Raw genomic sequence first — 138,578 nt, 5'->3', positions numbered from 1 at the left:
CTATATCCTCCCTCCCCGCAAAACAAAACAAAACAAAACACAACAACACAAACCTTCAGAAAGCAGCCTTTCCTTAGTACCTCAGTTCTAGATTTTTTAAAATGTATTTTTATTGATTTCAGAGAGAAGGAAGAGAGATAGAAACATCAATGATGAGAGAGAATCATTGATTGGTTGCCTCCTGCACACCCCCTTCTCGTGATCAAGCCCACAACCTGGCCATGTGCCCTGACCTCCTGGCTCATAGGTCAAAGTTCAACCTCTGAGCCATGCTGGCCAGGCAGTTCTAGATTTTTGCTGTCCTCATGAGGAGGAAATTTCACAGAATTGGGAACCAAGGAATAGAAAATGGTGGGTTTGGGATGTTATGAAAACAAGCCTCTGGCTAATTCTTAAAAGCCAGTGGCTTGTGTCCTCAGAATGGCTTCAGGGAAGCTTGTTCCTCAGAAGCAGCTTTATGGTTCCGTGTCCTTTCCGCAGTGGTCATTGAAGGTTAGGTAGGTTCCACAGATCGAGATACCTCCTCTTAAGGAACTAGCATAAGTCACAGTTCAGCTATTTCCTATGAGACTATCCTAAGCCTGCACTGATGGGATTTTTGTCCAGATTGATTGATTGGTTGCTCAATTTCCCCCATTGAAAGAGACAGAGCCAACTCCACCCAGCATGTTGCCTGGTGTCTTTCCCTACTTGAACAGTAGAGAGTGCTGCTGCCTTGTGTAGACTGTATTTGTGACTCTTGGTCTCTCTGCCGCTGCCTCTCTCGAAGCTTCCCCCTGAATATCTAGACAGAACAATTTGAACTGGTATGTTTATAAATTTTGTTCATCATCATCATCTTCCCTCTTTTGGTTGGGGTGTAGGGCAAATGTTTTAATTGTGTTTTAAAGTAAAAGCAGCTCTGTCTTTTATAGGAAATTGGGTAAAGGAAGCTGGGTAGCCCACCTTTACCAACTGGTAGCAGTTGGATAAAGCCCACCTGCTGTTTTCTCTGAACTGTAATGAAGCCTTTGTTTGCACTCAGTGTGCAGTACCTTGCATTAAGTCATGTATGGCTCCCACCTATCAGTGTGAAACTCAGACTGTTAAATCACCCCTAGATTCGATGATAAGAAAGAGAATAATATGTATTTGGTAAGACAAAATCAACCCTAGCCGGTTTGGCTCAGTGGCTAGAGTGTTGGCCTGCAGACTGAAGGGTCTTGGGTTCAGTTCCAGTCAAGGGCATATGCCAGAGTTGCAGGGCCTATCCCCAGTAGGGGGCGTGCAGGAGGCAGCCAACCAACGATTCTCATCATTGATGTTTCTATGTCTCCCTCTCCCTTCCTCTCTAAAATCAATCTTCCTATATAATAAAAGGCTAATATGCAAATTGACCGAATGGCGGAACAACCGGTCGCTATGATGCGCACTGATGACCCGGGGGTAGACGCTCAATGCAGAAGCTGTCCCCTGGTGGTCAGTGTGCTCCCACAGAGGAGCACCACTCAGCCAGAAGCCCTGAGCCGGGGAGCGGGCCTAAGCCGTCAGTCGGACATACCCCTAGGGCTCCTGGACTGCGAGAGGGCGCAGGCCAGGCTGAGGGACACACACCCACGGCTTCGCCTTCCCTCCCCCCCCCCCCCCCCCCGCACGAATTTTATGCACTGGGCCTCTAGTAAAAAATATATATAAAAAACAAAATCAAAGTTAGGCTCCTGGGCTCCTTTTACTTTACTCTCTTATGAAGGTCATAGAGATTACAACATGAAACAGGCCCTGTGACCAGCCTTTGGGGACAAGAGGTTTCAGGCTGTGGGAAGGAGGAAGGAATTTCTACTCCGACACTGGCCACGATCCCATGAATTCTGAAGGGTGGAGGACATTTCTAGATCAGCAGGCAACTAGTAAATCTGACTGAATAAAAGAACTGGGTGCAACAATCAGAATAAGGGTGACATTTTGGAAGTAGTAAATATAGTAGGAATGCACAATCTTAGAATAAGGGTGACATTTTGGAAGTAGTAAATATAGTAGGAATGCATAAATATTGTCTCACTGGCGGTATAAAGTATTATTCTTAATAGCCTGAGCGTAAGAAAAGGGAAGATATCTTTTTCTAAGGTTCTTCCTGCCAATAAAATAGTCTTCAAAATCAAAGGTCCCTAAACACTCCCCCTGTGCTAACAAAATAAATCATTTTGTCCTGAGTTGTAATTTTAGCAAAGCTAGATTTTTTTCTAAGAAAATGAAAAGAAAAAAAATCTTATTCTAGCTGCTGCATCTGTTTTGAATTAAACAATTATTAATGCCATCATTGAAAGAGCTGAACTTTATTAAAAATACATTATTCTAGCCAAATACTTTAAATAAATAAAAGCAGTGTGGTATGTTTTTGTCATAGAAAAATCTATTCAGCATTTCCCAAGCTAAGAATGTTGCAGAATCATGAAACCATGCTGGTCTTTATTTTTCGTGCACTGCAGTATCTTAAAATGATACTGTATGAATGGTGAAGCATCTCATCGCTATTTTAATAATCTACAAATGTATGTGAAGCAATTCCAGAGTGAACCCAGCCATGTTGAGAATGTTTAAAAAACTACCACCCAATGAATCCTGCATTAGTGAAAGCTGATTACATTTTCTAAATACCCCTTTAATGGCTAATAGATAGACTAATTAGACTAAGGCAAAGATCTTGCTTAAGTGCACAACTTGGAAGTATTTAGAGAGAAATGGAAATTTGTTAAGGACATCTAATTTGGGGCACATTGCAATGTCAACTATGGTGCTTTAATGTGTTTTTAATTTAGCTGAGCTGCAAATGTGCAAAGTTGGCTGGTAATCGTAAGCCCAAATTGTCTGTTTTGATCATATGATGCTGAGCCCTGCTAAGACCTGTGTGAAATGATTCCTTTGGCAGTGTTTATTGGATTAGTTAGCATCTGTGATGAATGAGTGCTCAGTTGGGAGAGAGAGAATGTACCTGCATGATCAGAGGATACACAGATTTTTAACACACATGTGGTGTAGAAGAGCAGGTTTTCAGGACTGCACTTTTCCAATTGATAAGGTTTCTGAAAAGAAATACATTTTAGAGTAGCAAAGCAAACCAAGAATGGCATGTATTTTCCTTATCTATAGCCGTCTGAGGGAAGGATGGCCCCAGCCCTTCAGCAATGAACCTGTTATGGGAGACCATCCCATCATACGTCCAAAGAGGACAGAGTTTTTGAAAACCTTTTTTCAGTAGCTGTTTTCATAAGAATTTGTTGCCGGCTATTAAAGTGAGAGAATTGATTTGGTGGAGGGGAGGTAAAGTCATTTCCAGCATCTCTTGGAAAATCAGAGAAATGAAGCTTATTCTGCTTAGAGTTGACTCAAGGATTGGGTAGGGAACTAGATAAATTAGTTTTAATCTAAAAATCTCGAAACCAGCAAGATCTGGAGGGAAAAAATATAGGACTCCAGGAATTAGGAAACCTGTGCATTCCCCTTGGGTGCCTCCGTTGCTCTTCCTTTGTTGGGAGACACATGATATCATCATCATAACCACTTGAGAAGGCCATTTCAAAGATCTTCATTGGAAATCCTTTGAAAATCTGAAAAAATACTAGAGATAGAGCACAGCTGTTAATAGTCCATCAGGTCAGTTATGGCCAAGTCTGTATTTTGCTGGGGTATTATATTTCAGGGTTTAGTCTGAGTTTTATTTTGTGGACATAAAAGATAATTTGTAGTTTAATGTAGTCCCTTTTGGAGTCCTTTCCTTTTTATAGATTGTCCTGGTGAATGCAGTTAATCCTAATTCTTCCTTTCTCGGTACTGATGTGTTTTAATAGGTATGTGTTGTATCTCACTTGCTTACCAAATGAGTTGACATTGGCAGTGAGTTGAGTGACAGATGCCACCTCCAGATTGCCCTCAATTCCAGTGTTAACCAGCTCTTCTCCTTCTTTTCCAGTCCCACGCCTTTGACATCTCATCCTTCAGTCCCTTTGCTGTAAGGGCAACTTGAACAACTTCAACCCCTTCTCAGACTCCCAGGGCAGGATTTGAATGGATTTGACCCTGGAATTGTTCCTGATGCAGCCTTGTTCAGTTCTTGCTGCTGCCATGCTGGATTCCAAAGATCCACTCTTTCCTCGGCTGGTCTCGCAGGGTCAGGCCCATTGGTTAAAGCTTGTCACGTATTTGGTGGGGAGGATCAAAATGGAGAGGTACTCCACTTTGGGCATTGGACCTGGAGGCAAAAAATAAGCATTCAGTCTAAAAGCAGCACCAAGTGCCATTGTTTAGGCAGCTGTTAATCAACCATGTTTCTATGAAAATAAGTCCTTTTCATGAGGCAATTGTGTGGGAATAGCTAATTCTGCCCTGATGCTGTGCCGTGTGAGGTTAAAAACATGGTAACTTGTCACAACACAATTCTTCTTGTTCTTTTTGCTGTGGGCTGACTCTACATTACTCGCTTTGTTTGCTCTAGAATGGAATCTACTCACCATTTACTAAAATGAAATGCATTTCTTGGGGGAGGCGAAGTCCAGTTCACTAGGTCTCGCATCTTAAAGGAGCCCTGCTCTCTCTGTGACTAATTGTTAAGATGTCATTTTGCTTATTTAAATGCAGGTTGCAGTTCTGGAGTTGGGTTTTATATGCTGGGCTGTTTTTTGTCTTAGTTTAAAGAAATTCATGTTCATTGCCCATGTCTTGTTCCTGGAAGTACAGATTAACTTTTAAGTCTTAGGCAATAGGTAGAGGTGAACATTAGAGAGAAAGCATAGCATGGTACAGAGTGAAGAGCTTTGGAATCTGACAGGTGTGGGTTGACAGCCTGACCTTGGGCCAATTTTCTCCCTCTAAACCTTATTTCCTCCTTTGAAAAATGGGAATAATGTATGGAAAGTACCTGGCCTCAATGATTATTACTAACCTTCCACAGAAATCACCCTTTGCATTTTTACTAGAAGCCCTCGCTGAACTTGCTAGCCTCCGTGGGATTAGTGTTTCCTGAAAGGCCACCTTGCAGTAGCTCTACAGATTGTTTCACCTTTGACTGGCAAGCTTTATACTGTTGACAAGTCTATCCAAGTGCTTAGATGCCTTCGGTTTTCCTCAAGAATTTGTGTATTCTCAGCCACTAGCCAGCTGAAGAAACGGCTAGATCTTTTTGGGCATGATTTTGGACCTGATGTTTCCTTTGAATTTACTACTCATTTCTTCACAGGAATTTGACTCAACTTCTGAAATCCAGTGTTGGGGAAGCCCTTTCTTCGACTCTCTTGCATGTCTGCTCTGACGGGATAGGCTCCTCCTAGTTTTTATGTCGTGCCTTGGTTCACTTAGAGTTATAGGATGATGCACACCATGTAGAAAGATTGCCGTCGGTCCCACAGTCTTGCAGTTGGGGGATCCTTCTTGAGGACTTTCAACAGCACATGGCTTCTTTATATATTGTGACAGCTGATATAAAAAAATTACTCAAGCCCTAAATGGTTTGGCTCAGTGGATAGAACGTCTGCCTGTGGACTGAAGGGTCCCAGGTTCGATTCTGGTCAGGGGCATGTGCCTTGGTTGCGGGTACATCCCCAGTGGGGGGTGTGCAGGAGGCAGCTGATCGATGTTTCTCACTCATCGATGTTTCTAACTCTATTCCTCTCCCCTCCTCTCTGTAGAAAATCAATAAAATATATTTTAAAAAATTACTCAAAACAGATTTATGTCCATCACAATTAAATTCTTTTTAGCATTTTAGGTCATTCCCATTATCCTTCCTTCTAGCACTTTTTCATATTTGTAGAACTTGCCAGGACAGTCATGGAGACGAATGGAAAGGGAGATCACCTCAGTAAAAGGAGGGCAGCTTTGCCAGTTTGTAGTTTAAAATACATACATAAATAAATCACAAATCTCCCCAATGCCAGTATTCATCGAGTCAAGCTGTAAATCCCAGACCATTACAAGGTTAAGAACTATGTACTTCTGTCCTCACTTCAGGCAACCCTTAAACTCAGTTTGTTTTTACATATCTGGAGGATAAGAAAAGAAACAAAGATTCTTTCTTATGACAAAAATGCTCAGATTTTTTAGTAATATTGTGGTAATCATTTTGACAAAGAATTTATCTTTGTCATTCAAGTTGGTCAGTGGAATGATTTTGGGTATCTTTGATAGAGGTTACTAGTTTGTGCCTTTAAAATGGGTGGGGGACATCTGGCCCATAGGCCATACAAGGACCTTGAAATCATTTGGTCTGGCCCTGCCAAGGCATTAGGGGTGAGTTAATTAAATGTTTGACCAAACATAGCAGGCTAATTTTTTTTTCCGGACTTTTAATATGTTTTTACTGATTTCAAAGGGAAGGAGAGAGAGAGAGAAACATCAGTGATGAGAGAGAATCATTGGTTGGCTGCTTCCTGCAAGCCCCCAGTTGGGGGATCGAGCCAGCAATCCAGGCATGTGCCCTTGACCGAAGGCTAGTCCACAGACCAGTGCTCTAACCACTGAGTAACCCAGCTAGGGCTATAACAGGCTAATTTTTAAAAAATATATCTTTATTGATTTCAGAGAGGAAGGGAAAGAGAGATAGAAACATCAATGATGAGTGAGAATCATTGATCAGCTGCCTTCTGCACACCCTCTACTGGGGATCAAGCCCACAACCAGGGCATGTACCCTGACTGGGAATCGAACCATGACCTGGTTCATAGGTCTAATGCTCAACCACTGGGCTGCCTGTGGGCAGGCTAATTTTTAAGTTGATAGGTTTGTATGGCCCGAGAATGAAGTTAGAAAGTTTGTCTAATGGCACAGTTTCAAAAAAAAATGTATCTTGAGCCGAAACCGGTCTGGCTCAGTGGATAGAGCGTCAGCCTGCGGACTGAGGGGTCTCAGGTTTGATTCTGGTCAAGGGCATGTACCTGAGTTGCAGGCACATCCCCAGTAGGAGATGTGCAGGAGGCAGCTGATCAGTGTTTCTCTCTCATCGATCTTTCTAGCTCTCTATCTCCCTTCCTCTCTGTAAAAAAAAAAAAAAAATGAATAAAATATATTTTTTAAAAAATGTATCTTGGGTTAGGGCAGAAATTCTGCTATTACCCACTTGGTGGTTATACAAGGTACTACAGGGATATAATAGTAGAGGGGGCAGAAAGTACCCACATATGTGTGATGGGCAGAGGGAACACTGGAAGATGGGTTTTTGGAGCAAATGCATTGAAGCCTATACCTCATATGTCCCTGTCATCCAAGTTCTTGGTCTTTGCTGTCACTCTGCTTTCTTTCTTAAACACCAATATGCTGTGCTTTTAACTTCTTTGCCTTCTGCTTTTGCTCTGCTTGTCCTTCCAGTGATAAATGCATGAGCCACTTTTCACGATAGTAAATCGTTAAAATTCTAAGGATATGACCCACTTTACATTGAGAAATCAGTTGCCCTGAATGAAATTATCTGTAGCTCACTTTTTTAAAAAATATATTTTATTGATTTTTTACAGAGAGGAAGGGAGAGAGATAGAGAGTTAGAAACATCGATGAGAGAGAAACATTGATCAGCTGCCTCCTGCACACTCCCTACTGGGTATGTGCCCGCAACCAAGGTACATGCTCTTGACCGGAATCGAACCTGGGACCCTTGAATCCGCAGGCCAACGCTGTATCCACTGAGCCAAACCGGTTAGGGCTGTAGCTTATTTTTTTGTAAGTTCACTAAAGTGGCAGCAGTTGGGACACAATGGAAAGGAAGTAAATATATAAAGATTCAGTTTCTGTGTCTAAATTTGCCTGTCAAAAGGACAGTGACTTCGGTGGGAGTAGTGAGGCAAGGCAGGTGGCATGAGAGAGGTTTTCTTAGTTTAAATGTATCTAAGTGACAAAAAATAACATCTGAAGACCATTGATTCCTTCATTAGCACCTTCTTTTGAACCTCAGCCAATTGAGCAAATCTGTAAATTCCTTCAAGTGTCACACTAACTTTCAGCTCAATTTGCCAGGCAGGGCTCTAGACCAAAGATTGCTCCTATGCGATTAAAGAGGTGGTTGCCTAGGTATAGAGCAATGATGGCGAACCTATGACACCTCTGACACGCGAACTCATTTTTTTGGTTGATTTTTCTTTGTTAAATGGCATTTAAATATATAAAATAAATATCAAAAATATAAGTCTTTGTTTTACTATGGTTGCAAATATCAAAAAATTTCTATATGTGACACGGCACCAGAGTTAAGTTAGGGTTTTTCAAAATGCTGACACGCCGAGCTCAAAAGGTTCACCATCACTGGTGTAGAGAGTAACATGATTCTCTTTCTCTCCTTTTCAGGGAAGCAGAGTCTTTCAAGGAACAAGGAAATGCATACTATGCCAAGAAAGATTACAATGAAGCTTATAACTATTATACAAAAGCCATAGGTGAGATGAACCTAGTGCTTATGCTGGAAAATAATTTGCTAAATACTGTTATAAATAGTTCCTCTCTAAGAAGTAGCATATATTCAAGCTTAATGGCCTCACGAGGGAATTACTTTTTTTTTTTAAATGTTTTTATTGATTTTTAGAGAGAAGGGAGGGAGAGGGATAGAGAGATAGAAACATCAATGAGAGAGAAACATCAATTGGCTGCCTCCTGCACGCCCTCTACTGGATCAAGTCCGCAACCTGGGCATGTATCCTGACCAGGAATTGAACCGGGGACCTCTTAGTTCTTGGGGTGATGCTCAACCACTGACCCACACTGGCCAGGCGGAAATTACTTTTTCTAACTTAAGTGGATAGTAGTTCTTCTGGAAAATTAAAAGCAATTCCAAAAATTCTAAATGTTATGGCAAAAAGATGCCCACCTAAATGCATTTCAGTCATTGCCTTTCTGAACATTGTCAGGTCTTAGTTACCTCCATCCTCAATTTGTCAACATATTTTAATCCCATGCTAGCATTTTTCTCACCTAACTTGCTTTACAGGTTTCCCACCCCCAGCTAAACAGATGCAAATTCATTTTCATATCTAATTATATAAAACACAGTCCAGTAAGAAGATAAATATGCTGACCCCTATTCCAAAAGATAATTAATGCACTTTAAAGCTAAGTTTAATGCCGTGTTTTATTTTTAAATTGCACCATTGCTGCTGTCCATTTGCACAGGTAGTCAAAAATTTGATGGTGGCTTTTTAAAGAGTGTCATCATTCCTATTACAGTTCTGAAGGAGATGGCCCTTGAGTTTTTGGAGCAATGACCCATTCTAAACCTTGTTTTACCTCCTTCCTTTCCTGTAGATATGTGTCCTAAAAATGCTAGCTATTATGGGAATCGAGCAGCCACCTTGATGATGCTTGGAAGGTTCCGGGAAGCTCTTGGAGATGCACAGCAGTCAGTGAGGTTGGATGACAGTTTCGTCCGGGTATGTAATGGGCTCTTTGGGGAGGACTGAGTTGCTGCAGTTGACTTCTAGCCGAGGGGTTTTCAGTGTTAACACTCTTGATATTTTGGGCCAGATAATTCTTTGTTGTGAGGTTGTATCCTGTGCATTGTAGGATGTTTAGCAGCATCCCTGGCCTTTAAGGTATCAGTAGCACCCCTTCCCTGCCCAGCTATAACCATCAAAAATGTCTCTGAAATTGCTGACTGTCCCGTGGAATGCAGAATCAGCCCTGGTTGAAAACCACTTCTTCATCCCATGTTGGGTTTATACACACAAACACACACACACTCACTCACTCACTCACACACACACACGTATATTATTGATTTTTTTTTACAGAGAGGAAGGGAGAGGGATAGAGTTAGAAACATCAATGAGAAAGAAACATCAATCAGCTGCCTCCTGTACACCCCCTACTGGGGATGTGCCCACAACCGAGGTACATGCCCTTGACCGGAATTAAACCTGGGACCCTTCAGTCCGATGGCCAACGCTCTATCCACTGAGCCAAATCGGTTAGGGCCCATGTTGGTTTTGTGTGAGTGTTTGTTGCTGCTGTTGATTTCTGTCTGCTTGGCCACTCACGCTCCTTGTTGTCCTTTGTGTTTCTTCTAGGGACATCTACGAGAAGGCAAATGCCACCTATCTTTAGGGAATGCCATGGCAGCCTGTCGCAGTTTCCAGAGAGCCCTAGAATTGGATCACAAAAATGCTCAGGCACAACAGGAGGTACGGGTCTGATCCTGTCTGTATCAAAAAGGCAAGGAATATTGACTTGAGAGTCAGAACTGACATCTAGTCTCACTTCTGCCATCAGCCACACCTGGGTGACTGTAGGCAAGTCTCATAGTTTCTTTGAGCCTTGGCTTCTTAATCTGTCAGAGGAGTGTTTTGTGTTTTTTTTGTGGGTTTTTTTTTTTAATTTTATTGAATTTAGAGAGGAATGGGAGAGGGAGAGATAGAAACATCAGTGATGAGAGAGAATCATTGATACTGCCTCCAGCATGCCCCCTACTGGGATCGAGCCTGCAATCTGGGCATGTGCCCTCACTGGGATCGAACCAGGGACTTCTTGAGCCATACTGGCCTGGCTCAAAGGAGTTTTGAATATGATTTACAGCTTTAGAAATCTGTGCAAATTGGAGGGTTTCCGAGATTGCTAAGGGAATAGACAGATGCATCAAAGAACTGATTTGAGCGAGGCTAAAGAATTTAGTAAATTTAGCCTAGCCAGTGTGGCTTAGTGGTTGAGAGTCGACCCATAAACCAAGAGGTCACTGGCTCGATTCCTGGTCAGGGCACAGACCTGTTTTTCAGGCTCAATCCACAGTAGAGGGCGTGCAGGAGGCAGCCAATCGATGTTTCTTCCCCCCCCCCCCCCCCCTCTAAAATTAATTTAAAAAACATATTTTAGAAAAAGAATTCAGTAAATTCAAATCCTGATTAAATTGGTAGCTGAAACATGTTTTATTGCCATCTCCATATATGCTCAGTTTACCCATGGATGTATTTTAGTGAGAATCTGCAAGTTTTTTTTGCTCAGTCCCTGACAATGCCTTGCCTTTATTTTGTTTACTAGTATATCATGGCATGATTCATGTATTCTTGAGTTTCTAAGAACAAATTGAGGGTAAGATTAGGGCGTTGGCCTTTCTGTTAAGGTGTTTGGCTGTATCTTCACCAACTTGATTTGTGAAAAGTCTGTGGTTCTGATTTTCTTGAAATAACACATTCATCAGTCTTATTGATTTTTGTGGTGGTTGAATCTACAACTTCATTAAAACTCTCCCTTATCTGATTTTCTGGTGTAGTTCAAGAATGCTAACGCAGTCATAGAATATGAGAAAATAGCAGAATCGGATTTTGAGAAGCGGGATTTTCGGAAGGTAAAGTACAACTATAAGGAAATCTTAATTCTTTCCTCACAAAGTTGTGTGTGTGTGTGTGTGTGTGTGTGTGTGTGTGTGTGTGTGAGAGAGAGAGAGAGAGAATTAAGAGGAGTAGCAGCATAGTACAGAAGATCTAGAATAGTAAATTTAATGTAACATTTTATTTATTTTTCTTTTTTTAAGACATCCTTTCTTTTAGAACAGTTGTAGAGTCACAGAATAATCAGGAAGAAGGTACAGAGATTTCTCTTATGCTCACTGCCCCCACATAAGCATAGCCTCCCCCCTTGTCAGCATCCCCCCACTGGAGGTACATTTGTTACAACCAGGTTTTTGGCAATTATAAATAAAGCTTCTATAAACATCCATGTGCAGATTTTTGTATGGACATTTTTCAACTCCTTTGGGTAAATTTAAGAAGTGTAATTGCTGGATTATATAAAAATATATTTAGTTTTACAATAAACTGCCAAAATGTCTTCCAAAGTGGCTATACCATTTTGCATTTTCACCAGCAATGAATGAGAGTTCCTATTACTCCACATCATCACTGGCATTTAAAATTATTTTTTACTGAAGTACTTTTTTGTTAATTATATTTGGCTTTCTGATGATAAAAAGCAAAATGAATTTGTTACACGAGTTCCTGTTTTTTATATAAGATAGTGGTCTAAAAATGTTCTTTTAGGAAAAAAAGGAAAAGCCAGTTGGAATTACTAGTAAATACTGGGTTTGGATAATCTATTTTTTTAAAAATATATTTTATTGATTTTTTACAGAGAGGAAGGGAGAGGGATAGAGAGTTAGAAACATCGATGAGAGAGAAACATCGATCAGCTGCCTCCTGCACACCCCCCACTGGGGATGTGCCCGCAACCAAGGTACATGCCCTTGACCAGAATTGAACCTGGGACCCTTCAGTCCACAGGCCGATGCTCAATCCACTGAGCCAAACCGATCAGGGCAAATAATCTATTTTTTTAATACATTTTTATTGATTTCAGAGAGGAAGGGAGAGGGACAACGAGAGAGAAACGTCAGTGATGAGAGAGAATCATTTAATTGATTGGCCGCCTTCTGCACATCCCACACCAGGGATCGAGCCCACAACCTGGATCTGTGCCATGACTGGGAATCGAACTCTGACCTCCTGGTTCATAGGTTGATGCTCAACCACTGAGCCACACCGGCTGGCGTCTATTTTTATTTTAATAATGAGAGCTAGTTGTTTTTTTGTGTGTGTGTGTGGTTTTTTTTAAAATATATTTTATTGATTTTTTACAGAGAGGAAGGGAGAGGGATAGAGAGAAACATCAATGAGAGGAAGGGAGAGGGATAGAGAGTTAGAAACATCAATGAGAGGAAGGGAGAGGGATAGAGAGTTAGAAACATCAATGAGAGAGAAACATCGATCAGCTGCCTCCTGCATATGCCCTACTGGGGATGTGCCCGCAACCAAGGCACATGCCCTTGACCGGAATCGAACCTGGGACCCCCGCAGTCCGCAGGCTGACGCTCTATCCACTGAGCCAAACCGGTCAGGGCGAGAGCTAGTTTTAACACCTGCTTTATGGGAGCTTGATGGAGCTAGAAATCAAAACTAGAGAGAGGCCCTTTTACATTTTGAATAGTGTATGGAACCTGACATCACTACCTTTTTGATGTTAGGCCTTTCTACAAAAGCACACTCTGCCCTTTATGGAGCTGTGTGATAGTTCATGGAAATTTAAGTCCAAAGGGGTTGACAAATCTGAAACATGGGAAAAGTACAAAAGCTCTAGGTATCTTTCTAGGTGTTGTAGTAGTTACGCCTCATCTGTATAATAATTCCTAACCCCCTTCTTTAGATGGTACTCAGAAGTAGCTTTCACTAGACTTTCAAAAGAGGAGATAAAGGGCTCCCAAAAAGGTTAAAAAACACTGATCAGGATTGATTTTCAGATCACTTAAAGGGAGTTTATGAGTACCATCCAAGGAACGGAGTTGTCGCTTTATATGTCGGATTTCGCTTGGAGCTTTCTGCAACAGATACTCAATAAATGTTTGACAAAAGTGTACAGTTAAGAATTATTCTTTTGGTTGTTTTTTATTATTATTACTTTAATTAAATTAATTGGGGTGACATTGATCAACATGAACATATAGGTTTCACTTGAGGAATTGTTCTCAAGTCATACACTGTTAAGGTCTTTTATTTGGTAATACATATATACCTGATTAGCTTATGGAGAGTCCCAGCATTAACTTATTTAGCATCCCTCTTCTATCCATTGGTTTTAATAACCACACTAACTTTGTAGTGTGATTTATACGTGCATTCTTTTTAAAATTTGTTTTTGTGTGTGTATGTTTGGAAAGCAATTCTGCATCTTGTCATGTTTTCTGAGGTTTACGTGGACAAAAACTTTCTCTCAAAAGGCGGCCTTTGGGTTTCATTTCTCCCTTGCCCGCTCTGGAACCAGAATCCCCACTTTATGATAGAATCCTCTGTTTGTGACATCCCAGCCCCCGCCACTGTAGCTCATGGTGATGTCACAAATGAAGAATTATGATCTTAGCTGAGGGAACAGATGAAGTTAGAAGAAACAAAGATCTTCTTTGCTTGCAGCTGTCCCTAGTCATAGGGAGATGGGGGTGGGAAGTGAAGCACGGAGCCTCTGACACTCCCCAGGATGACAGAACCATCTCCATACAGAACCTTGTGAAAGCAGCAGGGTATGGCTCCTGAAATGTTGACTGGCTGCTCCCCACCCCTACCCCCACCCCCATTCTTTTTCCATTTAAAGAGGAAAAATTAATACCATGACTCTGCCTGCATAATGCCTGAATTTTCATATTGTCCTTAGAACTTCCAGGAAGTAACCTGTGCCATTGAAGGAGAGGCATCTCTACCACTACTCTTGTAATACTGCAAAGTCTTCCCAGTGCAACAGCTCATGGTGTTTATCTACTTCCCCAGACTTTTACATTTAATTTTCAAGTGGGTGGTTCTTGTGGTTTAAAAGCTAGAAGGTATAAATATATTCAGTGTTAAGTGTTGCCCCAACTTATCCTCCACCTGCCTCGATCTCACACCACAGTAGCCACTATTGTTTGTTCTATTTCAGCGGTTCTCAACCTGTGAGGGAATGGGTAACCCTTAACTCCAGACTTTGCCTTTGGGTCAGTTATTCTTGGAGGAGAATGTGATTCAGCAAGGATCTCCCAGGAATAGCAGCTAAACAAAAAATGAAAGCTTGGAGAACAAACTTCTAAAAAGAAAAAATAGAAATATACAGAGAGCCTTTACGAAACTGAAAGAGGGAACTAATCCCAGCTGTATGCGAGTGTATGTGTTTGGGCACGGGGGCGGGGGAGATACTTGTCTTTTGGTTTCTGACCATTGTAAATGAATTGTTTTATTGGCATATTTCTCTACTAAACTAAAAGTGGAAGAGTGGTCACCATGGAACTCTGAGATTTGAGGTTCCTGACACAGGGAGGAGAGAACTGTGAGCAATTTCAATAGCAGAGAGAGCAATGATTCCACACCAGGTTATTTTTAGTACTTCTTGTCTTACGAGGCTAAACATGATGAACTATGCAAAGTATCAAGTAACAGTTTCTACATTAGAAGAATATGAGTTTTTGATCATAGTCATTGTGGATATGCTTCACTGTGGAGGCAGCTTAGCATGGTGATTAAGGGTATAGGCTCTGGAGTCTTAGTGTTTAAGATCAAATCCTGTTTCTGTTGGTCACCTTGAACAAGTTATTTAATCCCTGTGCTTTAGTATTTTCATCAGTAAAATAAGGGTAATAATATTACCTACTTTATAAAATTGTGTGAGCATCAAGTGAGTTAATATACAAAGTACTGTTACATATTTGCTGTCACCATTATCATCTGGATCAACTGCTTTCCTCATTTTAGTGCTTTAATCAAATGAATTAGGTATGTTCTTAAACTGATATTACTCTCCTTTAAATCTATTACCTGTGACAAAACTAACATGAAGACGTTTCTGGAGTCCAGGATGAAGAACTTTATTTGCTTTCTTCCTCCCTGTAGGTGGTTTTCTGCATGGATCGTGCACTAGAATTTGCCCCTGCTTGCCATCGCTTCAAAATCCTCAAAGCAGAATGTTTAGCAATGCTGGGTCGTTATCCAGAAGCACAGTCTGTGGCTAGGTATGAATTCAGGCCAGTTCTGCATTGAAAAGTCAGATTCTACTGGATGGGTGCTATCTACAGCAGTAGCTACCGTGTGTCTTGTAGGTAGGCCAGCTAGGGCTGACCAGACCTTCCTGGGACTTAAAACCAAATATTAGACTAAATTTGAAAACCCATAAGGAATATAGGAGTATAGTAAGTACTTAAGCTATATATGAAAGAACAGATGTGGGAATTTGTTTAGTTTTTATTTGTATTTCTTTAATGTTTGAATTGATTTCAGAGATAGGACGGAAGAGGGAGAGAAAGAAACATCGACTGGCTGCCTCCTGCATGCCCCCTACTGGGGATTGAGCCCACAACCTGGGCATGTTCCCTGACCAGGAATTGAACCGATGACCTCTTGGTGCATGGAACAACCCTCAACCAACTGAGCCACACCGGGCAGGGCATGGTTTTTATTTTTTAAATGTCCTTTTCTGTCTATTCCAAGGGTTTGCAAATACTCTAAATATAATAAATATTTCAAGCTTTGCAAGCTATGTGGTCTCTGTTGCAATTGTTCAATTCTGCCTGTGTAGTGCAAAAGCAGCCATAGAGAGTAGATTAATGAATGATGTGGCTTGGTGTCAATCAAATTTTATATACAAAAACTGGTGACAGACAGAATTTGGTCCTGTGGGCTGTAGTTTGCTAACCCCTATTTTAGTAAAGATTGTGAGGCATGTATGTGGTTTGTTTGGGAAAAATTCTTGGGAATCTGTCTACCTTTGGATACGTCCATGTTAGACAAATGGTCAAGGAAAAAAACCCACAAATAAAATAGTAATGGTGGGGAAATCCAAACCACAGCTAAATGTGCCTTCTTTCTTGCTATTGCAGTGACATTTTACGAATGGATTCCACCAATGCGGATGCTCTGTATGTACGAGGTCTTTGCCTTTATTATGAAGATTGTATTGAGAAGGCGGTTCAGTTTTTTGTACAGGCTCTCAGGATGGCTCCTGACCATGAGAAGGCCTGTGTTGCTTGCAGAGTAAGTTCTAGGCACCAGATCTATGTGGTAAAGAAGCTTACTTTTTGAGCCTCTAAGAGTTTGGAATGGAAGGTTTTAGAATCACAGGAATGCTTGTCAGAATGCTTGGTCCTTTTATTAGAACGATTTCAGGGGAGCATTTGAGATTTCGCTCCCTGGCATATGTCATCAGGTTGACTCAGATATACTCTTATGAAAATTCTCTACATTAAAAAAAAAAAAAAAAAGATTTCAGAACTACTTTAGTTTGCCTAAAGATAAATGTGATCAGATAGGTCAGATCCTTTTAATATTTAAGTGGTTTTTCTTTTCTTCCCTCAGTGAAGAAAAGGTAGTAATGCTTGTCCTGGGGAGTAGAGGTAAACCCTGGGAAACACAGTTCTCCTTGGTTTTCTTTTATAAATCTAGTTTTCTTCTGTCCACTCTGTAGGAAGCACAGTGAAGAACAAATAGCCCAGGAGGTGGGGTGGGGTGGGGTGGGGTGGGGTGGGGGGCTGTGTGATGCTGAACTACTGGGATCAAGAAATTAAAAATAGGGTAGTCTCTGTGCAGGGTGTCTGAGGCTTTCTGGATGTGAACTGACCTCCCCTTGCTTTTCTCTATAGAATGCCAAAGCACTGAAAGCAAAGAAAGAAGATGGAAATAAAGCCTTTAAAGAAGGAAATTACAAGCTAGCATATGAACTGTACACAGAAGCCCTGGGGATAGACCCCAACAATATAAAAACAAATGCTAAACTCTACTGTAATCGGGGTACGGTTAATTCCAAGGTAAGCACTTGGTCTGGGGGCCTATGGAGATTTTTTTAAGGGACATGGAAGAGGTCTTGGGAAATCTCCCCACTGAGGGTAACCCAGAAGACAGGAGGAAAAGCTGTTTGGTATCTCAGCTTATTAAGAACTTCCTTCTGAGAGGCAAGCTTTTATATTTTCCGTGGAACTTAGGAGCACTTGAGCAACGATGTAAAGTCCTTTTTTTCCAGAGAATGACAGGAGCTCTGGGACAGTTGTTGAAGCAAGTATTGTTGCTTCTTTTTGCCTAAGCAAGTGATTCTTTAGGAGTGATTTGGAGGAAATGAGAGTATGAGGCAGGCTTGGGTTTTTTCCTTCAGCATAACTGATGGTCACCATCCATGCTCAGTTGAAAAGAGAGTGCCCCTGTGGTCCTATCCACCGCAGAAAACAAGAGTAGGCTCTTTGCAGAGTTCCAGCAGTTAAAAATCCCAGTAATCCTGATCCCTCTAGTTCAGTGATGGCGAACCTATGACACGCATGTCAGAGGTGACACGCAAACTCATTTTTTTGGTTGATTTTTCTTTGTTAAATGGCATTTAAATATATAAAATAAATATCAAAAATACAAGTCTTTGTTTTACTATGGTTGCAAATATCAAAAAATTTCTATATGTGACACGGCACCAGAGTTAAGTTAGGGTTTTTCAAAATGCTGACACGCCGAGCTCAAAAGGTTCGCCATCACTGCTCTAGTTGGTCTCTGGAAGAATGGAGGGCAGGAACCACCCTTACTATTTCCACTGTTGAGCACTAACCTGGAATAGTAGAGGTGGTTTTATCCTTGCAGATAAGTGTGCCTGGCTTCCATTACTTAGAGAAGGAACCAATTTCAAATTTGGTGTCCTTAGTCCACTGAGATAGAGACTTTCCCAGTGACCAAGAACAAGTGTGACAGTTGGGGAGCCAGCATGACCAATCCCCTTAGAATTTTGAAGCCATGCTCACAGCTTCTGGGCTCCCTCGATCACCACCATGTGAAGTATGACTGCTCTCTCTCTCCTGAAGCTTAGGAAACTAGATGATGCAATAGAAGACTGCACAAGTGCAGTGAAGCTCGATGACACTTACATAAAAGCCTACTTGAGAAGAGCTCAGTGGTGAGTGCCTCTGCTGGGTGGGGGAAGAGGGAGTTGCTGCTGGCCTGCCAGGGGAATTGCATTATGGATGATGAAGCAGACCCGGGGATGTTGTGAGGTCATTTGGTCCTTCCCCCTGCCTCTAGGTGGGATTGTTCCAGCCCTAAACTATGTTTATAGACCTCCAGCGGAGGAGATTGCACAAGCTCCCTCAGTCTCCCATGCCTGTGTCTTACGCCCCTCACGGTCAGTAAGTTTCCTCTGATGCCTGACCCAAATACCTTTTGTTAAAGTTTAAATCCATTTTCTTTGGAGATTTTGTTTTGTGTTGTACACTTTTGCTCTAACTTGGCACAGTGCTTGGAACATAGTAAGTGCTCACTCAATAAATGTTGAATGAATGTATGGTGTTTGGAAGAAGAATAATCTTGGAGACAGTTGAGAGTCTTGCTTAGCCTGTTTGTTTGGGTTAGGAAAGACAGTCTTAAAGTTAGAAGAGATTTAATCTAGCTCAACCTCCCAGCAGTATATGGAACCCGCTTTGAAAATACCCATCTGACTAGCTGATTTCCGAGCCAGGGTATGCCTGCCTTTAGTGCCCAGAGCATACTTGTTCATCTTAACTCTTGGACCCACCGGAGTCTTCTCCATGCAGGAATATTAGCAAGAGCTAGGAGAGACCCCTTTCAAAAATTAATCTTACTTCTTTTTTTTTTTTTTTTTAAATCCTCACCTGAAGATATGTTTAGAGAGGGGAGAGAGACAGAGAGAGAGAGATGTAACATCAATCAGTTACATCCCTTACATGCCCCAACCGGGGATCGAGCCCGCAACCTAGTAATGTGCCCTGACGGGGAATACAATCCGCAACCTTTTGGTGTACAGGATAATGCCCCAACCAACTGAGCCACTCAGCCAATGCAAATCTATCTTTTTTCAGATTCTTTCCCAGACAAGGAACCTCCCATTTTTAAAATTTCTAATGGAAGACCTACTTATATACCGATCTTCCATTGCCCCTTCAGTCCTCATTATGAAATGTCATTTCTAAAGAGTAGGTGCTGTACTGCCTGATGAGCCTATCATTCTTTAAGTGCCCAAGTCTCATCGGTGGTGCAGAAGGTGGTGCAAAAGGTGGCCTAGTTTTGCCAAAATTATCCACATTTTTTTAAAATAGGAAAACTGCTACGTGCGTGGATTTTTAAGTAGGGGACTGTCTGTGAAACAGAAACAAATGCAAAATTATAGATTCTGTGAGACCAACTGTCAGTTAATCTCATCTTTACAAACCACTGACAAACAAATGTGGAAGCTTCGAAAGATAAGAGTACCCTTTGACCCAGCTAAAGACTTATTTTAACAGATGCAAAATGCTGTATACATGTTTACTACAGTTTTAACTAATAGTCAAAATGGAGAATCACCTGTATGTCTAGATACATGATACTGCAATGGCAAGAGAACAGACATTCTTGATTTGTTAGGAGGAGGATGAATGGAGGTTATTTTTTTCATCTGGGTACAATAAACAAAAATCAGGAGTTGCTTTGACCAGAGACATATCATCTTTGTGGCAGAAATAAAACTGTCCTCTGAGTGGCTCTACTTTTGAGATCCCACCACAGGGGGCAGCAGCATAGGCGGACACAGTTGGTTGAGACTTCGGCAACAGCCCCCACAAGAAGAATTGGAGATTAGCTCAGACCAGGGGCCTGATTGTTTAGTCTGCCTCAGTTTGTCCCTAAAGTTGGGGAGATGTCAGATCATTGCTATATTTCCCATCATGAGCTGGCATTTCCCATTCTCCCTAAGGCCTTGCTTACTTTTCTACTTCAACTTCAGAAAAACTTTTAAATGTAAGAATGTCCTAGAATTTTTTTTTATTAAGTGTGAGGTAAAATGCAAATCACTATAAAACCAGCTTGCTGAGCATATCACATATGGATCTGGAAAGTTCATCAAGGTTGCTTGTCAGATCATTCTACGCCCAGGGCTACCAGTTACCAATTTTTTTTTCACTTCAGTTTATATTATACTTCATCCTGTAAATGGGTTCTCTGAGCTCCTAATAGCATCTGTGTCCATAGGGCATGGTTTAGTTATCTTTTTTTTTTAAAGGCATAAATCAAGGTATTGACAAAGTCAGAGATGCCTCAACTGTTGGGCTTCTCTTTGGCCAGCTATATAAGCAGCACTTCCTCTGCCTGGCCTGCAAGCCTGGTGGGTTCTGTGGTGTTTGGGAAGATGGGCCAGTGTGGGAGCATTGGAGTAAATTGAATCTTTGTTGTGCGTCGGCCAGCTGCACTGCATAGTCACTTCCCATTCCTCAACTGACGGTGTCTGTCTCTACGACCACTACCGCAGTCTATATAATTGGTAGCCAGTCTTGGTGCCAGTGATCTTATCAGGACACAGAAGATGCCCCCTTGGCTTCTGTGGAAGAAACACTTAAAAGGTCTAGCAGTCGGCCTATCAAAAGCTAGATTCCTCCCATCTTGGGCCAGGTCCCCTCCTTTCTTTTGCACTGTCCAAATGGAAGCAAGCCTAAGTTTAGGGTCCTTTTCTGTCTCACCTATATCTCTCAGATTGATTGGTCTTAATGAAAGCATTTGCCAGTGGCCACCACCTTGACCTTGATCCTTCTAGTGGCTCACTAATCCCACTTCCACTCTGGATTGAGGCTGGCCCTGCATGTTTATGGCACTCTAGGTTTCAAAGCTCTTCCATATCCATTTATCTCACTTGATAATTTTTCTCGTGTGTTTTAATCTCAAGTAATCAAATGGGTGCTTTCACATTGCCTTTCCTAAGGCAGGCCAGATGCCTCTTGGTGGCTCTATGAAATCAAAAGGAAGTTTCTCTTGGTTGCTTTCTGCTCAGAGCAGACTATCACTTTGCAGGTTGGGTGCAAGTGGCATGAGACCTCTCTATATTTCTCAAGGAAGTGTGGTGGTTAATTTTTTCTCATGCTAGCTTAAGGACTCCTGTTTCATGAAGCATCTCAACCAAAAGTCTGTGTTTCATGCTTGAGCCATGGCTCTTCCTCTAGAGTGATACTGAAGGCCATTGCTATTTATGTCACTCTACTGCCCTGTATTTCCTTCTCAGTTACATGGACACAGAACAGTATGAAGAAGCAGTGCGGGACTATGAAAAAGTGTATCAAACGGAGAAAACAAAAGGTAAAGGTATTTGGGAGCATGCTTCTCAGGAAACGGTGCGGCCTTACGTGTAGGCCCTAAGAACTGGACACGGGTAATTTGATTTAGGGATCATGATTGTAGCTGGAGCTTATTCGATCACCAGCCAGGAAGAAGTGAACAGAAATCCTGAGTGTAGAACGGGCCATCTATTTTTCTGGTCCCAAATCTTGCCTGTTAACTTCACATTATTTTCTCTGTGATGAGACTGATGTGAGAAACTCTAAGTATGAGTAGATTTTTTTTAATCTCTAGGGGGAAAACATACCATAAAAGCCCCTGGTATAGTTAACAAGACTTCTGACTCCAACACATCTGGGCTGGGACCTGGTAGGGGAAGCCAGATCAGATTTGTCCTTGATGCTAGATGTCTCCCTTTAGAACACAAACAACTCCTTAAAAATGCACAGATGGAACTAAAGAAGAGTAAGAGGAAAGATTACTACAAGATTCTGGGAGTGGACAAGAATGCCTCTGAGGATGAGATCAAGAAAGCTTATCGGAAACGGGCCTTGATGCACCATCCAGGTAGAGCGGTGGGGAGTGGACTCCATGGGAAGAGCAAGCCAGGCTGGCCCAGTACCAAACTCGGTCCAGAATGAAAGCCTCAGAGAGGCGCTTCACTGGGAAGAAGGTGTTGCTAAGTTCAGTGCCCTCCAAATTTTGGGAAGTACCGAATTCTCAAGTCAGACATCAAGTGGTCTTTCTCTTTAACTTCTTTCTTGAGTCTTTTGAGACGAGTTCCCTGTACTCCCCCCGCTCCCCTTTAGATCGGCACAGTGGAGCCAGTGCCGAAGTTCAGAAGGAGGAGGAGAAAAAGTTCAAGGAAGTTGGAGAAGCTTTTACCATCCTCTCTGATCCCAAGAAAAAGACTCGCTATGACAGTGGACAGGACCTGGATGAGGAGGGCATGAATATGGGTGGTGAGTTGGTTTGGGCAACCTGGGATGCATCTGATAGCTGTAGAATTTTAGAATATTTTTGAAGACACTCCAGAGGGAAAGCACACACTTTCCCTCAGCCAGTGATTCATAAAGCACACACTTAATCTAGACCTGTGGCATGTGAGGCACCGTGTTGGGTGCTGGAAAGAATAAAGACGAATCAAACAGGTTCCCTGACTTCTGGGAACCCAGTCTAGAGGTTTGCAAACTTCTGCCTGCAGACCAAATCTGACCCCTGATCTAATAGACATGGAATCAAGTGAGTGCAATTAAGTGTAGCAGGTGCCCAGGGGGCACTGGGGAGTGAGTTTAGCAAGGGAAGGAAGGCATGGAAGTGCAGAAAAGTAAACCACCCTTGGGAGTTCCAAGGGGCTCTGCGGGATAGAGGGTGCTCGAGGCGGGCAGTGTGGAGAGAGTAGCTGGAGCAGACCTCAGGAGGCCTTAGGGGATGGAGAAAGGATTATGGGCTTTTCCTATTGGCTGGGATTTCTTTTGCCCCTACTACAAAGTGTATTCTGATATTTATTTGCATCATACATTCCTGTAAGCACTCACAGATTTTAATTTCCCCCAAAAGACTTAGAATGAAGTAAAGCATAGCTATCACCATCATTGCTCACTTTGAGCTCAGAGATAAGAGAGGCCTTGAACTATGCCCACTTCTCAGACCACTGTCTCTAATGCCAACCCCTTTTCCTTCACTAAGAAAAACTTTTGGAACTTACAATAAGATTGATACTGATGTATAGATAACCCTGACCTCTCCAGTTCAGTGAGAGAGGAAAAACCTAGGTTTATTGGTAATGGAGCTATAATCCATCAAAAGCTATTTAAGAGTTTTAAGTAGGGGAGTTGTAGGCCAGATTTACGCTCTGGAAATACATTTGTTTTGGCAGCAAAGAGGTGGTTTGGAGGGAGAGAATAGCAAGGGAGGGAAGACAGTAGATGGAAAGGACTGGCGGGCACAGTTGGGAGATGGCGGGCTCAGCAAGAGTTGGTTGCTCGAATGTGTTGGAAGAGGGAAAGGACTAAGTTGAGAGTGGCTCTGGCATAGCAGACTCAATGGGGCCATTCACTGAGCGAGGGGACCCAGGAAGATGAACAGATATGCTGGCAAAGAATTCACTTTTGGACACAGTGTGCCTTTGGAATTCAGGGGTGGAGATAAATCTTTCTGTGCAACTTAGGTCAGGCAGTGGTTGGGGGCATCAGACCTGCTGTGGCCTCATGACACGGGCACAGTGCTGGAGTCAGACAGAAGTTGGAATTAATCACTTATTTTGCTTTTATACCCACATGATCTTGGGCAGATTACTTGAGCTCCCTACTTATGTTTCATTGAATATAAATTGGTAATGATACTTAATCCTGACAAACTGTTATTAGAATTAAATGATATATATGCAAAGTACCCGGCACCATGATTGGCACCTACTTGGTGTTTTAATAAACCACAAGTTTTCTGGAATACAGTTTATACAGCATAGAATCAAACAGATACAATAAATTATAGGTCTTATATTTATTCTCGGTAGTGTATGATAAATTTTAGCCTTTTCGGTAGCAGCCCCAAGCATTATAGGGAGATAGTGTGGGGAAAGTCTGTGGCATTCCCAGTTGTGGAGAAGAGAGGGCCAGCTAACTGGGTTGAGGCAAAGAACGCTCTCCTTCGGGGTTGGGGCTGCAGAAGGGAACATAGCCCAGGAGTGGGGTCGTGGTAAGATCTGCATAGGGTGGGGCAGATGTCCTCACCTCTAGTCTGAAGCTGGGGAAACTGAGAGACAGTGATACTATCTGGGAAAGCTTTGGAGACCCATTCTGAGTGTCATGATAAATTCCCCTTCAAACACTTCTATTTTTTTCACCTTTTTGTTCCTTCCCTGTTTCTCACCTTGCCCACAGATTTTGATGCAAACAATATCTTCAAGGCATTCTTCGGTGGGCCTGGGGGCTTCAGCTTTGAAGGTGGGTATGCCTGCTGTTCTTGGGAGTCCCCAGTTAGGGAGCTCTTTGATCAGGGGGCTTATGATTGGAGGCAGCTGAATTCTCATCTAGTGGGGCCTCTGTCCCCTCCAGCATGGCTGAGGATAGCAGAAGGGAGCTTTCTGGGCACCTTGCCTTATTGTCACACCTCCACAGGGTCAGGGAGGCGTTGCTGACAAGAGGGGAGGTGTTAGAAGCTACACACACACTCACATCATGCTCATGTGCTCCCTTACATCCCAGGGACCAGGCTGTTTGATACCATTAGAGCTTCTTCTCTGACTTTGAAGCAGCCCTTGGAGACTTCTCCATAATCAGAGCAAAGTGATATTTCCTAGAAAATCCAGAGTCAACTAACAAGCCCTTTTTTCCCTACAGCATCTGGTCCTGGGAATTTCTTTTTTCAATTTGGCTAATGAAAGGAAACCATCCAGAATCCAGAAAATGCCGACTTGCTCAGTTTAACCTTGAATGTGGACACAATTCACCTCCTCCCTTCATCATGTCTCCATGTACTTAGAGCAGTTTCGTTTTCTCAGTTGGATGCCCTGTGTCTGTGAGTGGGGTGAAGGAAAGGGAGCCAGCACTGAAGACTGCGGGGAGGGGAGGGAGGTGGGGGGTGGACAGGGAGGCAGCTTGTGAATTTTTGTTTTACTGTTAACTTTATTAAAAAAAAAGAGAGAGAATAAAATGTTTTGATCTTTTCTGGCACTTTGCTCTGCCAGCTGCTTTGTCAGTGGGCCAGAGCTGAGCTCCCAGCACAGACCTAATGCTGACGTGGTCTTCAGGCTCACAAGCTGCCCCACAGGGGTGTGGGCTTCCAGAGCCTGGTGGCAGGTGGGGTGCTGGCTGCCTCTCCCAAACCTGTTCAGCCTGGAAGTGCTGCGCAGGTGCTGAGCATGCTGCTGGGCCCGGTCTGTTGTCAGTCATAGGGAACTGAGTTCAGAAAACATGCTTGCTTCATGGTGGAGGCCACCAGAAATCACTAGAAGCTGTGTATGTCCAAAGCTCACATAGAGCAGGGGTGGATGTGTGCCAGGCCAGGCTAACCTAGACAGAGGTTTATATGGACTCTCTCAGTTCCTCTTGCAGGTTTGAGGGAGATGGAGACAAGGTAAAACCCTGCCTCCTGGGCCCAGGGATCTGGTTGCTGACATTTGCCCACACAGTTGGAAACACCGTTCTTAGCAAATGCCCTCGCTTCTCCACGGGTGCCCTTTCTGCATGGGCAGCAAGCTGGAGAAGGAAGCCGTGGCGCGTGTCATGCCGGTCGGGTCAGGCTTAGTGTTTGTGGTGAGGAATCTTGTGGGGATTTCCAGGCAGACACTAGGGTCTTCGTCTGAAACGGGTTTTTGGTGCTTTGGTGGTAGAGATGGTGGAGCAGACCTTGGACCAAACAGATACTATGATTTCTTTTCCGAGCCCCTGCCTCATTCTTTTCCAGTCCTCCCCCGCTTTGGTGCCAAGCCCTTGGTGAAGAGATGACTAATTTAGGCCTAGGAACTCCCCTGTGTAGCTGTCCAGACTGTTGTTGGAAGAGATTGAAAGTCAGGCCCTCCCTTGTGATTGAAGCACCACTGGCCTGGGGAAATCCATACTAGCAGTTTGGGGTCTTGCTTCTCTGAGAAGTCTTTCATGTGTTTTTTTGTTTGGCGTTTGTTTTTCCTTTGAGAAGTCTTTCTGACTGGGCTGGGCACACCTGTGGGCCTGTTTTAGTAGTTAATAGGGGACGAGACTCTGTGCTCTGCATCCCTCATACCCAGCCAACCCCCACTTTCTGTGTGTGTCTAAGACCAGCCTCTCTCCTTTCTGTCTCCTCATGAAAGCCAACACTGTTCAGCTGCCCAGCCTCGTCACAGCTGTGGCCAGCCAGCAGTGGGGAGACAGGACCGATGGCCCCAAGCTGTGGAACAAAGACACACCCAGCCCTCGTCCCAGGGAAGAGAAGCTGGGCACAGAAGGGTGAGAGAGACTCACACAGCTAGGATTAACACGATTTATTTCATTATCAGTATTATAAGTTACTGAGGTTGGGCAAAGCCAGGTTGGTAACTCAAATCCCAAGCACTTTTTGTCAAGTGACAACCTAATTAGCAAGGCTCTGTTACTGAGCAGAGGGTAGTGGAGGGCACCCCAGGAACCATAGTCCATGTAGCAGTGTTAACCCCTTCTCAAAAGCACTGGGTGGGGCTTAGCCCTTAACAGCCAGGAGTCCAGCCCCTTTAGAGGAGGCACAGAGGCCTCCAGAGGCACCAAGGAGGCAAGATGGGCTGGGCAGACTGCAATACTGGAGCTCCCCCACCACGCACTGTCTCTGGCCTCGGTCTCCCATCCCATAGCAGGGCCACACCACTAGGAAGGATGGCCCCCCATCCCCTTCCTGGGGTGAGGCCAGCAGCCAGCCTGGGGTATGGCTGCTGCTTACTGATCTGTTTTCTTTCCTAACTATCAAACTGTTACCTAGTTACAGTGTGAAGAAGGAAGGGACAGGCACTTAAAAGGTTAACCCCTTTTCTACCCTGATAAGCAGCCTCAGTCTTCCTGAGGCTACACTGATTAAGAAATAGGATCAAAGCCCAGGGATCCTCCCCTCTCACTCCCACCACCAGTGTCCCCTGGCTGAAGGGATGTGGAGCCCTGGGGTCTCTCCCACTAGCCAGCTCTGGACAGGGCTCACGGTTGTGGCTGCAGCTCCAGGCCCAGCTCGGCCCAGCTTATCAGCTCTGGTCCAGATTCCTGAATGGTACCTGCCCCCACCCCTTTGTGTTGAGAGCTTGAATTAGACAGGAAGAGGGTAGGCAGAAAAAGAGGGGCAGTTATCTTACAAGTTTTGAAAAGGTTATGAAGTTAACTGAATAAAAAAAAAATCTTAAAGATCAAGCAGAGGGCATGCTTCCTTCTGCACCCCCTTCCCTTCTAAAGAGGGGCACCCAAGGGGTGGTGAGAACACTCAGTTGATGGTGCAGGACTGAAAGGCACCCCCCTTGCGACCGCCCTGTGTGGGCACAGGTTTGCCCTTCCCATAGTAGCCCGTGAAGATGGCCCTGACCTTCAGATTCTTAGTCAGGTTCAGCATCCAGCGCCCATTGCCCAAGGAGAAGAGCTTGCCCCGGGGTGTCTCACCCACCTCCTCTCCTCGGCTGCCCCCCTTCTCCTGCCGTATAATCTCCAGGAGGTCAATGCCAGTCTGCACGGCCTCCACGTCATCCGCGCAGCCTAGGGTGATGTGAGCACGGCTCCCCCGGGGCAGGCTGTCAGAGGGAGACAGCTTGTCCACGTCATTTGGCCACAGTGGCAGCTCCTGCTCACTCAGCTCCACCCGGGCTCCCGTTGTCTTGGGCGTCACAAAGAGGGCAGAGATGGTCAGCGTGAAGGCCTTGGAGTAAGACTTCTTCACCACCTGCAGAGAGAGAGAATGAGAATGAGGACCAAGCTAGAGGTGGTGGCTTCCAGAGAGGACAGCTGTGAAGCGTGGGTCTGGCAGGTGAGCACAAGTGAGCAGAGCCCTTTGGTAAAAGGCATATCATCCATAAATATCACTAACAGCCTGTGTGGTGTCGGGGTGTTTTTCCACTATCTGTTGAGGCTAATGTGAAAAAACAAGGTCGCTGTAGCCGGTTTGGCTCAGTGGATAGAGCGTCGCCTGAGGACTGAAAAGTCCCAGGTTCAATTCCAGTCAGGGGCACATGCCCGGGTTGCCAGCTTGATCCCCAGTAGGGGTTGTGCAGGAGGCAGCCAATCAATGATTCTCTATCATCATTGATGTTTCTCTCTCTCCCTCTCCCTTCCTCTCTGAAATCAATAAAAATATATTCTAAAAAAGAACAATGTGTTTAGAATCTAGTCTCCCCCTCCCCCGTTACTAGCTGCAGGGCTTTGAGCAAGCTGTTGAACTTCTCTCCATTGGCTTCTTCATCTGTAAAATGGAATGACACTAGAACCCATCTCCATGTGAGGGTTAAAGGAGTGACTGGGTGAAGAGCTTAGAACAGTGTCCAGCCTGGTCAGTGTGGCTCACTGGTTGAGCGTTGACCTGTGAACCAGAAAGTTGTGGTTTGAATCCCGGTCAGGGCACATGCCCAAGTTACGGGCTCTATTCCCAATGTGGGGCGTGCAGGAGGCAGTGAACCAATGATTCTCTCATCATTGATGTTTCTCTCTCTCCCTCTCCCTTCCTCTCTGAAATCAATAAAAATATATTTTAAAAAAGAACAATGTCAGGCATGAGTACTGGGCTTCCCCTGGTCATAGCTACCCTGATAACCAGGCCATAACCTGGAGGGCAGGACGAGGTGAGAAATAAATGCCTGGAGCAAAACCTTGCTTTACATCTGATTGTACATCTGGTTATATCTGTTTCTCAGAGAAAGCCCATCTGACCATAAAAGCTTCTCTATATTTCTGCTCCCAGTCCTTTGTCCCAGTGGTGTCTAGCACATAAAAAACGCTTAACACATATTGTTAAATGAATGAATGGTTAAAGATGGTAGTAAACGTGTTACACACTTTTTTTAAAATACATTTTTATTGATTTCAGAGAAGGGAGAGGGAGAGAAAGATAGAAACATCAATGATGAGAGAGAATCACTGATCAGCTGCCTCCTGCAAGCTCCTATTGGAGATTGAGCCCGCAACCTGGGCATGTGCCCTGGACTGGAATCGAACCAGGGACCCTTCAGTCAGCAGGCCAGTGCTCTATCCACTGAGCCAAACCAGCCAGGGCAATATATAGTTATTCTTGAAGTTAGGCTAGGTGCTGGGAAGAGAGGTGAGCCCAAATAAAAAATGTTTGCCCTCAGGGAGCTTCTATTTCAGTGGGAAGAGACCAGTGACCACACAAGTAAACTGGCTACATTAACTTAGGCAGAGAAGTGGGGGGAGATGGTGGAGGGTCAGGGAAGGCCTTGCTGAGGTGACCTGCAGGAGGCTAGAGACAGCCATGTATATCCCGGCAACAGATCACCATGTCACTGTGGGCGAGGATACCAGTTGTGAGGTGAGGAAGGAACAGGTACCCCCAAGCCAATAAACCTCATTATTCCAGGACACTTGTTACTTGGGGGCAAGGCGAGGCCTCAGACCTGAGGACAGAAACCTCAGAGCACCAGGCTCCCTCAGGAGACTGAATGGAGGCTTACAGAGGCCAGAGCAGGAGTTTGCTCCCAACCATTAACCTACAGGCGAACCAGCACTGGTGGGCAGGCCTAGGACAAATACACACGCTGGCAGCACTGCCAGGTGAGCCCCAGAAAGGGCACCTGAGGTCTGTGCAATAAGCCATGCAGAGGGGTGAGCTGGAACAGATTTCATTTTTCTTGAGCTGCCATCTTGTTTTCCTGCCTTAAGCCAGTACCACCCAGAGCCCTGCCCCCTCCCCACTTCCACCGTGTCCCTCAGGAGCACTCACATCCTGCTGGGCGTACTCCTCGGCCCCAGCAGCCTTCCCGTAGTCACAGAACTTGGTTGTGCAGTGCAGCACGCCTGGGGGTCTCTTCCCAAAGTAGGCGACCAGATCAACCTTCTCCCTGTGCTCATCCCCAGAGGCAACTGCAGGGAGAGAGAGAGGAGTGAGTCATCAGGGCAGAGAGCAGGGGCATTCCAGCATCTATCACCAAGAACATTGAGGCCCAAAGTTAAACAAACCTTAAGCATAAATTCTTGAGCCCTGGCCAGGTAGCTTAATTGGTTAGTCATCCCAATATGCCAAGGTTGCAGGTTTGATCCTCAGTCAAGAATCAAATCAAAGAATGCATAAATAAGTGGAAGACCAAACCTCTCTTTTTCTCTCTTACCCTCTCTAAAATCAAAAATGTTTAAAAAGCATAAATTCTTGAGCACGCCACTATAAATCATTTATTCATTAGTTGGTCAAACTAATAACAACTCCAGAGCTTAAAAAGTGTACATAATTCATGGCCAGTATGGTTCAATGATTAGAGCATTAGCGCACACATCAAAGGGTCACAGGTTCGATTCCTGGTCAAGGGCATGTACCTGGGTTACAGGTTCAATCCCCAACCAAGGGCGTGTGCAGAAGGCAACCAATCGATGTGTCTCTCACATCGATGTTTCTCTCCCCATACCTTCTTCCCTTGCACTCTAAAAAAATTAATGGAAAAAATATCCTCAGGTGAGGATTAACACACACAAAAAAAGGTGCTAAATTCCCTGACTACGTTATGTAGATTTTTACATCTCATCCCCAGACTTGAACACTAAGGCACTTGTAACCCAGAGATAGGCAGCATAAGCCATTCACCAGCATCACATCTACAATGGGAATCCACAAGTCATGAAAAGTGGGGTAAAAGGAGAAAAAAAGATGGTTGGGAACTATGTGATACAGTGGAGGGTGCAGGAAAGAGCATAATTAACACCCTAGCCCACTTATAAGCCATTTGGCCCTTATCTGTCATTGAAGTACAACAATTAGGGTGACCATACACCCGTTTTCCCACAACCCCCCAGGTAAGTCGTAACAGCACCCTAGTTCACTCTGGGATAGTTTCCTGGTCACCATACTATGTCGTGTGCCTTGCGGCTTGTTTGATGGGTGAGCGCCTATACAAGGTCTGGGATGTAATGGGCCTTGGGATATGATGGGATGTTACCATGTGGCTGGTAGACAAGACAAGGTTTGGAAGTACCTGCGATTTCAATGTCTAGACTCCAAGCCTGTGGCTAGCTTCCAAGTCACTAGGGTTTTCCCTGTTTATTCCCAGAATCAAGTACCTTCGAGGACAATCACTCTCCCTGGGGGAGGCCTCTACTCGGAGAGCAGTACATTTCTCCTGTGGTATCGGGGCAGAAAAGGATTCCAGTTTATAATGGCAAAAAGCAGCTTCAAGAGGCAGTGACTCTAGGGCAGAGCCACCAGCTCTAACCAGGAGCCCTGCCCCTGGGGTGCTTTTCTCTCAAGCTATTCACAGGTGCAGGACTCACACCCGGCCAGTGTCACTGCATGCCCTCGTTCCCCAGGATTCAAGCTTTAGGAGCCGAGCAAAGAGTTCTCCGAGAACATAAACAGGCACTAATTACTGCCTCTCAGCAACACAAGTATTCTGAGAGGGGATGGGGGGGACGACATTTCAAGTATGAACATAACCTAAAATTTGGGGGAACTAGAAATGGGTTAAATGAACAGATTAATGGGTGACATATCCCCAGTAGGCCACTGCAGGAGAAAAAAGGTCACCAGGGCCCTTATACAAACCTACTCCATCACTGGAGCAAACGGCCCTTACCAGTAGAGAGCCCTGGGGAGGCCCCTGCTGGAGTGGACAAAGTCCCAGCTCTCACTATGGCTTTGGGCAAACCCCACATCCCTTCAGGGCCTGCTTTCCATCTGCAAAACAAGGGCATTTGGACGAGGTGGGATGCCACAAAAGGTGCACTTTGTAGCCCAAGGCCCGAGAACCATCATCCCCAGTGAAGTCACCATCGTCCTAGTTATAATGTTTTTGCAGCATAGGATTTTGTGGAACATTTCAGAAAAATGGTTCTGCTAAAAATGAGTTTGAAAACATTGGGGCAGATTCTTCTCCTAAGGTCATATGAAATGCTGACGTATTTTCTGTTAGGACAGTAATTTGTTTTTCCCACCTCTAAGACAGGGTCTACATTCCCCTGGGAGAGGGGAACTGGGGAGAAGAAAGGGTGAAATGGAAGGGAAGCACTTCTCCATATCCCGCTCTACTCCCACTACCCAAGGCTACCCCTGCCTGGTACTAGGTGACCCTCCACCCGCTTCCCCACGGGCCCCCAGCGCTTCGAGGACACCATGGTCCTGTGCATTCAGCACCTTGTGCTCAGCCAGGGGACTTACGAATGAGGCTCACTGCCCCCCCCCGCCCACCCCACCACCTACAGTGCTGACGCTCCTTCTTGAAGGCCTTGTTGTTGCCCAGCTCATCCAGGAAGGCCTGGCCAGCTTTTCGGAGGGTCTCGGAACTCTTCTTGGTCAGGAACCAGCCGAAGAAGAGTGGCAGGAAGTCCTTCTCCAGCCCGGGCTTCAGCTTCTTCAGCTCATCCACCGACAGCCCCCACTGGCTCTTCTCCTTGAGCTGGGCACAGTCCAGCCTCCACACCGTCTTGGGCTCTACCAGTAGCACCTGGTACTGGTACTGGTCGGCCATTTCAAAGAGCTGCTCCAGCCGCTCCCGCTCATGGTTGGTGTCGTCCAGCACAAGGACCCGGATGTCCCGGCGGCAGCAGTCAGCCAGGTCCTTGTCCAGCCGCTTGTACTCCTCGGAGAAGCCTCCTCGAGCGGGGGTGATCTTGTAAGTGTCGGCAGACACCGTCTTGGTGCTGTCACGGTACCTGTCCGTGATGACCCGGGCCAGAGTGGACTTGCCACTCCCTGGCAGGCCACGCAGGATGAAGAGCGTCTTGCACTCTTGCAGCGTGCCCACCGTCTCCTCGTCCTGCAGGAAGGGAAACTGCAGCTCAGGCTTGTCCTTGGCCCCTAAGGATGACATCTTGCGGAAGAAGATCTTGGGCAGGAATGTATGGCTCTTTCGAGAGAAGCCTCTATTCTGTGTGAGGAGGGAAGAGCAGAGGTCAGCCAGGTCCCTCGTAGCTCCTTGTTCCCTGGTCTCTGGCCTCCTCCTAACTGGGAGCCCCTCCCTGCCTGGAGCTCTCAGCTGGATTTACAGGTACCCTGGGTGCTGTGGGTGCCTTTCTCTTCTCTCCTGGACCGACTGCTGCTGGGTGTGGAGGAGGAAGGGCAGGCTTGTCAGAGCTTTCCCAAACTCTTACTTTCCTCTATCAGAGCAACCCACTGCTGTCGCCTCTAAAGAAAAATGTGCGCCCTGGCTGGTTTGGCTCAGTGGATAGAGCACCAGCCTGCAGACTGGGAGGTCCTGAGTTCGATTCCAGTCAAGGGCACATGCCTGGGTTGCGGGCTCGGTCCCTATGGGAGTGTGCAGGAAGCAGCCGATCAATGATTCTCTCTCATCATTGATGTTTCTCTCTCTCCTACTCTCCCTTCCTCTCTGAAATCAAAAATATACTTTTTAAAAAAATGTGCTGGGAGTGCCTGCAGGGAGGGCCTGAGGCTGAGCTGCTAGGGACCCCTAACTTTGATATTCTCCGCACCTGCCTCTTTCTTGGGAGGTAGGAGTCTGATGTCTGGGCACAGCCACAGCTGCCCTGGCTCTGAGTGTGCTGAGAGTGGGTGGAGAAGGGTTACCCAAAGACTGCCTCCCTTCCCCCAACAATGGCAGCAACAGATAATACTCTCTTGTCTGGGATGGGGGGACAATGGTCCCACAGAAGGGCGGGTGGGGGGCAGGGCAGGAGAGCGCTGGACAAAGGGCCTCATTCACCAGGCGTGCCACCGCCTCCCCTGCGCTCGGCCCCCTCACAGTCCTGGTCTCTGTGCCCGCACCAGGGCTGGGCAGCTCGGGCACCTGCGTTCGGGCCCAGCTCCACCCCCGCTCTGCTGTGTGTCCCAGCACCTCTCCGAGCCTCTGCTTCCTGCCAGCCAAAGCCACAGGTGACAACAGCGCTTACTATGCGCTGACTTCTCCGCACCAGCCCCACCTCCGTCGGCACCCAGAGAAGGGAGCGGGCCACTGGGTTCCGGGACCAGGCCCCGGGCAGGGGGAGGCGAGGGACGCCCGCCCGCGCGGGAGCCACGCGCCATCTGGTCCGCAGCTCCCGAGTCCGTCCCTCTTCCAGCGGCCGCCACCCCGCCCGCAGCCCCGTCCACTCTCCTCGCCTCTCCCCTACCTCAGGGTTGCACCGGACCGCCCTGAAAGCCTCAACTCGAGTCGGGAACCTCAGGGCCTTGTTTGCATATGGCACTTCCTCCCGAAAGTCCCCCACGGCTCCCGTTTTCCATTAAGGCGCGACCCCGCGCCCGCCTCCCGCCTCCCGGCTTCCCCGCGCCTGCTCACCATGATGGGGAGGGGACGCCGCCGTCGCCGTCTCCGCAGGCACTAGCTCTCCGGGGCCGCCCGCCTGCGCGGAGGGACACGGAGCCTAGCGAGCGCGCGACCCCGCGCCGGGCCGCCTTACATAGCCGGGGGGCGGAGCGCTCTCGGGCGGACCGGGAAGGGGCCCGGACGCGCCTTCGAGTCTGCGCAGGCGCAGCAAATCGAAACTCGAAACTGAGCTGCCCGTGGGTGGGGGGTGGGGGGACGGAGGAAGCGCCCCCACGTGGGGCAGCCTACGCGAGCGCACACCTGCGGCGCGCCTGTGACCCGCAGACTGAGCAGCAGCTAGAAGTGATAGGCTGCCCTAGCGGGCTTGGCTCAGTGGATGGAGCATCGGCCTCTGGACTGAAGGGTCCCAGGTTCCATTCCGGCCAAGGGCACATGCCTGGGTTGCGGGCTCCATCCCCAGTGTGGGGTGTGCGGGAGGCAGCCGATGAATGATTCTCTCTCATCATTGATGTTTCTATCTCTCCTTCTACCTTCCTCTCTGAAATCAATAAAGAAATTTGTATTAAAAAAAAAAAAGTGTTGGGCAGAGGTTTGTCCAGCCTTTTTTTTCATTCATTCATTCATTCATTCATTTTTTTATGGCCTCTTTTTTCTGGTAGGTGTTAATAATGAGGTCTTTAAAGAGGAAAGCAGTCACCCTTCCCCAGTCCAGCGCCAAGATAAGGACGAGGGGAGGGAAGCAGGGTCTTGCAAGTGCCAGGTGGGATCCTGTCTTTATAGAAAAGGTTGATATTTTACTCATCATGGGTTGTTGCATTATTTTTTTACAATATTGCATTAAAATACTGTTTATCTTGCTTACTGAGTTTTTGGCACCCCGTGAAATGTTGCAGCTGAAATGCCTGCCTTGCTTCACCCTAGGCCAGGCCCTGTCCCAGTCTAAATTCACCCAACCCTGTGGGGAATTGTTGGAGACAGGACCAGGATGGCAGTAGCCAAAGGGACAGATGGATAACTGTCGTGAAATTTAACTCATCCTCTGAGGCAGCTGCTCAGCCCCCACTTCCTCTGTGAAGTGACTGAAAGCTTGGGTAGATTTTGGAGAGCTTCCTGTGTACCAGGTGCTGTGGGACGCACTCATATAATCCCACAGCAACCCCTGAGGCAGGTACCCATTCCACAGAGGAGGAAACAAAGGTACTTCCTTTCTCTCCCCACCCCCACCTAAGGTCTTTGGACAGGGCCTGGGGAGAAGACCAGGCTTCACACCTTGATCACACCCTGGCTCAGGCCTTTTTTGGGAGCCTGACTTACTTGACTGCCAGTGGAGGTAGCACAGGGGGACCAGCCCTTGCTCCCACGCACAGGTTACTTCCTGTTCTTGGGTAGGAACTGTTTTTCTTCCTCTAGGCTCCTAGAGCACAGTGCCCCTATCAGTACCAGCATTCATTTCATTCTGCTTTCAGGGCTTAGGGGTTTACAAGGAGGTCTCCCTCACTGAGTGATGGTTGAGGCTGTCCCATCATTATTTCTTCCAGAGAGCCTCCCACTGTGTGCTGCACAAAGTAGGTGCTCAGCAAAATGAGCCAATGGACAGCCTCTGGGCAGACATGCCTCTACTCCCAGGCCTTTCTCCTTCCTCCCCCCTTTAAGCTGTCCTGATTCACAGAGCTCACCTGTTTCTTCACCCCGCTGACACTCTTCTTCGCACCTTTCTCTTTCTCCCCTACGGTCTTTGGACAGGGTCTGGGGGAGAGGACCACACTTCACACCTTGATCACACTCCGGGTCAGGCCTTGTTTGGGGGCCTCTGTGTTTCTCACCCAGTCAAGGTAAGGTCAGAGTTCTGCTTGGGAAGTAGCACCCCACGTCCGGTCATTCATTCTCTAAGTCTGTTCTGAGAACGGGTGGGGGTATGGAGGCAATGAAAGACTCAGGGTTTGTAAGAGCGAAAGGTATCTATTTAAAGGGACAACAGTCTCAGAAAAAGGCAGAGGGGACCTCTTTACAAATCTCAACTCCAAAGTCTAGTTTAATAAGGTCCCCATGTCCCTGTGAATCCCAGCCTCCTGATCCTAATGCCTACTAACAGGGGCTTCTTCATTCATCTTCCTTTTCATCTTTTTCCATTTTCTCAGCACTTTCTGTTTCCGTTTCTCCCAGTTCTATTTCCTCCAGGTCTTCCGACTCTCTCCTTTTGGCTTCTGAAAGGCTCTCCTCTTTGTCGTCGGACCCATTTTTTATTAATTCTTCTGAGGGTTTCTGGTCCAGATCTGAAGGCCTCCTGTAAATTTCTCTCGACTCACCCTTACTCAACTCCTTGCCTGCTCCTCCTGATTCTCCGGACCATCTCTTCATAACATCTCTCGAACTTTGCCCCATGGCTCCCAGTTCTCTTCTCAAGGAGATGTTTTTTTCTACTCCTGTCATCCTATCTTCCTCGTATCCGCTCGCGGTGAGGGTTGGACTTTCTCCGTTAGACTGCTCATCGTCTGCGCCCTTCTCCATGTCATCCTGCGCTCTTTCCCAGTGCTTCATTATCTTCTCGTGTTCGTCTCTCACTCTTCTCACTCTTTCCTTCCCCTTTGCCGCTACTTTGGCTTTATCCAGTGCAGCAGCCTCTTCTGGAAAGGAAGAGAGAAAGGTAAGTGTGTATCCTGCGGGGCCTGGGTGAAGCCCAGCCTGTGGTGGCCTGTGCTTTTAAGAGAAGCAGTCCTTTCCAAAGGGAGAGAAAGGAACTCGTCCACTACTGAGGACCAGCTCTGTTCCAGGCGTGGTGTGAGCCGCACAGAATATACCGTTCACTTGTAAGTGCATGGTGTCATGACGGTGCATAATGTGTCATTGATTCGAGTTTGCAGTCAAGGGACCTGGGATCGATAAAGAGGAATCACACACCGTGGTCATACTGCAAATGAATGGAGGGTCTGAATGTGAACTCGGGACAGTCTGCCCCCACAGCACATTCTCTTTCCCACAAGAAACAGCGGAGGCGCTGGGAAAGGACGGAAGGGCTCTTTTCTCCAGCACTCCCATTCCGCATTTCCCTGTCCCCGGGAAGCATATTTCATCATTTGTTGGGAGGCTCCCTGTAAAAATAGGCGCAGACTGCTGGCAGCAAGTTCAGCTGGAGAGCTAGTTTACAACCAGAGGGATCCTAGCTCCGTTTTTAACCAGCTACAGAGAAAAGTCACCAGTTTCCTCCTGAGTCGCCCCCACATTCTCTTCCTGGGAGCCCCCCATAGGTGCCTAGTGGCTCTCCGGTCACAGCTGGGAAAAGGCTGCCATTTGGGGGTGAAGACATAGGCAATGCTGCCACCTGCTGTTTTGGGAGGGAAATGCCCTGCCCGGCTGCGGCCACTGGCCTCAAGGCCTTCCCGTGACTTCCGGAGGACCCCTTTTCCAGCACGTGGCCTGCCACGGTTGGCAAGGGCAGCGTGAGGGAGGCTGCGTGGAGCACCTGCCCCTTCCCAGTTGTGTCCCTTCCCACCTGTGGCTCCTGAGAGCAGCTCTCTGAGGGGATCCAGCCACCACATGGCAGATGCTGAATGATAAAGGGCTGCTCAGGTGCCCGAAAACTCCACACCCAGATTCCCATCACCACGCCTGGGTCAGAGAGGGCTTCCGCCTTGGTGCCTGGAGGCAGCCCTGTCTTCTTGGCTGCACAGAGCCACTGCGATCAGGCTAGGGCACCACAGAGTGGCAGACAGGCTGTCCTGGCACCAGAACCGTGGTTAAAGCCTAGGTTCTAGAGCCAGGCTTCCCAAGACAGAAAACCACTGTGAACCGCAACCCCTCTGCCTCCGAGTCACCCATCAAATCAAGCAAATAGTAATGCTATTTTATAGTGTTCCTGCAGGACCAGTGAGTCTCATCGGAAGCACTGAATGGAGATCAATCTCTGTCCCCCACCCCCTCTGGGGTCCATCCCTAATGACTCAGGTGGGCTGGGGGCCTGGAGTCCCAGCCACCTCCTCTTCCCTCACTTCCATCCCAGAGCCTCTTAGAGCCTCTTCACTCCCCGAGGCCTTGGGAGAAAGAATGTGATAAAGCGGGTCTGAGTCTCTGCACCTCAGCCTAACCCAGGGGTGGGCAAACTTTTTGACTCGAGGGCCACAATGGGTTCTTAAACTGGACCGGAGGGCCGGAACAAAAGCGTGGATGGAGTGTTTGTGTGAACTAATATAAATTCAAAGTAAACATCATTACATAAAAGGGTACGGTCTTTTTTTTTTTTTAGTTTTATTCATTTCAAATGGGCCGGATCCGGCCTGCGGGCCGTAGTTTGCCCACGGCTAGTAACCTCTGACCCTATGCTCTTTGCCCCCTTCTCCCCCGTCTCCCCTCTATCCCCTTCCCTCCCCATGTTGGTCCCAAAGAGCAGCTCCTGGAAGCAGGGGACCATGTGGCTCTGAGTCAGACTGTGTGTGACCCAGGCGGGTCACTCAACTTCATTCCGCCTCCGTTGCCCCCCAAACAGTTACCTACCTCCTAGGGTGGTGAGGACTGAATGCGAGGCGTCACCCAGTGCCTGGCACACAGGAAGAGCCCCGAAAGTGTAAGCAGCTGTCGTTCTGCCTCTGTCTTTGCTCCTGCTGTTCCTACCAGAAATGCCCCCCCTCTCCCACCACGCACGTGGAAAAGCCTCGGGCATCGTTTGGAGCAGCGGTTCTCAACCTTCTGGCCCTTTAAATACAGTTCCTCACGTTGTGACCCAACCATAAAATTATTTTCGTTGCTACTTCATAACTGTAATGTTGCTACTGTTATGAATCGTCATGTAAATATCTGATATGCAGGATGGTCTTAGGCGACCCCTGTGAAAGGGTCGTTCGACCGCCAAAGGGGTCGCGACCCACAGGTTGAGAACCGCTGGTTTGGAGCTTGGAACAGACAATTCTTCCCCCTTGGAGACATCCCTGTCTCCCCAGGGAAGTCAGAGCGCTGGGCCTGTGCCCAGGGCACAGCCGTTCCTCCAGATCATCACTGGCCTGCAGGAGCCCATTCAGGGACAACTCTAATTGGCTTTCCCACTGGGCCCCCGGCTCCTCCAGGGCCGGGGCTGAGCCCCTGTCTCCCCAAATCTCACACCTAACTGGCGTGTGACCAGTCCTCAGCAGATACTTGATGAATTAATTGAAGAAACACAGAAGTGGGCTCTCTGGGCAGACAGCGGGCTCAGACCCCCGTCCACAGTGGGCTGAATCGCCTCCCTCTCCTGCCCCAGCAAAAGGCTGGGGTGCTGGTGGCACTGACGTCAGAATGCCCGTAGACCAGGGGTCCTCAAACTACGGCCCGCGGGCCACATGCAAATACAAATATTGTATTTGTTCCCGTTTTGTTTTTTTACTTCAAAGTAAGATATGTGCAGTGTGCATAGGAATTTGCTCATAGTTTTTTTTTAAACTATAGTCCGGCCCTCCAACGGTCTGAGGGACAGTGAACCGGCCCCCTGTTTAAAAAGTTTGAGGACCCCTGCCGTACACAGCGCTCAGCCCGGGACCAGCTACTGAGCGTGCACTGGGGCTGACAGGCGAGAATGCAGGGGGTGGAATTCTGAAGCCGCTGCCTCTGGGCTCCAGGAACTCACCTTTCTCTTTCTTTTCTTTGAATATATCCCTGTAGTTCGTTTTCTTCAGCTCATCGATGATGCCCTTGTTGGCATCGTCCAAAGCCTGTGGGTGGTAGAGGAGCCAGAGAACTCTCATAACCCCTATTTGGCACCTACACTTCCCCTTTCACCCCAGTCCCAACCCCGGGAAGCAGGGCTCTGCACTAACCCTGCCCGCTCCTTTGCTCCCGGCTCCTGCCTGGATGTTAGTGGATACACAGGGACTTGGAAATACCCAGGTTATGTGGTATGAGAGACGTGACTGCAGGGCTTAGGCATGTATTTGGGAAGCGTGTGTATCTATTGGTTTCCACTTTTTTTTACAAGTGATTCCTTTGGCTTCAGCCAACGCAAAGACACAGTGCAAGTCCCTAAGCCTGCAGCAGGTCAGCAAGCCATGGAGGGAACTCAGACACACTGCGGCGTAGGCCTGTGCACATCCTGAGGGCAGACTCTGCCTTCTTGCCCGTGACGTGCACGGGGGAAGGGGGAGCACCAGCAGCCACTCAGAACATCTACTGATCGATCACCAGGCCTAGACACTCGTCTGCACCCCCGGTGCGCCTTCCTGCCTGGAGATGCCAACCCAGGGGGGTAAAAGGTCAGGGGCCTGGTCCTATGCCCCTTAGGGCCGTGGGGCTGTTTGGCCCCACAGACACTTCTCTCTGCCTCTCAACCTTTCAAAACTCTGCTCAGTCCTCAAGGTGACCTCGAACCCCCCTTGATGGGAAAGCCCCAGCCCCGCCTCCCTGCCGGGCTCTCTCACTCTGAATCTCCCGGTCCGACTGCACTGTCATAAACAAGAGGGTTGTGTTTTAACTTTCCTGCTGACGCCAAGCTTCCCGAGGGCCAGGGCCATGGCTGTCGCCTTTGGACTGAACAACGCAGGCCAACTCGTGGTCGACCAGCATTTCCTGGATTTAATTGCCATGCCACCTGTCTCCCACACGTGCAGGGTGATCGTGTGGAAGAGGATTCACTGGGAGAGACCACGCGTGTGAGCTGAGGAGCATATGGCTGGGCCTCAGGGACGGGGAGCGCTCCACCTCTGGGGGCCAGGTTCGAGGGCGAGGTGCACGTTCAGTGACAGGCCCAGGTTGCCCTGGGCCAGGAAGCAGGGCGCAGACTGCCACATGGCGGGGTCTGTTTGGGAGCGACTTCTCCACCGTGACAGGGAAAATAGGGCTTCACCATGGTCCTCACAAGTTATGATCTCACCCCCTAAAAATCCGAGTGGGTCAGTGGCTCCTTTGAGGTTCTTAGACCTTCAAGTCCAGGCTGGTTCTTTGCCCCGAATCCTTCTGCTATTGTGGCCCAACTCCTGGACCCAGGCCGGGTCTCCTTTTCTGCCTCCCACAGATGGCTCAGCACCCACAGCCTCCCGTGCCTGCAGCCTGGCCACACCCTGCCATCCTGGTCCTTCAAAACCCCCAGGAGGCCCACCTCCAACTGCAGCATTTTAGGGTGTCACTTCCCAGGGCCCCCGCTCCCTTTCCTGAGTCCTTGCTGCACCTCCCGTGCGGTTCCCGCTGCCCCGAGTTATGCAGACGACTTCTTTAACCACTGGGCAAGTTCCCCAGACCAGGGGCTATTTAACTCACTCCAGCCGACACCTACTGGGGTCCAAGTATGTCAATGGTTCTCAACCTTCTGGCCCTGTAAGTACAGTTCCTCATGTTGTGACCCAACCATAAAATTATTTTCGTTGCTACTTCATAACTGTAATGTTGCTACTGTTATGAATCGTCATGTAAATATCTGATATGCAGGATGGTCTTAGGCGACCCCTGTGAAAGGGTCGTTCGACCTCCAATGGGGTCGCAACCCACAGGTTGAGAACCGCTCAACTATGTGCTGGTGGTGGCTCTGGAATTTTGACCTGGGACAGCTGAGGGGCAGCAGTCTGCTAGGCAGCGGGAGGGAGGTGGCCAGCGGACTCACGCTAAGCTGCCTGTGCATCTGTGAGGTTAGTTGCTGACCCTCCTAAGGTTGTCCACCTGCCTGGGGCGGCCTCAGCTGTGTCTCTGCCTCCTGAAGCTGACGGGCCAGGCCAGCACCGCCCAGCAGACATGGCCGCGAGGACGGGACTGCTCGAGGTCTGCACTCTGTGGCCCTACAGCCACGGGCGGCTGTGCAGCATTGAAATGTGGCTAGTGTGACTGAGAAACTGAATCTGAAATGTAACTTTCCAGTCCCGTTCACGTAAGTGGCCGCAGGTGGCCGGCGGCGGCCTTGATGAGCAGCGCAGGTGGAGGCAAGCGAGTGAGGCAATCACACTATTTCTTGTGGTCTCCTGGAGGAGGAAGGGGTTTTGTTCTAAAACCAATTTAGGTCTCCACTAGCATTAAATAAAAGAAAATGGAAAATAAGCCCTGGCCGGTTTGGCTCAGTGGATACAGCATCGGCCCTCAGACTGAAGGGTCCCAGGTTCGATTCTGGTCAAAGGCACGTCCCTCGGTTGTGGGCTCCATGCTCAGCCCTGGTCAGAGCCCATGTGGGAGGCAGCTGGTCAATGTGTGTCTCTCACATCGATGTTTCTCTCTCTGTCTCTCCCCCTCCCTTCCACTCTCTAAAAAAATCAATGGGAAAATATCCTCAGGTGAGGATCAACAACAACAAAAAGGAAATGAAAAATAAAATAGGATAAGGAATATCAGCATCCAGAGTAAAGGTAAATATGTTTTGTAAAACCTGCCTTTCCACTTTTTGTTTATTTAAAAAAAAAACTATGTGTGTGGGTTGCTATAGAAACTGATGGCGTGGCAGGTGTTTGAAGGCAGCGCCCCATCCAGACTGTGCCCTGCAGCTGGTGGTCCCAGTGCTTGCGGACTGGCCGGGGGAGGGCTGCGGGGCTGAGGCCCACCCACCCCTGCCCAGGCGCCCGCCCCGCCCGGTGGGGAGAGGCTCACGCTGATGATGGCCCGCTGCGCCTCGTTGTTGTGGACCAGCTTCGCTCTCTCCAGGGCCTTCTCGAAGTTGTTCACGGCCGACTCGAAGTTTCTCAGCTTCACTGGAACACAGGGGAGGCAAGCACAGGTGGGTGGTGACATTGGTGCTGCAGGAGGCGGGGCTCCCGCAGGCCCCCCGGCCTGGCTGGCCCCTCCCGGGGGAGTTGGAAGCTTGTGTGAGCTGGAGGCAGCCCCAGAGCTGCCCGGGGCCACCCTTCCCCTGGCTTTCTGGGGCCATCTCCCCTTCTAAGGACAGGACCTGGGAACCTGAGCCATGTGTCTCAGGCCATTCGAAGGGGTCAGTGAGGGAAGGGGGCCTGTGCCCGCATCATGTGTCTCCAGTACAGGGGCCAACAACTCCATCCTGTCCCATCGTCTGATGGTTCCAAAAAGGAAATCTATATTTTTAAAATATTCACTCCATTTTGTAAAGAACTTTGCCGACTCCGGCCAGTGTGGCTCAGTGATTGAGCCTCGACCTATGAACCAAGAGGTCATAGTTCAATCCCGGTCAGGGCACATGCCCAGGTTGTGGGCTTGATCTCTAGTAGGGGACGTGCAGGAGGCAGCCGATCAATGATTCTCTCTCATCATTGATGTTTCTATCTCTTTCTCCCTCTCCCTTGCTCTCTACAATCAATTTTTTAAAAAAGGATGGAGATCTATACCTACATTTGTGTTGAACCCTAAATAGGTTTTTCCAAGGCCTGCAACTTTCTCATCACTGTCAGAGACACTTACGAGAAGTTAATGAGAGGGCAGGAAGGACGAGATTAGTATTTACTGAGTGTGCTCAGTGCTTGCATGCTTACGTATTACTTTATTCTTTACGCCAGCCCTACAGCTGGATATCATAATTATCCCTATTTACAGAGGACGGAACGGAGGCACAGAGTGGCACCTGCCCAAGCCCTGCCCCCTAGGCTGTGCTGCGTTTGGGGAAACTGAGACCAGCAGTGAGTGGCCTGGTTCTGCAGAGACCCTCGGGGCCCAACAAGTCCTCAAGAGTGGACTCAGGATGACGTCCAGCCTGAGGGGTACGTCCCGCCGCCCCTTCAGCTTACACAAGGCCCTCCTAAGAACAGGAAATAGCTCTAGGAAGAGCCACAGCAATCGTGTCTGCAATTTAGATTTAAAGCTTTCAGTGCTTTTCTCTATGCTTTTAGGAAAGAATCTATGATTTGTAACAAGGCCCATGAGGCCCTGTGGATCTGGCCGCTCATCAGCTTCCTTCCTCCAAGCCTCCCTGGCCCCGGGAGCTCCCACGTACATGGGTCTCCTCCGGCTTATACGACCAGTGCAGTTCCTGCCCACTTCCTACACGCTGCTCCTTTGGTGAACTGCTCTGTCCTCAGCTCTTAAGGCAGCTGGTGCCTCTCATCCTTCAAGAGTCTGCTTAAAAGTTAACCTCCTCAGACAGGAGGGCAGGGAATTGTTAACGGTTTTGCTCCCTACTGTACACCGAGAAGGCACCAAGTACGTTTTTGCAGCATGAATACGTGAATGATTATGCCCCCCTGGTCATAGCACTGGCCACATGTCCTCCCTCGCCGAGGTCAGCTATGTACCTGGGGCAGGAGCAGCTTAGCACAGCTTCGCAAAGCCCGAGCTGTGGAGTCAGACAGAACTGGGTTCTAGTCCCAGCTCCATCGCCTGTTAGCTTGTGACCTGGAGCCATTTCTTTTTTAATATTATATTATGAAATACTAGAGGCCCAGTGGCTCAGGGCTTCTGGCTGAGTGGTGCTCCCCCTGGGGGAGCGCACTGACCGCCAGGGGGCAGCTCCCGCATTGAGCGTCTGCCCCCTGGTGGTCAGTGTGCGTCATAGCGACTGGTCGTTCTACTGTTCGGTCGATTTGCATATTAGCCTTTTATTATATAGGATTTCAAATGTACACCAGGGTAAAAGGAGGAGTATAAGGAACCCCCAACACGCATCACTCAGCGTCAACAATTATCAAAATATTGCCAGTCTTGTTTCATCTGTTTCTCCATGCCCCTTCCCCTTGCTGGTTTTTTGAAAACAATTTCACTGAGATGTAATTCGCGTATCATCAAATGCACCCATGTCTAAATATACAGTTCAATGATTTGTAGTAAATTTATAGAGTTGTGCAATGATCACCACAACCCAGTTTTAAAACGTTTCCATTGCTCCAAAAAGTTCCCTCGTGTGACCTGGGGCAATCTGCTGAAACAGTGCCTCAGTTTCCCCATCTATAAAGTGAGGACAAGGATGCCTACATCACTGGCTTGCACGGTGGTTACATGCAAGAATGCAGATGTAAAGAGCGCCAAGCAACACCAGGTGGCGCTGTTTTGATGAGGACGCGGTGCTGTGCTGGTCTGCAGCTGAGCTCGAGGGCAGGGCAGCTATCAGGACGCCTAAGCCCTAACTGAACTTAGCCCACAGTAGGCACTAACCCTGGTCAAAAGGGAGGGGTTGGTCCCCACTCTCAGAGTCAGAATTCATCTGGGCAGGGGCACACTGGGATGTGAGGTTTGGCCCACAGGTTAGGGGCACACTGGGATGTGAGGTTTAGCCCCCAGGACTCCCAGCCCAGGTGTGCAGCTCGGCCTGAGTGCCTGGGAAGGTAGGGTGTCCTCTCCGAGCCCATACCTTGTGCCTGTGCCACCAGAACACTAGCGTTCAGCTGCCACTCGATGTCCCCCTCTTCCTCAGCGCACTGCTGGGACTTCTCGCCGTAATTCTGGGCCTGCTCAGCCTGGTCCAGCTCCAAGTAGCAGCGGCCAATCTCATGGAACAACCAGGTCTTCTCCAGAGTGGTTTTCGCCAGAGGGATCTTCTCCTCCCACCTGGGGAGGAAGAACCAGGTCAGCTCCTTCCACTCTAGCCCTGCCCTTGGCCACAGGATGAGAACTGCCCTCCCACCGCCCGCTCTTTTCCGTAAGGAGTGGTGCTAATAAGCAGTAGCATTTTTTAAAGCTTCCAACACTATTTTGACACATCTATGGGATCAAATTTGATCCAACAGTTGCAAATAATGCTTACAAAATATCATTTGAAATAACATAAAAATAATGTTTAAGAATATTCTTGTCCGGCTGGCGTAGTTGAGTGTGGACCTATGAATCAAGAGATCACGGTTCAATTCCCAGTCAGGGCACATGCCAAGGTTGTGGGCTCAATCCCCAGTGTGAGGTGTGCAGGAGGCAGCTGATCAATGATTTTTTTCTCTCTCTCTCTCTCTCTTCCTTCCTCTGAGATCAATAACAAATATGTTTTTTTTTAAAAAAAATAATATTCTTAAGTACATATAAGAAAAAATTCAACACAGGAAAAAAAAGAATGGAATGAAAACACAAACAAAATAAATAAAAAAGGTTAGGAGGATTAGCAGCCCTAGCCGGGTAGCTCAGTTGGTTAACACATTATTCCAATAAGCCAAGTTTGTGGATTCGATCCCTGTTCAGGGCACATACAAGAATCAACTAATGACTGCATAAATAAGTGGAACAAAAAATCGATGTTTCTCTCCCTCTCTCTCTCTCTCCGTTCCTTTCTCTCTCTCTCTCAAATCAATAAAATAAAATAAAGAGTAGGATTAGAATTAGTACTTGTCTTTGGGTGGTGGGACTGAATAATTTTTCTTCTACTTTTCTGTATTTTCAAAATTAATATTTTAATAATAACCATATACTTACTATAACACTTTTTATTATAAAAATATGTAAGTGAACTCTTATACTCCTCTGTCTTTTGGCACATAGACATCGGGGCCATTCAGGAAGCCAAATGACGTGTAGCAGAGGTGAACATGTCTATTTCAATCAAGCGACTAGGGCCTGAAGGACATTTCTCTCTGCACTAAGTGAGTGGGCTCACCCAGCCCAGGCTGGTCTCCAGGTCAGGCCCTCCCCCTAAGTTTCCCTGGGGCTGAGTCACCCCACTGGAGTAAGTCACTAGCCCCCAAGGTGGACATCAGAAGTCCAGCAGTTGGGCCACCTGGAGAGTTCAGACTCTGTTCCCGTGAGTCACAGAATAGTGTCAGAAGAGGTGCCGGACTCAACTGGCCCATGATAAGGATCACGTGGAGCCGGAACCGGTTTGGCTCAGTGGATAGAGCGTCTGCCTGCAGACTGAAAGGTCCCAGGTTCGATTCCGGTCAAGGGCATGTACCTGGGTTGCGGGCACATCCCCAGTAGGAGATGTGCAGGAGGCAGCTGGTCGATGTTTCTCTCTCATCGATGTTTCTAACTCTCTGTCTCTCTCCCTTCCTCTCTGTAAAAAATCAATAAAATATATTTAAAAAAAAAAAAAAGCATCACGTGGAGTGCTCATTAAAAACAGATTCCTGAGCCCTCGCTGGTGTTGCTCAGTGGATAGAGCATTGGCCTGTAGACTGAAGGGTCCTGGGTTCGATGCTGGTGTCCAGGTTATGGGCTTGATCCCCAGTAGGTGGCGTGCAGAAGGCAGCCGATCAATGATTCTCTCTCATCATTGATGTTTCTCTCCCTCTCCCTTCCTCTCTGAAATATATATATATATATTTTTTTTAAGTTTTAATTAATTTTTTTTTTTAAAAAACAAACAGATCTCTGAGCTCCAAAACTGAACCTGTAATTCACACCCCTAAAAAATACTCGAGGTGATTCTTGTCGCTGGGACATTCTGAGAAAATGCTGATTCTAGTCTATTCATTAATTTAATGGATGAGCCCCTGCGTTTACAAAGTGGCTTTCCTGAGGCCGCCTAGCAGAGCCAGGGGCCAATCTCAGGTCTTCTGATGCCTCCTTTCCTGGCACCCTGGCCCCAGGCTGGGAGTCTGGTGTGAGGGTAGAAGGTCCTGGCCCTGAGGTGGGGAGGGGGCAGTCCTTGGTCACTCACGTGTCGATGGCTTGCTGGAATTTCCCAACTCTGGCAAAAACCCTGCCAATGTTGTCAAGGGCTCTCGACTTGGCATCAGGAAGGTCACTGCGGGGAAGAATCATGATAAGTTGTTCACTAGCCATCGGGCATTGGAGGCATGACGGAAACAGAAAGGAAGTCGGAGACAGGGGCCCTGGCCTCAGGGACACAGCGTCCAGTTTAAGGGACACGCCCAGGCTGGCAGGGCTGGAGCGCACGGGGCCTCTCATACCCTGTAGCTAAGAATGAACATTATCGGGACCTTTCTGGGCGGCCACCAGTCACCAGCTAGCAAAGATGTCCCTTTGATCTAGCAATTCCTCTTTCAGAACTTAGCTCAAGAAGATAATGTAGCAAGAACACTCATTAAGGCACTGTTTACAGTAATAAACACTGGAGCCCTAGCTGGTTTGGCTTAGTGGATAGAGTGTCGGCCTATGGACGGAAAGGTCCCAAGTTCGATTCCGGTCAAGGGCACATGCCTGGGTTGCGGGCTCCATCTCCAGTAGGGAGGCGTGCAGAAGGCAGACAATCAGTGATTCTCTCTCATCATTGATGTTTCTATCTCTCTCTCCCTTCCTCTCTGAAATCAATGAAAATATATTTAATGATAATAATAATAAACATGGGAAACAGTCTGAATGTTATCAGTGGCTTAACACTGGGAATTTCTGTGTATGAAAAAATCATCCCTGATATAGCAAGTTAAAAAGTCAGATTGTAGGAGTATATTCTATGTCTACCGCCCCCTCCTGGTTAAAAGTAAATATGCAGAGCTGAAGCGTGGTGCTGTGCTCCTGGCGTTGGCCCTGGAGGAAGGGGCCATGAGCCAAGGAGTGCCGTGAATGCAGCTCTCCACTCTAGAAGAGCAAGGAGCCGGGTTCGCCCTCAGCCTCTGGAAGGAGGGAGGCCCCACCACACCTTGATCTGTGCCCACACTGCCGTCAGACTTATCACCCCCAGAACTGTCAAAGACAACGGTTTTTTTAAACCACCAAAAAACAACAATCAAACAAAAAGTGGGCTTTTTTTTTTAAGAGAGAGAATATAAGTCTATTAGCAATGATTACCCAAGGGAAATGAGAGCAGGAGGGAAACTTTGAATGGATCCGTAGTATTTAAATTTTTACAGTATTCATGTGTCATCAGGAAAAAGTAAGACAGTTCCATAAAGAAAAAGACAACTGCACCCCCTACATTGATTGTTTACCGTTACCATAGAAACATTCCCATCTCTGTTCAAAACTGCCTCCTTCTTAACAAGTGAAACAGGAAAACCCACCCCGGGTCCCAGATCCCTCTCACTCTCTCCCTTTCCACTTCCTCCTCAAGCCCCTGCAACCCGCTTGGCTTCCATGTCTTCCATGAAGCTCTCTTCCTCGGACCCAGTCTCCCCACTATGGCCAGCCTGCCTTTCTCAAACGTAAACCTGGGTCCTGGTCAGTTGGTTCGAGCACCCTCCTGATACGCCAAGGTTGCAGGTTCAATCCCGGGTCAGGGCACATGCAAGAATCAACCCATGAATGCATAAATAAGTAGAACAACAAAACAATGTTTCTCTCTCTCTCTCTCGCTTCCTCACTGTCTAAAATCAATAAATAAAGACATTCCTCTATCCACAGAGGGACTCACACATATCTGAGGAGTTCCACTGCAGCACTTTTGTGATGGCCTAAGTGCCCACAGAGATGTAGTGCCACAAATGACTGTGCAAGCTGGAACACCATTCAAAGAATTACACCCTTTCCAAGACACATTCTTTTAAAAAAAAAAAAAAATACAGAGGTGAGTTGCTTTGTTAAAAAAAAAAAATCCTATGTAATGCATAGACATAGATAAATACGTAGGTAAATACATTAAAAAGAGGCCAGAAGGAAACATCTCAATTTGTTCCCAGTGAAGTGAGGAATGTGAGGTGTTGGGGGAGAGGAGGGGAGGGAGGGAGGGAGGGAGGGAGAAGGCGGTCAGGGTCTGCTCTCAGCACCACACGGTTGTGCATCAAGAGCAACACTACAGTCTTGTGTAAAATCAAACTCATGGTCCCTCCGTACCTTCAGGCTAGGGTCCTTCCTCCTCATTGTGGCATCCGGACCTCCCACTCCCACAGGTCCTGGCCCCAGCCCTGCACACTACCCACAGTTCCCCGAATCCTCCAACCCTGCCAGGTCCCTCTGTCTGGGGTGCCCTCTCCCTCCTCCTCATCTCCTCTTGCTGACACCCCTGTTCTCTCTGAGGCCTCCTTGGCTCCCAGCAGGGCTGCCACCTGCCTCTCCTTGGGATCTTGGCCACACTTTGCACCCACTGCTCTCACGGCACCTCTGAGGTCAGCCTCCCTTTCTAAAGTGGGTGTTCTGTTGTGTGATGAATGAATGAATGAGTTGTAATAAGTCAATGTATTCATAACAATCCTATATAATAAAAGGCTAATCGACCTAACAGCAGAACGACCGGTCGCTATGACATGTACTTACCACCAGGGGGCGCCGCTCAGCCAGAAGCTGGGCTCATGGCTGGCAAGTGCAGTGGTGGTGGCAGGAGCCTCTCCTGCCTCCAAGGCAGTCAGACATCCCCCAAGGGCTCCCTGACTGCGGGAGGGCGCAGGCTGAGCTGAGAGAACCCCGCCCGCCCGCCCCCCGCCCAGTGCACGATTTTCATGCACGCGGCCTTTAGTAATATATTATACACTAACAATAATAGTAATGAGAAAGCATGCAACCAAATCATCTATAGGTACATATTGGAAGAAAGAAATGAGGGCTGGGGTCACTAAGAAGCTATGTAGGCAAGTTGGGATTTGAGCTGCACCTGGAAGAATGATGGGCTTTGGGGGCGAGAGGGAGGGGCAAGGGGCGTGGCTGATTAGAGGGAGGGAGCACCTGGGGCACACTGCGCTCACTTAAGACTGAAGGCCTTTGCGGATGTTAAAAAGGAACGAACTTTGTTTAAGGAACACCCTGTTTATGCAGCCATTTAGCATACACTTCCTGCCCGCCGTTTGTGGCAGGTGCTGGGAAGAGACAGGGAATGTAAGACAGTCCCAGCCCAGAGTCGCATGGGGCAGACAGGGGACGGGGGAGTGTGGAGAGCGCAGAGGAGGGGTTTCTAAGTCACCCTGGGGCGCATGGAAGGCTTTCCAGGAGGAAGACTCTTGTTTACATGGTGAAGAACGGTAGGAGGGCGTGGATGAAGAAAGGGCTGGCAGAGGAGGAGGTCCTGCGTAGGGACTGGAGGGAGGAAGGCTCAAGGTGTGGGCTGGGGAGAGCTGGGTCAGGAGAGACCAGGACAAGCCAGGTAAGGGAGGGCGCAGAACCGGGCACTTGAACTTGATCTGATTACTGGGTTTGTTTTGCACAGAAGGAAGGACCAGCTGGGCAGCAGGAAATCCAGGTCAGAGGAAACAGGCAAGAAGCAAGGAAGATCCGGACTGGGACTGAGCCGTGGAGGGAAACAGAAGGAAAGAGGCAGCGTGGACAGGGCCTGGGCCGCTGAGCGTGAGTAGGGAGGTGTCTGGAGAGCAGCCTGGGCTCCTTCTTGGACACTGAGTGGCCAAAGGTGACACGTCACGGACAGGGAGCCCTGGAGCACGGGGTTTGGGGGGATCAGAAGGGGTTCCCGTTGGGGCATGTTATTTGGGGTTCCTGTGGAAATGCCTTGGAATCCGATGCCTGAGCAGGTCTGGAGCTTGGGCGGGAGTCCGGCCAGAAGCAGAGATTGTGTATGTCTTTAGGGCCTGGGATAGGGTTGGGCTTACTGTCAATACATATCATTTCATTCTCACAATCCCTGTGAGTTGGTATTATTAGGCCTTCACTAGAGATGAGGAAACTGAGGTGAGCAGCTTAATCAAACCCACACAGCCTCTGAGTGCCAGAGCCAGGGTCAAAGTCAGGTATGTCTCCAAAGCTGCCCGCCTCCCCCCCCCCCCCCCCCAACACACACACACTTCTGTGATACTCCTATTCCACGGCGCAGGCAGGTGAGAATGAACTGGGAATGGACGGCATGCAGGCTCCAGTGAGGAGGAGAGGGCAGGAGGCGGAATGAATGTTCGGGAAGTCCAGTTTGACCCACATGGAGGACTGACATCAGAGGGCCTTGAGTACCAAGCAAAGGTGTTTGGTTTCTATCTGAGGCCAACGACGGACCGAGGCCTGTTTGTCAGCAAGGGAAGAAGGGTTGAGAGATGAGAAGCAGAGTTGCTGGGGGTGATGTGTGGGAGCAGCTGGAGGCAGGGAGAGCCGAGGGCCAACCTGTGCGTAGAAATAGGATGATGGGAGGCGGAAAGGGACTCAGAACTGTGGGAGGAGAAAGCCACCAAGGACGCCAAAGGTTCAAACCAGGTGCCCCGAAAGCCATGGTACCCCTGAGGGGCCACCAGGTGTGAAGAGCTGAAGAGCTGGCTACTGTCACTGTGGCTCCACAGCCCTGTCCTGAGGTCTCCGTGTGCGCTCTGCACCCGGCCCTCCCTCCCACCCTCTCAGGTGGGGCTATTGCTACGTCCACCTGAGGCTGAGAGGTTAGGTGCCTTGCCCAAGGTCTCACAGCTGGGGACACAATTCCGAAGCTCGGGTCGGCCTGACTCCAGAGCCGGGGCACTTGGTCAGCCCCATGGTCTGCGAGGCCCTGGTTGGCTCTGATTCCTGCCCCCTTGGTCCAGCCTCCTCTGGCCCACTCTTCCCCTGGCAATACCCTGTGCTCTCCGGCCTCAAGAGTCCTCCCACCTGCCTCGGTGCCTCCCCACAGGCCCCGTGAAGTGCTCCTGAAATACAGGGCTCCTGACAGGGTCCTGGGCTTTCCTTCCTCACACTTGTCACCATGGTGATTTGTTAGCGATGTCCCTCCCCTTTCACACCTCCCCTTTCACTCCCCTTGTGTCTGGGCTTTGCTGTGTTCCCAGTGCTAGCAGCCTCTGCATGCCTGGGGTGGAGGCATGCGTGCTGACATGGTGTCAGAATGAAAACACCCCGAAGAGCCAGACCACTGGAAGCTTTTTCAAGTTGTGGGCCAGTGCCCTCCCCTTTGTGGCGAAGAGCCAACAGTCTCCTTCAGCCCCTGACCCTCAGTGCTGGGCAGGTGGCTCCTCTCTCCGCGGGCTCTCCCCCCTCGCCCCTCCCCCCCGCCCCAGGCAAGCAGGGCAGGAGATGGGAGTTCAGCCACCAGCAGCCCTGGCAAGAGGCCCAGCTACACAGGCCCAGCCCAGCTCCTCTACGGGCCCCTGGCCTCGGCCCCTGGTCTCCCGCCTCCCCAGGCACTCACTATTCTTTGGCGATCTCCAGGTCTCTTCTGTGGCTCTGCAGGGCTGCTACCATCTGCCCCAGCTCGATCTGGGCATTCCCAATGCAGCTGTACAAGTTCCCAAGCAGCTCATCCTTGTTGGGCACCTCTTCTTTGTTCCATTCCAGCACCTTCTTCAGCACTTTCTCGGCTTTCTGGAGGCTCCCTTCTGCACTGCCGCTGGTCAGCACTGGGAAGCCACAGAGGGATGTGGAGGCGGGACATCTTGGTGGCTGAGGGGAGAACCCACCTCCCCCCCACCCCTCACGCCGCCCACGGAAGCCAGGGGCGCAGGCTGCTCTGCTGCTCCCTTCCCACCTGACACAGTCCCCGTCCCTCTGAGAACATCACCCACGCATGTCAATGTCCTCCAGGCTCTTGAGGATGTATCGGGCCGTCTGCGAGGGCCGGCGTTTGCGGTTCCGCAGCCATTTCTCTTGCATCAGCTTCCGGTCACGCTCCCTGGCGTAGATGGGCTTTTGTTGCCTCCAGAAGTTACTGCGGGAGTCCAGGTAGTTGATGCCCGTCATGATGAGGTCCTCCACGGTCTGGCCGTGCTTGATGGTGCCTTTGATCAGGTCTGAGGGGGAGGGTGTGAGGAGAACCAACCAGAACAGGCACCTAAGGGAGTTGCCTCCTCTTGGCTCTGGGTCCTGTGGGGGGCTCTGCCTGGAGTTGCAGAAACAGTGAGCAAAGCCAGAGCACATGGGTGGCAGAGGGGGTCCATCTGGGCCCAGATGAGGCCAGAGGCCTTCCCTCGCCGGCTTTCCCACGGTATAGCGCTGAGTGCATAGGCCCCTTATGGCAAGATATACTTTCATGAGGAACTAACAGAAGGGGCGGCCAATGGACAGCCCCCGGCCTTCCGGGCTCCCCCATACCAAGCAGAGGCCGTCTAAATGCACAGCCTGGCCCAGGTGGCCAGCGCCACGTGATTCCCCAGGTGCGAAGTGGGCCGGCGCCAGCTGGGAGCTGGGGGGTGTGCCCAGGTCCTGCCTGCCGCCTGAGCAGAGGTTAGAGCTGGGGGCAAAGCTGCAAGGCCAACGGAGTAGTCAGGCCCCCCCCTCCCTCCACAGAAGCTCCTCTGGGGAGGGAAGCATTGGAGATGAGCCAACGGTGACGCCGCCCTGTGACAGACCTGCAAGGATCCTGCAGCGGCCTTGCAATCAGCTCTGGAGAAAAGCCATTGATTCAAGGCTGATCCCTGCGCAGGCTCATCAGCCAATGGCCAGTCTCCCACCCCGCCTGTTTAAGTGAGGCATTCATTTCAAGGCTCCGTCCCATGTCCTGTCGCTGCCAGCACAGTGTGTTTGGAAGATCGGTGGGCCAGAGGTGAGGAGGCTGGGCTCTGGCAGCAACTCCACCATTAACTTGCTTGTCAACCTGAAGAAGTTACTCCCCATTCAGGGTCTCTCTTTCCTTATCTCTAAAAAGAAGGGTTGGCCCAGCCGGCATGGCTCAGTGGTTGAGTGGCGACCCATGAACCAGGAGGTCATGGCTCGATTCCCAGCCAGAGCACATGCCTGGGTGGTGGGCTTGATCCCCAGAGGAGGTGTGTAGGAGGCAGCCGGTCAACGATTCTTTCTCATCATTGATGTTTCTCTCTCTCTCTCTCTCCCTCTCCCTTCCTCTCTGAAATCAATAAACATACATTTAAAAATAAATAAAAGGAAGGGCTGTACCAGATGAGGTGTGGGGCATTCTAGTATTAGTGTCCTCAGATTCCCCTTCTAGCACCTCCCCGCTGGAATTCTTTGTCCTTTGTCCTTACTGAAGGCCAAGGGGACACCCCCTTCAGGGACACGGTGGTAGAGGAACCCAAATCTTCGGAGTCCCCTCCCAGGGTAGCACAGTGCTCGAGAGCACTGGTTCTGAAACGGAACTTCCTGGATTCAAATCTGAAAGCTCTGCAACTGCTGACCTAGGCATGACCTTAGGTGACTTAACCTTTCTGCGCCTCAGTTTCCCCATCTGTAAAATGAGCGTAAAACCTGTCCATAGGAACAAGTGGCTAATAGGATAGATTCTGCCTCTGCCTCGCGCATTCAGCATCCACTCCAGACCCCCTTCGCCCCGTTCCCTGTTGCAAACAAAGCGCCTGAGACCTTCATCCAGGAGGAGCTTCTCCAGATACTCCTTATCCACATAGAGCTCGCCTAGCAGCTGGCGGACAGTCTTCTCGCTCTTGACCGAGCCCCTCCGCTTGGACTCTGTCTTGGGGTAGTATGAGACCTGCCTCACGGGATGCGGCTTCTGCAGGGCTTTCATACTCTGGGAAGAGAGAGCAGCACCCGACAGAGCCTCAGCAAGGCGCACAGAGAACCCAGGGGCCCAGAATCTGGGATCCCAAACTCTTCCTCCGGGTCCTCCCAGGGGACCGAAACCCATGGAGTGTTTCTGCCCCAGGGGATAGCGGGACGATCAGGGCCCCCGTGGAGCTGGGGCAGACTCCCATGGCTGCCTGTGACGGGTAGGAGCTAGTTCCCCGCAACAGGGCCACTAAGACCTGTGTGCCTCGGGTACGCGTGGCCTCTTCCCTGGAAGGATTGTAGCATCAGAACCGGGGCCCTTACCTCAGCCTGCTTGCTTAAGAAGGAGAGGTCTCCTTTGTTCTCCAGCTTAATTGAAGAAGGAGCTGCAAGGACAGAAGCTGGGGCTCAGGTCGACCAGACCCCCAGCGTGACCTGTCCCATATGTTCATGTGGAAATGGCTGCCTCGGGCAGGGGGGTGGGGGATGTTGTGGCAAAGCTAGCTCTGAGCCAGCCTGGCAGGCAAATGGTGCATGGTGTTTTGTGTAATACTCTTGTAGGAGGCTAGGCAGCCCCTGCTAGCCCAGGGCCATGGCAGCCAGATTCCCAAACAAATGGATTCCCATGCCATGCATTTCCACACCCTGCCATCCACACTGGCAAGCTCTCACTCTCCTTCCCTCTCCCCCAACACAAGGCCAGCTCTTGGTGCACAGGTGGTAAGGGAAGAAGCCAGAGACTAGGGAAGACTAGACTCGGGACTCCATGCAACCCTACGATACCAGGCCCAAAACAGGCATATTCATCTGACTTGAGGGAAACAGCCCTTCTTATCTGGCATGGAGGATAACCAGACACTGCAGTGCTCAGTATAGTGGATCGGGGATTGGTCCTCCCAGTGAACGGTTCCTAATCTTCAACAAAATCAGCAGCAGCCAAATCCAAGCATGGGACTCCCTGTAGGCCTCCTGGTGGTCACCCCCTAAGGCCCTCAGGCCTTCCTCCAAACCTAAGAACTCTAAGAGACTTCCTGGATAAGGGCCCAGGTCCCACAGCCACTCACTTCCCACTGAGTTATTGATGGCTTCTTGGGCTTTCTGAATTCCAACTTTGAATTCCCGATCAGGCCGTAGCTTGTAGCCTCGATGATAGAACACCAAGGCAAACTCAAAGTCTCCCATGGTGTACAGGGTCTCCGCCTTTTGTAAAATGCCCTGAAATGAGAGGAAGTCAAATCAAGGCGGACAGACAAGGCATCCCAGAATTCGGGTGTGGTGGAACAGTAGGGGCTTGGGTAGGGGTCAAGGTTGGGATACCGAGGCAGGAAGCTAGACAAGTGACCTATCAAGAAAGAGAAAATGGCCTCAGACTCTAGGCCAGTGATGGCGAACCTATGACACGCGTGTCAGAGGTGACACGCGAACTCATTTTTTTTGGTTGATTTTTCTTTGTTAAATGGCACTTAAATATATAAAATAAATATCAAAAATATAAGTCTTTGTTTTACTAGGGTTGCAAATATCAAAAAATTTCTATCTGTGACACGGCACCAGAGTTAAGTTAGGGTTTTTCAAAATGCTGACACGCCGAGCTCAAAAGGCTCGCCATCACTGCTCTAGGCAGTCTGGCTCATTCTCCTACCACTTCTAACCAGAGGGCGCTGCAGACAATGGCAGTGGTGAAAGCAAGTTGGAGTTCCCCACCCCTACAGTCACCTTGCAGAAAGTCGGGTCGCCCTGGAGTGAATCCTCAGCATCCTTCAGGGATTTCTCTAACTCTCCCATCTTCAGGTAGCACTTGGAGCGGGCAACCAGGCAGTTCTTGTCTCCATCCTGAAGGTGAAGAGCCTGAGAAAGGAACCACACAGGCTCACAGGTACCAGGCAGGGCAAGGTAGAAGCCGGATTGGTAACGGCAGCCCAAATCAGGATGCCTGCTAGCCTAGAACAGCACTCAATCCCCTACGGGTGCGGTGGAGCAATCTATGCTAAGGTTATGTATGATACTGTTAGTTATTTACTGAGACTTCACTTCTGCAAGAAGTCTCCCAGCCAATCACCCCGCTAGTGATGGGGTACGGGGCCTGCTCTGTAGAAGGAGGACAATCAATCACGAAACATTTGATTTAAAAAGTAGAAGCCCAGCTGGCATGGCTCAGTGGTTGAGCATCAACCTATGAATCAGGAGGTCACGGTTTGATTCCTGGTCAGGGCACATGCCTGGGGTTATGGGCTCGATCCTCAATAGGGGACGTGCTGGAGGTAGCCAATCAGTGATTCTCTCTCATCATTGATGTTTCTCTCTCTCTCTCTCTCTCTCTCTCTCTCTCTCCTTCCCCTCTGAAATCAATACAAATATCATTTTTTTAAAAAGTAGAAGAGGTCAGAATAGTTATTGAGAATCAGGTGGAACGCAGGTGGGAATTGGTGGAAAATGGCTTAGCAGGGGCTTATCTGTCACTGTGGTGCACCCATCAGGAACAAGTGCCTAGAAACGAGTGTTATCCAGGCACCGTCGGGAATCCCGAGCGGTGATGGGCGATGGATAGGCTCAGAGCGCGACTCACGTTGCTGAAGCTGAGGGCAGCTTTAGAGAACTCCCCGCAGAGATACAGCCGCTCGCCCTCAGCCATGTAGGAGGGAAAGGTGCTTCGCAAGATGTCAATTTCTTGGTCCGACATGATGACGGAATTCTGAATTCGGAAAAGCTGAACCCGAGAAAGGGAGAAAAGAAGGCGTAGAACCTCTGTTTGGCTTGTGGAAACCCCGTCTCTTAGCAACCGGGATACGGAGACCTACTTCCGGTCCCTCCCCCTGCTCCTGCGGGGCCTCAGCCCCGGGACCGCCCCGGCCGGAGAGCGGCCGCGCCCGGACCGCTGCGCACAGGCTGGAGGTGTGGCCGCCGCATGTCCGGTGCGTGCACGGCGGCCCCGCTCGCGTGGTCTCTGTGGCACGCTGCTCCGGTTCTCTCCGCGGCTGAATCGTGTCCAGAATTTGTAGCCAGAAAACTAGGGAGAGGATCGCGGCAGGATTCTAAATAGGGATCGGACTCGGGGCGAGGCCGTGTGCACCGGGAGGGCGCCTCGGGGAGGAGCTCGGAGTCGCGGTAGTCCTCGGGCAGGCGGGCTCCATTCCCCAACTGCGTAACCTGCGGCTGCAGGTAAGGGGTCTGCACCTTTCCCTTTCCCGCTGCCTAATGAACGGGAAGATAGTACAACCTTCCAGATGAGAGGGCCTGCACGAGACAGGGTGGAAAATAACGTTGGGCTCAACCTTCGATTTAACACATGTCTTGAACCCCTGCTAGTGGCAGGCTTGGGTCAATGCCTTTCCTGATATTCTCCCCCTCCTCCCTCCTCCCCCCTCCCCCCAAAGTGGACTAGGTTCCAACAGACACCCTGGTCTGGACTAGATTATTTTGAAAGGTCAACTCCCAATGCCAAGGAGTTTGTGACCTATCATCTATCCCAAGGCTGCGTGCAGAAGTGAAGTCTCTGGCATACAGTTGCTTGTGGAAGGTGGTCAGTAAATTACAATATCATTCATAACCTTAGTATAGATTGCTCCTCCCACCCTAAGGGGGTTTGCGTGTTGTTTTAGGACACCAGACATCCTGCTAAGCACAGTATAAGCCTATGGGGGAAGTACTGTTACTGTTTGAGATAAGGAAACTGATAAAGAAGGTCGGAAGGGAGAGGGAAAGAGAGATAGAAACATCAATGATCAGAAAGACCCATTGATCAGCTGCCTCCTACATGGCCCCTACTGGGGGTTGAGCCCACAACCTGGGCATGGGCCCTTGACCGGAATTGAACCCTGGGATCTTTCAGTCCACAGGCCAAACCCTCTATCCACTGAGCCAAACCAGCCAGGGCTGATAAAGTTGATAACATGTCCAAGATAATTGAACTAGCAAGTGTCAGAGGAAGGATTCAACAGCTCCAGGCACTGACTCCAGTTCTGATTGTACAAAGGCAGGGATCTTGTGTCAAACTTGTATTTCCAGAATTCAACTGTCTGGCACATAGTAGACCCTAAATAAATAATTGTTAAAGTGCAAATAGTGCCCTAACCGATTTGGCTCAGTGGATAGAGCGTCGGCCTGCGGACTGAAGGGTCCCAGGTTCGATTCCAGCCCAGGGCACATGCCTGGGTTGTGGGCTTTATCCCCAGTAGGGGATGTGCAGGAGGCAGCCAATCAATGATTCTCTCTCATCATTGATATTTCTATCTCTCTTTCCCTCTCCCTCTCTGAAATCAATAAAGATATATATTTTTTTAAAAAATCCTTAACTACACACACATGTACACACAATGAGGACATGTAACACTTGGGAAATGTGAATAAGCTCAGTGGGTGGGGTCAGTGCCAACTTCCGGTGGTTATTGTACTAAAGTTTTTCAAGGTGTTAACTTTGGGGGAACCAGGTAAAGGGGGGATGGGATCTCTTTGCATTATTTCTTACAACTGCATATGAATTTACAGTATCTCAAAATAAAAGGTTCAATTCAAAGAAGAATGACTTTAACACCAAGATAATAACAAATAACTTGCTTTTTCCCCTGGAAGAATTCTGTCTAATTAGGGAGAGAGATGCATAGACAATAATGACTTCCCAAAGTGACATTAAATTATTCAAAGTTCTGTGCGCCTATATGAGGACAGAGTGGTGTGAAGCCCAGGTGAGTGAATGATTCATTTAGGGCAGTGGTTCTCAACCTTCTGGCCCTTTAAATACAGTGCCTCATGTTGTGACCCAACCATAAATTTATTTTCGTTGCTACTTCATAACTGTAATGTTGCTACTGTTATGAATCATAATATAAATATCTGATATGCAGGATGGTCTTAGGCGACCCCTGTGAAAGGGTCGTTCGACCTTCAAAGGGGTCGCGACCCACAGGTTGAGAACCGCTGATTTAGGGTTTGGTATGGGTCAGAGACAGCTTCATGGGGGATTAAGAAGAAAATGCCATGCCCTGACCGGTTTGGCTCAGTGGATGGAGCGTCGGCCTGCGGACTGGGGGGTCCCAGGTTCGATTCCGGTCGGGGGCATGTGCCTTGGTTGCGGGCACATCCCCAGTGGGGGGTGTGCAGGAGGCAGCTGATCGATGTTTCTCTCTCATCGATGTTTCTGGCTCTCTGTCCCTCTCCCTTCCTCTCTGTAGAGAATCAATAGAATATATTTAAAAAAAAAAAAAAGAAGAAGAAAATGCCAGCATAACTGAGTTGAGGGTGAGTAGGATGGCGCCAGCGACACCTAAGTAGAGAAGGAGGTGAAAAGCCCAGACTTAAGTTCACAAGGTGTGTAAGGAGCAGCAACCCCATGTACTGGAGTGAAAATCATCCTGTTTGCCCTAGCCAGTTTGGCTCAGTGGATAGAGTGTTAGCCTGTGGACTGAAGGGTCCTGGGTTCAATTCCAGTCAAAGGCACGTTTCTCCGTTGCAGGCTCAATCCAACCCCTGGCCCTATTTGGGCTCGTGTGGGAGGCAACCAATCGATGTGTCTCTCTCACATAGATGTTTCTCTCTGTGTCTCTACCCCTCCCTCCACTCTTTAAAAAAAAAAAAAGAAATTAAAAAAAATCATCCTGTCCTAGGTTGTTAAGATGTGCACATATATGAGTTAAACACACTGCTGAAGTAATCAGCAGCTATTTGGAAAAAAAACCTCCTGCAAAGAGGAAATCTATAGATTCAACACAATCCCAATCAAAATCCCAGCAGGCATTTTTTTTTTAGTAATTGACAAGCTGATTCTAAAATTTATGTGGGAATGCAAAGGACCTAGAATAGCCAAAGCAATTTTGAAAAAGGACCAAGAGAGCTTACATTCTCTGTTTTCAAGATTTATTCTAGTCTGGCCTGTGAAGCTCAGTGGTTGAGTGTCGACCTATGAACCATGGCGGTCATGGTTTGATTCCCTGTCAGGGCACATGCCTGGGTTGTGGGCTCAATCCCCAGTGTGGGGCGTGCAGGAGGCAGCTGATCAATGATTCTCTCTCATCATTGATGTTTCTGTCTCTCGCTCCCTCTCCCTTGCCCCTCCCAAATCACAGCCCCATCCCTGCACCGCCGCCCTCTGGATTACCACCCTGGTCTGAGCCCCCGTCATCTTTCTCTTGAATTACTACGATATCCTTCTAACTGTGTCTCTTCGTTCCACTCTCATCCCCTTCCTTCCCAACAGAGCAGGCAGAATATTCCTTTGAAATGCCGGTCAATTCAGTTCAGAACCTTGCAGTGGTCCGTTTTCGTTCAGAATAAAAGCTGCTCTCTCCATCCTCGGCGCTCCAGCCACCTGGCCTCGTATTGTTCCTTGAAGAGAAAAACAGCAGGCTTGCTCCTTTTCTAGGGCCTTTGCTCTGGGTGTTCTCTTAGCCCCAAATGGCCCGTAATGGGCCTGGAATGCTCCCTCGCCGCCGCTTAACTGACTCTCTCCCTTCCTTCTTGATTTGCTCAGATCTCTCCTTTGCAATGAGGCTTACCCCGACCACTCTCTGTAACACTTGCCCTCCACCTCCATTTGGGAATTCCTGATGCCCTGCTCTCTTGTTTTTCTTTTTCCATAACACCACTCCTTAATATACTAAATAACTTCTTTACGTACTTTATGGATTGTTTGTTACTGTTTCCCATGATAAAACATAAGCTATACAAGGGTAAGCACTTTTGCTTCCTTCATTCACCATTGTTGCTCCAGTGCCCAGAATAGTACCTGGCACGTTGCAGGAACTCAGTATGTATTTGAATGAGGGAACCACTGTCCAGTTCTTTGTGATAATCATTTCCTTGCTTTTCTTGTAGTTTTAAAAAACGATTTAGGTTTGCTTGTTTTAATTATGTAAAGGGAATCGTACTATATTTGTTCTTTTATGGCCCACTTTCTTTTGTTCAACATCATGTTTTTGAGATGAATTTATGTTTTGTGTGTAGCTGCAAGTCATTCCTTTTCCTACGTCTGTCACATTTTTCACTTTGCCAGTATGCCACAACCCATCTATTCAACTGTTGAAGGACATCTGGGCTCCATCCAGTTTTTGGATAATTGCACACGTGTCTCCGGGCACATGCGTACATGAGATGCTCCAGGGTACATGCCTAAGAGTGGAGCTGCAGGGTCTTAGTGTATGTGACTCTTCAATTTTACTAGATAATTCCCATTGGTTTCCAAAGAGGTTGTATCAATTTGCCCTCCCATCTACATTAAGGTCATCTGTTTGGGCCTCAATTTCCCCTACTTTTTTTTTTTTTTTTTTGGTAAGAGAATTGGACTAGGGGATTTCTGCAGTCTCTCTCTCTCTCTCTCTCTCTCTCTCTCTCTCTTTTTAAAGACAATTCACTGTACACATTTTATTTACAGTTTTGTACACTGTCTTAATATGAATGAGACCACTTTTCTACTTGAGCCATTTTTTAACCAAAGCAAAATAACCTAATACAAAGTGTTAAAATACAGCATAAAGATACAAAAACAGACATACTAATTTTAATTAGGAATGTAATTATGATGTTACATTTTTTTAAAGTTGTAATTTTCTTTTTTAAAAAAAATATATTTTATTGATTTTTTACAGAGAGGAAGGGAGAGGGATAGAGAGTTAGAAATATCTATGAGAGAGAAGCATCGATCAGCTGTCTCCTGCACACCCCCTACTGGGGTTGTGCCTGCAACCAAGGTACATGCCCTTGACCGGAATCGAACCTGGGACCCTTCAGTCCCCAGGCCGACACTCTATCCAGTGAGCCAAACCAGCCAGGGTGATGTTACATTTTTTTTTATAATCCACAATTATGTTTAGGAATCACACAAACATAGATCACTGATTTGAATGAAATGCATAAATTTGTAGCAAAGCTTTGTAGTTACAAAAAAACCAAAAAATTACCAAAGAATGCCCCAAATTAGTGTTTATTCCACCTTTGTGTCATATTCCGGGATCCTTCACCAATATTACATAAGGAAAAAAAACAAAAGCAAAACAAATGAAAAAGTGAAATCAGAATCACTAATGTCATCAAGTAGGGAAACAAATAAATTAAAATCTAGCAGCCACCAGCAAGAGTACAGCGAAGACAATGCTGTAAAAGGAAACAAAGAAAATTGCTAGAAAAAAAATTGCTAGAAAACTGTGTGCATCAGATTCTTTCAAACCAGCAAAATATGCTCCTGCATACAATGGAACATAAACAGAATTCTTTTCCTATAAGGTATAGAATTGCAAGTTCTTTTTTAACATTGTGGATGGGTAAAATATGTTTGTAATAATAATTCTTCTAAGCTATTACAGAGTGGGCCAGAAACACATTAATGGATTCTGGGGATGATGGGTACTGTAATTCTTTGATTGGGTAAGTGGACATTCTAGCCAAAAAAAAAAAAAAAAAAAAATGAACGCAGAAGTACAAGACAAAGGTGAATGAGACTTCTCTTATATCTTTACAACATTTAGATGGAAATCAAATTTAAATGCAGTCCACTCTGCTTTTGAAGAAGCTTTGGTTCAGCTCCCAAATCTCGATTGCTTGACGCAGTCTCCTATGAGAATACTCAGAAGGTATCTTCTTAAACAACAAACCTATTTTTTTAAAAAGATATTTTATTGATTTTTTACAGAGAGGAAGGGAGAGAGATAGAGAGTCAGAAACATCGATCAGCCGCCTCCCGCACATCTCCCACTGGGGATGTGCCCGCAACCCAGGTACATGCCCTTGACCGGAATCGAACCTGGGACCTTTCAGTCCGCAGGCCGACGCTCTATCCACTGAGCCAAACCGGTTTCGGCAACAAACCTATTTTTAGTGGTGGAGCCCCTCTTAGTAGCTGTGTCTGCATGGGACTGATAACCAATCACTACCTTTGGAGGAAGTCCTAACCTTTCCTTGTATACCCTCCCTATAGGTGTAGCAGCATCTCTGTTTTCACATTCAGTAGTCCATATTGCTATCTTATCACCCTTAGCTCGAACATTAACAAAGGCTCCACATACATCACCACTGTAGTCATCAAAAGATTCTCCAATAAGGCACAGCAGTGTCTCTAGCCAAAAGCGATCGAGGTCACTTCGTCTCTGCTGTTTGTTCAGTGTAATTAGCCATCGTCCTCCTCGTTTGTTTTTCTCATCCTCCCACATAGGTTTAATACCATCCTTAAAGAGAGTAGCCACAGCCAGGCATTAAATTACTAGATAACTGGATACGGTTGTACAGAGCCCACAGGTCTTCAACAGTATCAAACTCAGAGATCAGCCGAAGGTTTGCTTGCCAAGTTTTGCTTTTATCATTTTCAAAAAACCAGAGTGCCCATCTGTTCTGTAAAGGATGTTTACTATAGTGTTCTGAGTTAGCAACCTCCTGATTAGATTCTGTTTTCTCTTCTGTAGGCGGGGGATTAGGAGTAGGGGTGGTTTCCGGTTCCACAGTCGCCATCTTAGATCCTCTGCAGTCTCTTTTGGGTCTGACATTCTATAAATCTGCGATCATGGGGCGCTGAATACGCGGCACTTGGGGCTGTGCATTCTTTTTTTTTTTTTTTTTTTTTTTAATATATTTCATTGATTCTTTACAGAGAGGAAGGAAGAGGGACAGAGAGCCAGAAACATCAATGAGAGAGAAACATCCATCAGCTGCCTCCTGCACACCCCCCACCGGGGATGTGCCCGCAACCCAGGTACATGCTCTTGACCGGAATCGAACATGGGACCCTTCAGTCCGCAGGCGGGGCTGTGCATTCTTGAGGCAGCACCTACATTATAAGGGAGAGAGGTAAGCGCAACCCATGCTTGGGATGAGGCCTCCAAACATCGGAGGTGAGGCCCAGTCCCCAAACCTTACGGTTGGTGTTGGGGTAGAGACGTTGGTCCCGACGGAGGCTGGCAGTGCTGTTCTGTACACCATGCCCTCTGCTTCCGCCTGACCGTGAGAGACTTCCCCAACATGGGACATGGCTAACAGAGACAAGAGGCAAAAATAACACACTCCGAGATGAGGTTAAACCTGCCTAGTACAGTTCAGGGTAAATGATCCTGTCGTGAGAGGAGTTGTGCAAGTTCGGTCTCACAACGGGAAGTGGTAAGTGGCCTTCCTGGGACAAGACTTCCTAAAAGAGGGGGAATGTCCCAGGAATACACCTGGTCAGGAGGAGGCAGCAGCCATTTTTAAGGCAGGGTGAGCGCAGCGTTGGGATGACTGTGGGAAGAGGCTGGCCGGGAGCTGGCTGGAACACATTTCCTGCTCACAGATGCTGGCTCTGGCTGAACCTCCTGGGGAGCCTGGGCCCTTGGCTCCAAAGGCAGGTGGGTCAGTCAGTGTTGGGCCAAAAGTGAGTGGGAACCCGGTGGCTTTTCACAGGGTGGATCCTGATGAGTCTCTGATGTAAGCCCCTCTCTCTAGTTGTCACAGGGAGAGAGGTGGGTTTAGAACTGTACACTCAGGTAGGCCCTGCCCCCACTACTCTTCCCCTATATATTCTTTCTTTCATTTGCATGTTCATTTCAGTGTTTATTCAGTCACTTATCCAGTGAGTGCCTAACATGTGCCAAATCCCATGATAGGCACTGGGGATGCCAAAAGGAACAAGGCATGTGTTCCTGGCTCTTAAGGAGTTCCCAGGCCAGGGGAGAGACCCGCTGGATATGATTTTCTCTCCCTCCTCACCTGCAGCAGGTGTAGTGGACCTGGCGGCAAAATGATGTTGTGGGGAGTATGTGCTAGCATCCATGCCTTTCACATAGTAGGTGCTCAATGAATATCAGCTAAAATGGATCAAAACCTAAGAGGGAAGCATTAGGCAGGCGAAGGCTTCTGAAACCGAGATAGAATGCCCACAGCTTGGGCACAGAGGTTGTACCTGTATTCTGTGTCCAATGAATGACATGAAACTGTCCTCCAGCCCATTTTAGAAGATTCAAATAGGAAAAGCAAAAGAGTTTAGAGGTGGTTAAAATTTTTTTAAAAAATATTTTTATTGATTTTTTTTGAGAGAGAGGAAGGGAGAGAAACATCAATGAGAGAGAGACTTTGATTGGCTGCCTCCTGCATGCCCCCTACTGGGGATTGAGCCCACAACTTGGGTATGTCCTTTGACGGGAACCGGCAACCTCTTGGTACATGGGTCAACACTCAACCACTGAGCTACACTGGCCGGGCGAATTTAGAGCCTTTGAGAAGATGAGGCCGTATTGATTAATTTGGGGTACAGGAGTCTCTGTGGGGACATGGTGGGGTAATGAGAGAGTCTTTTCTGGGGAGGTTAGGGGTTGGGGGTGAGGGGCAGAAGCCTTGAATGGGCCCACTGAGAAAACTGAAAAACTTCAGTGATTGATTCATGGACTCTGGCCAACACTGCTCCCCCCTCACTCTCTGGACAGTTACTTTCTCCTTACCCCTCTCCAGGACTAGTCAAATTTGGTCCCAGCAACACCTAGAGGGGGGACTTAATCACTCAGCCAACGTTTATTGAGCATTTACTAGGTACCAGGCCCTATTCAAAGTGCTAAAGACACAGCAGTGAAGAAAACAAAAATCCCTATCTTCATGGACATATGCAAGTATACCTGAGGGAGTAAATTGTTAGAAATGAAAGAGTTGGGGCAAAGGGCATGCACATTTAAAATTTTATCAATATTGCCAAGTTGGTGTACAAAGAGTTTATTATAGCTTATTTTCCACCTGGATGCCTGTTTCTGAGCCAGTCTATCTTTCTAACCAGAAGGATAACCCCTGCACAGGCGACCCTTCCCGACTGCAATCTTTCCACTAGCTCACGTTCATAGATGTTTTCTTTACCTACAGAGAGGTGATTCTTCTCCGAGATTTGTGCTGTTTGGGAAGATTCTTGGTAGGGGTGGAGCTCACTCAACCCACGCAGGGGTGAGAGAGACTGTAGGGCCAAGAAAGAGAGGAGGTGAGGAGTTCTTTCAAAAGGAAGGGACCAGGAAGTGATGTCATCAGGGGTCACTTATATCAGGCATGGGCAGCAAGTTTAGCTGCCCCACTCCTGGCTACAACTGGATTAGGGGGAGGAGGGCATAGCACAGTTTTTGTCATAAGAATGTCACAACATTGCTACAGTGTGAGTGTTACCCAGGTGCTTGGCAGGGGCACAGGCACGCTGACTCTCTGTGCATTGGCCTGACCCCTTAACCCCAGCTGCTCAGCCCATGATTCTCCACCCTGAAGTTAAACAGCTGTTAGGGTCAGGGAGCAGCTGGAAAGACCTACAAGACTGGGGTAATATTTACTGCTCCAGAATGTCGGAGCAGTAAATATTACATCCTGGGTTCTAAGACTGTCTGATTTCAAATATTCTCCCCCACAATCTCACCAGTACCTATCAGATCGGGTGTCCCAGGTTTTTGGTTCGGAAACTATAGTCTGTTTCACAGGCAATGGAGAATAGCGAGGGAGCAGTTCATTCATTCCAGTGTCTCTGCGTGGGCTAGGGGGTGGGGTGGGAGGAGGAGCAGGAGAGTGGCAGAGATGGCCCCAGCTCTGCACTAGAAACTTCCATGAAACCGCGGTGAGCTGAGCAGGTGAGTGCGGTGCATGGCACCCTCCTACCTGCCTCACTCGCTCACCCTGTCCCCCGCCTAATCCCATACTGCGAGGTCTGGTAAGTTAGCCTCGGCTCTCAGCCTGCCCCCAAGGGCTCAACCTGTCCTAGGGGGTCCGAGTGCATGTGGGAAAGCAGTTTGCCACGGCTTTTTAAAAAGCGGGGTTAAACAACTGGGTTCGGTGTGGCCCATTTCAGGCAGCTGGGATGCCGACGTCAGTTTTTCCCATGGGGAGACTCCAGGTCCTCAAAGCAGCGCTACAGCCAGTTCGGCCAACAAGCGACACCCTTTCCCTCCCAGTCTCCCCCCAATCGACACCCCCATCGGAGTGTCGGCCGGCCCAGCCCCTAGGCGATCAGGCCACGGCCCCCAGCCCGGTACATTCTCCTCCCGGCGTAGCTCGGCCCATCTCCCCACCCGAGACTCCGCCCCTGACCCCTCCCCGGCCCAGCAGGCTCCGGAGAGGCGGCGCCCGCGGGTTGTATGGGAAGGATACGCTGGCGGGACTACAACTCCCAGCAGCCCCTGGGACCCGCCCGCTGGGCGGAGCTCTACAGGGCAGCGAATTGGGAGGAGCCCTGGCGCTCAGGCTAGAGAACGCAGGTAACCAATCGCCGGGCGGCTCACGACGTGTGCTGATAGGGGCGGGGAGAAGCCCTCCGGGGCCAGGACAAAAGCCGGATCCCTAGCGGCTGCGGGAGGCTGGCGCGCTCCGGAGAGTGGGCGTTGGGTCCCGGCCTGTGGAGGGAGCGCCCCGCACGGACTTTCGCGGAGAGGTGAGTGGCGGGCGGCTGCTTCCCCGGTAGGGCCCCGACCTGGCCCAGGAGCTTCCTGCCTCCCTCCCTCCCTCAACCCGGAACCGCCTCCACAGAGGCCGGCTTGGTGTTCACGCACCCTCCCTGCACCTCCTTGGAAGTTTTTCGGGGGGTTAGCCTTTAGGTTAGACTTCGCCTGAGACCCCGGCCAGCAGCCACGTGCGACTAACCCCCAGCCCTCCCACCTTCCAGTTTCTGGGGGTTTGCACAGGCTTCCGCCGTCCTTGCTCCTCTTCCCTCTGTGAAATCGCACTTTCTCCATGCTGGCGCCCCCCACCCCCTCCCGGGCCAGTTACTGAGCTTCCTCAGGCTTTATCGGGCCACCCCTCGCCCCCATCCGGCCCCCCCACCGGATGCGGGGAACGGGAAGTAGAGAGAACGGTGACCTCCTGTCCCTCTCGGGCCCCTCAACAAGCCGGGCGCAGGCCCTTCCTCTTAGTGCCGTAGAGTCCACGGAGCCCCGCGCCGAAGCGGAGGGAGCCACCTGGGCGTGCCGCCGCCACGGGCCACGCGGGCTCGGGCTGCCCGGGCCTGGCCGCGCCGCGAGGACCTGGCCAGAGAGTGGCGGTGCAGGAAGGACCCTCCTCGCTTCGGAGGTGCCGTCGGGCCAAGCCTCTCAGCGACCGATGGCCCGGGTGCCCGTCTCCCTCCCCACCCTTGGCGCTGACGCCAAGGTTGGCCGGAGCCGGGTCCTCAAGGGGCCGGAGGATGCCGCCGCCCTCCTGTCGGGCCTGGCCGAGGGCCAGCCCCCCCGCGCCTGCCGCCCGCTCCAACCTTGGCAGAGACTCTGTGCAGTGCCCAGGAATGATGCATGCCGTTAGGGGGTCCCCGCAGTCTTCCCGGGAAGCGGGTGTTGGAGAGGATGGTGGGGAGCAGCGCTTAGCCCAGTAACTTTGCTGGGTGTTGCAGCCAGGTCAGTTCCTTGGGTTTCTGCAGTGTTGGGTGAGGGACAGTTAGCTGGCAGACCCCGGCTGCCCGGACGAGTCATTTTCACCTCTTACAGAGCTTCTTCACTTAGGAGACTTGGAGAGGAAGGTCCCTCAGACACCTGGCAGCTGGTGTCTCCACCCCCCTGGTGACACGATGTAGGGGGCACTCACAGAACTGCCCTCAAAAAAACCCCAACCTCACGGCTGCTCACCTCAAAATGAGTACTTTTTATCTTTCCCGGAGAGAGACACTAAGTAGCGTCCCCAGTGCTTCTGCTCCACTGGCTGTGTCCCAGCTGTGCATTCCTGGGCAACAGGCTCCTTTCATTCAGCCTTCCCTGTGGGCTGCTTCTGCCTTTGGTGGCTGCTGTAGGTGAACTCAATCCTGGGTCACATCCCCTGTCTGCAGAAAAGACCCCATTCAGCTCCGTAGGTCCCTCCCGGGGAGTGTGCGTGTGCGTGCGTGCGTGTGTGCGTGTGTGTGTGTGCGTGTGCGTGTGTGCGTGCGTGTGTGTGTGTGTGTGTGTGTGTAATGTGTTTCAGGTTCCCAAATGGCTTGCCCACTTAACTGTTACTAGGTAACAGTTTCTTGGGCCTCACAGTAGGCCCCTGAGGTCTTAGCTCTGCCCTGAAACCATCTGTCACCAGTTTGACAGCACACTCAGACTAAGATTTTGTGGGGGTGCTCCTCAAACCCAGATTGGTATCCCCTTTAAGTCATCGTCACTAGAGCAAATGTTAACTGAAGGTCTGGGGCCATCAGATGGTAGTCACAGGGGATAGTCACAGGGAGTGCCTTGAAATGATATGCATAATTGGGTATGTGCACATTTTTTTTTTTTTACTTTCTGATGCTCAGATGAGTTTGAGACTTCAAATAGGTTAAGAGCCGCTGCCCTAGAGAGGCTTTAAGACCCGTTGAATGATTAAACTTGCGACTTACCTCCACCCAGTCCACTCCCTGGGTTTGTGAGCCTTGGTGAACATGCAGAGGCGATTCTTTTCCTGCTCTTATTCTCTTTATTGTCTGTGAGTGGGTTTGCCCCATCTCAGCCAGAGTGCTCTGGTGGCAAATCTTTTCTATCCTGTATCATCCCCCTCTTGTGTCTTCTCGCATCTTCTTTTGAGGACTTTGTGGAGATGAGCTCTTGGATCTGAGATTTGATCTGGTGCTCAAGAAAATAGTGGGTTTTTTTTCAGCTACAGAGGTCCCTTTTCTCACCCTGTCCTTTCCAAAGTTGGGTCTCCGTCTGTTTTGGCAGGTGCCAAGTTTGGGGGAGCGTCTGTCAGACCCCTCTGTTGGAGAGGTCTTAGCTGAGGGGCTACTTCCTTCTGGATTTTTGACCACTTGTCCCTGACGTGTCTGAACTGCTGAGGGTGGTAGAAGCTGCCCTCTCCTTTCTCTGCTTGACCTGCCCTGGGCTGCACTTTGTTTGGGAGGAGAGTGGGGGCCGGTGTACCCATCTGATTTCAGGACCAGTTTTTCTGGTCTGAGTCAAGGAGGTTGGGAAATGGAGCTGGAGTGGGTGGGGGTGGAGGACTGTGGGCAGTGGGGCTGACTGAGGCATCTCCTTCTGAAACTCATGTTGAGATGGAGCTGGACGTCATTTCAGGGGAGGCCAGAAAAGGGAATGTCTTGTTTGAGCCCCTTCCCTGCGATCCCACTTTGGGCCAGACACCAGCCTGAATGCGCCTATTGTGCCCAGCCCTAGACCAGCTGGGAGGCTGAGGGAACCAGCCAAGCCAGGATTAGAACCTGAAGCTCCAGCCTGGCCATTTGGGAGGGAGGTACAGAGTAGCCCTGGAACACTGGCCTTCCCTGAGCTGGGAATGTGTGTTTAAACCAGCCGCCTCCCTAACTCTGCCCTCCTTTATTTGCACTTGCCTTTTCTCCTCTAGCAAATTCAGCAGCTTCAGTTCTGGATCTTTGTGGGCGAGACAGGAGTGTCTTTTCATGATCTGGCAAGCTCTTAGCATGATGTCTTGGGTTCCTTTCTCTCCCCTGTCCCTCTCCTCAGCTCGCTGTTGTCATTACCCATGGGAGAGAATGGGTGTATCAGAGCAGAGTGATGGGGCGGGGAGTGAAATTGTCACAGACCCTTTTCTGAGGTGAAGAGGGGACATGGCCTGTTCCTTTTAGAAATGGTCTTTTTTCTTGAGCTGAAGTGTGGGGTTTTCTGGGGACCAGGAGTAAAAGGTTTTGGGTCCCCTACTAATTAATTAGGCTTCTTGGACAAGTTATCTTAACTCCTCTGAGCTTCTATTCCTCATCTAAGAAACAGGGTTATGAATCTCACTGCAACTCACAGGGCTCACATAAGGTGAGTTTCCTATGTACACGTGACTAAGGATGATTTCTGCCTCCTCCCCCAGCCCTGGCTCAGTTAGAAGTGACCAGTTCAGGGTGGTCCCCGGGGAGGCTCTGTTTTGCTCTAAATTAGCAGCTGGGTGACTCAGTGGACCGGGTGGGTTGCACTGAAGGTCATAGTTCCCCCGCCCTGTGTCTGCTCTGGACTCAGGAGTGGGAGTCTAGTGCCCGGGAGAAATGAGCTTTGGGATTGCTCTTTGTTTCTCAGGGGCTTGTTCTTGTCCAAGGCTAAGTAAACTTGTTGACCCGACCTTCAGCTTGCAGATGTGTGTGTGTGTGTGTGTGTGTGAGAGAGAATCTGGGTGTCGGGGAGACAAAACCTGTAGGGGGAGTCAGACCAGCATTGCACAAGTTGGCTGCTCTCCCCACAGGTCATAGAACCAAAGGGTGTGTTTCAGTGTCTGTGCGCCCACCTTGGGTGGGACCAGCACTGAGGTTTGGGTCATACCACTGATGATGCAGTTCTCCCCATCCATCTGCCTTGGTTGTCGGATGAATGTTGGCATGGGGGAGCTGGTTTGCCTCGAGGGAGTAGAGATAGGATTGAGGCCAAGGGTCAGAGAGGAAAGGCCAGCCTTATATTTCTTACCATCTTCCCTCCCCCCTCCATCTCCTGATCCTCTGCTGCTGTTTGGGAGCCCACCCCTCTTGCTGGGTAGCCCTTTTCTCCCTCTGGAGAAGTGCTGCGATCTGGTTGTATTGTTTGGGGGCAGCTGGGTGTGTGACTGCCCTGCTGGAGAAGATAGTGCTTCCATTTTCTGCCCCTTCTGACCAACAGGTAGAGCAGGTCCCTCTGCAGCCATGTCGGCCAAGGCGATTTCAGAGCAGACGGGCAAAGAACTCCTTTACAAGTACATCTGCACCACCTCGGCTATCCAGAACAGGTTCAAGTATGCCCGCGTCACCCCTGACACAGATTGGGCCCGCCTGCTGCAAGACCACCCCTGGCTGCTCAGCCAGGTGAGTTTGTCCCCATCGGACCCTTCATCCAGACCGAGTTCAAGAGAAAGCAGCCAGTTTGTTGGAGATGTCCAAGTGGGTCATGAGATGGCAGACTGCCTGCATCAGTGGGCAGCATGCAGTGGGCTGAGAGAGTGGAAGGGAGGAGGGGGAGAGAGAGAAACAACAGACAGACGTTGTGTGAGAGAGACACATCAGTTGATTGCCTCCCCCACACACCCCAACCGGGGCCAGGGATCGAACCTGCAACCCAGGTACATGCCCTTGACCGGAATCCAACCCATGACTCTTTGGTACTCAGCTCGACGCTCTAATCGCTGAGCACACCTTCCAGGGCTGAGCAGGGTTTTGTGTTCAGCTCCCTGCATGTTAAGGTACCCGGGCATGGCATACAGAGCATGGGCTTGGAACTGGACAAATAAGTCCAAATGTCAGCCCTCTGTTTATTAACCATGTGGCCTGGAGCAAACCATTTTACCTCTCTGAGTTTCATGGGCATAACCCTCACCCTGTGAGCTGAAAGGATTCGCAGTAAGGTCTGGAAAGCCTTCAGTGTACTGCCTGTCACTTAGTGAAAAGTAGGTAGATGTGTGTCCTGCCCCCCCCCCCCCCCCCCCCCACACACACACACTCCCCAGTGGAGCATATCATGAATGGCAGGGCCATGAGGAAGTGTGACATGGTACTTTGTGTAGAATGGCTAATGGCCTTGGGTGGGGAGCAGCTTGGCATAGAGGCTCTTCTTTAGATCCCTGTAGGGCACTGTTGGGAAGTGTTGGGAAGCTTAGACTTTGGCAGGGCCCAGAGAGCAGCACTAGGACCAATGGTGGGGGCTTCAGGAATCCACATGTCTTCCCACTGGGAGGCAGCCCAACCGCAAAGGGAGCTGCCTCTGGAGGTAGTGAATTTCCTGGCACTGGATGTATGAGCAGTGTCAAGCCCTTATTGGGATTGTAGGCAGGGATGGAGTTGACCAGATGACCTCTCAGGTCCTTTGTCGCCCCAAAGCTCTATGTCTCTGTTCTTCCTTTTGGAACACTGGCTGGTCCATGTCTGAGTGTCGGGGAGATAAAAGCTGGAGGTTAAACCTAAAGCTTATGGTTTATTGAAGCTAAGATACCACATAGGGGGAAGGGGGGAATCATTTATTTAGTAGGTACTTGGTGAACACCTACCCTATACCAGGCCCTATCCTGGGCAGGGGTAGTTCTAGATTCCTGGTTGTCAAAAGAAAGATGTAGGCTGTGGGACAGGTGAGGGAAGCGTCCAGGAGTTGACCCTAAAAGAAGGGTGTGATTGGTTTGGGGAGCAGGGTGGATTGTACTTTTTGTCCCCAAACTGTCACCTCTTCTTTTCTTTATTTTAAAATACATTTTTATTGATTTCAGAGAGGGAGAGAAACATCAATGATGAGAGAGAATCATTGATTGGATGCCTCCTGCACGCCTCCTACTGGGGATCAAGCCCACAACCCGGGCATGTGTCCTTGATCGGAATTGAACTCAGGACTCTTCACTCCGCAGACTGACGCTTTATCCACTGAGCCAAACCGACTAGGGCTGTCACTTCTACTCTACCTTCTCTTTCCTTGCTCTAAATACAAACTCTTCTCATTCCAGAGCTTGGTGGTCAAGCCAGACCAGCTGATCAAACGGCGTGGCAAGCTGGGCCTAGTTGGGGTCAACCTCACTCTAGATGGGGTCAAGTCCTGGCTGAAGCCACGGCTGGGACAGGAAGCCACAGTGAGTCTGGGTACAGGGTTGGGGTGGCCGTGCTGCGGTGGCAGACGCGAACATGGTCACTCTAGTAACTGTATAGGCCACCCCCACACGGGTAAGATTGCAGCTGGAGAAGGCAGAGTCCTGTGGAGCTGACAGTCAGCAGGGCCAGTCTTGGTGCTTGTTCCCAGCTCCCGCATCAGGGAATGGCCAGCTGTGCTGCAAAAGTGACCCCAGTACAATTGAGAGCCACGTGGAAGTGGTCTTCTCTTTTATTGGCAACCTGAGATGGGACTCTGAGGCCCATTCTGGGAATGCCTTTCTTTTCAATTTCCAGAAAGGTCATGGTAGCTTGTCATGACATGGAAATCCTAAGAGGGTGGGTAAAAAAGTTGAAGAAGAGAGATGCAGAATCATTTAAGCAGAGGTATGACGTGGCCAAGAATCTGGAACACGACAGTTAATAGTACTGATGAGTAAATTAAATTCTTGGCTTCTCCTGGCTTGGTGTTTAATCTCATCTCTGTAGATGAGAGAGCTAAAGTGAAATATGATTTGGGAAGGCTAACAGATGCTCAGAAATAAAATTGCATTTCTTCTCACTCCCAAAGGGAGCTGGAGAATTGAGGGGAGGGATGTGCTGTGGCTTGGCTTAGACTGGGGGGATTGTGCTGTCCACACCTGGCTTTGTCCCCTTTGGGGTGACTGTGGACCGGGTATGACTTTTCTTCTGTGGCTCCTCGGAAGTAGAATGAAGGTGGTGATGGAGTCATCCTCCTCTCTGATTGGGCTTCCTTAAATCAGCTCTTCGCCCTAATTTTGTTCTTGGCCCTATAGGTAAAGAGGGATCCTTGACGTTTTACATGAGCCCAGGGTGAAGGATCTTGACCTTTGTGCTTCCAGGGAAAGGACAGCAGGATCGGGGGCTGAGCAGTGTCCCCAGGGAGGTCCTCATGCTCCCTTCTCCTCAGCTGGCCGTGGAGGGCATGTGAGAACGTCTGAGCTGGCAGTAGCTTTGGCCCAGGAGCGGCTCATTACCCCTGATGGATCACTGTCTGGTCTCTGACTCAGCAGTGATGCACGGGCAGGCGGGGGCTTCAGGACTCTCTGGGATGAGGGCTGTCTGCCTTGGCTGCCACCAGGGATCCACTCAGACTGATTAGCTCTGCAGGCCTGTTGTCGTCAGTCATGAAAGTCTGCGTGGAAAAGTTTTCCCCGCCAAGCTCTTGCTCTCCTCTTCTCCCACCCTCCCGCCCCCACCGTGGTTCCCCGTCCCTGCCTGAGCTCTGAGGTAGCCTTGATTTGTCTGAGCTCTAATTTGTGTGATGGCAGGGAGGGAGGTGACTCCCCATCTCTGTGTTTTTGGGGGTGAGACAATGTTGCAGCTCATTTATCACCCTCCAGAGGAGGCAGAAAAAGAATGCGCAAGGTCAGTACACGTCGAAGTGTGCTGGCACCAGGGCAAGCAGATGGAAGAGGGGATCCCATGAGGACTTCTTTAGCTTAGGGCAGTGATTTTCAACCTTTTTCATCTCAGGGGACACAAACTAATTACTAAAATTCTGCGTCACACCAAAATAGATATATTTTTTGCCGATCCTACACAAAAAAAGGTATAATTTTGATTAATTCCCACTGGACGGCTATTGTGTTGGCTGTGTCATTTTTCTGTTTGACAATCTAAGGGAAAAGAGGTCAGTGCCCCTGACTAAATAGCTAGTTATTGCATGTCTTAAAATTTTTTGCAGCACAGCTGTTGAAAATCGCTAGGTTAGGGGTCTGTGGCCCGATTGCCTTGGTTTCTGGGAAAATCTTTGCTGAGTGTTGTGGTGGTAGTGCTTGGGCTCCACCTCTGAAGGGAAGGTGGGTGGAGGGAGCAGAGGGTGCTTCCTCCTTCTGCCCTCAGGAGGAAGACATGCCGTCCATCTAAGCTTTATCTCCCTTCATCTCTGTAGGTGGGCAAGGCCAGAGGCTTCCTCAAGAACTTCCTGATCGAACCCTTTGTCCCGCACAGTCAGGTATGTGTGAGGTGGCTCCATGCTGGGTCTTCTTCCTCCTGGAGCCTTGAGTTTGTTGACTGTAAAATGATGAAAGGGGAAATTAAGCTGCTGGAGAAAAGTCAAAGGGACCAGAGTCTCGGAAGCTGCACTGAGGGCCTGCGGGGCCTACGGAGCAGGGAGTCCAGAGATGAAGGAAAGGGCTTAGTTTGCAGTCAGGAGGAATCAGGGCTGGTGACTTCCAGTGCTGAGATGAGAAAGATTGAAGGCAGACCCCCCTTCCTCAGATCAAGTCCTGCTGCCTCAGGGTGGACTGTCAGCGAGCCAGGCAGCGGCCCCTTCTCTCCTCTTGTCCCCTGGGCGGGGGCGGCGGGGGTGGGTGGTGGTGGGGGGGTGTGGTAAACAGGTCTCCCTTGGTGAGTGTTTTTAGAATGACACCACAGGGGCTGGGCTCCTTGTCCTCTGTTCAGTGCCCCCACCCACCTGATGCTCTTGTCCCTTGCAAGGCGGAGGAGTTCTACGTTTGCATCTATGCTACCCGACAAGGGGACTACGTCCTGTTCCACCACGAAGGGGGAGTGGACGTGGGCGATGTGGACACCAAAGCCCAGAAACTGCTTGTCGGGGTGGACGAGAAGCTGAATCCTGAGGACATCAAGGAACACCTGTTGGTCCATGCCCCTGAAGACAAGAAAGAGTTGAGTGAGAGGGTCTGCAGGGACGTGGCAGAGGGGAGTAGGGAAGGCTGACAGGCTCTGGGCACGGAGCAGGGAAAGCAGAGTAGTCTTCCCTATCTGGGTGGGAGGCGTACACACAGCCTGGTATCCCCATCCCCCACCCCAGGTCCCAAAGAGGATAGCTGGCTGGCTCAGACTGAAATATGCCGTCAGCGTCCCTCACCTTGCCCCTGTCCGTCTGGTGCCTCCTCCTCTGGCTCCCTGCCTGACAGCTCCTTTCCGCCTCAGTGGCTGAAGAGTGATGTCCAAGGAGTGGGCTTGGCAGAGGACAGCAAGGGGGTTGGCGGGGTGTCAGGATGGCAGGAAGTGGAGCTGTTAGTGGCAGTGGGTGACATTGCTGCTGAGCCTGCTCATTGATGGATTGATTGTCTCTCTCCCTCCCCCTTTAGAATTCTGGCCAGTTTCATCTCTGGCCTCTTCAATTTCTATGAGGATCTGTACTTCACCTACCTCGAGATCAACCCCCTTGGTAACTGGCTCTGTGGGGGTGGGATGGGACATGGGTCAGTGATAGCAGGGCCCCAGTGCCCACAGTAACCCTGGCCTTTACATTTGGAGGCAGTGCAGACAGGTGTGTGTGTACAGAGGGATCTCCAAGCTCACCGAGTGCAGGCTCCTGTGTCCGAGCTCTTAATTAGAGGACCGTGATTATTCCTCCTTAACCAGCTCTAGCTTCTTTTTTTTTTTTTATATATATCTTTATTGATTTCAGAGAGAAGGGAGAGGGAAAGAGAGATAGGAACATCAATGATGAGAGAGAATCATCGATTGGCTGCCTCCTGCACGTCCCCTAATGGGGATCAAGCCTGCAACCCAGGCATGTGCCCCTGACCAGAATCGAACCTGGGACCCCCCAGTCCGCAGACTGCCGTCCTATCCACTGAGCCAAACCAGCTAGGGCTCTAGCTTCTTTCTTGGGCCTTAAATTGTTCTGCAATGGAGAAGTCCTGGTTTTGATCTAAGTGCTCCGTGGCTGTTTCTGCCAATAGGTTAGGTTAGGCTGTTTGCCTAGGACCAGGGCTACCTCTGCACTGGTCTGACCTTTTAGGCTGTTCTTTCCTCTCTGTGCCCTCAGAGCACCCTTCGCCCCCTCCTTCCAGGAGCTGGTCAATCATTGATCCCCAAGACCAGGAAGCCTTGGCCCAAGCTTCTCAGGCAGGGAAGGAGGCAGGTGGTGTGATCTGGCTCTGGCCAGGGCTTCTGAGGGCAAAGTCCTGATTCCAGATGCAGCTGGGGATGCAGTCCCTCTAATGGACCAGATGGCTCTGTGCTAACTTAATTAGCTAAATGGCCCTGGGGGAGAGGGAAGATAGATGCCCAGTGAGGTGGCAGTAAATGAACCCTGCTGGCTTGGGGCCCAGTGCACCCTCACGCCTTCCCACCCCCACCCCCACCGAACAGTGAGGCTTCCTAGCCAGACTGCAAAAACCACATGTACATACCTAGGGGGTCTTCTGACAGCAACCTATACCTTTACACGTTTTTTTAAATAGCAAGGCCATGGATGGGTGAATAGTTAAGGCACATTGTGTAGCATTTTATGAAAAATGTTTAAAAATTGCCATAGCAACTTTCCTATTATATTACCTATAGGACTTCTAGGGTTTGTTTTTTCTTTGACGGGGGGAAGCTGTGTCTCCATAGAGTTATTCTGGTTTCTTGCCGAGTGAGGAAGTCATTAGCCTGTGTGGGACCTGGACTCCGTGGGAGTGGAGTGAGGGGAAGTCTGGGGAGGGGTTTGGAGGTTGGTGGTCACTTCTGCCTGGGGCCCGTGTCTGATTGCCTCTGCTTTTCTTGCAGTTGTGACCAAAGATGGCGTCTACGTGCTTGACTTGGCAGCCAAGGTGGATGCCACAGCTGACTACATCTGCAAAGTGAAATGGGGTGATATAGAGTTCCCTCCCCCCTTTGGGCGTGAGGCTTATCCAGAGGTAAGGCTGCTTAGGGGAGGAGATGGAGAGTGATGGGGGCGGGGGAGGGTGACTAATCTCAGATGAGCATTTGTCCCCTAGTGGGCTGTATATTTGGCAGGGAAAGGAAGGTCGAGAGCCATTTAATTTTTTTAAAACTCCAAAGGGGATGGGAGGTGGGAGTCAGCCAAGCCTCTGAATCCCGGCCAGAAATCCTTTTAGACTTCTCTCGCAATCAGCCTCCCTGGGCTCTTAGCTTGATTTGTTACTTCTTGATCATTCCAAATGGCTCCCCCTAATCCTGTCAGGAAGGTAGCTCTTTCTGCCACTTGCTGAGAATTTCAATTGCTCCTTTCCACTCCATCCTCTCTGAGATCCTCACAGCATGACGTAACCCAGGCCAAAGGAAGAGGCTGGGCTGGCAGAAGGGATGGGGTCTGGGGAGGGGAGAGGGTGGTGTGATGTAGGCTGCAGATGCTGGGAGTGGGGGCCATTGTAGAAGCAGTGACATCGCAAGGCTTGGGACTTGGGCAGAGGGTCAAGGACTTGAAGTCGGAGAGGAAGGGAGTGGGAAATTTGCCTTCAGTGGTGACAGTGGTGATGGGTGGTTTTGGTACTTGAAGATGCCGTCCTGTTTTGTCCCAGGCACGTAGGGCCCCACACAACCCCTTTTTCCTGACTCTATTAAGGCAAATGAGGACCTCTTCATGTGTCTCCAGGGAAAGGGGAGGGGAGGAGTCCGGGGATCTGGGACCTTGGTGAAGGGGATGCCCACAGGGCCCACCTGTTGTTGTCTGATCCCTAGGAAGCTTACATTGCAGACCTGGATGCCAAAAGTGGGGCGAGCCTGAAGTTGACCTTGCTGAACCCCAAAGGGAGGATCTGGACCATGGTGGCTGGAGGTGGTGCCTCTGTCGTGTACAGGTGACTGAGCGGCTACTGAAGGTGCCAGTTGGGTCACATGTTCACAGCCTGGATCGAGCTGCTTCACCTGGGGGGCTCTGGTTCCTTACTGTGGTGCAGAGCAGGAATCACGGGCCTGCCAGAGGGGTCCGTGCACCTTCTTGTTTGCTTCAAAATGAAGTTATTTTGATTAGTTTTAGTTCTTGGAATTAGTGATAGGGATTCCACATGAGGGTACAACAAATACAGAAAATGAACCAGAAAGTGAATGTTGCTGTGTCCCCAAGGTCACCAGGTGAACATACTTTACCCTTGGTAGAAATGTTGGGGTCCTAGTCCTCACCCCTTGTGATGATTGCTGGTTTTCCACTTGAAGCCCAGTAGTCATCTCCTTTCTAGGCCTGTGATCGGCCGCACCCCTTCCTGCTTGGCTGGGCTTCCCTCTGGCTACGCAGTTTTCCTTCTCATTGGGCAGCCTGGCAGGGACTTGTGGAGTGTGCACTTTTTCTTTGTGTTGGGAGGTGTTCTTTGTTCACTTTATTTACCATCGTCAGTCAGTCCAGGGCCCCACGGTGGCCCAGTGCTGGCAGAGTGCACTGCCTGGGAGAGCCTTGAAGTGTCACTTGTGGGGCTTGAGGGTCCGAGGTCTGAGAGGTCAGTTCCATAGTCTGACTTCAGGGCTTTGGGGGCGCCTGCGTGTCCTCCCAGTCACCAGGCTGCCACCCTCTGCTGCTAGAGTTGGAGCCAGCACTGACTTTCGTATCTCCCTGGCAGCGATACCATCTGCGATCTAGGGGGTGTCAATGAGCTGGCAAACTACGGGGAGTACTCGGGCGCCCCGAGTGAGCAGCAGACCTATGACTATGCCAAGACGATCCTCTCCCTCATGACCCGCGAGAAGCACCCCAATGGTGAGACTCACACGCTCCTTCCTTAGGATGGCCCAGTGTGCTACAGGGGAAACAGTTTTGGGCTTAGGAGGCACGGAGATTGTGGTCCTGGTCCTTTGCAACCCGGGGCTACTCATTTAACTTAAGGACCTCAGTTTCCCTGACTGTGCAGTGGGCAGTGATAACATCTATCAGATGAGGGCTGTGAGAGGATAAGGAGGTGGTGTGTACTTAAAGCCCCATGAGCAGATGCAAGGGAGGAGGTGAGGCGTGCTCTCACTCTGACTGATATAAGCTGTGCTTAGTGGCCCGTTTAGACATTTATTACCCGACTGCCATTCCAGCTTCCCTTTACCACCTGTCCCGTGTTGGGGACTACACATACCGGTTCCCCTACCCTGAAGCCAGAGAGAGGGAGATTCCTACCAGGTGTATCCAGAAACCAAGTTGGGTGTCTGGATGGCCGTCTAGGAATGACGTGGAGATTCTGTGGGTTTGGGCTAATGGCCTGCTCGGTGATGGAGGTGATGGAGAGGGAGCTGATGAGGCTGGCAGTCCTCAGGAGACCAGCCTGTTTCCCCCACCTCTGCACTGATACCTCTTAACAGTTGGGAGACCCTCGCTCAGTGGAGAGAACTGTCAGTTGGCTTTCTGATAAGATGCTCAAGTCTACCTTTCTAACCCTTTTTGACTTCTCTCTTACTCCAAACCCAGGCAAGATCCTCATCATTGGAGGCAGCATCGCGAACTTCACCAATGTGGCTGCCACATTCAAGGTAATCGGCCACAGTGACTGTAGTTTCTGGGGAACATGGGTTTGGAGGAACCAGGAAAGGGAGGTTCTCACAAGCAAATTGAAGACAGGAGCAAGTTCCCATGACTTACCCAGTCCAGAGGGAGGCTCTTGGTCCAGGGTTTCTTGTGGCGGATGCAGAAGACATGAACAGCTCTGGATCTGAAGCTGTGTCTCTGGGCAAGCAGCTGACACTCACTGGACCATAATTCTCCCATCTGAGCTGTGGGGAGAAGGTGAAATTCTGCCATTCCCCTCTCAGGACCAGTTCCTGAAGAAGTATCTTAATGGACCCTCATTTTCAATGGTTCATTGTGAGACTGGGTTCTCTGCAACTCCTGGTCTTTCATCTCTCAGTCATCAGTCTCCTCTCCAAAAAGTCAGAAAGAGGAAAGTGTTTTTATGACCTGGGGCTCCTGGTTATCCAGCCAAGGGCCCGTCAGCCTGAGTCCCTGTGTCACAGGTCAGGGCCACAGGCACAGTTTTAAAAGTGACGGGGTCAACAAGGATGACAGAGCTAACACGTCTCAAGAATCATTCCCTTCAAGGCAGCCACCCGAGGAGGCCATTATTATTCCACAGGGTCAGGTGCTCACTGAAGCTGTTCAAAAGAATGTGCCCCATTGGGTACTTTCATACAGGTTTTGAGAATAATGAATAAATAAATGTCAATCTTGAAAGTCAGCTCTCAGGATGTGGAAGACCAGGCCTCATCAGTCTGCCTAAAACGGGTCGCTAATTGAACCTGATTCAGCAGACAAATCTGAAACAGATCAGTCTCGACTGCTTTGTTTTAACTTCTGAGCAATCCCATAATAAAGCCAGCACTGGTGATAATTGTGGTTAGGCCTGGAGCAGGAATTGTTTGCAAGGCCTTGGGTGACAGAAATTAGACTCCTGACTCAGTATACTAGCCCTCTATCTGGAGAGACAAAATTGGTACACACCTGTACATTCTCTCTTTCCAAAGTCGATACCCATTACAAGGGCTGTTTCCCTAAATCTCTTGAAGAAGCTTTTATAGGACAATGACATTTTTTTTTTAATTTTTTATTTCTCACCCAAGGATATGTTTAGAGAGAGGAAGGGAGAAAGAGAGAGAGAGAAACATCAAGGATGAGAGAGAATCATTGATTGGCTGCCTCCTGCACACTCCCTACCGGGGATCGAGCCTGCAACCCCAGCATGTGTCCTGACCAGGAATTGAACCGTCATCTCCTGAGTCATCGGTTGACGCCCAACCACTGAGCTACTACACCAGTCGGGCATTATGGCTGTCTTATTTTTAATCACATGTCTGTTTGTCCCTTTGTACTTCAGGGCATCGTGAGAGCGATTCGAGATTACCAGGGTCCCCTAAAGGAGCATGCAGTCACAATCTTTGTCCGAAGAGGTGGCCCCAACTATCAGGAGGGCCTACGGGTGATGGGAGAAGTTGGTAAGATGGGGACCTTTTCTTTCCCTTCCACCCTGAGTGTCAGTGGCCTACTTCCTTGGGATTCCTGAAAGAGTCAGTTGGGAACACTTCCATGCTCTCCCGCTCCCCTCTCTGGATATGTAGCTCGCTCTACTTTCACTTTCTGCCCTCTGGCATAGACCTGTTCGAAACTTCAGAATGGACAGTAAAGCATTTTCATTCAGCTTTTTGTTTAACAAATATTTAGGGGGAACATCTGCTCTGTGCTAAGCACTGCGGTTACAGCCACTGCAGGACGCACGGCAGACAGCCAGGCCCTTGTGCACTTGAGGACGTTGACTGTAATGTCAGGTTGCGCTAAGTGCATGAAGGAAGACAAGCAGGGTGAAGGGGTAGTGTGTGTGGGAGGGGATGGACAGTTTTATGTGGGGTGATCAGAGAATGCTTGACTGGATAGGTGACCTGGAAAGAGGCGGGAGCAGGGCAGTGGTGACTATCAGCAAAGGAAAGAGCAAGTTCCAAGGCCCTGAAGTGGGAGTGTGTCCACGTGTGCAGGCCCAGTGGGGATGGCCGTGGGTTGGGGATGGGTGTTGCAGGCGGAAGGGCAGCAGGAGTAGGCATGTGAGGCTAGTACAGGTCCCAGGAGACCCTTGGCTTTGACCCTGGGTTGGCAGCTGTGGGGAGACTTTGGCCTAAGGAGTGACACAGTTTGACTTAGGTAACCAGCAGCCAGGATAGAAGCAGGGAGAGCTCTTAGGAGGCTGCAGCAGAGTCCAGGACAGTGGTGGCCTGGATGTGAGGGGTGAGAGGGCAAGGCTCTGGTAACTGGTGGGAAAGGAGAGCTTTGCCCTCACTGAGCTAAGGGAGGAGGGGGTAAAAGCCTACCACTCAGTGTTTTCAGGAAGTCTGGGACCACATCTTGTCAGTCATGACTAAAATCAGGTCTCCCTAAGTTGACCTGATTGAACCTGAAACACGGGAGTGTTGGGACCAGCAGCTTTGGACTTGAGTAAAATGTAGCCCTCATTGCCAAGAGCAGTGGTGTGTGGAGCAGGGGTCCATGAGGGGTGCCAGACAGAAGGCTTTTGCTCAGTGAGTGATTGGAGAAACGAAATCTTCTCATCTTCCCATTTTTCCAAATCTGGTGTCCATGGCAAACACCAAACCTACCTCAATCAGTTGAAGCAGTGCCAAATCCTCATTGCCCCCCAAAACTGAGTACACAGTGAATGTCACTCAGTCACAGTTGGGACATTAAACAAGTAAACAGTTATTGGAACAAGATGCTGTCAGGGCTCTACATGGTGAAGCAGGCAGGGTGGTGTGGAGGAGAGCGGCTTTCAAGGTCATCGGGAGCAGGCACTTGAGCTGAATGACGAGAACAGCTGGGTGAAGGTCTGAGATGAGAGCTCCATGCGGAGGAAGGAGCAGGGCCAGTGTTGAGGAGCAGGGGCCAGGCCAGGGAGGCTGGAGTGTGAGGTCGGGGTGGGTTGGGGTGGGAGAGCAGGGTCCAGGCTGTGAACGGGAGTGCCGACTCTGGTGCTGCTTGTGCTCACAGGTTTGTGTGCTGATGAAGATCTGACAGCTGGCTTGTGCTGTATTCTTGGTCTTGCATAGGAAGTGCCGGGCATCAGGCAGGACCCTATAGGACCTTTGCAGAGTCGTGTGGACTTGGGCCCTTATTTGAAGACTTGAATGATGGACTCTTTTCCCTCCTTCACAGGGAAGACCACTGGGATCCCCATCCATGTGTTTGGCACCGAGACGCACATGACGGCCATTGTGGGCATGGCCTTGGGCCACCGTCCTATCCCCAATCAGCCACCCACAGCTGCCCACACTGCGAACTTCCTCCTCAACGCCAGTGGGAGCACATCGGTAGGTCCCCGCTGGCCTCTACCGTAAAGCCTGCCATGCTGTTTTAGTCAGTCCCGCACACCCCGTCCCATCCAGGACATGGTGCCCCTCCTCTGTCCCTAGCCATCTGGGGACATTGGGGAAATGTGGGGGAAGGGGCGGCTGTAGTACTACACGGCTGGTTTCTGGATTTCGGCCAGTTTTTTTCTATGCCAGTCAAGGTAGTATAATGGAAAGACCAGGTGTTATTTTTTTTTTTAATCAGACCTGAGTTCAAATCCTGCTGTGGGTGGTACTTTGGCAGTTATACCTGCTCAGAGCCTCAGTTTGCTCACCTGAAGCCTGGAGACAATTCTGATTCCTGTCTCTGAAGGTTGTTAGAATAGTGCTTTGGAAGCAGCTTATAAAGAACTGCTGTGCTTAGTTCTTGTTCCCTGATTTCTCTGGGGCCTCAAGGACCAATGGCTTTTCCCCCAGCTGCTGCCTGTGACTTACTCCCTCTCCTTGTCTCACCCCAGACTCCAGCCCCGAGCAGGACTGCATCTTTTTCTGAGTGCAGGGCTGATGAGGTGGCACCTGCAAAGAAGGCCAAGCCCGCTGTGCCACAAGGTAACTCCCAGCAGTTTCGGATCCTCTCTGTCTGCTTCCCTTTCAGGCCTCACTGGACCAGCAGAGGTGACGGAAGGTGTTGGGCTTTGCTTGAGAGTGGGCGTGTGTGGGATGGGAACGTACGGGAGGACGCGCTGAGCCTTCCCTTGGTCTCCCTGGTGCTGAGGACTCAAGCTGCACCTGGGTCACTTCACTCCCCACTGTTTTCTCTTTTACCCCCCACTCCCTGTGGGCAGGTGTGAGCGGGGCAGGGCGGTTGTGGAGGAGACAGGGTTACAAAAATTCCAGGAGGTGGGTAGGTCTCCCAGACTCTCCTCCCCAGTGGAGGGCAGAGGAGGCTCCTGTATTGTGGTAGCTCCTGCCCACCCCATCATCCTGGGGCTCCTACAAAGACACTCCTTTCCACCATAAGGCCTCCGCTATCTGCCAGCCCATCTATACTTTGCCTCATTTGTCTCCATCCTCTGACTTATCAAAGATGTGATCCTGGCCAGCCAGCCCTTACAACTGGCGTTCAGTAACTAGCTTTTGGGCTGGTGTGGCCGGTGCAGCCTCTCCTAGTACACACCGGCAGAGAGTGCCTACGGCATTTTGTGAAATAGTGACACTGGTTCCAGGCACTAGAGTCGGAAGCCACTGTCCTGTCGTTCCCAAACCCACAGCACAGAATGACAGGTCCAACCCAGTCGACCCCATCATCGTGTGCTTTGTAGGGACGAGAGACTGGGGTTAAGAGGCTGGGACCGGGCCAGCTGTCCCTTCAGAGGGCCTGGGGGTGTGGGGGGCAGAGATTCAGTGTTCAGCATACCCTCCAAGCCTTCGTGTTCCTCCTGTCCCCCTCTCTGCCCCCTTTGGCCCTTTGCTCTTTCTTGCTTTCGCTCTGCTGATCAGTGCTGTCTTCTCTTTTGCTGGCTTTCCTCCTGTCTGTTGTGGAATAGATGAGAGATGGTGAGGGTGGCAACCCTGCCAGGCTTGTCCATGGGACCCTTCCCTATTCCCACCCTCTCCCTCCAAAGCCTCCAGCCATCAGCAGGTCACTCAGTTGCCTTGGTCATTTTCTTTGACAGATTCAGTCCCAAGTCCAAGATCCCTGCAAGGTAGGACGCCCCTGCCTGCCCAAATCTGCGTGTGGCTTTTAGTGGGTCTCACTAACCGTTTGCTCTGTTCCCCCTCCTGCTGGGTGGCAGTGTGTGTGGTGTATTTCATTCCTGCCTCGGTGTGGTCTGCCCCCAAGTCCTAGTCTTCGCTCTCTTGCCCTTCCCACTCCTGCTCAGCTCAGGCTCCCACTCACTGCTCTCCTGGCCATGTGGCCATCTCTGGCTCAAAACTTGGGCGTGAGGGGGTGGAGAGCCACGCCCACAGCCTTGGAGAATGGAGTGGTGCTGAGGACAGAGTCCTCCTGGGAAGGAGGGAGCCCTCAAACCGAAGGGGAAGTGGCAGAGCCCAGCGGGTGAGGACAGGAGCCATGTTCTCCCCGATTCTCATCCAAATCTCCTGATGGTTTCATTTCTTACCTTCCTCTCCTCAGCCTCACCACTGCTGACTATCCCAGGGCTCCCCATATCAGGGACAAGCTCAGGTTTCCCTGGGGTTTGGGTGGAGGATGGGATAGAGCAGGAGAGGTCACTGGTTAGCATAGGCATTCTCTGCATGTCCTCACCCAGAACACACCTGCTCACCTGTTCACAGCATCAGGACTTCCTTTAACTTCTTGACTTTCACAGCCTGGGAGCTTTTACCCTGGAAGGGGAGTCTTTTGATGATATTTGACCCCTTTCTTGCTTAAGGGAGGGGAAGGAATAACTAAGCAGGGTTGCTTATGTCCCTTCAGAAAGGCCAGCAGTCCCTACAACATCTGGCAAGACCCATTGATCCCTGACAGGCACAATCTGAGGCTGAGCCTGTGCAGAGAGAACAGGGGCCACTCTAGTTCTAAGAGCTCTTCTACCCCAGGGGAGGAGTTGATGCTCACGGTCAGTCCCAGCTGTGCTGAGAAGCGGGAGAGGCAGGACAGATTGTACCAGAGAGGGCCCTCCCCTCAGCGGTAGAGGAGGAGCCGAGTGGGGGCTCTTAGCCCCGAGCAGGTTTCCCTCTGGGCTCTCCTTGCTGCTGGTGGGCTGAGGATTGTCCCCATAGGCTTTGGCTCCTGTGCTCAAAGGAGGTGAGCACTCTGTCCTGTCCCTTTCATGCTGGAGGTGCAGCGGGGTTTGTAGAGAGCCCAGGCTTTCTTCTGATTCCTGTCCCCTCTTGGACAGACGGATGTGTGAATGTGCGCGCGCTGACTCGGTGTGGGCTCCCTCGAGGACGGGAGTGGCAGGGCTCTTGTTCCTCCTCCTTGCACAATTGAGCTGTAATCCTGGCTCTGATGCTCGATGACCTAGGATCTGAGTCATTTGGCATCTCTGGGCTTCAATATCCTGGGATTGAGAAGTGACAGTACTGGATTAGGTGGCTTCCTTTGTTCTGTGATCTCATGTCTCGTCAAACCCAGCTGGGTCCAGTGACAGTAAATCCCGGGTATTTGCAACAACAGGAGCCTGTGTCATGAGAAGCTTATGGCTGTGATGGAAGAGGCGGGCCAGTGGGGATGAGAATTCTGTATGCCTTGGGAAATTGAGCTTTTATTTAAAAAAAAAAAAAAAATACATATATATATATATATATATATAGATTGATTTCAGAGAGGAAGCAAGAGGGAGAGAGAGAAACCTCAGTGATAAGAGAGAATCATTGATTGGCTGTCTCCTACACGTCCCCTGCTAGGGCTCGAGCCCGCAACCTGGGCATGTGCCCTTGACTGGAGTTGAACCTGGGGCCCTTCAGTCTGCAGGCCGATGCTCTATCCACTGAGCCAAACCAGCTAGGGCTTAAATTAATTTAACCAGGCCTTGAACTTGGTTAGCCAAGTCTGCATTAGTACAGTAGGTTAATTAATACCAGATGCCACTGTGCTTGGTGCACTGTTTTCCCCTGAGGGCTACTTTCTTAGGACTTCAGGGAAGGGAGGGTGAGGTCACCTGCCTGTAGGGTGGTGAAGGGGCCTTTTCCTCCAAAGCTGAGGAATCCACTTCTGCCAGATATTTTTGTTCCTTTCTTTTGCCCCGCACCCCTTTCCTGCTAGCCGGAGAGCCCATCCAAGAGCAGTTTTCTGGGCAGGAAAGAGCCACCTAGTCCAGGGAGGAGGGCAGTGTATTGCTCCTGCCTCACCCGTGCCAGAGCCCGGCCGGAACCTCAGAGATAAGGCTGAGCAAACCTCTTCATTGGACGTACACTGACCTAGAATTGTGAGGATTCAAATCCTGACCGAAGGTGGTTTATGTCCAGATTTTGAGGTGAAAAGGCTTGTGGAGGGTTGCGGAACATCCTGCTTTCACCAAAATTTTCCAGTGACTTTAAAAATAATTTATCAAGTGCCCATTTCCATATGACCAGGAGGCTGATTATATACTTGCCTTTCCTGTGAAATTGAGCAGGCCCTGTAGGAATTCTCTGGGGCCCTTCTTTGCATTGGGAGTCCTTTCTCTGTTTGTTGCTGAGCTGTTTACTAGCCAGGCAGATCTCCTGAGCTCTTTACTTTCTGCCACCTCTTTCCAGAAGAAATTGAGGCACCTCTTCCCCAAGTTCTCAGAATTCCATCCTCTTAACCTTCCTTTGTGGTTTTGATCAGCCCCCCTCCCTGGACTTGGCGTGGAGGGGTCTAGCAGGTAGCCCTGCCCCTGGGGTCTCACAGGGGTGTGTGCTCTGGGTGCACTCGCTGTGTTTTTGCCCAGCAGGAAAGAGCGCCACCCTCTTCAGCAGCCATACCAAGGCCATTGTGTGGGGCATGCAGACCAGGGCTGTGCAAGGCATGCTGGACTTTGACTACGTCTGCTCCCGAGACGAGCCCTCGGTGGCCGCCATGGTCTACCCTTTCACGTGAGTCATGCCACGCAGGAAGGCTGCAGATGGCTGCCAAGTGGGATTTTCTCATCTAATCTCCCTGACTGAGACTGAGCTGGGGGAGCAGCTCAATTATCCCCTTTGCTGGGGAGGCGACTGCCCATCCCAGACTGGGGCGAACCAATTCCTGGAGGGTCTTTTCCAGTAGATGGAAACTCTTTGAGGGCAGAACCCTGCCTTTCCACCTGGGGATGAAGCTCCTCCCCGGTGGACCCCCTCCCCAATCCCAACAGGTTGTCCTGACCCCTCCTTTGCCTTTCTCACAGTGGGGACCACAAGCAGAAGTTTTACTGGGGTCACAAGGAGATCCTGATTCCTGTCTTCAAGAACATGGCTGACGCCATGAAGAAACACCCAGAGGTGGACGTGCTGATCAACTTCGCCTCTCTTCGCTCTGCCTATGACAGCAGCATTGAGACCATGAGTTATGCACAGGTAGTCACAGCCCTAGGGGTAGGTGGGGGTTGTAGGGAGAGCTCCTGAGTGGTGCTCATGCTCACTGCCACCTGGGACAAAGGGCTTAGACTCGGGACTGGCCAGTGTTCTGGGTGAAAGTGGTTGCAGACACTTGATCTTTTTTTTTTTTTCATTAAATATATTTTATTGATTTTTTACAGAGAGGAAGGGAGAGGGATAGAGAGTTAGAAACATCGATGAGAGAGAATCGATCAGCTGCCTCCTGCACACCCCCTACTGGGGATGTGCCCGCAACCAAGGTACATGCCCTTGACCGGAATCGAACCCGGGACCCTTCAGTCCGCAGGCCGACACTCTATCCACTGAGCCAAACTGGTCAGGGTGACACTTGATCTTTAGATGGGAAAGTAGTAACCGAGGGCAGGCAGGCTGCTCACTGGGCCAACAAGAAGTTCTGGGTACAGAGAAAATAAATACTTCAAGTCCCGTTTCCCAGAAACACAGCTGCTATGTTTGAGTACACCCTTATCCACACCTTTTCCTGGATTTTACCAAATGGAATAATATTTTACAGACTAATTTTATAATCCGTTTTCTTCAATTACTCTCCACAGCATAAATATTCATTGGTAGTATCAGTTTTGCTTGTCAAGTCTGGTGATGAGCATTTTGGAGTAACATTTGTACATATCCTTAATTATTTCCCCAGAATAAATAGCTAGGAGTCAAACTGCTGCATCAGAATGAGCAGACTTTAAGGCTCTTGGACCATCCTGCCCACATGCCCTCCGGAAAAGGTGTACCGATGTAAACTCCCCTCAGGAGTTTGAGAATTCCTGTTTTTCTGTACCCTTGCCAACACTGAATGTTTGGGTTTTAAATTTATATATTTGACAAATTGATAGGCATCCTATTTAATTTGCAGACCTTTGATTAAGATGAGCTTTAAAAAACATTTATTGGCCATTTCTAATCTATGACTTGGCCTCCCTTCTTTTTTATTTCCCCCTTTATTGAAGTGTTTGTCTTCTTTGTTACTCATTTGTAAGACCCCCTCCCTGATAGAAAAAATATTGATTCATCTGCTCATAATTATTTCTGATTCTAGACTGGTTTGGTTCAGTGTGTAACTGGAGAAGATAAACTTGTGTGGATATCTAGATGAAGCAAAAACGAAAGCATACTTGCTAAAAGTGAATTGAGTTTTTAGTCTAGATTAGAAGTTGACAAACTGCAGCTCAAGGGCCAAACCCAGCCCTCTGCCCGTTCTTGTAAATAAAGTTTTATTGGAACATAGCTATGCTCATTCATTTATATATTATCCATGGCTGTTTTCAGGCAAAGTTTAGTTACCACAGAGACTACATGATCAGCAAAGCCTAAAATACTATTTGGCCCTTTATAGAACAGTTTGCCAGTCCCTGGATGAGAGTCAGAGATGGTTCTCAATCTCTTCTGCCCACCCCCCACTTTCTCTGGCTTTCTCCTCCGACTGTGGAAGCAGTTCCTTGCTGACACATTCTAGCCCTGACCTGTGGGGACATAGAATCAGCGACTCAAGGGCACAGCAGAGAAAGCCAGAGATAGCTGCTGTGTGCAGTGGGGACAGGTGTCTGAGTCTGGTGAATTTTTGGATGGGAGAGAAAAATCTGACGAGCAGATTTTTTGGAAACATTTGCTCCTGCTTGGTTACTGAGTCACTGTGATGTTAACAATGGAGATCAGTTTGGGATGTTCACGCCTCTCTTCTGGGGGGAGGCTTGGTGTGATCAGGTTGGGAACAGAGACTTGTGGAAAGAAGCAGTGCCTGTTATTAATATTACTTTGTCCTTAGAGCCTGGAAGGGGACATGGGAGGTGAGTTCTTGAATGGTTGCTGCCTCTTGGTCCATCTGAGGTGACAAGCTAATGAGGAAGAACTGTTCTCATCCTCTAGATCCGGACCATTGCCATCATAGCTGAAGGTATCCCTGAGGCCCTCACCAGGAAGCTGATCAAGAAGGCGGACCAGAAGGGCGTGACCATCATTGGACCTGCCACAGTGAGCTTCCTCTCCAGAAAGCCTTTTTTTTATCCTCACCCGAGGATATTTGTGCCTTTCGTTTCTAGAGAGAATGGAGGGAGGGAGGAGGGGGTGAAAGAGACAGAGAAACATCAGAAACATTGATGTGAGAGAGACACGTCAATTGGTTGCCTCCTGCATGCACCCTGCAATGAAGGTATGAGGTACGTGGTGTCCTTGACTAGGAATTAAACCCATGACCTTTCAGTCTGAGGGCCAAAACTCTAACCACTGAGAAAAATTGGCCAGGGCTAAAAAGCCTTTTACGTTCAAGCTCTTTTAAGAAGTTTTGGGCCCTCAGGAAACTCACTTGTTGACTCTTTGTTTCTTTCCTAAGTTGAAAAGATTTAGGGGTACCTCTTGAAAGTTAGTCTGTCCATTTCCAGTTAATTTTAAAAAATATATATTTTATTGATTTTTTACAGAGAGGAAGGGAGAGGGATAGAGAGTTAGAAAGATCAATGAGAGAGAAACATCGATCAGCTGCCTCATGCACACCCCCTACTGGGGATGTGCCCACAACCAAGGTACATGCCCTTGACTGGAATCGAACCTGGGACCCTTCAGTCCACAGGCCGACGCTCTATCCACTGAGCCAAACCGGTTAGGGCTCCAGTTAATTTTTTAAAGGCCCACTCTCCAGTCCATATCACCGTTACAGTTTCAAGGGACTAATGAGAAGATTCTTGTTTTAAATGTTTGCCCACTCTCATACAAACATTGCATAGTCTTTGATTATTCCTTTAACTATAAACCAAAGAAAAATCTACCTGGAGGCTTTATTTTTGACCAAAAGCTCTTTATTGAAGGAGAAATTGCTCTGTGAATATTTTTGTTTTTGTTTTTACCTGGTTGTTACATTAAAATTTATGTGAAGGGAAGACAAAGGGTCCTTTTATCTCAGAGGCAGTGGGTGATTTTGAGCAGAGGTACACATCTGTGTTATACACCTTTTTACTGTGCATTGTCGCTCTTGGAGAGCAAAGGAGAAGACTTAACCCTGAATATACCTATCGGTGGTAAGCCACATTTTACAAATAAGGCTTTCTTTCTTTTTCTTTTTTTTTTTTTTTTTTTGCATAATGTTTCGAGATTCTTCTTAAGCAGGAAACCCAATGTGCAGGTGTTAGGGGTGTCTTGATCATTTCCTCCCCAGCCTGGCCAGACTGGAATGGGCGGGTAGTACTGGGCTTGGTGATGCTTCTGAGCTCTGTGGTCAATCAGGAGCTCACCCTTCCCTTCCTCCCTGACTGCTAATTCTGCCCCTGCAGGTTGGAGGCATCAAGCCTGGGTGCTTTAAGATCGGGAATACTGGCGGGATGCTGGACAACATCCTGGCCTCCAAGCTGTACCGCCCTGGCAGCGTGGCCTATGTCTCGCGTTCTGGGGGCATGTCCAACGAGCTCAACAATATCATCTCTCGGACCACAGATGGCGTCTATGAGGGCGTGGCCATTGGCGGGGACAGGTGATCAGCTGGGGGACAAGCCCATACTGCTTGCTACTGTTGAATTCCTGGCACATAGCTGTGTTTCTTTCCTTTTTTGGGGGGGTGGGGGGGGGGGGCGATGCTTATTTGTTTTCCCGATTACAGTTGACATTCAATATTTTCTTAGTTTCTGGTGGGAATGATATCTTAAGTCCACTCTTGCCTTAGAACTAACATGAGCATAAGAATCAGAAAATACAGGGAAAGGTGTTTTAAAAGGCATCAGGGCCTGCAGGTAGTTCTGTTTATTGTCTGAGGTGGCCATGGGGAGGCAGCAGAGTGCTGTGATTAGCAGGACCGATTTTGAAATCAGACCAAATGGGTTCGAATCCTAGTTTTCCTGTTTACTAAGGGGGTATCCTTGACAGGCTACTTACCTCACCCCCAGACCTCCGTCATCCTTACATATCAATGGGTGAAATAATAGTGCCCACCTCATGGAGTTGGTGGGAGGATTAAATGAGGTCGTGTTTTATAAAGTGGCTAACGGGCTGGCACTTAGTAAGTACTCAGTATGTGTTCATTGTAGCTAATAATAGTGAAAGGGAAAACTATTCCTTTATTCTCTACCACTACCACTCACATTTCTGGCCACCAACCCAGAAGCTCCAATCCCCATATCTAGGGATTTTTTTGGCAGCTTCATCATGATTGATGATTATTAATTCAGTTCCCAGCCCCTCTCCCCTCTCTGGAGGATGGGGAGTGGGACTGAAAGTTCCAAGCTTCTGATCGTGGCCTGGTCTTTCTGGTGACTAGCTCCCATCCAGGCGCTATGTGGGAGCCCCCCAAGAGTTTCTGTCACCCAGGACTTCCAAGGGATTTAGGAGCTTCTGTCACCCCCGTTACTCAGGAAATTAAAAGGTTTTTAGGAGCTCAGTGTCAGGGACCTGGCTCAAGGATCAACCACTAGAACAAAAGATGCTCCTGTCACTCAGGACATCACAAGGGTTATAGGAGCTGTGTGTCAGGAACTAGGGACAGAACAATGTATATATTTCTTCTTCTTTCACAAATAGTGTCATTACTTTTGTTGGTGGGAACAATAACCAGTAGTACTTACTACCCTCATAAACCTTAGCCATTGCTGATTACCATTATTACTACTACTATTACTACTGCTCCTCTTTAGCTCAGAACCGAAAGCTGTTGGGAGACTGGGTCACCTTGCCAGTCTCCCTGGCTCCCCCATGTCATTTCAGGTGGGACTCCTGGGTGGGGAAGCACTCCTGCCAGTTCCTCCGGGGATGGATACACACTTATCCTCAGGGTTGCGGTCAGCTGAAGGCAGGCCTGAGGCTGGAGGGGCTCATCCACGGGCTGGCAAGGTGGCTCCTCTCTCTGCCTCCAGGATGCTTAGTGTCCTGAGGACTTTGCATTGGGCTTCCCAAGAGGGAGCAATTCAAGAGAGAGCGCCAGAAAAAGCTCTATTTTATAACCCAGCCTTGGGAGTCGATATCATAGGATCACTTTTGCCACATTTTGTTCATTAGAAGCTAATCATTAAATCCAACTCATATTCAAGAGAAGAGGCATGAGGTTCTTCCACCTTTAAAAGAGAATTTGTGGGCATATTTTAAAACCACCACAGATGCTTTCTAGATATCTCACCACCAAGGGGACCTCTCTGGGCTTATGACCTCCTCTTCCGCCCCTCCCCTCCCCTTTTCTCCTTATGCTCCATTTACTCCCTCCCCCAACCAACCCCCATGGCATCTCTGGACCCTCCGTGGGCATCCACACCCACGAAAAACCCACAACGTTCTTGGTACAAGCATGCTTCCCATACCTGAACACACACCTCCCCAAACTGCCTCCTGATCCCATATGCCCTCGGTGCTCTCACCAGGTACCCCGGCTCCACATTTATGGATCATGTATTACGTTACCAGGACACTCCAGGAGTCAAAATGATTGTAGTTCTTGGAGAGGTGAGTTAAAGGAAAATCTTTTTAATTTTTTTGATTGTTAAAGTTATGTATGACATCAGTTTTTTAAAAGTGCATGCATTTTGGTTATATATAACTTAAGGTGACAGTCCCTGGGAGTCTCACCCCTTAGACTTTGGGACGTAGGGATTGTCACTGTTATCACTTCTGTGTGGCACAGTATGTTTTAGTACCAATAGAGGAGAAGCTTTGCACTGCTGACCATGCCTCTACCTGGTGGGCAGTGGATAGCTGGAGTAGAGTAAATGTGATTTTTTTTAAGCCTTGATCCTGTAACGCCATCCCATTTTCCTGTTGTGCCTCCTATAGGTCTGGTCCTAAATCATCTTACCCACAGGTTAGGAAGGAGGAGTTCCAGGGACTCCCTAGGATACCCGCTGTCCCTTTACAGTTCTTCCCTACCACTCTCAGTCTGCCAGGCTGTTTGGACCAAGCCCATGTCCCCTCATTTTTTAGACTCTGGCCTCTGCCTGATTTGGGGCTGATTTTCCTGCTGCAACTCAGAATGGGTGCCTCCAACTCACAGGCTTTTTCTTGTTCCCTGTTCCTTGGCAGATAGGGGGCACTGAGGAGTATAAGATCTGCCGGGGCATCAAGGAGGGCCGCCTCACCAAGCCCGTGGTCTGCTGGTGCATCGGGACCTGTGCCACCATGTTCTCCTCTGAGGTATGGCCGGTACAGATCTCTCCTGGTGGGGAGCCAGGAAGCCGAAGATGGGGCATTTGGGTGGACTCTGGTCACCTTAGGGGCAGTGAGCTCTTTCAGTCCACCTCAGTCCCTGCTCGGAGTGGGAGCAGCCTGTGTCTGGAGGAGGTGAGAAGGCTTCATTGAGAAGTCAGCTGAGCAGAAGGGAGGATGGGGAGACGGGACACATTCCTGGTGCAGAGCTGGGAAGACCACGAGAAGTTCTGTGTGGGGAGAGGTCACAGAAGGAAAGGCTTGTTTGGCACGTGTGCATGATGTAATGTATGTGAACATGCCTGGCGGCATATAGTAAGTTCAGCATCTAACAGCAGGCTCTGAGTGTGAGGCCTTGTCCTGTGTTGTGTATATAACATAAAACCTGGCCTTCGAGGCTTCCTGCAATAGTGATAATCCCTGTGCTTAAACCCTCAGTTCTTCCTACCAATAAGCCTGCATCACACTAATTTTTTTCCCTTAGAATGCTTGCCTTTCCTCTTCAGATTCCTGCCCACCTCAAAGTGGCAATATTTGTCCAGTTGTAAAATGCACTTTTCATTTGAACCACCAGTTCCATTTCTACAACTTTCCCTTATGGATTTGCATGCAAAAATATTTCAAAGTATATGTACAAGGATTCATTGTAACCTTGTCATAGCAGAAAATGGAAACAACCTAAATGCTGGTCAGGAGGGCACTGGGTCATCATGGCACAATCATATAATGGAAAACTGGGCAGGCTGGAGAAGAATGAGGTGGATTTTGATATGTTGATGGAGAAAAAGTTTAAGATTAGTTAAATCAAAAATGGCAGAGTGCAGTAAATATTGATAATATCCATTTTATTAAGTGTGTGTGTGTGTGTGTGTGTTTTAAGGAGATAAAATGGGATTGGTTGGGTGATGGCATCTTTCAGGGATGAGCTCTACTTCCAAAGGCTTTAGAATCAGATCTTGATAGATGTATGGCTTGGGCAAGTCATTTCGCCTCTCTGTACCCTAGTTTGCTGAGCTGTAAAATGGAAATGATACGGGATTGTTGCATGGATTAAATAAGAAAATAATTGTGAAGGTCTGGCACGTATAGGTCTTAGCAACTATTCCTTTCCATTCTTCTTCACTTATCCCATGAAGCAGTTTCTTTTTTTTTTTTTTTTTTTTAAATATATTTTATTGATTTTTTACAGAGAGGAAGGGACAGAGATAGAGAGCTAGAAACATCGATGAGAGAGAAACATCGATCAGCTGCCTCCTGCACATCTCCCACTGGGGCGGTGCCCGCAACCCAGGTACATGCCCTTGACCGGAATCGAACCTGGGACCCTTCAGTCTGCAGGCCGACGCTCTATCCACTGAGCCAAACCGGTTTTGGCCATGAAGCAGTTTCTGACTTTCTTTTTTCATGACCACTTTCTCCTTCACACCCCAACAGCCAAAAATAACCCCTTCCTTCTCCTCCATTATTTCTCTTAACCAGCTTGCATTACTCCACCCCACTCTGCTGAGGACACCTCCAGAGGGCAAGCACCTTGCTCTTCGTTTTCTGGCTGGGCACTTATCATCACCCCATAGGTTGGGCAGGTCCTCAGGAGGTGTTTTGGTTTTGTTTTTTAATGATTTTTTAAAACCTCATGTAAAATTAGAGGCCTGGTGCACGAGTTTGTGCACAGGTGGGGCTGGCGTTGGGGGAGAGGCTGTGGGAGGGCTCCAGGGCGTGTCTGGCCCATCTTGCTCAGTCCCAATTGGCTGGACTCCAGCAGCAAGCTAACCTACCATTTGGAGCATCTGCCCCCTGGTGGTCAGTGCACGTCATAGCGACTGGTTGGCCAGTTGACTGTCTGCCCCCTGGTGGTCAGTGCACCTTATAGTGAGCAGTTGAGTGGCCTTAGCATATCATTAGCATATTACGCTTTGATTGGTTGAACGGACAACCAGACACTTAGCATATTGGGCTTTTATTACATAGGATAGTACAGTGACTACCTAGCTAATTGGTGATGTTTGGATTCACATGACCTTGCAGAACTTTCCACCTTGTAGAGGAAATCAGATAAATCTCTACCTGTTGGCACACTGAGACAGCTCCTTGGGAAAAAGTGGATTAAGAATTGGGTATAGGTAAGGTGGCATTTTTCAGAAGTATGTTCACAAAACACTGGTCCTGTCGCGATGGTCCTAAAAACAAACCCAATAAACAGAAAAGCAAAGAGCTTTTATAAACTATGAACGTGCAATATAACCTATCTCCCATTTAACATTTTTGTTTTAGTGTTAAGAAATCTCTGAGTTAAAGAGACTTGTTTAACTTCCTTGAACCCAGCCAGCATTTTCTAAGTGAAGACTATCTTCTCCTTCCCACTCCATTCACTCATGCAAATTAAGTCCTACAAAGAAGGTATTGGGAACCTGTGTTTTAAGGCATGTGTTGCTAATTGGAGCAGCAGCTGCTAACCTTTTCAACACTTAAGGCACCTTTTTTTATATTTAGGGATTAAGAGCACAGTCAGAGGCCAAATTGCTGGGTTCAAATGCTACCACATATTGCCTCTGTGACCTTGGGCAAGTTACTTTACCCCTCCCTGCTTCCATTTCCTTTTTTTTTTATAGGGAATAGTCATTCTACTGAAAGATTAATGAGTAAAGCTTTTAGAGAAGTGCTGGGATATATAATAAGTGTTATTTAAACAGGTTAGGTGTGATTACAGTCACCCCCCAACTCTGTTCCTAAGTCAGGGTTTTGTACCAGAGGTTTCGCTGGGTTAATTCATTTTCCCCATCGCTTCATCAAAGGCATTGGTTTTCTCTTCCTTCTCACTCACTTCCCACAGTTAGTCAACTCCTGTATTTCATTGGATTTATATTTTACCTCAATACATCCTTAGGTGGAAGGCAGCCATTGCTCATTGGCTTCAGGTAATTGTTGCTATGTGGGAATATAAGCCTACGGCACAAAATCTGACTTTCAAAAAAGCTGGGAATTTGTATTTTGACATGAAACCTTTTTTTTTTTTTTAAACATTGGTACCTATTTTACAAAAAGTGTGTGTGAGATAATCATATCATGTCTATGAGCTCACTTCAGCCTCAGGTTGCCAATTTGTAACACTCCTCACCTGTTGCTCAGAACTAATGCCTATCTTCCATCCCCCCGGACCTCTGCCCCAGGGGAAGCCAGGTGAAGGGTCTGGGGAGTTGGGCTGCCAGACTTTGTATCCTAGTTCCATTACCTACCAGCTGTGTGATCTTGAGTGTTATTTCCCGAATGTGTTGATGTTTCAGTGTCCTCATCCATAAAATAAGTCCTCCATCATACCCGCTTGGGGTTGAAGGAAGTGATTTCTGAAGAGTGTTTGGTGGGTCCGGCCTGTAATAAGTGCTGTCATTTCCCAGGAGCCTTTGTTCCCTCTCGGGGATTAACGAGCCAGTCACACCACTCTCCTTTGCCTTCTAGGTACAATTTGGCCACGCTGGTGCTTGTGCCAACCAGGCTTCTGAAACTGCAGTGGCCAAGAACCAGGCTTTGAAGGAGGCAGGAGTGTTTGTGCCCCGGAGCTTCGATGAACTTGGAGACCTCATCCAGTAAGTGAACCTGTGGTAGGAGCCTCCTGGGTCAGCAGCCTCTCTAACATGGAGGTGTCTGATATGCCTGGTCCGTCTCAGCAGCTGTGTGGATAGTCCAAAACCCTTTTTTTCTTTGGCTTTTATTTTATTCTGTTTGTAGAAGCAGCAGTTACAGGCCATTCACACTGGTATTAAACAAAACATGTTCACTTTCTTAACCTTCCTACTTGACTGGCCATAAACGAGAGATGAGCATAGAAACATTTAGAAAGTGTCACCTCTAATTGATGGATAAAGAGTTATTGATATACTGTTGTCTCTTCCCATTCATCCTTTGACCTTACCTGGCTTCCAGATTCAACTTTTATAATGCCCCACTCAGAGGTGATAGGGGAGTCTGGGCTAGAACCTGTTTTCACTTGGGAATCTAACTGGTAAGACTAAGTCACAGACAGGAAGGGGGTACAGAGAAGGAAAAAATAAAGAGTTTGGGTTAGATGGGGGAGCATTCTTGGGATGGCTTAGAAAAGCCCAGAAGAAAATCCACATGGGTGTCTTTTCTCCTGCCCTTTCCCTGCCTCCTAGGTCTGTGTATGATGATCTTGTGGCCAAAGGAGTCATTGTCCCTGCGCAGGAGGTACCTCCCCCGACGGTGCCGATGGACTACTCCTGGGCCAGGGTAGGTGCCATGTATGTCCCTAACTGTGGGCCAGGGAGATTTAGGGGCTGAGGTGTGGGCTTTGACGTGATTTGCCTTGAATCCTTGGAAGGCAGGACTGACCTAGTAAGAGCAACCATGTGATCACTGCTCTGGGCTCTACACCACACCCCTAGGGGTGGCTTCTCCAAGGGCTCAGGAGAAACCAGTTAGACTCCTGGATTCCACCTCCTCCCTGTGTGCTGGAGCTTGTGGGTAAAACAAGGCAGGGCCGCAGAGGGTGGAGGGCAGTGGGTATCTCCACAGCTGGGTTGCCTGACCTGGAAACGGGGCTGGGGCAGACATTGTCCCCTAGAGTTGTTCGTGCTTCCTAAGAGGTCTCAAGCTGAAGTAAGGGACATGGATGAAAAACTATTCTTCTTGATATTTAGAAATCAATATTTAAAAGACCCAATTAGAAAAAAAGGGTAGTAAAGGGCCTTTCAACAGTAAGAAGTACTCAACTCACTCATTATATAAGGAACCAAAGTAAAAACTGGGATACTACCTAGACCGAGTGGCTCAGTTGGAGCTTTGTCCTGTAACACCAAAAGGTGTTACAGGCTTGATCCTCAATCGTGGCACTTACAGGAGGCACCTGATGGATGTTTCTCACATTGATGTTTCTCTCTCTCCCTTCTTCTCTCTCTAAAATCACTAAAAAAAATATTCTAAGGTGAGGATTAAAACAAAACCGTGATACTCGTTTTTCCCTATCAGCCCAGCAAAGATAAAAATTCTTTGGTAATACGCTGTGTTTGTATGGGTGTGAGGAAACCGGTGCATTCATTCATTGTTGGTAGGAATGGAAATTGACACAACCTTTCTGACAGGCAGTTGGGTCATATGAATCAAATTTAAAAATGCTCATACCTTATGGCCCAGCAATTCCATGTCTAGAAAACTACTTCAGAGAAATGTTTACATATACAAAGAAATCTGTCCAAGGACATTTTTCTAGTTGATAGTAATCAGTGAAGGAATAGCTAAATGGTGGTATAGTCATATGATGGGCTACTATACTGCAGGTAAGGGAGCAAACTGGATCTCTGTGCTGAAGCTCAAGTTCATTGAGCAAACACATTACAGGACAGTATATCTAATGTGATTATAAAAATTCTCCATGTGTTTATGCGTGCATGTAAATAAAAGTGGAGAAAGAAAGGCCCAGAAAGATGTCCACTAAACTGACAAACGCTAAGTCAGAAAGCCGAAATGGGAGAGGTCAAAGGCGACATAACTTGATCTGTTCTGTTTTAAATTTTTAAAAAGATACTCATTGCCGAAACCGGTTTGGCTCAGTGGATAGAGCGTCGGCCTGCGGATTGAAAGGTCCCAGGTTCGATTCCGGTCAAGGGCATGTACCTGGGTTGTGGGCACATCCCCAGTGGGAGATGTGCGGGAGGCAGCTGATCGGTGTTTCTCTCTCATCGATGTTTCTGACTCTCTATCTCTCTCCCTTCCTCTCTGTAAAAAATCAATAAAATATATTTAAAAAAAAATAAAAAGATACTCACGTAATTAGAATGTAAGTTAAAAGCATTCTTTAATTAAAATTCATGGGGTTAACTGAAGAAATGGGCCTGGACAATGTTGACTTGATGATACCTCTGGGTGCCCAAGTCGGAAACTGGGAAATTCAGGAGCTCAGTCCCCGCCCCTGGGTAAAAGGCATCTTGAGGGGATCCCCCATACCCACAGCCATGTGCCTCATTACATTTTGGCTGGGGTTGGCAGCTGTATGTGAAGTGTTTAAATTGTTTCCCTTTGGATTCATTCTTCCATTTCTTTTTTTTTTTTTTTAAAGATTCTAACTTTAAAAAAATATATGTTGCCGAAACCGGTTTGGCTCGGTGGATAGAGCGTCGGCCTGCGGACTGAAAGGTCCCGGGTTCGATTCCGGTCAAGGGCATGTACCTGGGTTGCGGGCACATCCCCAGTAGGAGATGTGCAGGAGGCAGCTGGTCGATGTTTCTCTCTCATCGATGTTTCTAACTCTCTGTATCTCTCCCTTCCTCTCTGTAAAAAATCAATAAAATATATTAAAAAAAAAAAAAAAAAAAAAAATATATGTTATTGACTTTTAGAGGGAGAGGAAGGGGAGAGATAGAAAGATAGAAACATCAATGATAGAGAAACGTCATCAATCAGCTGCTTCCTACATTACATGTTCCCAACTGGGGATCGAGCGGCAACCCAGGCATGTGCCCTGACAGGGAATCAAACCAGTGACCTCTTGGTTCCTGGGTCATAGCTCAACCACTGAGCTACACCAGCCAAGCCATTCTTCCATTTCTTAGCCAGGCGACTGTTATTGAGTCACTCTAACGTTCATTTCCTCTGTTAAACACGAAGAATGACTTTCTTTTGTGAGGTTAAAGTGAGCCCATGGATGTCAACGGCTTAGGGCAATGCCTGGCCCCACAAATGCTCAGTAAAGAACAGAATAGAGCTGAGGCTAAGCAGGTGCCATAGTGTGGCACTCCTGTCTTCTTTTCTTTATACATATATATATTACTGGTTTCAGAGAGGAAGGGAGAGAGAGAGAGAAACATCATTGATGAGAGAGAATCATTGATCGGCTGCCTCCTGCATGCCCCCTGCTGGGGATCAAGTCTGCAACCTGGGCATGTGCCCTGACTGGGAATCGAATCCTGACCTCCTGGTTCATAGTTCAATGCTCAACCACTGAGCCACACCGACTGGGCATTTTCTACACTTAGATTCAGTAAAAGAGCTTTTGCATTTCTTGGGAGGAGCTTGTTTGTCAGGCTGGGTGAAGCTGTGCAAGTGGAGCCCCAAGCCCAGGCACCAACCCGACAGGGTGGAAGCTGTTATCGAATACATGGCCACCAGAATTTTAACATATTCCTGGGACACTGGTTCTGAGAGCACAGCCGGTGGTGCAGTCCAGGAAAAATTTCTGTGGTTACCATAGTGCTGCTTGCTTCTGCCCCGTCTCTGCTCAGGAGCTGGGCTTGATCCGGAAACCTGCCTCATTCATGACCAGTATCTGTGATGAACGGGGACAGGAGCTCATCTACGCAGGCATGCCCATCACCGAGGTCTTCAAGGAAGAGATGGGCATCGGCGGGGTCCTCGGCCTGCTTTGGTTCCAGAGAAGGTGAGGCATGGGAGGCAGAAGTTGGTAGGGCCCTGCAAACTGGAGTTAATGATTTTCCCCTGACAGGAATGGGGGTGGGCAGCCTTGAGGAATAGTCCAGGGCCGGTCAGGCAATCTTTATGGCCACAAATCAATGATAAGGCTAAATGAAAAAAATACAGACTCCTACATCTTCCAAGAACAGAAAGGCCAGTCTAAACCATGACTTAATCAGGAATCTTGGATCAGCCCCTTTCCCTTGGGAACATATGAAGACATGGGACAGAGTCAATGCAGGCCTCTTGAGAGAAAGATGAAGGTTAGCAGGGGAGGCCTGGATGGATCTGGTGGCAAAAGAGTACAGGGCTGGCAGAGTTGCTAAACACACGTAAAGTACTTGTATCATTAGCCTGAATGTGAGGAAAAAATGGTTTTCTCTGCAACTCCCAAGCTTAGCCCTCCCCTGGGACTGACAGCTGGGCAAGGGGGCCAGGGAGGCCATGATTCACAGAGCCCTGGCGTGGTGTGGGCCTGGGCAGAAGGCCAGGTCGAAGTCTTGGTCTGTGTCATGCCCTCACCTGCAGAGAGGTGGATCTTGTCCTGCTTTGGGCCCTTCCAGGGAAATGTTCATGAGCTGTAACACCTGAGTTACCAGAGGTTTCACTCTGCTCTTGCATCCCCATGTCTACAGGCTGCATTCTTTTTTAAAAAATATATTTCTTTATTGATTTCAGAGAGGAAGAGAAAAGGAGGGAGAGATAGAAACATCAATGATGAGAGAGAATCCCTGATCGGCTGCCTTCTGTACAAACACACACACACGCACACACACACACACACACACCGCTGCTACTGGGGATCCAGCCCACAACCCAGGCATGTGCCCTTGGCCGGAATCGAACCTGGGATCCTTCAGTCCACAGGCTGACGCTCTATCCACTGAGCCAAGTCGGCCAGGGCTCCAGGCTGCATTCTTAATCACAGTTGGTAGGATGAACACTGGAGGTCTAGGGCTTCTGCATTGTGAAAGGGACAGGGACCTCACCTCTTCTCTGTCTGGTCCATAGAGGGTAGCCACAAATACAGGTCAAATCCTGTCATAGCAACTCATGCTGAAAACTGACTAAAGAAGAGATTTCACACCCTGGTTGCTAACTATTTAAAACCAGTATTTGTTATCAGCAGAGTCCAGAGCCTCTCAAGAATCTGGAGGTTTTGTCCTGGAGTTGGTATGATAGTATCAGACCTAGATTGGCAGGTTGCTGCCCTTCTTGAGTTTGCGTGGCTTGTTTAGGGAGGTGGGAGGAAGTCAATGCATCTCCTGTTCAGCAGCTCACCACCGTTTCTGTTCTCCTTCCCCTGTCCCTTTACTCACCCACCTCTAGGTTGCCCAAGTACTCCTGCCAGTTCATTGAGATGTGCCTGATGGTGACAGCTGACCATGGCCCAGCCGTGTCTGGGGCTCATAACACCATCATCTGTGCTCGAGCTGGGAAGGACCTGGTCTCCAGCCTCACCTCGGGGCTGCTCACCATTGTGAGTATTGTCTTCCCGGGAGTGCACAGCAGGGACACTGGGCTTTGGCACCGTGCTGCTTGGCTATAGCCAGGTCCTAGAAGCAGCCCTGGAAGGTGAAAGCCTGTGCAGGGTGTGTTCAGGGCATGCCAAATTGTCTGCAAAGTTGAAGGAGAATCACAGCTCAGGGCAACAGGGGCTTGCTTCTCCTACAGGGTGACCGGTTTGGGGGTGCCCTGGATGCAGCAGCCAAGATGTTCAGCAAAGCCTTTGACAGTGGCATTATCCCCATGGAGTTTGTGAACAAGATGAAGAAGGAAGGAAAACTGATCATGGGCATCGGTCACCGAGTGAAGTCGGTAAGTTGTTCTCCTTAAGGGACTGAATGAATGGGGACAAGAGAGCATCAATTTAGTTGAGAACACGCAGGCTCTTGACTCCAACATGCAAAGCTTTGGACCTGTTGACAGGTGAGAACGTTGTAATACAGGTTGCCTTTAAACAATTTTTATTGTGTTTAGTTGGGGTGTGAAAATATGATGAGCTGGAAACTCATCCTATGAACCTTATAAGAGAAAGGACAGGTCAGGGTAAGGGGACATAGCAGCACCTGAGGCTAGCTGCGTGCTGCAGTAACACAACTCCCAGAATCGCAGTGGCTTGCAACAGCAAGGGTTTCTTATTCACTCTACACCCCCTGTGGGATTCACCCCACCCTCACTGCGGGTTGCCTGCTGCTCTGTTCTCTGTCATCTACACTGAAGAAGCAGCCCCTATCTGGGAAAAGTCATGGCAGAAGTTCTTAAAGCTTCTGCTTGGTACAGCTCACTTTCATTAGAATTTCCTTGGCCAATGAAAGTCACATGGTTACGTCTGACTCACTGGGACAGGAAAAGCAAGAATATCAGGGCAAGCCTGATGGCTAGAGGCCAGGGAATAAATATTTATTTTTTAAATATATTTTTTATTGATTTCAGAGAGGAAGCAAGAGTGTTAGAGGGATCAAAACAATGATGAGAGAGAATCATTGATCGGTTGCCTCCTGCATACCTGGATATGAAATGTAGTGTGCCTACTTGTGACATGAGCACAAATATACTCCTTGGTAGAAGTGTTAGAGTGAGTTCCTCTGTAACTTTAAATCACTTTCTAGATAAACAACCCAGACATGCGAGTGCAGATCCTGAAAGATTACGTCAAACAGCACTTCCCTGCCACCCCCCTGCTCGACTATGCGCTGGAAGTGGAAAAGATTACCACCTCGAAGGTAAAAAAGCAAATGCTCCTAATTCTTGAATTACTTGGCAGAATTTCTTGGGTGAATTTCTTGGCAGAAATGAGACAGCCAAGTTATCTTTTGATTGTGTAGCTAAAATTAATCCTGGTTTTCTGGAAAATTATATTTCTGTTGCATAACTACTAGTAAGTTCAACAGACACTAAGTGTCAACTAGGTGTCAGATCCTTTGCTAGACAATGGGGATTGAACTCGGTAAGACAGTCTCTTCTAACCAACTGGGATGCTTTGGGAGTTTTTTTTAAATGGTGATCAGAATATGTAGTGTTGTAGTAGTAATAGTGGAAAATTACAAGGGAAATATGAGAAATAATGACAAATGCTTTGAATATTTTGCCTTCCCAGAAACCAAATCTTATCCTGAATGTAGATGGCTTCATCGGAGTTGCATTTGTAGACATGCTTAGAAACTGTGGGTCCTTCACTCGGTGAGCTTCACAGCCCTTTCCTTCTTCATAGTGTTTATTGATTTTTGTTGTTGTTCCCTCCCAACTCTGAAAATAACGCATGTTCACTATAGAGAACTTAGAAAATATGTAGTAGTGGTGTAAAAAAGAACAAAAATTGCCTCTACTCCCACCACCCAGAGCATCCCTCTTTTCCACTTTGAAATCAAAGAGAACTGGCTTCTCACTCCTGAGCAGAGGTTGTACTGTCTGGGAGGAGGGCCGTCATGTGAGCCATTTTAAAACTACATGTTGAGCCCTGGCCGATGTTGCCCAGTGGGTTAGAGTGTTGTCCTGTACGCTGAAAGGTTGCGGGTTCGATCCCTGGTTGCAGTGAATACAGCAAGCAACCAGTTGATGCTTCTGTCTCACATCAATGTTTCTGTTTCCCTCTCTCCCTTCCTTTCTCTCTACAATGGGCGGAAACATATCCTCACGTGAGGATTAAAAACAAAACAAAAATACTACATGTTGATTGTGTTGCAGGGAAGAAGCTGATGAATATATTGACATTGGAGCCCTCAATGGCATCTTTGTTCTGGGAAGGAGCATGGGCTTCATTGGTGAGTGAGTTGTTATTGTTTTAAGAGGGTTTTAGGTGGGATTGTTGTTTTTCTTCTCTGTGGTCCAGCTACACTGCTTTACCCATGTGGTGAGTTTCTAAAAAAAGATGTCACATTGACTTAATCATTGTTTCTAATCCGTCCTTTCTTACCTTCATTTCCCCCTTATCTTTACCTTTGTTCCCTTGTCTTGGAAGTTACTTTGATTGCAAACCAAGCCTGACATCTACCTATGGAATGGGTCTCGATTTACTTCCCCATTTCTTTGTATCTGCCTTTTTGTATTAGATGCATTTCCCTTCCTTATCCTTTCTCCTTCACCAAACTTTTAACAAATTCACCAACTCAAAAAAAAAAAAAAATGCATTTGCTCCATTTTAGGACACTACCTTGATCAGAAGAGGCTGAAGCAGGGGCTATATCGTCACCCGTGGGATGATATTTCATATGTTCTTCCGGAACACATGAGCATGTAACTGAGCCAGGAATCCTGTTGCAGTGAAGTGAAGACAACTCCTCCCTTGGGAAATAGCGTGCAGACAGCTGGCACTGGAGCTTGCTCTAGGATGGGCCTGGTCTGTAAACCCACTGGTGTACAGGCACAGAAGACCAACACCCACAGGCTAACACTGTTCAGTCCATACAAAGAAGCTTAATTTTTTTTTAAGCATAGAAATAAAAACAAAGCCAATATTTGTGACATTTGCTCTGCTACCTGCTGTAATTATTACATAAAAGCATCTAAGCACTGTCAAGATAGTGTTTTTCCTCATTGTAGGGCTTTCTGATGCTTTCTTTTTTCCATTAGTTAAAAAAAAATTTTCCCCTTGAAGGAAGGGAATGAGACTTTGAAGACCTCAAGATACTATACATTTAAGGCACCCCTAATGTCTTGTGTTTCCACTTCCCCCTTTTCCTGCTTATATAACATAAAAAAAACATTGTATTAATCAGATCTTTTTAGAGTCTTTTTGTGTGTTCTGTGTTAAGGGTTTGTTTGGTATCTCACTGAAACGTTCCATATTGCAGACCAAAGTCTGCTTATGTCGTGTTGAGACCATTGCATCCTTAGCCATTGTTACAGAATATGTGGTGGAGTAAGTTAAAATGTAAAGTTGTAACATACATATGTTTAAAATGGAAACGCAAAGCAAAAAGCTGTGAAATGTCTGTGTCTTATGTTCTCTATATTTATGCAACTGACTTGTCTGTTACTGAAGTGTGGGTCCAAGGACTCCTCTCCAGCCAGTTTGCATCTGTAATCCACAAGATTCTGGGCAGCTGCCACCTCAGTCTCTTCTTCGTATTATCATAGTTTGGTTTGAATAAACTATATAGTAACAATGAATACCTTACTGCTGTCTCATGTCATCCATCCATTTCATCTATATTCCTTTGAACTTTACTTTCTAGTAATTTTACTGCATGTATTTTTAAAAATGTTAATCTACCTCTTTTTGTTTTTAAAAAGGAATCCATCAAAACACTATTTCCAAAAACAACCCCCCCCCCCCTTATATTTGCACCTCCCTCTTACTGAATGAGAACCAAAGCTCTATCCATCCAGATACACAAGCCAACAATGTGTGAGCCATCCTTTCCTTCTCTATCTGGTTGACAAGTGCTGTCAATTTACCTTTTTAAAAAATAATTTAGCTTTAGGCATACAACATAATGATTTGGTATTTGTATGCACTGCAAAATAATCACCGCAGTAGGTCTAGTTACCATTCAGTTGACCTTTAGCATCTCTGATGGATCCATATCTAGTGTGCTAACTTGTGCCTAGTTCTACTTTTGACCCCTTAACAGTGCATTCTCCATGCAGCCACCAGTGATATTTTTTAAAACATCTAATTTGAAACACTCCTTTGCTTAAAACCCCAAAGTGGCTTTTGGCCATCTTTTTAACAACTATATAGGGAACAGGATAGCTATGCAGGCCAAGCACTGCAGAACACAAGCCTCTCATTTCATCCTCACAGCAGTCTTCCAACGTATGCTAGAAGAGAATGGGTTCCCAGGTAATTCGCCCTCAATCATGAGTTGCATGCCCAACTCATCCATAAGGTGGAGCTCGGTCTCAAGTTTGTTGTTTTTTTTAATTTACTCCAAAGCCATTTTAAATCTTTACATAAAAATCCTGCCCTGGCCGGTGTGGCTCAGTTGGTTGGTACATCTTCCCGCATACCAAAAGGTAGAGAGGGTTGGATTCAGGGTCAGGGCACGCACCTAGAGGTTGCAGGGTCCATCCCCGGTGGGAGGTGCCTTGGGGAGGCAACCAATCGGTGTTCTCTCACATCGAGGTTTTTTTTTTTTCTCAATTTCTCTCCCTCCCTCCCTCCCTCCCTCTAAAATCAATAAGAATATCCTCCAGTGAGGATTAAAAAAAAAAAAAAAATCCTGTATGGCCGCCCAACACACTAGCAATGAGTGATGGTCTCGGGTGGCTTTTGTTTTGCAAAATGCCCACGAGGAAGAACTCGCTGCTCAGGAAGGGAAAGGACACCAGCCATTCCCACCGCCGCGTGGGCAGCAGCCTCCGACCGGAGCGCCGTCCCGCGGAGCCGCCCCGAGGTGGCCGGCGTGGGCGGCGCGGCGGCGCGTGCGCAGACCCCGCGGCCCGCGGCGCAGTCTGCGCCCACTATTTATTCCCAGAATCCCTCTGTGTCGCACCAGAACGGCCGGCCCGTTCGGAGACTGCGGCGGCCCGGCGCTGCGGCGTCAAGATGGCGGCTGCGGCAGTGGCGGCGGCGGCCGCAGCAGCCGCAGCAGCCTCGCTGCAGGTGCTGGAGATGGAGAGCATGGAAACGGCCGCCGCCGGCTCGGCCGGGCTGGCCGCCGAAGTCAGGGGCAGCGGCACGGTAGAGTTTGGGTCCGGGCCCTGTTTATCCGCCATGGAGGCGGGCGGGGGCGATCCGGGCCCGGAGGCCGAGGATTTCGAGTGCAGCTCTCACTGCTCCGAGCTGTCGTGGAGGCAGAACGAGCAGCGGCGCCAGGGCCTCTTCTGCGACATTACCCTGTGCTTCGGCGGCGCCGGCGGCCGCGAGTTCCGGGCGCACCGCTCGGTGCTGGCCGCCGCCACCGAGTACTTCACGCCCCTGCTTTCGGGCCAGTTCTCCGAGTCCCGCTCCGGCCGGGTGGAGATGCGCAAGTGGAGCTCGGAGCCCGGGCCTGAGCCCGACACGGTGGAAGCCGTTATCGAATACATGTACACCGGGCGCATCCGTGTCAGCACGGGCAGCGTGCACGAGGTGCTGGAGCTGGCCGACAGGTAGGCGGGGGAGGCGGGAGGGGAGATGCTGGCCTCCGAGGGCCGCCCCCAGGGACGGCGCCACCGGCGGGGGCGGCGGGGGGGGTGTATAGGGGGGGCCGTGCCTGCGGCTGAGCGCCAGTGAGCCCAGAGGAAATGCACTCGTTTGGTACCTGCCGAGGGCCTGCTGTGCGGGGCGGTGCGGGAAGCCTCGGCGCTGGCCACTGAGGATGCAGCCGGCCCGTCCGGCCAGGGCCACTTGCCTTAGGGAGTTCAGATCCCCGGTGGCGGAACAAAGGCAATCAGAAGGAAAGCCCGCTTGTTGTAAGTGCCGTATTGACATTAAAAAGGGATGAAAGGGAAAGGGGGGTGGGTGGGTGGAAGGATTGTGATGGGGTAGAGGAAAGACCTTTCTCGGGAGATGACTTTTAAACCGACCCTTAAACAGCCAAGATGGGGGATTCCTGGCGGGTGGCGCAGAGGCCCTTAGGCCAGATCCAGTTTGGCTCAGAGAAGAACTGAAAAAGAAAAATCCAGTGGGGCTGGATATGGTGGGTGAAGGGGAGACGGGTGTGTGAAATGCGCTGGAATAAGGAGTTTGCATTTCACTGGGTGATGGGAAGCTGGGTAAGTAAATTACCCGATTTAAGCATTTTAAAAGATGATTCTGCAGCTGTGGAAAGGGATTGTAGAGGGCAGGAATGGATGCTGCGGAGACTGGTCAGGGGGCAGGTGAACGAAAGCCATTTATAGAGCTGGGAGGAGCCTGTTGGGGCAGTATTATGTTACAGATACATTATTTTAACAACTACCTATTGAGTACCTATTATGCACCCGTTCAGACACTGGGTTCTAAAGGTGCTGGGAATTCAGCGGTGAACAAAACGGACAAAAGTCTCTTCGTCATTGCACTCACATTGCTAGATGGACAACAGATATGTGAAATAGATAGCGTGTTGGGTGATGGTTATAGTTATGATGGAAAATAAACCGTGGTGGGGACATACAGAAAGTGCTGATGGAGAGAAGCTATTTTTTAAATTGAATAGAGAACCCCTCACAAAGAAGACATTTTGCAAAGAACTGAAGGAGGTGAGGTGAATCAGTGTTGGTGTAAAGGCCCTGAAGTGGAGATTGTCTGGATGGTAAAGAATAGCAGGAGGCCATTGTGGCTGGATCAGAGAGATGCCGAATGAGAGGAGCAGGAAAGGCCTCTGGGTGGTGATGGGAATGGATCCAGGTCCCATAGGGCCTTGGCCTGTGGAAGGACCTGGACTCTTACTCTGAATGTGATGTGAAGGTTTGAGGCCGAGGAATGACGCATTCTGATTTGAAGAATTCTGTGTTCGAAAAGGAGGGGGCAGCAAGGGCAGAAGCAGAGGTGGTTGCAATGGTGATAGAGACTTGGATTGAGGAGGGAGAAGTAAAGGTATTAAGTGCTTCAATTCTAGGTATATTTTGAAGATAGAGGAGATTAATTTGCTCATGGATTTGATGTGGGGTGAGAGAGAGAGAGAGTGCTAGCTTTTGGACTCAAGCAATTGGGAAGATGGAGTTGTTATTTATTAACGTGGAAGACTGCAGGAAAGCAAGGTTGGGAGGAAGATCAGGAGTTTGGGTCCAGGAGAAGTCTGAGTAGGCAGGTGGGTATCAGAGCATTGGGAGCTAGAGATTGGGAGGAAATAAGCATACAGATGATAATTGAAGCCATAAGACTGGATGAAATTACTTAGGAAGAGAGTGTAGATAGAAAAGTGAAGGGGCAGGACTGCGTCCTGGGATTCTTCAGAATGTTAAAGAGGAACCAGCAGAGAAGACTAGAAAGAAGGGTGCCAATCATGTCAGCTCTGTCAACCGCAAGTGATCATTGAATTTGGCAATAATAGAGCAGAAAAGGAGAGATTAATGTTACAGGACAGGGGAATAATTGCAGGAGCAAAGTCTTTGAAACCAAGAAGTGGATAGAATTCATATTAAAAATGGAAAAGTTGGCCTGGCTGGTTGAGCATTGACCTATGAACCAGAAGTTCAAGGTTCAATTTCCCAGTCAGGGCACATGCCCGGGTTGTGGGCTCAGTGGACTGTGCTGGAGGCAGCTGATCAATGATTCTCTTATCATTGATGTTTCTATCTCTCTCTCCCTCTCCCTTCCTCTCTGAAATCAATAAAAAAAAAAAAGATTTTTTTTGTTTAATGGAAAAGTTGGACTGGGAGAGCATAGTATAGAGTACAGCTGTAGGCAGTGTGGGTGGTGGGAAGATGAAGTTTCTGCCTGATGGCTTCTCTTTATTCTTAAAGTGTGAGACTGGGTCATCCAATAGAGAATGGAGTGGAACAGGGTGGGGCAGTTATAGGTCTGAGATGGGGGAAGGGTGATTCCACTGTCTCATGCTGTGTTTGCTTTTGTCAGGTGAGCTTGTGTTCTTCAGATTTGTCCCAGCTTTATTGGGGAGTTGGGGATAAGTAGGAGAGAACACCCCAGGCAGTTTACCTAAAGCACTAACTTCTCCATCTGTCAGCTGCTGAGCAACTGCCTTGTGTTAGGCACTCTTCTGAGTATCCTGCAACCATCACATCTAATCTTACCAGCTCTGAGAGAGGATCATTCTCCTAACCCCCCATTCCCCATCCCCCCTTATACTCTGTTGATCATGCCTACCTTGTAGGGCACTTATAACATAAATAACAGGAAGTGCAGTTTGCAATGCCCATCACATGGCAAATGCCTAGTATAAGCTAGCTGTTGTTTTCATAGAGCAGTGTTCTAAACACCGTCCAATGGAATATGTGTAAGAATTACCTGGAGTGCCTGCCAAAAATGGGAGCTGGGTAGGGTGGTGAGCCTGGGAATCTAGGCACCCAGACATGTTTGAGAGCCACTGGAACTCTTACTACTACACCTTGTCTTTGTTTCATGTCTAAGATGTATGTTCACTGAAGAGGGTGAAGGGAGTCTGTGCTACTCATCTTTATATCATTGTTCGACAGTGTTGTCCGATTGTCATTGGCACCAATTCAACGGCAACAGGAACCCCCGATTTGGGGTGTGGTGAAGAAGGAAACTTTATTCAGTGCAAAACAGCTCAATTGTGATATAGCACAGCTGTGAAAACAGCATGGGCTGTAGAACAGCTCAATTGTGAGACAGCAGGGCTGTGAAGCAGCCCTGGGGCCAGGCCCCTCTCCAGCTAGATGCTCTGCTCTCCTCTGCTCTGCTCCTCCATGGTCTGCTGCATTCTGTGCCAGTCTGCTGTGGCCTGCACTGGTCTGCTGCGTTCTGTGCCAGTCTGCTGTGGCCTGCACTGGTCTGCTGCGTTCTGTGCCAGTCTGCTGTGGCCTGCACTGGTCTGCTCCACTCTGCTCCTTTGAGACATCTTTGGTGGTTCAGCTCAGCCAGGGTTACCCAGTTTTTGGTGGGAAAGGAAAGTGCGCTGTCAGAGCCAGAGGAGAGCTGGCTTATTTGGATAGAATTCCTTGCCCCTGGTGCCTGATTGTCATCATGCAAATGAGGACTCCAAGTCCTCACAGTTTGATTGGTCCAAAATGCACTGTCCTGATTGGTCAGAATAGAGCCACTCAGGTTGGTTGGAGCTGCACAGCTTCCAGTTGGATGGGGAAAGCTTCAGTCCTTTTGGTTGAAATTGAATTTCAGGAACACCTCTGTTATAAGGTCTAGCTCAGATGGCAGAAACATAGCTGGGTTCTGAGGCAAGTACTTCGGTGCAGGCCTCTCCCTGAAGTGAGAGGCCCCTATGTAGACATGGCTGCTAGGCTCTGTTTTTTAAAAATTTGAGTCCAGTTAGCTACCAAGAGCCCTCTCTCCCTCTCAGGTTTCACAATAGTTGTAATAACCATAATAATAAATGGTTACTGAATTAAATAGGTCTGGACTGATGTAGTCATCCGTATATCGTTGAGGTTCTCAGTTCTGGGGACTTTCTCTTTCTAACGCCATGGTCTCAAACTGGCTACCCTTGGGGCTGAATGCTGCCAGATTTATGAATTTGTCTGAAATGTGGTTTTGTGTGTGTGCTTTTTGTTTTTGTTTTTTTTTAATTTAACTTTAAACAAATTTAGGTAGGTAGGCAATTTCTAGCCAGCTACATTCCAAACCATTTTCTTTTCTTTTTTATTTTGTTAATCCTTACCCAAGGATATTTTTTTCCATTGGAAAGAGGGGTGGGGGGGGGGGGGGGGGACTAGAGAAAGAAACAGGGATGTGAAACAGATTCATTGATTGGTTGCCTCCCGCACATGCCCTGACTGGGGCCAGGGATCAATCCTGCAACCCAGTTATGTGCCCTTGACTGGGAATCCAGCCCAAGACCCTTCAGTGTGCAGGCCAACACTCTAACCACTGAGCATACCTGCCAGTGCTCTTCTTTTTTAACCTGGACTGCCCTGTACATGTATTTTATTGTTTTATTTCCTGGCTTCTTCAGATGTTGTTTGCTTTGCCACCCCTGCTTTAATGAGACTGCAGCTCCCCCACTCTCTAGCACCTCCCCCCTTCATTTGTTGACCTGGGAGAATGGTCTGGTGAAGAAGAGGTTTAAACCTCTGACACAAAGACTCCACTTCTGATGCTTGAGTAAACATCCTCCTGGGATCCACAGTTCCTATACCATGCAGTCAGTGCTTAGTAAAGTCTCTTCACTGAGACCCTGCCTCATTTGAAGAGAGGCTGGTAACTGGCAAGGGATTGGGGTAGGATGGCATAGACAAGTTTGAATTGAGATTTGCCTTTGCAAGGGCAAATTAGAGTGAAAATAGTCCTAGCCAGTTTGGCTCAGTGGATAGAGTGTCAGCCTGCGGACTGAAGGGTCCCAAGTTTGATTCCAGTCAAGAACACATACCTAGGTTGCAGGCTCCATCTCCAGCCCTGGTTGGGGCACATGCAGGAGGCAACCACTCATTGTGCTTCTCTCACATCAATGTTTCTCTCTCTCTCTCTCTCTCTCTCTCTGTCTCTCCCTCTCCACTCTCTCTCAAAATCAATGGAAAAATATTCTCGGGTGAGGCTTAACAACAACAATAAAAAGTGAAAATAAAGTATAGGACTGTTAAAGCTTTTAAACATACTTTTCAGCATAATCCATTTTAATTTGGGAGGATTTGCTTTTTTTCAGATATTGTGCATTAAGTAAGTTGAAGCTTACCATTTCAATTTGTATAATTCAGATGCTCTCAAAATGCAGCCACATAACATGCACATTTGAAAATTAATCCTTCTTTTTCTTGATTTTAGGTTCCTATTAATTCGCTTAAAAGAATTTTGTGGAGAATTTCTCAAGAAGAAACTTCATCTCTCAAATTGTGTGGCCATTCATAGCTTAGCTCACATGTATACCCTGAGCCAACTTGCTCTGAAAGCTGCCGATATGATACGGAGAAATTTCCACAAAGTAATTCAGGATGAGGAATTTTATACTTTACCTTTCCATCTTATTCGAGACTGGCTGTCAGACTTGGAAATTACGGTTGATTCCGAAGAGGTTCTTTTTGAAACAGTTTTGAAGTGGGTTCAGAGAAATGCTGAAGAGAGGGAGAGATACTTTGAAGAACTTTTTAAATTGCTCAGATTGTCCCAGATGAAACCTACCTATCTTACTCGGCATGTCAAACCAGAGAGGCTGGTGGCCAATAATGAAGTTTGCGTCAAGTTAGTGGCTGATGCAGTGGAGAGGCATGCTCTGAGAGCTGAGAACATACAGTCTGGTACATTCCAGCATCCTGCTTCTCATGTCTCATTATTACCTCGCTATGGACAAAACATGGACGTGATCATGGTTATTGGAGGCGTGTCGGAAGGAGGGGACTATTTAAGTGAATGTGTGGGATATTTTGTTGATGAGGACAGATGGGTAAACCTGCCCCATATTCATAATCACCTGGATGGCCATGCAGTTGCAGTAACGGAATCCCACGTGTATGTTGCTGGATCAATGGAACCAGGTTTTGCTAAAACTGTGGAAAGATATAACCCAAATTTTAATATATGGGAACATGTTTGTAGTCTGATGACAAGGAAGCATTCTTTTGGGCTAACACAAGTCAAAGGGAAGCTCTATAGCATTGGAGGACATGGCAACTTTAGTCCTGGCTTTAAAGATGTTACTGTTTATAATCCTGAGATTGATAAGTGGCACAACTTGGAATCAGCACCAAAGATTCTTCGAGATGTCAAAGCACTAGCCGTGGAAGACCGGTTTGTGTATATCGCTGCCCGCACTCCTGTGGATCGGGACACTGAAGATGGCTTAAAGGCCGTAATCACCTGCTACGATACAGAGACTCGACAGTGGCAAGATGTGAAATCTTTGCCACTTATTGACAATTACTGCTTTTTCCAAATGTCTGTGGTCAATTCCAACTTTTATCAGACGGCATCATGTTGTCCTAAGAGTTATTCTTTGGAAAATGAAGAGGCAGTCAGAAAAATTGCCAGCCAAGTTTCCGATGAGATCCTTGAGAGCTTGCCTCCAGAAGTCCTAAGCATTGAAGGAGCAGCCATTTGCTATTACAAAGATGACGTTTTCATTATTGGAGGCTGGAAAAACAGTGATGATATTGACAAGCAGTATCGGAAAGAAGCCTACCGCTACTGCGCTGAGAGGAAGAGGTGGATGCTGCTTCCTCCCATGCCGCAACCTCGTTGTAGAGCCACTGCTTGCCACGTGAGAATCCCATACCGGTACTTGCATGGCACACAGAGATATCCTATGCCTCAAAACTTAATGTGGCAGAAGGACCGGATCAGACAGATGCAAGAAATACATCGGCACGCCTTAAACATGCGGCGAGTGCCAAGCTCTCAGATCGAATGTTAGGTTCTCTAATACCTGAAGCTTAAAACAGTCACACACCTGTTTTGTGAAGCTCAAGATACCAGACTGTTACTTGAAAAAGTGTGTCAATAACTTATTTTCTACCTGAATTGACGATTGCCTCTATAAAGGAAATATAGTTAAAAATGGAAGACTGGGAAACTCAATTCAATACGTGGTAATTTTGTTAGCTTGCAGTCTTTTTCTGCCTTTGGTCTCTGTCTTTAGTTTGTGTGTATGTGCTAGCTAAATAAGATCTTATTAAAGACAAATGGGAAAACCAGGCGTAGTTACTTGGCTGGTTTTCTGCTAAGAAGGTATAACTCCTTTGTCTTAGGACTTAGGTTTTGAACATGCTTTAAGCACCAATTTTATTTGCACATTTACCTTGATATTCCTTTTCACTTTTTTCCTGAATGGTTGGTTTTGACAAGATCAGAATTTATGCATTGAGCCCTCATTTCCAAGAGGTATGTGCAATAGTAGGACTGAAATTTGAAGGAAAAAGCACAATATTTTAGCAAGATGATTTTAGAATTTTTGCTTTGACATTTTGTTTATCTAGAAATGCTGTTTTGTTTCCTTCTAGAAGAGAGGACTGATGAGAAATTTGTAATTGGCTCATGCATTTTTTTGGAATATTTTTCATTTCTTTAGCCAACTGAGTTATTGACTTTAAGCTGTCACTCTGAAATGATGGTAGTTGGCACAAGTATTGATCTTTAGCTGATTGATTGAATACAGAGGATATTATATATGTGAAATTTGTTTCTCTGAGAAGTATTGGTGTAGTCTGAGAAATCAAAGGCATTAAAAATTTTTAAATACTTTTTTCAGGAATTGCAGGCTTATATGAGGATAAGTTCATGAGTGTAAATAATGCTTATGACAATCGACACTCAATGCCTTCAATTTTAAATTTTGCTCTAATGCATATTTCATAGGATCTTCATTCCTTTCTAAAATGTTTTTTTGAAATGGAAAGGGAATAACAATTTAGAGAAATGTTGCTAAAAACAAGCCTTATTTCTCAGCCCCCGTTGTTATAATGTCATATCCAGTTGCCCTGGACTTTTTTTCTAAGACTTTATTTGAGCCAAACTGACCACATATGCTGGGAGCAGGACCTCAAATGCTCCCCAGTTGCCATGAACTTTAATTGGAACTTTGCCTGAGCCTGGAATACCAAATTTAAGGGCATAATTCTGGCTCTTCAAAATTTATCACTGTAGTTATTTTTAATTTATTTTTATTCATTCTTCTGATTCTCTTAACACATTCAAACGCTTTATACAATTTAGCACTTGGTTTGACTGTTTTAGCACTCAGCAACTCCTACTCTTACTGTTTGCAATGTGGGTCCAGTATATTTTTCTTGTTTTCTACTATCGTAGGCATTCCCAAACACTGTCCTAGAAGTAGAATTCTAAGTGCATTGATTTTTTTCTCTACTGCATTATAGTTAACTTCCTTGTTAGTTGTATCAAACACTAAAAAAAGTACAACCAGAAATTTTAGCTTTCAGCTGCAAGACTACTCATGGTTAGCCCTTGGACTCTCTACTAAGAATTTTCCTGAAATTTCTAAATTGATATCACTACCAATTGATATGGTTTTTCAATAAACGTGTTGGAAATCTGCTTTAAAACCATTTCATTTAGATGGGAGTGGGGATCGGAACTGCAAGTCATATTTCTCTATGAGGATATATTATCTCACCCCAACCATTTTCTCAATTTCTATGTATTTGTGGTTAGTTTAATAAAAGCCATTGGATTCTGAGAAATGCTGATACTTAGTTGTGAGAGATCTATGCAAGTAAGGCAGAAAAGCTCAATGCACGAAGTTCTCACTTCTCTGATAGGCTGTGCTAGCCTTCCTTTTCCTGGCTGTGTAAAGCAGTAGCTCACCAGGATGCCAGCTTCTCTCTAGAAGGGTGTGATGCAGGATTGGGGGCCAGTGGGTTTTGTCTCAGACTTTTCTGAGAGTGACCAATTTATTTGGAAGGTTGTCTCTTTTTCACATGATATGGCAGACATTATAACTCAAAGATCTAGGTATAATCTGGTTTTGAAAACTTGATTGAAATTGTTGTTTTTTAACTTAGCAGGCAGCCTAGGCCACGGGTGGAAAGAAGGGGTAAGTCCTTCCTTGCATGATGATGTGTGCAGGTTTTCCTGACTGCTGAATTGCTAATTTTCGTATTTGAATTCACATGTGTAATTTCACATCAATAACTTGTGTTTCTGAAATAGCCTAACTAACTTGTTAATCGGGAAAGAAACCAAATTTGCTTAAATCTGTTCCAGACTGACATTCTGAAATTCCAAACTGGAAATAACTTCCTAGCGTTTTTGGAAAGGTTCTGAGTACAAAGAACCTAAAATGCCTTTTTGGGGGGAAAATGTCCTTTTTGATGAAAACTTAAAGATTGTGTTTGGTAATTTAAACAGATAAAAATACAGCTTTAAAAAGGCAGTTAATGTGTATTTAAGCAAATCTTGTTTTGTTGCTTTTGGTATTTGTGGAAGTAAAAGAGGAATTGATTATACAAAAAATAACAACTATACATAACTTTGAGTGAATCTACTTCTATCTCAGAATGGATATCTTAACTATACCTACCCCGCCATGGTTTAAAAAAAAAAAATCAGTGGTATATATTAAGAATGTCAGTCATGATCTTAGTGTTTAAGTGTCTCACTTGCAGTTATTTGCATGATTAGTCTTGTGTATCTTGGTATCTTGGCTTTTGCTGTGCCAATTCAAAAATATTGTGCTAAAAAAATCTAAACATTCGTTGACATCAGTTTTGTTTTGATCAGCTGGTTTTGTGTAGTATTTCTGGGACCAAAAAATTTTAAATACTAACTTTTTAAATATAGAACAGTCTCTTGGAACTGGAAAGACAGTGTTTATGGAAGATTTGTGTGCTTCTGTATTTTAAATTCTTCAGGCTGATGATAACGCAGTTTCTAGTGCACATGTTTTTTCTTCATGTTTCTTGACTAGTGTAGCATGTGGTGTATTTAAATATTCTCTGCTTCATAATTCTAATATGAATACTATATATTGGTAGACAGGTAAGCTAAATTGTGTATTTTAGTTACTTGGCCTAATCAAGCATAACCAAAGGGATTTTTTTGTGTGTACTTTCCTCAAATTAAGCTTAAATAAAAAGGGTGTATTGGTCACATTTCATGTCTTTTGAAAACATAGAGAATTGTGAAGCATGTTCATCTGCCTACACTAGAAAACTAGGGTGCCTATAGGTTGCTCTTTAACTGTAGAATATTTGAGAAACAATTCAGTCTCCTTTTTAACTGTCAAACATTTTGGCACAGTTCATCACTCCAGTTTGTTAATCTCTTGAGAGTAGACCATTTTTGTTTTTGTTAATGTTCTGGTCATTGGAAACAAAAGAACTCATAGTTGAGTGATGTAATACAATAACAACATAATATAGTAGTCATTTTGCTTCAAAGAATTTAGATAGCCAAATAACTGCTATTTATTGCTTACCTTTGTGGGGCTTTTGTCTTGCTCTATATGACCATTTCTGCAACAGTGAAGCACATACAATAGAGCACTTATTAACTTAATCCTCCTGCCTTATGCACTCATGAAAAGTAGTGCTTGCTAGATGTTTGAAGATCTTAGGACCCCTGTGCTTAGGGCTCATTGAGTTATTTGTAACATCAGTACTTAGTTCAAGCGATGTACAGTGAGTTTTGGGAGCTAGTAGTATCCAAGCTCCTACTCAACTGAACGTATAATTTGGACTGTCTCCTGTAAGTCAGAGGAGATGTGGAACGTAAGACACTTTGAGACATTACATTGTATAATAGCTTGTTTTATGTTCCTGAAGCTATCTTGTCCTGTGTTAAAGCTACTAATGGTCTCAATATAAGCTTTAAATAAACGTATTTCATTAGAGCTGGTTTGCATTGTGTAGTTTTTCCTTTTAAGTATGTACTGTTGAATATAATTGCTTTCTTCCTTGAACCCTTTTACTCCCTCATTCGTCCAACCCTTGGCTCCCTTATGGTGAACATTTTCCAGTACTCTTACAAGTTTAAACACTGCATTTATTTTAAAAAAGAATTAATTCTTATTGCTTAGACTTTTTATTAGCTAAATGAAGAGGCTCATACAGGTAAGGTACTTGTTGAAGCGGAGTACTTTACTTCATCTCGCAGTGCTAATCCTGTGAAGTTGTCCCTTCTAGCTGCATATTCCCCAACATTGGCCAGCCCTGGTACCACACAGCAGCTCAGAGCACTGCGATATATACTCATGTCATGGGCATCATACCACTCGTCGGTCTTTTCATCATAGCACTCAACATTAAAGGTGGTGGTAAAGCCATTAAAGCCACCCACCACAAACAAGAGGTCGTCTACCACCTCGATGCCGAAATTGCTACGAGGATTAAACATAGTGGGGATCGTGCGCCAAGTGTTAGCCACTGGGCTGTAGGCTTCTGCACTCCTAAGTCGATTAGCTCCATCAAAGCCGCCTACCTGTGGACAGCAACGGGAACATGATTTACTGTTAGCCACTGATTCCGTTCACCTAGGAGGCCCTCTAAGGGGAGGACTAGTGATTTCATACCTCCCTCTTCCACTGTTCCATGGAACAAAACCTTTTCAAATGCTTACCAGTGGTTGTATAATAGAAAATGGAGGGGAATCATTTTTGTTGTGGTACACGATAAACTCACCGCATACACGTGTTCTCCATAAGCAATTACGCCTATTCCACTCCTCCTGCTTCTCATGGGTGCTATGACTGTCCACTGATTACTCTCAGTGTTGTACACTTCTGCTGTAAACAGGCATTCATTTCCGTTGAACCCACCACATATGTAGACCTGTGTGAAGACAGTTCAAGATTATTAAAATAGTTACCTCTGGAGTATGAAAAGGTATGTATATGGTATGTGGGGGGCACTTTTATACCAGTCTGTGTACTCTGAGTTTATTTTTTTAAGTTGGTTTTAGAGCGAGAGGATGGAGGGAGGGAGAGAAACATCAACCCGCTGCTCCACCCATTCATGCACTCGTTGGTTGACCCTTGTATGTGCCCTGACCAGGGATCAAGCCCAGAACCCTGGCGCATCGGGACAATGCTACAACCAACCGAGCCACTAGCCAGGGGCACTCTGAGTTTCTTTTTTCCACATGTACATCTATTGCTTTTTATTTATTTTTACTTTTTTTGTGGTTATACTCTCAGAGTTTATTACAGTGAAAGGATACAAATAAAAACTCAGCCAGGGGAAGAGATTCATGAGTCAGAATAAGTAAGAAAAGATAGTTACAAAGGGTCACTTAGTCATTTGATGGAGTTTGAACTGCCAGATACTGCCATTTCTGTTTTCCATCCACCCCCCAAAAGGAAGAGCATTATTCCTGGGCTTGTTTGCTTTTACATCCCGGCCCCCCCCCCACCCCCCCAGTTTTTTTTACCTTTCCGTAGAGTGTTGTGGCACTCGCGTCACTCCTCTGTTCATGCATGGGGGCAATGAGTGTCCATTGATTGGTCTCTGGCTCGTAACGTTCAGCAGTGTTGAGACGCACGTAGCCATCAAATCCTCCCATGGCATAGATGAAGTTGCTGAGGACTGTCACGCTGACATAGCAACGTCTGGAGTGCATCGGGGCTACCTGGTGCCAAGTTTTCTTGACTGGGTCAAAACGTTTAACACTATTGAAATAGTCTACACTATCGAACCCCCCAATGATATAAACGTAGCCTTTCAAATAGGCTGCCCCGTGGTAGGCACGGGGACTTTCTTCTTCACAAGTGACATTCACCCATCTGTCTGCCCGAGCATCATATGCCTCAATGGCATTGGTGGGGCTCCCACCACTCCAGCCACCAATTGCAAATAGGATGGCATAGGGTAGGCGGGGCCTGGTGAGTGGGTTGGTGAAGTCAGAATTAGAGGGTCCATTCATGTTTAGGTCATACATGGCCTTTAGGGCATTAATGATGACTGGCTTGCATTCCTCACTGTCTTTGACGTAGTCATTCATCTTAACATTGTTCATGAAGTACTCGGCATGCATTAGGGCCAGGCGAACCTAAGGAGGAAATGCAGCAAGTCATTTAAAGTGAGGTGAGGAGGCCTGAAAAACCCCTTAGCCCCTTGGTTTACAGCCTGCCTTTGAATTGAAGTGGGGTCATATTTTGTTTTGTTTTGAAATTTACAACTTAAACACTTTAAATATCTGTTTTTAAGAGGTGGTATACATTTGGATCCTGAGAAGGAGCTAGAAAATGATCAGAAAACTAGCTCATTCCTTGACCACCAAACTATGCTACTAGATAAAAAAAAAAAGTTGAAGTAATTTTTCTGTGAATGAATATCTGTCTCTGTATGTAAAATAACACAAATTAACATCAAATGGCTACAACTCCAGTTTCTCTCTTGGGTTTGGGGAAACTCAGAATGGACAAAGGTAAAAAGAAGACTCTAGAATTCTTTTGAAGGCCTTGCCCTCTCCTTCCCCCAAAGTCAGGGAGAATTTTGGTCAAAGACTAAAACAGGGGCGGGCGTGGAGGGGTGGCAAAATGCCCTGGCTGGTGTGACTGTTGGTTGGAGCATCGTCCCAGACACCAAACAGTGGCTGGTTCGATTCCCGGCCAGGGCATACACCCAGGTTGCAGATACTATCCCCGGTCGTTGTGTGAGCAGGAGGCAACCGACGCACATTGATGCTTCTCTCCCTGCCTCTCTCTAAAAAAGAAAAATAAATATAATAATATAACTGGGATCAAAGGAACTAGCCATGCCAAGGGTAAAGAAAATTGCAAGATTCCAGAAACTAGTAGGAGATGCCTTCTCTACAAATATATGTAAATACAGCCCTGGAATCTGTCAAACATCTGAATATAGCTCTCAGGACAACCCGACTGGGATAAATGAATCAAAAGTGGTCAATTAAGCATCCTACAAAAAAAAAAAAATTAAACTTGACCTTGGGGAGCAAAACTGAAATATGCTGCTTCCTGTTTTGGGAGTCATGAGCAATCCATTTTAAAATGGCCTCAAATACAGCGTCTTCTTGTTTGACGTTCAGCTCATCTTTCTCAATGATATCCTTCAGTTCAGTGACTGAGAGCTCCAAAAACTCGGCCGAGACTTTGACCATCTCCTCGAAGTTGTGCAGGATGAACATGTAGGCCCTCTGCCTGAGCTCCGGGCAGTAGTAGTAGTCTGTGAACTTGCAGATGCCGATACAATTATCCAGACACAGCTCTGACTTGAGGAACTCGCAGCAGCCCCTCACGATGCCCATGATGTTAAATTGGTCCGCAGCAGCCAGCAGCTTCTCCACGTTGTCGGGTGTGATGGGGACGGTCCTGGTATACGCATATTCAATAATCAGTTTCATCATGTCGGGGGAGATGCCAGGAATGTTGTATACCTTCTTTTCAGTGTTGTTCCAGCCACTTGTAAACAAAGCTCTGTAGAAAGGGGAGGAACGAGCCATCACTGAAACATCTCTCTCCAGTTTGCCATGTTCTCCCCACTTTTTGTTGTGGAGAGTTTGGACACTTTCCAAAGAGTGCATTGAAAATAAGTGGGCGGGAGGAAGGAGAGGGGCAGGGCAGGCTGCCTTACACAGTGGGCGAGAGAACCTTCCCAAGAGCTTTGATTTTGGTCACTCTTATCCTCATGATAACGATATCCTTTTCCCATTTTGTGGATGGAAAAATCGGGATCTAGAGCTCGGTGTAAGACCCAGGTCTCTTCTGTCTCAACCCCATTGCCCACCAAATGCAAGGAATCTTCAACACATAGCCATAATCTAATCAATTCTATCGCTACCTCCTTGGTCCAAGCCACCACGGTCTCTTGCCTAGATTGGGAGTAACCGCCTAACAGTTGGCAAACTCATTAGTCAACAGAGCCAAATATCAACAGTACAACGATTGAAATTTCTTTTGAGAGCCAAATTTTTTAAACTTAAACTATATAGGTAGGTACATTGTTATTAACTTAATTAGGGTACTCCTAAGGCTTAGGAAGAGCCACATTCAAGGGGCCAAAGAGCCACATGTGGCTCTCAAGCCGCAGTTTGCCGACCATGGGCCTAACTGATTTGCTCTTGACACCTCCAGAATTTAGTCTTATCTATACCACCAGTGTTCCTCTTAAAACCTTCCATTGACTTCTCTTCTTGGAGTAAAATACAAAGTGCTTCCAGGGTGGCTGAAGTGGCATTATTATCTACCGAAGTCCCGTGAGATCTGGGCCAGTCACAGCTCTCTGACGGTAGTTCCTCCCGCCTTCCCCTCTGTTTCAGCCCTGTTCGCCTTGCGTTCCTTGACTACATCAGAGATGCTTCCGCCTTTGGGCTCTACCTGCTGTTCCTTCTGCCTGGAATTCTGCCCAGATCTCTCTCTCTCTCTCTCACTCCTTCATCCCCTCGCAGTCTTTGCTCAAATATAACTTTGTCAGCAAAGTGATAACCCCATTTAAAATTGCCATCCACGCTACCTACCTTTTTTTTCCTTACACTTACAATCTGATATGTAGTTTCTTTATTTAATGCCTCTTCCCCCTACCAGAAGGTAAGCTTCATGAGAACAGGAATGTTTACCTCTTTACTCATTGTTTTATTTCCAATACCCACTATAGCACTGGTCACAAAACAGGCACTAAAATAAATAATTATTGAATAAATAAGCGACTGCTATTCCACTCTGTAGCTAGGTACTGAACAAGACAGAATTCACTTCCATAATATATTGTGCTTCCTTCTTCTAGGAGGTCTCAGGGACTATGGGCTTAAAGATAAAATTCTTCTCTAGAGCAGGGGACTGTAAATACAGCCTCCAAGCCAGATTCCACCCACGCCTTCTTTTTGTACTGCCCACGAGGTAAGAATGCTGTTTACATTTTTAAATGGGGTAAAAATGAAATTCAAATTTCAGTGTCCTTTCATTTAGTATTGTCTACGGCTGCTTTCCCACTATAGAGGCAGAGTGGAGTAGTTGCATGTGACAGAGACTATACGGCCTGCAAAGCTTAAAGTGTGTGCTAGCTGGTCTTTTTATAGACCCTGCTATAGATCACCATGAGAATTTTTAGCAACAGGTGGGACACATTTATTATACCTTGATTGGAATTGATTACCCAAACATTTTCAGCTCATGAACAAAATAGCCCTTCCATTTCTTGGGTTACAATGGTTTGGACACAAACCACACACCCCTCCCCTTTTTCCTCCTGATAAATATTTATGTGGTTCTTCCCCTGCATCCATCCCCCTTCCTATCCCCTCAATCCTTGATAATTTATCACCCTGTTCACGCTCGTCTCTACGGGATAGGGGGGTAGGAGGATAGGGGTGGCCGAAGTGGCATTATTATCTAGGTTTAAGTAGGAAACCCCGTATGGATGCTCAACTTTCCCAAAGGTTGGTTAGAGTGAGAATCAAAGGGAAAAAGCAGCGGGCCCACCAAGAGTTGGTTGAGATCCAATTGAAAATCAGGGGGAAGGGAATCTGGCCCTAGTTGTGCCTCTTCAGATGACAGAGGAGCCCCGTGCTGGGACAGTGTCCCTCAGCTTAAGACGGTGGGGTGGGAACCATGAGATGAACCACGTCTGAAATGCACCCAATTCCCCCTCAGGCTTAGCCCGGCAACCCTGTTGTACCTAAAGTAGGAACTGCAGCTACAGAGGATGTTCTTGTGGGCATTGAACTCAAAGCCATTGACCTTGATGACCACGTCGCAGAGCTTGCCCTCTAGCCTAAGCTCGTTGAAGATCTCACAGGTCATCGCACTCATCTTCCTCTCCATGTGAGGTTGGTGGAAACGTGTGGAGGCCGCCTTGTTCTCCATCTCCATGGCACCCTGGGACCAGCCGAGGGAGGCTGTTCTCCGAGGGTGTCGGGGAGGGTTGTGGGGGGCCCCTTCAGCCAGCTGTCGCTCCTTTTCCCTACTACATCTTTCATGTAGGGTCCATCAGGCAGCCCAAGTTCCAGAATCCTGGGCCTGAGTGAGATCACTCTCAGGATTGTGCTCTCAGGTTCTGGAATTCTCTCCAATGGGAAACCAGAGAAGAGGGTCTGGCCCTAGCTGTGCCTCTTCAGAGGAGGAAGGACCCAGGCTATGGGAGCCCAGGGCTTTGACAGTGTCCCCAAACTTAAGCTGGTGGGCTGGGGAACATGAAGTGAACAAGCTGTCTGAAATGCGCCCAGTTCCCCCTTAGGCTTAGTCGGGCAACCCTATGACGTCTAAGGTCCCTGTCCTCCTTCCTCCCCCCCCCCCCCCCCCCACACACACCAGGACCGCGACCACCAACACCATGTAAGGGTTTTTATTAGCTCAGGTTCCTGTTGCCCGCTTGGCATCCCTGGGGCATCCATCTGCCTCCTTCCACAGCTCCGCACTGGCCCCAGACACCGCGTTCATGGAAACCAGGCCAGAGGAGGCAGAAGGGAGAAGCAACATGATGAGCTGTCATTCTGGCCCAGCTGTCCAGGCCCCTCCTGCGGTCCGGACACGAGGTAGACACTCAGCACCTTCTGTGAGGCGCGGGCCCAGAAACGCCTTCTGGGTGTTCAACCGCACCCGCCGTGGGCTCCTGCACCCCCCTCCATCCTGCGGCCCTTTCCTCTGCAAACGAAGCCCGAAGCGACCACGCTTGCTGGGGGTTTGCTCCAGTCACCCCAACCCCTTGGGACCGTCACCCTCCTCCACACAGAGCCCCCAAAGGGTCTTCCCCAGCGCGGGGCGCAGCGCCCCCGGGCCCGCCGGCCTCCCAGGCCCCGCCCGCTGCGATCCCGGTCCGGGGCGGGGACGAGCCTGCGCAGTGCGGCGGCGGGGCGGGCACCCGGCGCGGGGCCGGTGCGGCTGCGGCTGCGAGCACCATGGCGGAGGAGGTGAGGCGGGAGGGACCGGCCCGCGACGCGCGGGCCCCGACCCCCCGGGCGCGCCGAGGCCTCCAGCGGGGCGCCTGGCTCCGCCCCGGCCAGTAGGCGCCCCCAGCCCGGCCGGAGCCCCCGCTCCACCCCCCGCTCCCCTCGGCCCCGCGCGGTGCCGGGGTCAGCCGTTCTCTCGGGTCTCGGGACAGGTGAGCCCCCTGATGAAGGCCACGGTGCTGATGCGGCAGCCCGGGCGGGTGCAGGAGATCGTGGGCGCCCTCCGCAGGGGCGGGCGAGACCGCTTACAGGTACCGCCGGGCGAGGTCGGGCTGGCGCGGGGGGCGGGGGGCGGGAGGCGGGAGGGGGGCCGGGGGGCGCCCTGCCCGTGTGCCTTCCCGCGTGGTTGCGGCACCTGCAAGCCCTCAGCCCCTGGAAATGACCCGGCTGTTTCGCCTGTTTGGGGAGGAGCCCACCTGCCCCAAATTCTCTGTGAGGTCGTGCTGCTGCCTCTGATGAGACAGAAAGCACCACACCAGGCCCTGGGGCCCCTTCTCCATCCCAGCCCAGCCCAGCGCAGCGCAGTGGGCTCCCCAGGATATTGCAGATGTGGAGATGGGTCCTAAAGGACGGGCCAGGGCACAGAGATGGGTGCTATTGAAAGAGCCAACGGGATCGTGATTCTTTAGCACCCGCCCCCGCCCCCCCCCCCCCAAGGGTGGGCCTCCCCAGGGTTAGCGCTGGACCGACTGGGATTAGTCCTTCCCTCCCCCGGTAGCCCGCCCTGACCCCCCAGGGCTTTGCCCATAGTCTGGACGCTGAGCCCGGGGACTTCCACCCTCCTCCTCCAGGCTGACGCAGGGCCGCCCCAGAAGGAGCCCATCTAGGCATCATCTCTCTTTTGCGTTTTAGGTCATTTCTGATTTTGACAGGACCTTGAGCAGGTTTGCCTATAACGGAAAGCCATGCCCTTCTTCCTACAGTAAGTCACGTACTAGCTTGCTTTGTTGGGCTTGACACGATGATGGCTTCTAAGGGGCGAGTGAAGGGAGCTTTGTGTTTTTGCAGATATCCTGGATAACAGCAAGATCATCAGTGAGGAGTGCCGGGAAAAGGTGAGCGAAGCCCCTTCGTCGCTCAGGATTGCTGTCCCCTGTTACTTCATATGGCTCTTGCTTAGGACCAAAGAGCCCCAAATAGACCTAGACGATTAAGTGAGAATTTTTTGTTGTTCTTTCTCGCTCAGGTGGACCTACTTTTGATACACTGGCATAGCCTTTCCTTGTTGGCCACGACATATTGTTCCTGGCAGGGCCAGCCAAGAGTGTGTGGGTTCTTGACTTAGTGCAGGAAAAATTTCACAACATGAGTGCAGGTGGATTTTTTTAAAAATATATTTTATTGATTTTTTACAGAGAGGAGGGGAGAGGGATAGAGAGTTAGAAACATCAATGAGAGAGAAACATCGATCAGCTGCCTCTTGCACGCCCCCTACTGGGGATGAAACATCGATCAGCTGCCTCTTGCACGCCCCCTACTGGGGATGTGCCCGCAACCAAGGTACATGCCCTTGACCGTAATCGAACCTGGGACCCTTGAGTCTGCAGGGCGACGCTCTATCCGCTGAGCCAAACCGGTTAGGGCAGTGCAGGTGGATTTTAAGGACATTTATGAAAGCGGGAACAGTGAAACAAGGAGGGGCTGGGGAAATGAGCCTAGGCTGGGCTGCTTGGCTCACAAAGAAGTCAGAGAAAAGGGGGCCTTGGGGAGGTTCAGGGGGTTTGCCCGGGATGAACTGCTGCTGCCCATTGCTGCCCTGGTTGCAAGAAGGGGGAGGGAGGGCGGGAGTGGCAGCCTGAGGGCTCCTGGCACTGGGTCCTTTTATCTCTCTCTTGTAGGCAGGAATCTTAGGGAGGGTTTCAGCAGAATATTCATCACTTTTCTGGGTGTGCTCCTTCAGGGTCGCTGATCAGTGTCAGGCAGGGCGCCTGTTCATTATTGCAGCTGGTCCTGGTGTCCCCACCCCCCTGGTTTTGCTGCTTTTCTGGGTCTGGAGCTGAAATATAACTGAGGCCTAGATGTTATCTCTAGGGAGGCCACCTTCTGTTTCTGCTGTAAATTGCTCTTCAGTTTGTTCAGCTGTCTGTTCCCTATTCCACTTGTCCTGGCTTCCTGGCCTGTCTCAGTATGACAGTTGATAGTTGGAGTATGGACATGATGCTCACAGTTAGCTATAGAGTTTACAAGAGACTTCGCTGTTATTTAACCCCACAACTTCAAGAGGGGACTAGAACCATTATTGTCTCCACCTAACAGATGAGAAAGCAGGTTTGGAGAGTAGAGCAACGTACCCCAGGACACACAGCAGGACACAGAGCTTGGCTTCCCGTAGATCAGATTCTGTCCCAGACTCTTCCCACTACATTTTGCTCTCTCCTTGTTGATCATTTTCTTGGTAAGGCACCCGGTGTTGAGCAAGACATCTGAATTAATGTCAGTACACAGCCACTCCTCTTTCCATAAGATACATACAAATATTCTAAAGCGATCCCTCTGTAGCTTTGGAGTTCATTTATTTCATCCCGTGTTCTTCCTGTCAGGGCCCTCTTTGCCAGAGCAGAGCCGTGCTAACGGCACGTTTCTCTGTAGGTTGCTGAGCTCTTTCTGCTGAAGAGCCACATCGTTTAGTTCCCCTACTGTATGAAAGTCACCAAATCGCGTACGAAGTAGTCTGTGGGTCTGTCGTATCGATTAGCTCTCCCAGTACTCTGTCAGGATTAAGATGGGCAGTAGAGCCCAGCCGGTGTGACTCAGCTGGTTGCGCGCCATCCCATGTACCAAGAGGTCACTGGTTTGATTCCAGGCAAGGCACATGCCTAGGTTGTGGGCTTGCTCCCAGGAGGGGTCATGCAGGAGGCAGCTGATCAATGTTTCTCTCTCATTGATGTTTTCCTCTCTCTTTCTCTAAAAAAAAATAAAAAAAAAAATAAAAACATATTTATTAAAGTTTATTAATAATTATTGGTTGTTTACCTGAAATTCATGAAAAAAACAAACAAAAGCTGGGCAGTGGATTATAGATTGTTCTTATATTTCTTTTTTTTAAAAAATATTTTATTGATTTTTACAGAGAGAAAGGGAGAAGGATAAAGAGTTAGAGACATCGATGAGAGAGAAACATTGATCAGTTGCCTCCTGCACACCCCCTACTGGGGATGTGCCCGAAACCAAGGTACATGCCCTTGACCGGAATCGAACCTGGGACCCTTCAGTCCGCAGGCCGACGCTCTATCCACTGAGCCAAACCGGTTAGGGCTTGTTCTTATATTTCTAAAACCTGTCTTTTGGGATGCCACTTTTAGTTTAAGGTAGGTTCCACCACTGGTAGCTTTTAGCAAGTCACTTTTTTTCTTAATCTTCACCTTAGTACATGCTTAGAGAGAGGAAGGGGGAGAGAGAGACACAGTGCATCGATGTGAGAGAGAAACGTTTCTTGGTTGCCTTACATATGTGCCCTGACAGAGATACAGATTCTACAGAGAAACTGACCAGGGGTCGAACCCACAGCCCAGGTACGTGCCCTGACTGGTAATCAAACCGGCAACCTTTCGGGGCACAGGATTACACCCAACCAACTGAGCCACTCTGGCTGGGCTAGCAAGTCACTTTTTTTGGTTCCTTGAATACCTGATTTATCAACTTCCAGAAAGCTGCGCCCACTAGGTTTGATTGTCCTCTCTCGGATAAAGAAACTGGAGAAAACTAAATTTTTTGGTGTTGATGGGCTCCTGAAAAAATGAATAAAGCAAAGTTTATATATGAAATCTTTTTCTTCTTTTTTTTGTTAATCCTCACCCAAGGATATTTTTCCCCATTGATTTTCAGAGAGAATGGAAGGGAGGGGGAAAGACAGCGAGAGAAATCTTGATGTGAGAAAGACACATTGATTGGTTGCTTCCAGCACATGCCCTGACCGGGGTTGGGGATCCAGCCTGCAACCAAGGCATCTGCTCTTGACCAGAATCGAACCCATGACCCTTCAATCTACGGGCCGACACTCCAACCACTGAGCAAAACCAACTAGGGCAGCGATTGCCAACCAGTGGTCCGTGAGGTCCAGAAGGTTGACCGCTGTGCTAGGGCATTTATTTAGTTATTATTTTTCAAATATGTTTTTATTGATTTCAGAGAGAAAGGGAAAGGGAGAGAGATAGAAACATCAATGATGAGGGAGAATCATTGGCTGCATCCTGCACACCCCATACTGGGGATTGAACCTGCAACCCAGGCACGTGCCCTTGAATGGAATTGAACCTGGGACCCTTCAGTCTGCAGGCCAAAACTCTATCCACTGAGCCAAATCTGTCAGGGCAGGAGCTTTCTGTCTTGGTCAGTGTACGATCTTTGCATTTAACCCTTCATATACACACACACACACACACATATATACACACACACACATACACTTTTTTTTCATTATTGATTTCAGAGAGGAAGGGAGAGGGAGAGATAGAAACATCAATGAGAGAGAATCATGGATCAGCTGCCTCCTACATCCCCCCTACTGGGGATTGAGCCCGCAACCTGGGCATGTGCCCCGACCAGGAATCAAACCGTGACCTCCTGGTTCATAAATCACAGATCAACCACTGAGCCACGCCCACTGGGCTGATTTTTCTTCTTGTGCTGGAGAGTAGGACTTGACTGGGAAAAACCTGAGGGACTAATGGCTTTTCTCTTCCTTTGGGTGCCCAGCTGAAAGCGCTCCTTCACCAATATTACCCAATTGAGATTGACCCACGCCGGACCGCCAAAGAGAAGTCACCTCATATGGTGGAGTGGTGAGTGGTGGTGAAAGCCCCTGGCCCTTGCGGGGGTCTGGTCCAGGAGGGGGCCTGGTTTTCCTGAGCTCTGATGAGATACAGACTTCCTTACCTTACTGGACGCTTAACTGAATGCCACAGGCCCAACTAGTAGAACAAATTGTCCAGACACACCTGGAGCTGCCTGTGACCGCTGCTGCGCGGTGGCCCACCAGGCGTCCTCGAGTGAGTTAGAAGCCCCTTGGTGTGGGGGAGTCAGTGCTTTGGGGAGACAACCTTCCTATAGAAACCAGTACCACTGCACAGAGCCCCAGTTCTCCAAGGGGCTCCCGGAGGAAGGGGTTCAGAAGAGCTTTGACTTCAGCAGTTAACTCACCTGCCTCTTGTCTCTCACTTGTGTTGCTTATTGATTTTTAAATAGGGAGGAAGGGTGAGAGAGAGAGAAACGTCAATGAGAGAGACACATTTATCGGCTGCCTCCTGCACACCTCCTACTGGGGATGGAGCCTACAATCCAGGCATGTGCCCTGACCGGGAATCGAACCCAGAACCTCTTGGTCCATGGGACGATGCTCAATCTACTGAGCCACGCCAGCCAGGCTCCACTGGTTATTTTCTGTACATACCCTGACCGGGGCTCGAACCCGCAACCTAGGTATGTGCCCTGACCGGGAAACGAAACTGCAGCCTTTAGGTATACAGGGTGAAGCTCCAGCCAACGGAGCCGTGGGGGCCGGGTGCTCCCTCCTTTTCTAAGGACAGCCAGGGTTCTCCAGGAAATGGTTCTGTGAAACGGACGGATGAGGCCACCTCCATTGTTAATCCTTCCAGAGAGGACTCGGCCCTGAAAAGGGAAAAGTCGTTTTACTGATCTGAATTGGGGGTTTGTGGGGTGTTTGTTTCTAGGTGGACCAAAGCACACGATCTCCTGTGTCAGCAGAAGATTCAGAAGTCTCAGATAGCCCAGGTGGTCAGAGAGTCCAACGCAATGCTTAGGTAAGCTGCATGCTCTGGGGAACATTTGAAACTGGTTTGCTCACAAAAGGAGGCTGGAAGCCCTACCCGGTTTGGCTCAGTGGATAGAGCTTCAGCCTGCAGACTGAAGGGTCCCAGGTTCGATTCCGGTCAAGGGCATGTACCTTGGTTGCGGCCACATCCCCAGTAGGGGATGCGCGAGAGGCAGCTGGTCGATGTTTCTCTCTCATCGATGTTTCTAGCTCTCTATCCTTCTCCCTTCCTCTCTGTAAAGGATCAATAAAATATATTTTTTAAAAAAAGTTGATTAGGTTCATTTAAAAAAACAAACAAAAGGAGGTTGGAAGAGGGGCGAGGGGAATTAGGTGCTGGGAGTTAGAAGAGACCTAGCGCCATGAAGTGGGGAAGGTTTTGCTTTCCCTCTCTGGCTATGGCTAAAGAACTTTCTACCCTTGGGTACTGCCTAGGAAGCAGTCTGCTGGTAGTGTATGTATTGTTCTACACCATTTTTAAAATTTTATTTTTACTTATTTACTTTTAAAATATATGTTTATTATTTCAGAGAGGAAGGGAGAGGGAGAGAGAGAGAGAAACATCAATGATGACAGAATCATTGATCGGCTGCCTCCTGCACGCCCCACACTGGGAACTGAGCCCACACCTGGGCATGTGCCCTGACCGGGAATCTAACCAGCAACCTTTCCAAGCGTGGGACGATGCCCGGTCAGCTGAGCCACCGCAGCCAGGGCCGTGCCGTTTTATATAAGGGCCTTGAGCAGCCTCGGATGTTGGTATCCATGGGGGTCTTAGAACCAATCCCCACAAAGGTTTTTGGGCCTCACAGGTTGTACGTGGATTTTCTATTACCCTGTGTTACTCAGGGTTCAATTGTAGTACAGAAACAAAAACAAAAAAATATGAGCCTGTTCATATGACGTTCAGGGACAGGCAAAGCTAATCAGTGGTGATATGAAGTCAAAATAGGGAAGGATGGCGTTGACTGGGAGGAACACGAGGGAACATTGATTGATCTGGTTGGTAATGACATGGGTGTATACATAGGTCAATATCAATTGAGCTGAACACTTTAGTGCACTTTAACCACTTACTTTATGTCTTTTATACCTCAATTGAAAATTTTTTTAATCTAAAAATATATAACCCAAGTAGAAAATACAGAGCAGTAACAGAGGCAGTGCCATTTCAGAATTCCTTCATCTCTTTCCAGGGAGGGATACAAGGCGTTCTTCAACACCCTCTACCAAAATAACATCCCCCTCTTCATCTTCTCCGCGGGCATCGGTGACATCCTGGAGGAAATTATCCGGCAGATGAAAGTGTTCCACCCCAACATCCACATTGTGTCCAACTACATGGATTTTGACGAAGATGTGAGCCAGATCTCGTTTGGGCTGGGAATGGACATGGGGTGGGAACCACCAGCCAGGGCACTTCACCCCCAACAGTAACCCCAGCCTGGGAGGAGAGGGAGCGGAAGGCGTGCTGGCTTCTGTGTCCTCGGGCAGTATTTACCTGTTTATTTATGCCTCTAAAGACCCTTACTTTTGAAGGACCTGCTCTTTGGTGTTTGGCCAACAGCTCTCTGCCCTGGGGTCAGCCAGGCCCCATGTCACTGTCAAGGTCACGCGCCCTCCTGGCTACTCCAGGGCTTGGACTTGTTTTTCTAGGGCCAGGGGTGGGCTGCTCCGACTCACCCACGTTCTAACTTTTTCCCCTTAAAACCAGTGGCCGGAATCTCCGTGCCTTTGAACTGTGGTTAGGACGTGGCCCGCAGCGAAGGCTTGGCACACACGTGGCCTGAACAGTGCTTGTATCACAGGCTTCACGCTTCCACCGGAGTGGCTGACCAACAATATTTGATGGCTCCTGATCGTTTAAAAGTCTAAACCAGGGATTATAAACGTTATAACCTGTGGCTTGATGAGCTATACGACCTCTGTGGCAACTACTCCGCTCCGCTGTGCGGAAAAGCAGCCACAGAAAGATGTAAACCAGTGGGCATGGCTGTGTGCCAGCAAAACTTCATTTATAAAAATAGGCCAAGTTCGACCCACAGGCTCTACACTGCCGACTCCTAGCTTAGACGACAATGAGGTTTGGGTGTTTTCTGTGGCTTTCAGAATTCCCTTGTCTCTGTGACAGAGGCCGTGGTAAACTGGTGCTGGCCGGGTCCCCGTAGCCCTCCTGTCGGTCTCTCTTCTTGGTCCTTTAGGGTTTCCTACAGGGATTCAAGGGCCAGCTCATACACACATACAACAAGAACAGCTCCGTGTGCAAGGACTCCAGTTACTTCCAGCAGCTTCAGGGCAAAACCAACGTCGTCCTGCTGGGGGACACCATGGGGGACCTCACCATGGCCGACGGGGTCCCGGGTGTGGAGAACATCCTCAAGATCGGCTTCCTGAATGACAAGGTGGGTAGGGGCCAGGGCTTCCTCCTTCACGGCCTGCTTCCCCTTCCGTTTCCGTGAACGTGCTTATCGAGCCGAGCACCTTCTGTGTGCTGCACACTGCGCTCGGTGTTGGAGGTACAGAGGTAAGACACAAGGCCTGTTCTTCAGGAGAAGATTCCGAATCTCGTAGGGAAACGAGACGGCCAGCGATGAGCGAGTTCAGAGGCAGGGTGAAGCCAGGCATCTCACCGGAGCCCCCCCTGGCTGAGTGCTCACCATGTGCAGGGACATGAACCCGTTCAGTCCTTACAGCAGCCTTTGAGGTAGTGACTGTTAGACCATTTTGCAGACGAGGAAACAGGCGAGGAGGGTAAGTAACTGGCCCGGGTGACATAGTTGAGGAAGTGGCAGGGCTGATCGCCGTCCTCCTAAATCATACCTGTCAGGCTTAATGGAGATGGCAGATGTCCGGGTTTTAGGATGGGGGTTCCCAGTGTAGAGAAGAAAGATACTAGAACAGAGGCCGACGGGTGAAAACAGGACGGTCATCGAGGGCCACAGCGTGGTATCGGATGGAAGGCCCCTAGTCCTTACCCTCAGCCAGCACGTGCCTGAGTTCCCCGCGTGCTGGAGCCTGTGGAAATCCAGTCCACGTAGATTAGAGGTGACATCTGGCTTTTCAATTTTAATCCTTGTTACTGTCCTCTTGACCCCAGAGTTTATTGTGGCCACCTGTGCCCATTGCCATCTGTGTCTCCAAAAGGCAGGCCCTGTGACCTTGAAGTCCTCTAGGGGATCTGTGGCTTGAACGCACGCCTCCCCCAACTCCAGGTGCCTGAGAGGCAGCGGCAGTGGGCAGAAGGCGGGGCATTGCAGGGACCCTCCGTCTCCCCTCCCCGGCAGGTGGAGGAGCAGCGGGAGCGCTACATGGCCTCCTATGACATTGTGCTGGAGAAGGACGAGACGCTGGACGTGGTCAACGGGCTGCTGCAGCACATCCTGCACCAGGGGGACTGGGTGGAGATGCAGGGCTCCTGAGTGCGCAGGCGCGGCCTGTCTGCAGGCGGAGACACGGAGGGGAGCCTCCGTGGGGGCTGCTCTGCGGTGAGCCTGGTGTGTGCAGAGGGCAGCTCAGGACACCCACAAGCTGCTGGGTCCGCGCCCTTCCCTCCCCTTTCCCTGGCACATTCCTGTGAGTTCTCCAAGGCCGGAGGGAGGCCCTGGCAGGTGGGAGGCAGCTAAAGCCACTTCCAGCAGCTTCAGGGCAAAACCAGCCTGAATCGGACCTGCAGGCTGTTTGCATCCCGGGGCTCATTTGGTCCAGGATTCGTTTTTTGGTGTTTTTTCAAAAATGTTTAACATGGGATGCTGTCCTTCAAACAAATCGAATGTGTAAAGTAGATAAAAATAAACGGAGAAACCAGAGCTGTTCTGATTTCGGGGTTGGGGGGGCAGAGCCTGACCCCTTAGGTCCTGGAGGTGCAGGAGCCTTCCAGAAGCCGCTAGGGCTCCACAGAACAGGATTTGGAAACCACTGAATGAGCCCCGAAGACCCTCTGAGCACAGCCTGAATATGTCTGTGGGCGTCCGGGTGGCAGGCAGGCAGGCAGGGCGTGTTTCTGACCCGGAGTGGTTTGACTTTATTCTGATGCAGCTGTTAAACTGGAAATTCACTTGGGTTTGGCCAACCCTGTGTGCAGAGCCCCTTTAGAAGTCCCCACAGGGATCCATTTGGGTGTCGATGTTCCCTGATGACCTTGATTCCTTCCTTCCTCCTCTTGGGGGTCCAGGGCCACTAAAATGGATGATGTAAGCGGGGCGGGGGGGTGGGGGGAGGCGGGGGCACTGGGACCAGGGACCTGAAGGGAGAAGTTGCTCTGTGGCAAAGTAAACTCGAAGTGGTTTATGTTCTGTTGTCTT

General features: G+C 48.5%; 7 protein-coding genes and 1 pseudogene across 11 annotated transcripts in view; 4 read left to right on the top strand and 4 right to left on the bottom strand.

The window, feature by feature from the left end:
* DNAJC7 (DnaJ heat shock protein family (Hsp40) member C7) overlaps positions 1–25,183 on the top strand; it is a 32,387-nt gene extending 7,204 nt beyond the window's left edge. Inside the window, exons 2-14 of the mRNA XM_070394483.1 lie at positions 8,302–8,390; positions 9,253–9,377; positions 10,014–10,127; positions 11,210–11,284; positions 15,339–15,457; positions 16,322–16,475; positions 17,081–17,245; positions 18,275–18,366; positions 21,454–21,527; positions 21,927–22,073; positions 22,316–22,468; positions 24,392–24,454; positions 24,851–25,183. Coding sequence (XP_070250584.1) covers positions 8,302–8,390; positions 9,253–9,377; positions 10,014–10,127; positions 11,210–11,284; positions 15,339–15,457; positions 16,322–16,475; positions 17,081–17,245; positions 18,275–18,366; positions 21,454–21,527; positions 21,927–22,073; positions 22,316–22,468; positions 24,392–24,454; positions 24,851–24,888 — 1,408 coding nt within the window. The 3' untranslated portion in view covers positions 24,889–25,183. The remainder of the gene's footprint in view (positions 1–8,301; positions 8,391–9,252; positions 9,378–10,013; positions 10,128–11,209; positions 11,285–15,338; positions 15,458–16,321; positions 16,476–17,080; positions 17,246–18,274; positions 18,367–21,453; positions 21,528–21,926; positions 22,074–22,315; positions 22,469–24,391; positions 24,455–24,850) is intronic.
* Positions 25,184–26,454: 1,271 nt separating this feature from the next.
* CNP (2',3'-cyclic nucleotide 3' phosphodiesterase) lies at positions 26,455–34,517 on the bottom strand. Its single transcript, XM_070394484.1, has 4 exons — positions 34,372–34,517; positions 32,340–33,006; positions 29,880–30,019; positions 26,455–27,872 (listed from the first exon to the last, which is right to left on the bottom strand). The coding sequence occupies exons 1-4, from the start codon at positions 34,372–34,374 to the stop codon at positions 27,423–27,425; spliced, it is 1,260 nt and encodes a 419-aa protein (XP_070250585.1). The 5' UTR covers positions 34,375–34,517; the 3' UTR covers positions 26,455–27,422.
* A 1,795-nt stretch (positions 34,518–36,312) lies between these two features.
* On the bottom strand, positions 36,313–58,073 carry ODAD4 (outer dynein arm docking complex subunit 4). Its single transcript, XM_070394761.1, has 12 exons — positions 57,878–58,073; positions 57,028–57,159; positions 56,376–56,526; positions 55,636–55,697; positions 55,168–55,333; positions 53,418–53,642; positions 53,045–53,252; positions 47,768–47,854; positions 45,539–45,735; positions 42,880–42,980; positions 39,950–40,034; positions 36,313–36,983 (listed from the first exon to the last, which is right to left on the bottom strand). The coding sequence occupies exons 1-12, from the start codon at positions 57,989–57,991 to the stop codon at positions 36,460–36,462; spliced, it is 2,052 nt and encodes a 683-aa protein (XP_070250862.1). The 5' UTR covers positions 57,992–58,073; the 3' UTR covers positions 36,313–36,459.
* Positions 58,074–63,716: 5,643 nt separating this feature from the next.
* LOC138994039 (eukaryotic translation initiation factor 4E-like) lies at positions 63,717–64,740 on the bottom strand (annotated as a pseudogene).
* A 3,766-nt stretch (positions 64,741–68,506) lies between these two features.
* On the top strand, positions 68,507–108,832 carry ACLY (ATP citrate lyase). 4 transcript variants are annotated; one of them, XM_070394757.1, is made up of 29 exons: positions 68,507–68,641; positions 72,756–72,937; positions 74,557–74,679; positions 76,611–76,673; positions 77,159–77,349; positions 77,779–77,858; positions 79,190–79,320; positions 80,105–80,223; positions 80,977–81,113; positions 81,807–81,868; positions 83,206–83,323; positions 85,026–85,180; positions 85,678–85,768; positions 86,836–86,865; positions 89,539–89,683; positions 89,974–90,142; positions 92,060–92,164; positions 93,457–93,653; positions 95,524–95,605; positions 96,179–96,289; positions 99,755–99,882; positions 100,450–100,543; positions 103,531–103,685; positions 105,050–105,200; positions 105,395–105,538; positions 106,333–106,446; positions 106,821–106,903; positions 107,408–107,484; positions 107,866–108,832. In XM_070394757.1, exons 2-29 carry the CDS (start codon positions 72,779–72,781, stop codon positions 107,958–107,960), a joined length of 3,309 nt encoding a protein of 1,102 aa, XP_070250858.1. In that variant the 5' UTR covers positions 68,507–68,641; positions 72,756–72,778; the 3' UTR covers positions 107,961–108,832. The 4 variants fall into 4 exon arrangements, with proteins under 4 accessions (XP_070250858.1, XP_070250859.1, XP_070250861.1 ...); XM_070394758.1 differs by having other exon boundaries at positions 68,508–68,641; positions 89,542–89,683; XM_070394760.1 differs by lacking the exon at positions 86,836–86,865 and having other exon boundaries at positions 68,508–68,641; positions 89,542–89,683.
* A 1,341-nt stretch (positions 108,833–110,173) lies between these two features.
* On the top strand, positions 110,174–121,505 carry KLHL11 (kelch like family member 11). The gene is made up of 2 exons (XM_070393016.1): positions 110,174–110,758; positions 115,986–121,505. The coding sequence occupies exons 1-2, from the start codon at positions 110,214–110,216 to the stop codon at positions 117,565–117,567; spliced, it is 2,127 nt and encodes a 708-aa protein (XP_070249117.1). The 5' UTR covers positions 110,174–110,213; the 3' UTR covers positions 117,568–121,505.
* A 207-nt stretch (positions 121,506–121,712) lies between these two features.
* KLHL10 (kelch like family member 10) lies at positions 121,713–127,431 on the bottom strand. The gene is made up of 5 exons (XM_070394369.1): positions 127,238–127,431; positions 124,551–125,040; positions 123,036–123,653; positions 122,288–122,437; positions 121,713–122,087 (listed from the first exon to the last, which is right to left on the bottom strand). The coding sequence occupies exons 1-5, from the start codon at positions 127,429–127,431 to the stop codon at positions 121,713–121,715; spliced, it is 1,827 nt and encodes a 608-aa protein (XP_070250470.1).
* A 987-nt stretch (positions 127,432–128,418) lies between these two features.
* On the top strand, positions 128,419–138,083 carry NT5C3B (5'-nucleotidase, cytosolic IIIB). 2 transcript variants are annotated; one of them, XM_070393783.1, is made up of 9 exons: positions 128,419–128,468; positions 128,660–128,758; positions 129,360–129,429; positions 129,516–129,562; positions 133,203–133,288; positions 134,177–134,266; positions 135,474–135,636; positions 136,479–136,679; positions 137,562–138,083. In XM_070393783.1, exons 1-9 carry the CDS (start codon positions 128,457–128,459, stop codon positions 137,694–137,696), a joined length of 903 nt encoding a protein of 300 aa, XP_070249884.1. In that variant the 5' UTR covers positions 128,419–128,456; the 3' UTR covers positions 137,697–138,083. The 2 variants fall into 2 exon arrangements, with proteins under 2 accessions (XP_070249884.1, XP_070249885.1); XM_070393784.1 differs by lacking the exon at positions 137,562–138,083 and adding an exon at positions 136,827–137,401.
* Positions 138,084–138,578: the final 495 nt, after the last annotated feature.

Source organism: Myotis yumanensis, unplaced genomic scaffold (assembly GCF_028538775.1).
Source record: "Myotis yumanensis isolate MYYU_CA2020_CCGP unplaced genomic scaffold, mMyoYum1.0.hap1 SCAF_16, whole genome shotgun sequence".
Classification (NCBI taxonomy): Eukaryota; Metazoa; Chordata; class Mammalia; order Chiroptera; family Vespertilionidae; genus Myotis; species Myotis yumanensis.
Note: the sequence above shows the minus strand (reverse complement) of the source record. Positions and strands in the feature narration are given on the sequence as shown.

Coding starts and splice junctions, on each gene's coding strand:
- NT5C3B (XM_070393783.1), top strand. Junction 129,563..133,202: donor GTGAGGAGTGCCGGGAAAAG/GTGAGCGAAGCC, acceptor TTGGGTGCCCAG/CTGAAAGCGCTCCTTCACCA. Junction 134,267..135,473: donor GAGTCCAACGCAATGCTTAG/GTAAGCTGCATG, acceptor ATCTCTTTCCAG/GGAGGGATACAAGGCGTTCT.
- KLHL11 (XM_070393016.1), top strand. CDS start 110,214: ATGGCGGCTGCGGCAGTGGCGGCGGCGGCCGCAGCAGCCGCAGCAGCC. Junction 110,759..115,985: donor GTGCTGGAGCTGGCCGACAG/GTAGGCGGGGGA, acceptor TCTTGATTTTAG/GTTCCTATTAATTCGCTTAA.
- KLHL10 (XM_070394369.1), bottom strand. CDS start 127,431: ATGGAGATGGAGAACAAGGCGGCCTCCACACGTTTCCACCAACCTCAC. Junction 125,041..127,237: donor AGCTGCAGTTCCTACTTTAG/GTACAACAGGGT, acceptor CCCTTTCTACAG/AGCTTTGTTTACAAGTGGCT. Junction 122,438..123,035: donor CCACAACACTCTACGGAAAG/GTAAAAAAAACT, acceptor GTCTTCACACAG/GTCTACATATGTGGTGGGTT.
- ODAD4 (XM_070394761.1), bottom strand. CDS start 57,991: ATGTCGGACCAAGAAATTGACATCTTGCGAAGCACCTTTCCCTCCTAC. Junction 55,698..56,375: donor CATCAATAACTCAGTGGGAA/GTGAGTGGCTGT, acceptor CTGTCCTTGCAG/CTCCTTCTTCAATTAAGCTG. Junction 42,981..45,538: donor TCTGGTGGCACAGGCACAAG/GTATGGGCTCGG, acceptor CCTGTGTTCCAG/TGAAGCTGAGAAACTTCGAG.
- CNP (XM_070394484.1), bottom strand. Junction 30,020..32,339: donor CAAGAAGGAGCGTCAGCACT/GTAGGTGGTGGG, acceptor CTCTCCCTGCAG/TTGCCTCTGGGGATGAGCAC. Junction 27,873..29,879: donor AGGAGTACGCCCAGCAGGAT/GTGAGTGCTCCT, acceptor CTCTCTCTGCAG/GTGGTGAAGAAGTCTTACTC.
- ACLY (XM_070394757.1), top strand. CDS start 72,779: ATGTCGGCCAAGGCGATTTCAGAGCAGACGGGCAAAGAACTCCTTTAC. Junction 93,654..95,523: donor GTGGCCATTGGCGGGGACAG/GTGATCAGCTGG, acceptor TGCTCTCACCAG/GTACCCCGGCTCCACATTTA. Junction 99,883..100,449: donor GAACTTGGAGACCTCATCCA/GTAAGTGAACCT, acceptor CCTGCCTCCTAG/GTCTGTGTATGATGATCTTG.